This window comes from Anthonomus grandis, chromosome 9, assembly GCF_022605725.1.
Source record: "Anthonomus grandis grandis chromosome 9, icAntGran1.3, whole genome shotgun sequence".
Lineage (NCBI taxonomy): Eukaryota > Metazoa > Arthropoda > Insecta > Coleoptera > Curculionidae > Anthonomus > Anthonomus grandis.
The window spans coordinates 22,577,226-22,721,404 of NC_065554.1; the positions used below are offsets into that span (position 1 = coordinate 22,577,226).

General features: G+C 31.6%; 1 long non-coding RNA gene across 1 annotated transcript; it reads left to right on the top strand.

Annotated features, from left to right (window-relative positions):
• The first annotated feature begins 11,295 nt into the window (after window positions 1-11,295).
• Window positions 11,296-71,123, top strand: LOC126740507 (uncharacterized). The gene is made up of 2 exons (XR_007661928.1): window positions 11,296-11,369; window positions 70,705-71,123. It is a non-coding gene; the product is annotated as an uncharacterized LOC126740507 (long non-coding RNA).
• The last annotated feature ends 73,056 nt before the right edge of the window (window positions 71,124-144,179 follow it).

Below are 144,179 nucleotides of genomic sequence, written 5' to 3' on the forward strand. Positions count from 1 at the left end.
TTTATTTTTATTATTTGTTAGGGTATTTATGGCATTCCAGAAAGATTTGGTATGGGACTTACTATTTTCGATTTTTTTATTTATATAATCTTGTTTTGCTTTTTTTATCAGATTATTAAGATAATTTTTATATTGATTGTATTCAGCCCTATACCTATCAGAATTTGATTTAAATTTCTTATACAATGACTCTTTTGTTTGAACCGACCTTATAAGTCCTGGGGTAATCCAGATATTTCTGGGTATATCCTTTTTTTTAACACGTATTTCGTTTGTGCTGTCCACATTGAACTTTTTTAAAACATCAATAAAACAGGAATAACAATCTTGTACATCAGTTATTTTATACATAGAGGTCCAATTCATTAATTTCCAGTGATTTTTTGTTAGGAAGTCTATCGTAATATTAAAAAAGGTATATACGATTTTTGGAAAATTACATCAACCCCATTTATTAAGTTTTGTTTAGTTTTGACTATTTTACAGTTGTCCTTGTTTTACAGTTAGCGAGTAGTACAGTATCGTCTGCAAATCAATTTTAATTAAATATTATTATGAAGTTTAAAAAAAATATATCTGTTTTATATAATTAAATATATCTAAGATGTTAGGCTTTAGAGAAAGGACACAATAACTTTTTTACGAATAAAATTAAACATATTTATTGTTTGTTAATTAAGTCTAGGTTAGTGAATGGACAATTAATTATACTAGATATAATTATAAAAAATATTACTTTTTAATTTTTTAGCCTATTTGATATTACTTCGATAATTATAATCTATTAAAGGAGTTTTACGTAATCAGTAATATCTATTCTCCTATTCGCTAATTATTAAAGAAGTTCCTTAACTTTTAACGTATTAAATTAAGTTGCCTGGAAGTTCTGATAAAGCAACATTTTAGTTTTCTCTTATTAAACAATTGAAGAAAATGGTTGCAAAGATTTAATATTTGGCTAAAATTTAACTAAATTAGGTGCATGCCGTAATCATAACTATATTATATATTTTCATCAGTTGTATCACTTATAATTGCTTAAATCTGGAAGTACAATTAATAACGAATAACTTTATCCATTTGAATTATGCATTAAAATAATGAGTTAATTGTGTACGTAAAACGTACGTAAAAACAAAAAAAATTGAAAAAATCTTTAAAATAATTTAGGCTCATTTTAGTTATGCATAAATGAATATTCACTGAGTTAAAATAACAAATATTAGTTTATTAGTTAAATTAGCTGTGAATTAGTTTTTTCATTAAATTAGAATAACATAAATATTTAATAAAAGCAAAAATCAAATGGGAACATAAATTATCTGTAACATATGTGATTATTTAAAACTTTATTTAAATAGATATCCACTTTTCGAGAAAAAAATATTATTATATTAATATTCATCTTGATAAGAAAATAATAAAATAAATTTAAAAAACTATATTATTTGTGATTTTATTTAAATATTTGATACTATATATAAAGTTTTGTGATCAGTAAAATAGGTTTTCTGAAGGTTATAACACAATTTCCAATTTAATTAAAACGTTTAACTTTTATAATGAAATGAGTTACAAATCAAGAATAATAAATAATATTGGCTTGTCATATCTACTAAGATTATGCATAAAATTAAATTATTAAAATAAAAATGTTCGAGTAAAAATAGGAAATAGAGTAAAATGCTGCAATTATTAAAGTGTTGTATTATATACAAAATAAATTAAAGTTGAATACATATAAGGCATTGTGTTTTTAAGGTTGCCTTAATAATTTAATAGAAATTACAATTTATTTAAAAAAAAAATTAATAGATTACATTAAATTCTTATGGCGATAAATTCTGTTTAGGAACTTATCTTATGAACTTATGAAACGCACTTGTTCGTTAGATTCTATTGTCTTAAGTCTTGATTATTCAGGTTCAACATTTTATTAATTAAAAATTTGCACGTAAAATCTGGAAATATATTAAAATTTGAATTCAAAATTATATTATATTAGCAATGTAGTTTTTGTAATATAAATATAATTAGCCAAAAAAATATCGCATCACTATGATTTTTTAACTCTATAGAAAAAAATGTTATTGAATTTTCGTAAATATTTAATGGTTGTACCCATCAAATGAGTACAAAATACAACATAAAGAGTAGTTTTAATTAATAGCCTTATTAAATTATGTAAATAATATTGTAGGTATAAATTAAATAAAGTAATGTTGGTGGTACGTTCCTACTTCTTGGTACCTAAGAATCGCTCGAGATATCATGGATCTTCAATAAAAGAAATTATTCTGATTAGTTGAACTCCTGTTCAAATTTCGTTTATATTTGCAAGATGACTCATATTCAATATTTTTTACTAAATTTATGACTTAATCAAAAAAATATACTTCTAAATAAACCAATTTACGGACTGGCAAAACACAAAAATAACAAAATCATTTATTTGCTTTTTTCTAATACAAGAATTTAGCCAGTCATCTTACTTTTTTGACCACAATGTAAATACATATTAAAGAACAAAAAAGGTAATGAAATATTTTTTTAAGCCAATTTCAAATTTTTTATGATGATGCGATACTTTCTTGACGCAGCCTATATATTAAACAAAATTTAAAATAAGTGAGTCATCTGTAGCACACTTCTACCAATTAATCGAAAAATGTTAACTTTTCCAGCTTAGCAAATTAATTTGCTTAGCTTATAATTGTAATTCTAGCAGTCAAGATTAGCTAAGTTTACACAGAATGAAATGTCAGTCAACAGACTGTAAAAATCTCTCGGCAAATATTAACTAAATTGCCTTTTTAAATGTTTTTGACTGTTTTAATATCAAGACCGTAAATATTATCGACCTGTCATATCCACTTAAATTATGCACTAAATAGGTTGGTAGAGAATTCCTAGATAGCATAAAGGGTATATTACAGTTTACAATTCAATTTATAATGATTTACGATTTGTCTACTAAGATCCATCAAAAGCCAAATAATTAATATTAAAAACTTTCTTTTTCTCTCAATTGCAGTCTTTATAACCTGAAAAACCCAAACAAGTTAAAAACACACTAATTCGAGTAGAATTTATTAGGTAACTTGTAGCCCTAGACATTGCGGTTCCTAAGTTTGGCCAGGCTCGTTCTTTATTCCCTTTAATTAAACTATTTCTCATTAGGTTTAGTTAACTTAAGTTAAATGAATGTCACCTGTACGAAGCCGAAAAAAATACGGACAGGGTTTGGGGTAAATTTATGTTTTGTAGGAACGCCTCGGGACGCGAAAGGGTCTGAAGTGCGAAATTGGAATGTCTTAGATATTTAATTGTGTTGTCTTCTGGTTTTATTTGCCCCGGATTCCATGACAAGAGAGCATTTATAAAAGCATAATTTAAATTTTTAAATTAATTTAGTTTATTTTTATTCTAAAGCATGCGCGTCCCTCGCTCCCATAATCCCAAAACCCTTCTAACAAATCTACACTAAAAAATTAGCGTCTGGCGTAACTGGATCAAGGTATTTAAGTACTTAACCCCTGAAATTTTTAATTAACTTTGTTTTAAAGTCGACCCAAGTAAAAGAATTACGGGGTAGAGGTGTAGCGTATATAGCGGATTAGCTGAAACAGGAGCTTAGCGCAACTGAAAAACAAACGAAAACAGACGTGTGTGATGGTTTCACCACAGGTGGCGGTGTTGTTTGTCTTTCGTTTCGTGTCGGAAGAATATAAAGTATCACAGGGAGTGAAATCGAGGGTAAAATACTTAGCGAGGGGAAAGTTTAATTAGAAAAAGGAAGATGATTAATTAACTTGTAATGTTATCTTGTGTGGTTTACAATCAAAATCTGAATGGAATTGGCCGTTATTTTTGTTAAATTTAATGTAAATTTAACCAATAGTTTGCAGAATTTTAGCCTTTATTTAAACCAATTATTTAACATGCATTTTTTTCGTTTCTGTGGTTTATTTACTTAAAAATTCAAAATAAGATTTATTATTGGTGATATCTCTGGCTGACTTTCGAGAATCGGTCTCATGTATTTATGCATTAAAGTTTAATTAATTATTTAATCTTTTTTTAAATATATTTAATTAAGAATCCTGTTTTTAATTATATAGTTTAATTATTTTATGAAGATAGATGCAAAAAACTTAATAAAATTTACAAACTAATCAAATATTCTTGGTAGTTCTCATTTAATTAATTTAATTTTTCACTGATCCAATTACTATAAGAAAACAATCCAATTACTATAAATTAAAATAAAATATTTATTAATAAAGTTACATTATTTAATAAAAATTTTTGGAAAAATATGTATGACAAGAATCTCACTTATTTTTATTTAGAAAAATTAAATTTAGAGTTGATGAGCATACTCTTAATCATTATAAAGTCTACTATTATATGAATTTTATTCTAACATTAACTTCGTTTTTCAGTGCTTTAATTTTTTAAATATAATTTTTTTTCCTCCGTTAACAAAAAAAATATTTTTGTCCGATCTAATAATACGTAGTAGTTGCTTCTGTTATTTTGTTTGGATTTTGTTACTATTTATTATAATTTGATATTTTCAGTTAGGCTAGTTATGAGATTGAGTGGAACAACACTTTAGTAAAAATTGATTATTACTAAAGTTAACTATGCCCTATTCTTCTATATTTTGCCTTGCAGGTACTGTAGTCTTTTTGTTGGAAAAATACAGAGTATTATTATTATATAATGCCTGCAACAGGCCATATAAAGAGTATATCATACAAGCTCGAGCAACGAATGTCTTGCGTGTAGAAATCATTACATGTACGAGCCATAACAAATTTAAATTTTAAGTTAAAAAAAGGTTTTTCCGGATCTTATTCTACTAACTGCAGTTTGACCTAAATTGAACGTATACATGGCCAAGATATGCGGTGTATTGAATAATATTTTCCTATGATTTTTAGTGCATTTCAATGCATGGGTACTTCGGCACTCAAGGAAGAAAGTTGCCTACCGTGTATACAGGGCCACTACTTTAAATACAACTACACAATAAAAAAGACGCAACTAACGAATTATTTTAAAAATTATTGCGCAGTCAAAATATAAAAAAATTGCCACATATTAGATTGTATAATACAAAAAATTACTTTAAAATAGACAAAAATCTTTTGAGACACAGACGCATCAAATAGTTTCAAATTTTTTGAAATTTATGATGACGCACATTATATTTAAGTATCATAGAACAAATTGTAATTAAATTATATTTGCCGCTTATAGAGAAAAAAATAACCTAGAAAAATTTAGTTAAATGATTATTTAAGTAGAAGAATCAAAATTATATTCAAATTACAAAATGTAATTTTTTTTATATTTTTAGTCATGACAACTGATCCAAAAGTCATTAAAAACCGTAAAAATAAAATTTGCAACACTGCCCAAAACACCCAAAGAAAACTTCAACAATAAAATTATTCATGCAGTAATATCGAAATTAGTTGCAGTAAAGTGGAAAAAAAAAGTTAAAAATTGTACTATCCTTTCTACTTTCAGACGTTAAAAATTATTTTAGGTCATATTTCATTCTGTCTTACACTCACGATTCTCTCGCTAAACGTGAGCCAAAAAAAGGAAAATGCAAAATTAAATTATTCATCTAGGAAAACTGTAAAAACTTGGCAGCAAACAGTGTTTTGCTAACACTAAAATTAATAAATCTTCCTCTAGATTTTGCATCTTTTCAGTTGTTTTTATACGACTTTATATACTATTATCATTTTTGTTTGTTAAACCTTTATTAGATTACCACAAAAATCATAAATGTGATCTTTTGAAAGTGCATAATAAAGAATTTGTAAACCTGCTTGCTTTTTGGCAGTCAACGTGCCAAGGGGTTATGGACTCAAATCTGTAATGATACCGTTCGATATACTTAATTTAATTCATGTTTAATAATTTTTAAATACAATAATTTACTTAAAGTTTAATGGATTTTTTATATACCTAGAAGCTCAGGTTTAATCTATTAATCTCTGAGCTCGTTTCTTCTTTTCAATATCCTCCCTAATTTTGTTATGAATATTAAAATTAAGAAACGATAAAAACAACAAGAAGACCTACGTTCGGGTTCAAAAATAACTAATTTGAACAAAGTTTCGGTAGTTATAGGTACTACCGTTATCAAGGTAATTAAAGTGAAATTAAATTAAATTAAAAATATAAATAAAATATACTTATCTTGCAAATCGTCCGCTATGTAATACCATCAAAACTTCTTCCTAATTCGAAAATACTTTAAATACTTTTTTTATACGATTTGACGGTTTATTAATACTCTTTGAAAGATAATAAAAAATTCAAAGGTTACTTCTTTAAAATTAAAGGGGTGTGATCTTAATGTAAATTAATGATAGAAAATATAAGAATATCAAATATTTTAAATCATAAATTAATTTTGAGAATACCCTGATCTACTAGTGTTTTAACTCATCAACCGAACAAGTAGCTAAGCATTTATCTTTATTTAACATTAAAAATGCACTTTGCTTTAGTTTACGTAATTTTGAAATTGGTTCCTATGCTAAAATTGAGGAAGCATTCCAGTCTATTCTATATGGTTATTGTCGAATGCATGTTGTGTAATTTCTGATTTTTGAAAATCATTGTTTTTTATGTAAGATTTATGTTCATTAATTCTTTCTGGTAATGGTCTACAGGTTTCACCTATGTAAGATTTACCACAAGTACAAGGAATTTTACAGATTACAGTTTTATTAAATTCATTTCCATTGAAAAGTTTAGTTTTTGTTAAAAAGTATCGTAATGTGTTTTGTGATTTAAAAATAGTTCTTATAGTACATTTTTTAGCAATTCTTTTTATCTTATCTGAAAAACCTGGATTAAATGGTAAAATAAGATTTATCGTAAAAATTGATTGATTCAATTTTATACGTGGTTTATCAAACTGTTTAAAGCAATTTTCCAAAAATTCTTTGGGATAATTATTTTGTATTAACACGTTGGCTACCAAGGAGGTATTTTAAAAGTCTTTTCTTATGTACCATACGTATCACCAGTGATCAACTCTATAAGTTCACTTGTGTACCGTACGTATCACCGGTGATATTCTGCAGGTTGATGCTTCAGGGCGCTCTAAAACGATTGAGATTTAAAAGCAAGAGTTAACCAATTTTTAAGTGGTTATCACCGGTGATCCACATTAGCAAAGTTATGCAAATAAAAAGTAAAATAAACATTTTTTTATATTTTATTACAAGTAACACATTATAAACGACCAAATATGTTGTAAAAACACTTAAAAACTAGGTAATCTCCTAATATTTTTCCTAATAGCAACTTAAGCAAAGGGCAGAGGTCTTTGGACACTCATTACAAAATAAAGACACTAGTTTCGTTTTTTTACACGCTTATTTTGACTGTTTGGAAAGATTATATTCCTTCTCGTAGCATCCTATGTATCTTTTTCTTTTTTTTCTATTATCCTTCGTTTTGTTTGTTACTTCTTTTAAAAAGTAATCCCGTCACTAAAGCCTCTCTAAATTCTGGAATTTCAATTTTCTTTTTATTTGAAATTGATACAAAGGGCATTAACAACCGATGTTCCAAATAAGAATTCAAATGCCACTTAGTGGTACCACCTTATAGACCGGCGAAGTACTGAGAAGTAAGAGGCCATCTGATCAGATAAATCAATGCCTATTTCAAATTTATTATAAAACACAATGACCTCTGGCTTGTTATTATTTTCGCCCTTGTGATTTTTTTAATGTGTGTTTATTATATTGAGTGTATGTCTTGTAGTTATAAATCTAACTGATCTTTTATCCTTCCAATTACCAACAACTTTTCCATTATTTTCTTTTCCTTTAATTTGTCCTTTTTTAATTTTTTTCTCATCTAAAATGTCTTTAGGTACTCCTTTGACTTATTTCCGTAGTGTTCCAATATTGTGAGTTTTTCTGTCCAGTAAAATGTCTGTCAACTCTAGGTTATTATAGCACTTATCAGTTACTAGTGTTCGGCCGATATCAAGGTAATCTCTCATTAAATTTAATACAACTCTATTGCTACTGCGTCCTGCTGCCTATATCAAATTTTTGTCGTCAACAATCTATATATACATGGAGGAACCATGATCTTGGCTAGGCAAACAATTGAAACGATTTTTTGTAATATTGATAAGTATGATAATCTTCTGTTAAAAAATGTTTTTGAATTCTTTCTTTCTTTTTGTAAGCGTTTTAATTTATATATTCGTTGTGTTTATAGGCCACTTACAGGAGATATTGCTATGTTTTTGGACAAACTTGATTCTCTTTTATCCCAGCTGTCCCTACAGTCTAAGGTTATATTGGCTGGTGACTTTAATATCAACTACACTAATAAAACCTTGCTACGTACTTCTCTTTTAAGTATTTTAAATTCTTACGACTTGAAAAAGCACGTTGTTTCTCCCACACGAATAACTTCTTCATCTGCAACTACAATTGACTATTTCTGTACAAATTTTGATGACGTTTTATGCACAGTACTCCCATCTGGTATTTCCGACCATGAAGCTATTCTTGCTAAAATGCCATATAATACTGTATTATCTTCATCTCATTATATGGGAAGAATTTTCAGCAGGAGAAATTTCAATGCTTTTTCTGCTGCTACAGCTTCGGTAAATTGGAATGCACTTCTGAAACACTTACTTTATTTTTTCAAATTCTGTGTGATAAGATCAATCAGTGATTTCCTAAAATGAGGCTTAAAACTAAGAAACGAAAACCATGGGTTACAAAAGGCCTTAGAATTTCAGCTAAAAACATCCGTTTTTTGACTAAATTGTGCAAATATACCACAAATGAAAATATCCTTGTATATCATCAGAAATACCGTAGTCTGTACAGAAAGACAATTAAAGCAGCAAAATCTAATTATTATAGGGATCGCTTAAATATGTCATCAGATAGGCAAAGAGAGTGTTGGTCGATTATTAATGATTTTAGACATTGCCATAGAAAATTATCTGAACCGGAGTTAAGACCTGACATTTTAAACGACTATTATTGTAATATACCTAATATTTTGCTCAAGGGCATTCGTAGTAACATTGATCCCTTACACTATCTTCAACAAGTGTCGGTTGAGCATTCATTTTTCCTTCATCCTGTCGATCTTACCAAAGTAAAAAATGAAATCAAACGCCTAAAAAACCTTAAATCATCTGGAGCTGATGGGATATCGTCGAGGTTGTTACTCTTTCTGCCTGATTCAGCCTTAAATGCTTTAGTTTCTGCCATAAACAATTCTTTACATATTGGCATTTTTCCTTCATGTTTAAAAGAGGCAGTGGTTATCCCCCTTCATAAGGGTGGAAATTTGGATCAGCCTTGTAATTTCCGTCCCATTTCTATTATGTCTACCCTCTCTAAGATAGTTGCAAAAAGCAGAATTTTGTCCTTTTTACATCATAATGGCATTTTGTCTGCAAATCAGTTTGGATTTGAAGCCGGTAAAGGGACTCATGATGCTGTTTTTAGCTTTTTGGCGAGCGTCTATGTGTCCTTGAATTCTGGAGAGTCATCGGCGGCAGTGTTTTGTGATCTATCCAAAGCATTTGACTGTGTGGATCATGGAATACTGTTATTAAGCTCGATAAATATGGTTTTAGGGGCGTAGCGTTGCGATGGCTTAAGTCCTATCTATCAAATCGTACTCAGAAGGTTACACTGTCTGGGCGTTTGTCTGCTTCTAAATCCCTAAAATGCAGCGTTCCTCAGGGTTCAGTTTTGGGACCACTGTTATTTTTACTGTATGTGGATGACTTGAATTCATTGAAACTGCAGGGCAAGGTGGTTCAGTTTGCTGATGATACCACCATACTATGGAGCTAAAAAATGTTATACAACTTTTTTGTTGCAAATGGCTTGCATCATCTCTTAAAGTTTGGCGGTTTTTATAGTAGACACCCATATAAGGACGTCATAGAAAAGAAAATACAAATTCGTAACCTTTCCGAAATGCTAGAAGCTGATCTTCTAAAAATTTCCATGAAAGTGAAACGGTCCATTTTCCAATGAAAATCAACTACGAATAATATACACCACTTATAACTGAACATTAAATACTGGCCCCAATGGAAAAAAAAATACCTAAGAAATATATATGGTCATACTTATAATATCAAAGGGAAAAAGAGCGTAAAGAGGCTAGGCAACATTTTAAAATGGTTTCCACTTATGACGACAAATGCCTAACTAAACCACAACTATGTTTGGACTGTTTTAAGCATTTACATACTTTTACATACTCTCTCCTAATTTGTTTATACTTAGAAGTTTTACTATAGCTAATTGTATGCATAAAAACTTATTTTGGCTTATAAGAATATTAAAATCTTGATTTTTAGAATCAATATTGCTTAGTTTGTTCGTTGTTAGTTTATTATTATAAAAATTTCTTTATTTTCAAAATTCGCGAATGTTGGTCCCTGTTTGAATTTGACCAGGCCACATATACTTTTGAATACCCTACAAGCCGCGGTATAAAACCCTAATGCAAATCTCCGTTAACGTCATTCATAATGCTATAAAAACATATTTGAATGACGTGGCAGTCAACGTGTACCTTACCATAACTTTTGAAATATTTAAATCTGAACCGGAAAACATAAGTTTACTTATATCACCTTTCTTCCTTTTCTTCTTCTTGTTTTGCTTTTTCTACTTCTTTTACTCCCTCTACTTCTTCTCTTTCATCTCCTCTATCGTAAAGACGATTCAAATCGTAATTGTAATCTATGTACTTTCTTACTTTGTTCGCTATTAGAACAGTATAACCATCATTATTTTAATGATTTTTAAGACCCACGAAGAAGACGATGACAATAAAAACTTGACTCGAAAAAGTTTTTAACGACTTTATCTTACTAATTAACTTCACCCAATTTTTTCCTATAGGGCTTATTTAATATTTTTCCCTTAAGAGGGTGCCCCGTTGCACCCCCAACGGGCCGACCATCTGCCTCTAAGAAGTTATCATCAAAAGAAACCGGGGCGAGATTTCGAGAAAATTAAAGAAGTTGATATTAAAAATGTACAGAGATCCAAGAAACAAGGCGCGGAAAAGCGAAATAAAAAGAGGGCAGAACCTCCTACTCCATCTCGGATTCTATTATTACAACGAGGGCCAGGCAAGCGCGATCTTTTAATAAAATATTTTTTAGTTTCTTGAGTTCAAAGCAGAATTGAACATTATAAGGTGAATTTAGTTACCTTTGAAGCATCTGCTCGTGCACGAGTAGATTTCCCTTTGTTTTTCTAGCTTTTTTTTTTCTCAGCGAATAATGCAGTTGTAGCTGTAATAAGGTGCAGGTAAAACGGTCTTTTATTTAATAGCTTCTTTGCTATCTCCATTATTACCCTTTGTAAAAGACTTATTAGTTTAAACTATATTATATTCGTAAATTATTAATAACCAAAATCCAAACTTGCCCATTAGGAACTCATTTGCTGGAGAGGCTTTTCAACAAGTTTCCCAATTTTAATCCGCAATTTGGAGAATGGGACAGCCCGACAGAATCAAGGGGGAGGGGGAGGGATAACGGGGATACTGTAATAAACTAGTATACATTTTGACTGACAGCAAAAGCAGCCAAATCCCCCCCGTTGTAACGGCGATGGGCTTTCCTCTTTTGTTATAATCCTTTAATGGAAAATAACTGGCAACTGAACGTAGAATGACTGCCGGAATATGTATTTACTAGTGTACAGATAGAAATATTGAATTTTCTTTACAATTTATGTTTTATATAAAATAGAGTTATAATTAAACGTAGTTAAATATTATTATTTTTAATTCATTGTGATCGGAAACCAAACTTGGCAACCGGATATAATATTAATATATTTTGATTGTTTTGGAGTTTCCTGGTTTAGTAAGCATAGATATTAACTTCGTTAATTTAAATGGTACGTCCTATATGCGAGTGTCATAAATTTTTTGTGTTTTACAAAACGTTTTTTTAAATTTCTTTCTAAATGTTGAACTATAAAGTCAAATAAATGACACCTTTTATGGCCAATTTTAAGCCCTATACAGGGAGTCCCCATAAAGGTCTTTACCAGATCTTACCACATTTTCCTAAGATTAAAATACACTGATTTAAATCATTTTTCCTTAGTCCGAATTTGGTCCGATTCCGACCCACAGGACTGTAAAGTTAAAAGATAAAAATCGATTTTTTTCAAATTTATTAAAATTTTTTAACGTATTTTATATCGTTGTATTATAACGTAAATTTAAATTTAGGGGTTTTTAAGGATGCAAAACCCGAATATGGACACTTTTTTAACGGTGGCAATCAGAGGACGTCCTAGAGTGCACTGCTAATGGTTTTAAATAGCCATAACTTATTTCTCAATATAGTTTCCTACTTTTTTGTTAAAAACAATAATTTCCTCATCAATTTAAAGCAAAAAAGGACCCTTTGTTAGAACCCGCTTAAGTTAGGCGTAAAATAAAAATAATATAAAATAAAGGCGTAAATAACTTCATATCATAAAGAACTACAATCATAAAGTTCGATAATATACCTAAACATTTAAAAATTCCTAGGTCTACATACACATTTCACCACTCTGGAAAATTTTCAAATTGGCTTTTGTAAAAAATAAAAAACTACGCTAAATTCCCACAGAACACGTCATTTCCAGTGACTGAAAAATATAAGTAATTATTCCAAACGCCTGGAAAAGCTGATATTCCTAAAATTCCAGGATACTTTTAAAAAAATTACTTTGATACTTGTGGTGATATAAAAAATAATTCTTTATTTCACAAATTAATAAAAAAATTACGTTTTATATTTCCCATGTCTGGAAAACATAAAATGTTATTCCAAGCGTTTGCCAATAGCATATAAATATGTTTTTTTTTAATTCTTTTATAACATTTCGAAAAAATAGGTCATATGCCTGCATTGAATATAAAAGCTAATTTTCATTCTATTACTACACAAAAAAATACATTAGAAGCTCAAAAATTATGACAAATTTATAAAAACGTAAAAAAATAGGTAAATTATTGCAAATACCTGGAAGACATAAAATATTAGTTTGGTGAACACCATAATTAAACGTCCCCTTGTATAGCTAGTTTGACGTGTTTTTTTTTTTTTTTTTTTTTTTTTTTTTTTTAGTTAGGTTAAGTTATTAAGTTATTAAGTTATTAAGTTATTAAGTTATTAAGGGTAGATCGTTTTGAAATGAAAGAACTGTATATTTTGATGGATATTTCGATCTCTATAAAATCATTTTCAAGACTCTGAAAGATACAAAGAAACACAAATAAAGTCATACATATTGGCATAATTACAAACTTTACATTTTCAGAATAAACGTTTTTTTTTTACATCTTTGTCGAATGGAAAGTAATTTTTTATTTTATCATAAGTCTTTGTCACATTTTTTATTTAAGGTTGCTTAGCAATTTTAACAATATGACGTTTCCAGACTATTGAAGTAACCTTTACATTTACGTAATATTTTTGTGTTTTATTCTTTATATTTTTCAGATATTTACTTTTTTTTAGTATTTTTAGTTTACCTTCATGCATCTGATTAAATTTTTAATAAAATTCCAGAAGTCTTAGAATAATAAAATCAAGATTTCTTTTTGTTTTTATGGTATTGCAAATAATTTACCTATTTTTGAATTTTGAAATATTTTTAATATAATATCTAATAACATTTTTTATGTTTTTTTTTAATGAAGAATTTTTTAAAATTTTACTCGAAGCATCTCACAATGTTTTTAAAAATTGATTCAGGAATTTCAAAAATAGTAAGAATATTTTTTAGGCATCAAAAATAATTTCCGAATTTTAGGAATATTCTATTTTCCCGATTTTTGGAATAACTTTTTATGTTTTCTAGGTATTATAAATAATGTACATAATTTTTGTGTCTTTTGCAAATTTTTGATGATTGTTAGGTACTTTTTGTATTTTTTTGGAATGAAAAGTAATTTTCATTTCACTCTAGAGATTTGATGTATTTTTTTTAAGAAACTTTGGAAATTTTCACAATTACGTGTTGAACATATTATATTTGCAGATATTGGAAATTGTTTACGTAATTTCTTGTGTTTATACGATTTTTTTTATGATTTTTCAGGTATTAAATGCAAGTTTTTGTATTTTTCTGGAATTAAAGGCAATTTTTCATTTTACACTAAGCATTAGATTTGGCGTATTTTATATTAACTATTTGCTTACACATTTACCGATTTCATTTTTTTTGGTACCGTTGAATAGAGAATTTTACGCTGCTTACTATCATCTATCACACGATGGGGGTTCCCATTTAACATATTAAAGTGAGGTTAGCTGGAGGTGAGGAGGTGATTGACAGAACTTACATAATTGATAGTAAATACATAATTAAACGTCCCCCTGGATATCTAATTTGACGTTTCGTTTGACTATCAAACTGAGATCATAAGAAATAATTTATAAAAAAAGACATTATAATATAATATAATTAATAATTTCCAATACCAGGGAAACATTAAAAAATATTATAAATTAGTCTAAAGGCCGCGTAAAAGTAATATTTCTAAAATTCTAGTCAGTTATTTGATGTAAAATGAAAAATTGCTTTTCGTTCCAAAAAAACGTTAAAAATTATATTTATTACCTAAAAATTTGTACAAAAATACTTAATGGTAAAAATTAATTTTAATTGCCAAATTTTTTCTATAATTTCTAAAAACCCATCTTTTTCTTTCTTATAAATTAAAATAGTAAATACCAAAAATAATTGTCAAGTGTTGAAAAGGACTATTGAAATCTAATATTAAATATGGCTGATGATGGTCACCAAAAAACGAAACCTCGTGTTATCAATGTTAAATCACTATCAGGAGCAGTTACTATGAAAGCATAAGAAAAACGGCTATTAAACATGTCTTTTATTTCAAACTATGGCTCTAAATAATATCAGAAGAAAATTAATAGATTTGTTTAATTTTCGATTACTAATATATAAATTTTTAATTTTTAATAAATGTATTTTACTTGTTTATTAAAATCTAAACAGTTATCTTTTTATTATTAAAATATATAATAATATTCCTGATTTTCGTACGAGAGTTACGTATCTGATACAACACGCACTGCCTTAATGGAGGGATCCCTTAAAACACTTTCGATGTAATCCCTATTTGATAAAAATGCGCCAGTCACGCCATACTCAAAGTGAAGTGTTACGTTCATACTGTTATTTATAGTATTTAATTGCTTATCTTTTAGTAAAGTATGCTCCAGCCCTATTTAATAAATCTCTGTAAAATGTGAGTTCTCCATTAACTCAAAACCCACAAAAAAAATTGTTTACAAAACACACACACACACACACAGACACATTTGGACGATGCCCAAAAACCTTTTTGTCCCCCTCTCACAACAATTTCCTAATTGTTATCAAACACTTTATCTCTGATTGTTTGTTTTCTTGTAAATCCGGGGCTTTGTTATTAAAAATGTTTATTTAATTCCCCGAGTTAATGGACCGAATTCCAGTTAATTGATCAGTAGATAAATCAATGCGCTTTAAAATTTAAAACTACCGCGGCTCCGGCCTATGCCGGGAACCTTTTAAAATGTTTTTAGTTGATTTATCGTAAAAATGTTTTTATCTGTTGACTTTTATGTGAACGTATGACTTTTTCTGAGCAATAAAATTGAATGGATATAAAGAACAAGCCGTTAATCCGTCTTGTAAAGATTGTTTAACAAAAAAAAAAGATTTTTTTCCAAGAATTAATATACGAAAATTATTTCTGCATTAAAATCTCATTTATATGTTATTATTCTTTATTTACTAAAGAAACGGGATTAAATATTGAGGTGTGTGATAAATGCCAAATAGCGTGTTACCAAACTCGTCCAGATTCTTGATTCGATATGTAACTTTTGCATAATAAAACAAGTTTAGAAAAGTCTTTATATAGGCAAGTTAGAGTATAAATTAATGGGAAAAATCAGGCCATAAACATTATAATATTTTACTGTATTCATAAAAAATAGTTTTAAATATTGAGCATAACTAACTAGACTTTTTGATAATTCAGCGTTATTTTCCAGAGGTAGGAATTAGAAGGTAATGCAAGAACTTGTATGTACTATGATTCAGTGATAATCCAGAAGTCTAGGTATAAATGAAATAAATTAATTGGATTAGCTTATTACCCAACTACAAAGCCTATAAGTTAGATTTGGCAAGAAATAGATCTCTCAGAATTAAATACTTTCTAATAAGACAACAATTAGAGGCAGAAGGATATAGACTATGGAAATATGAATAAGGTCCGAGGGGGTATTCGGATCTATTACATCATCTAGTCATTTACATCTTAAATTTTTATATGAACGATAGAGTCTGAAGGTGAAGGCACCTAAGAAGAGAAACTTTTAGGGTTGAGTATTCAAGATACTATGGAAAGCTTTAGAAGGTCTTTAGTAAAATCCAGACCAATACAGCTGAGACCTATTTATAGAATTGGTAATTGATAAATTATTTCGAGTTAAGAGGAACTAGCTGATATGATAAATGCATTCATAAAATTTAAAGTTTAAGTATTTTTTGATAAGTAAAGCATTAAGAGATGAACGTATATAAATCAGTTTGATATGTTAAATTTTTGCTACATAGTTTATTGTAAACCTACTTCTAATCTATATTATGAGTGGGTACAATAAGTGATGATACCAAATGTAATATTATGCTTGAGTTTGAGAAAAGTACTTTAATCGAAAAACAGCGCCCATATCCCATGTTAGCCATTCATCGATTATTTTAACCTTGAAAAAAAATAAATTTTATTCCTATAAATTGATACCAACTCATGAACCAATGAAACATGATTTTGAGAGAAGAACGGATTTTGGTGAACAAATGATGGCAAAGTTAGATGCTAATGCGAACCAATCAGATAATGTTTTATTTTCTGATGAGTGCACCTTTAGACTTCATGGTCTTCAATTAACTTTGACAAACTTATATCCTGATCCAGCAAACTCACAAGTTCCAGCTAATATTATAGGGTTTCAGTAAGACGAAGCACCACTCCACTACCAAATCAACGTTCGGCAGTACCTTGTTGGAATATACAGGATTCAGGCCGCAATGAAAACACCAAGATTAATTTATTTAAGCTATTTATTTAAAGAACGAAATTAATCGATAAAATGTAATGATTATAAAACGGGCTCCGCGAGACAACTACTTTTTAACTTTATTTTTTAAAGGCGATGCTTACAGAAACAGAAACACAAACTGCCTAATAAATATTTTTTTAGAAAGCCACTTGCCAGGAAATCGAATACAAGCTCAGCAGATTTATTAATAGTGATGTAAGCTCTTGAGCCCAACACAAAAAAAAACTAATATATCGAACTTTTTATATTGGAATAACAACATACCTCAGCCTTATATTTCCAAATTGTTGGTCCGACGGAATGGCCCGCACGATCTCCTGATCTGACATCATTAGACTTTTTTTTATCATGGCACATTAACAATTTTAGATAAGAAAAGCCAGCTAATATGATAAATGCATGCATACAATTTAGAATTCAAGTATTTTTTGATCAGTAAAGCATTAAGAGTTAAACTCTTGCTACACAGTTTAGTGTAAACTTACTTCAAGGCTATATCATGAGTGGTTTCCTGAAACTCTCCTTTTCCTTTCCTCAGAAATGGATCTGAATCTTGTATTTAATTCTGGTAATCTAAAATATCTTAATTTACTCTGACTTTGCATCATCCAGTTCTACTCAAAGAAAAACGTGGAAATCATAATGGGTATCGTCTGCATAATGTCGATTTTATAACAGACAACCTGACTGATAATGATAATAGAGATGATAGGAATTAAAAGTGTTTAAAAACTCTTAAGATTATTATTTTTTAGTGTTGGTATAAGCAATATGAGAATTACTAGTTTTTTTGGAAAATTTATCCAAATATAGAAGATATACTTGTACATGTACTTGGGTACCTAAGAGGCAAATAAATGCAAATTCTGAAGATTTTTTGGCACGTTCTTGGTAATCCTTGTTGGAAGTTTATTTATGATGAAAAATTAATTTAATTCACACATAAATTAACGATAGAATTGGTGACAAATGTGGGGTGTGAAATAAACGTCAGTCAACTGGTCATTGATAAAGATCTTTAAAACAAGAAGAAATTTAAAACGAGGACTACTGCAGTGACACCCATAATAGAACCATTAATCGGTATTTTACCAAAGGAGGCTTAAGCCCTTCCAAATACTGAGCCAGCATTCTTCAATTGTTTTTGCTGGCTTATCGATCGGCAATCCATGAAAGCACCGGAAGCACCATCTCCCATGATCTGAAGTTTGATTGTCTACCAGGAACCAATGTTGCCGGGGAGGACTACATTATTAAGCTGCATAGAAAAATGAATGTTATTCATAGTCAAGCTCGCATTTTCATTCAAGATTTCAGCGATTGGAAGGACGCATATGATGTCAATGCCAAAGATCAGAGGTACCACCGTTTTAACCGATTGGCTCCTTATTATGGAAGCCACGAAGACGCTGAGCTGCTGCAAATCCAACCACAGCTGGACCCGACATTTGATGAATTCATGGTGGGAAAAGCGCAAACAGCATGGCCTGTGAAGTGCAGTAAGATCTGTTTACTGTTCCAGCTGAGTATGCTCTGGCACATTGTATGGCTGAGGATTTGCAAATATCTAGAAGGATAGCCCAGGTTTTCCACAGAAAGTTCGGAAAAAGTCAAGAACTACGTCGGTCTAACCCCCGAGTCTGACATGAACTTCAAAAAACTGATGAAGAGACTAGTAGAAAGATTTTCGCCTGGTTACCAAAGAGGCGTCATATCGGAAGCCAATCTATAAGGATATTTGGAGCGCTTTGTGTTCTCTAAAGGAGAAGTTGCTTGTCGAGGACCTAAAAAGCTTGGCAATTCCCAAGCTGGCATGCTCGATAACGTCGACTGGAGGATGATTTACAGCATGTAGACGTTATATTCAAGTGTTCAGTAATTAAAAGTGATGAACGCCATTAAAAACTAAATTCAGATAAATGAATTCAGTTGATAAGAATTTTTCCACGAGTAATGGATCAACAGCTCTATAATGTAAATAAATATTTAATTCCAAGATTCTGCTGTATAGCTTCCTGCAAAGCTACTTCTTATCCATGTTTTGATTGAATTTACTGTCAAAAACATTTGGCCTGGTAAGGCCAAGAGGACCATTCAAAGAAAAAGGCAGTATCGTCAGCATATCGTTAGGTTCATAGGAAGGAAGATCTTATACAAATATTTAGCGAAAACGGAGAGCCTTTAGAAATTCGATAGTTTAAGAGAAATTGGTTTCCTTTCACTTACTGATAGTGCGCTCTTGGTTTTATAGAAAATCTGATTTTTATGAATTTACTGAAAATCAATATAGGTTCTTCTAAATACGAAAATCTTAATGGTCATGGTTTCTAAAAAATCACCATTTTGGTTTGATCTGATGTTGATCACTAATGTCAATGGAACAGAACAGAGCAAATTTAATTCAATTCTTTGCATCAAGGTAATAAAAGTAATCTCTTGGATATTATCAGTTTCTTGAGAAAAAAGGTCACTCATAAAAAGATCAAAGGGGAATAGAAACAGAGAGCATTAAGGAATTCTCATGAGTTCTCTACAGTATATGATGATGATGTTTTCTAGAAAGTTTCAACTTGTATGGGAGGCAAATCTAATCTATTTCCTTTTAATGAAAAATATAGTGGCAACTAGCTTCTCATTAGTTTCCTAGATAAGGAAATCACTTATAAAAATATTACGGAGGAAAGAAGCCAATAAATAAACATTTACCAGTTGGGATATTCTAACATCAAGTTTGTAGCAAATCTAATCTTACTACTGTAAAAGAAGCATATGATGGTAATCTATCGTCTGCATAAAATCAGTTTCATGAATCAGAGGATCATTTATTAAAATATCAAAAAAAAAACGACAGGGCGCCTTAAGAAGCTCTTAAAGTAGCCTAATTGTACTAAGAAATGTTTTTTCTCTTAAATGCCTTAACAGTACTCTCAGTTTTCAAAAAACCACCACTTTGGTTTATTTGGGTGTTTACTACTAACAATATAAAGAAATAGAGTAAATTTAACTTGGTTCTTTGAATAAAAGAACGTGGTCATCTCCTGCATATTATTAGTTTTATAAGAGAGAGTATCACTCATAAAAATATGATAGAAGATAGGGATGGTGCAGTTTACTACAAAATTATCACCTGAATGGGAAGTAGATCCTTATCTATTTTCTTGTGATGCAGAATTATCTGTTTCGTAGACGAGAAGATCACCCATCAACATATTAAGGAGATGAAGAATTATTTAGATCTGGTGGATCCAAAAGATATGGATGTTCTCTCACTTCTCTCTAAGTGAGGCAGTTTTTAGTTTTTAAGGGAACAGACGTAATCTTGATTTGCCGTAAAATTGACCACCACTTGGGATATTCTAACATTATTTGCATAAAGTCAATTTTATCGTGATATCGTTATGAGTAAAAAGATCACTAGTCAAAAGATTGAATAGATGATGAACTATCTAGATAACTGATTCAGAAGATACTATATTCAGTGACTATCAATATATTATTCAATAGTAGATATTCAATAGTAATTAAGCTTCTTCATGCAAAGGATTTATTTATATCAAGGACGAAGGGAGTGATCATAGTATTAACATCTATATGTTAATACAATATAATGAGATATCGCTATGACAATAATAAAGAGAAAGAAAGACATAGGAAGAAAGCAGTTAAAGGGTTATGGTTATGTATAATATGAAATAATGAACTTGAGATGTCTTTAGAAAATTAAAAAGTACAATTTAAGGTGATGAAATTATTGAGATACTGAAAAATGAAGATCTTGAAGATTAGTCTATCAAAAAGAGCATCTCTAGTAATATTAGTAAAATGTAAAATATGTTGAAGATGAATAAATTCAATAAGTTACTAGGGCTATTGTTATTGAACGATACTAAGCAAAAGATCCAATATTTTCACATTTTCAAATTATTCTATGATTTCAGCTTGTATAGATCAAAAGTTCTTGTCCAAAAATTTAGGCTTGATGGTCCTCTCCTGATTATTATCAGTTTACCACTCATAAAAATATGGAAGAAGATAGTGATGACCAAGGGATTTCTTTTCCTCCAATAGATGACAATGATCATGAGTTTTCTAGAAAATTATCACTTAAATAGAAATCGGATCTAGTTCATTTCCTTGTCATTCAAAATGTACATCGGCATCGGCTGTGTATCGTTAGTTTCATAAAATAGAAGATTACTTATTAAGACATTATGGAGGTGAGGAACTGTCTAGGTATTTGGCCTGACTCATTCAAATGATACTGCCATTCCTTATCTTCTCCCTAAGTCAGGTAGTATTCTATTTTTAAGGAAACTGTCGTAATGTTGAAATGGATTTACCGTAAAATTGGCCACTCTTTGGGATAATCAAAAATAAAGTCCAAGGCGGATCTTATCTAGTCATATAGCAGCAGTGTCATCTGCATAAAATTAGTTTCATAAATAAAAGAATCATTTATCAAATTATAAAAAAAGTTTCATAGAACCTTTAGAAACTGTCAAAATAACTGACCTGGTTGGACCAAGAGACCTTGGTAGTACTAGAAAAAAACCGAGTAAATCAAATACAGTTCTTTGCATAGAGAAAAGTTTTCCTCTCGTGCATATTATCTGTTTTATGAGAAAGGAGATTTGTAATGAAGAAGGTGTTGCCTGCAGTATGGGTAAAAAGATCACTAATCAACTTATTAGTAGATGGAGAACTGTCTAGATAATAATTGAACCAAAAGATATTGGGAGTCTTTCTCTTTTTCCTAAATGCGGTAGTGCTCTGTTAGCTTTTAAAAAAATCGTCACTTTGATAGTATTGACCACTACTTAAGATTTTCTTTAGTAAGCTTTGTGGCGGATCTAATCTAGTTTCTTTCAAAAAGGTGAGTGGTGATAATTGTAGTGTCATCTGCCCATCAGTTTTCTGAATAACAGGATCCTTCTTCGAATTTTTTTTTATAGGGAGAAGGGTATATTTCTTTCAAGAACAAAAATGGTGATCATAATAATATCATTTATATATAATCTTTAGGCTAATGTGTGAAAAAATTGGTTATAACAATGATAAAAAGAAAAAAAGATAGAGGGAAGACGACTTTAAAGGACGGTAGCTATAATATGGTATGGGAAAATTAAGGCGTCTTCAGAGAATTAGAAAGTGCAATTGAAGGTGATCAAATATCTGAGAATGGATAGAAAAATACATTGAAGATGAGTAAATTCAATGTCCTTCGACGTCATTTTCATTTTTAGAATTATAGCTTAACTTTTAAAAATTAACGTTTATTCTATGATTTTATCTTATATAAATATTATTTAAAAATTGAAATTAGACTTCACATCTATTCCTGTAAATTATAAAGGGGTAATCTCTAAAAAAAATAATAATATGAAAATCCTAAGATAATTATTTTGTATTCAATTTAAATCATAATGTTTATCATTGTGGTCCAACTACTAAGGAATCTGATTAACATTAACTAAAAGACGTATCTTCAGTAGTTACCTTAAAAGAAAAATTAAATTAATTTTGTATTGAACTCGCTTCCTCAATATTTGAAATAAAATCAATTATCTTATTATTCAAAAGCATCACCACTGATATGGGATGGAATTTTTCTAATAAACCCGATATCCCTCTCTTTAATTTTTCTCTCACAAACCAATTTATTAAAATAATTAAAAGTGTGAAACTTTTCCGGCCAGACTGCCAGCCTGACACTTCTCTTAATTACAGAAATGCAGCTAAAAATCCATCCATTAATTGAAGAGGAAAATATAATATTTTTTCCTGACAAGTAGTGTCCGGTAGTTAAAAATATTCTACCGTAAGAGTATATGATATATTAGTTTTTTCTTTTGAATAAACTGGTCTGGAGACCGGTGATTTATTATTAAAAATGTTTGAAAAGCGTTTTGGTAATTTACTAGGGACGACAGTCGCAGGAATTTTTGATAATTAGAAAAGATATATGGAGATCGCTTCGGTTGTACCTTTATTTTTTTGGATATAAATTCACTCACTATGAGTTACGACATTTAAATTTATTATCGCTTCACAAGTTATTAAGCAGAATGAAATATAGGTTTGCCTCAAGTCGAATTATCTCTTCCAGCACGTCGGAAGAATCGTTAACGCATCTCCTTCGTGCAACTTTTTAAATAGCAAAAAAAAAGCCCAACATTCTTCACATGCTAAATAAATTAATACACAAATTCCAAGCAATTGCGCCTAGTGCAACACACAATGAACCCGACAGCACCTGACGCAAATCGTGAGAACCATAGACGCACGTTTAAGGGGGAGCAAGGGGGACCTTGACCCCCTGATAGCCCCAGGGGCCGTAGAGATGTCCGAGCCTTCCTCGTATACTCATATACGTCCGACGGCGGATTTTTTTTATTAGTGTCCGCTGCATATGATCGCGGAGAGAATGGATTTTGTACCACTGGTTTTAATAGGAAGTAGAAACATCGAAGTTTTTTGGTCTAATATTTTAAACATTTATTGTATTTATTAAAAAAATATAGGCTTAGTGCTATTTCAAAATCCGAATTAAAAAAGTGGATAAAGGATTTAAAAATTTATATACCTTTCAAAATATAATTCACTTTTTGACTGTCAACGTGTGCGTTCTAAAAACGAAAATCCACTGAAATTGCACTCTTTGAAAGCTTGAATCAAATTTAATGTCAGCTTGACATGAAACGGTTTATTGTTGGCATTAATTGTGATCTATCCAAGGCCTTCAATGTTGTCAACAAGGTCATAAACTAGAATATTTTAGCATCCGAGGACCTTTGAATTTGTTTATATCTCATTTATCTGACAGGCGCCAATTTGTCCAAATAACAACCAAATCAAGAACGATTCTTATATTATTATTATCATTCTTATTTTAGTTTTTTCACAATTTAAAATAATGGAGGTCACATCCATTTAAGTTATGCCTTAAAAACCCGTTATGTAAAAATTCAATAAATCAAACTATTATTTTTTAAATTATAAGAATCGATGTCGAATATGTTGGACTAATGTTTATAACTGTAGAATTAGTAACGCCAAGGGTATTTAGCCTGAAAACTGCCATGTAGAGAAACTTTTTATTTTAAAATTAATTAATCAAATGTATCTCTTATCAACAATCAATAATATCCAGAAATAGCAGTTTATATAAAACAGAAGGGTGATTTTCATTGTTGTTATCTGTTGAAAAACAACTTGCAACAGCATCAACTTTATCGAAAATTCTGTCAGTATCTGCTACTTCAATTTTCAATTCTTCACATTTAATAAATAGTGCAATGAGAACTTTTCTATTTCATTTTTACCTTTGTAGAAATTCAGGTTAAAAATCTGAAATATTAAATACAAAGTGTCCCAAGGCGAAATACTCTCACTTTTGTTTTTTTTATTATTTTGCAATAGTTTAAATAATTCTATAATATACTATTATAGAATTTATCAGCTTTTGCAAATATTGACTCATCCATATTTTCAGAATGGTGTATTATGAACCTCCAAAAATAAGCCCTTATCAGTTTTGGAAATCCATCGCAAACCTAAATCATAGACTATTATAAATGTACAATCGATTATTTGACAATCGGTCATTGATTATCAGTCATATCGATTATTTAACCAATAATAAATAGGCCTTCTTGTGTTTTGCGGTATATAAACTTAAAAAAGAGGTAAAATTAAACGCAATTCTTCTTTATGTGCATGCAAATGTGATGAGCGGACTCTCTTACGCTATTATAGTGTGGGATCATCCTTTGAGAATAATAGACTACTTCTATTGCAAAAACTGATGGCTGATGGACTCATACCGCTCCCTTATTTTTTAAGTTCAATGTAATATCAATCTTCTCGCTATATTTCTATAAATTACTGATGTTCTTTAGAAAACATAAAAACTATTTTAAGAATATTGCTAATTTCAATAAGGGAATTCAGACTCCTAAATTAGACCTCAGCATTCCTCCATACACCAGTACCATGTTTGAGACTTCACCAATGTTCGTGTAATTAAAGTATATAAAGTATTTGCCTCTAACGAATTTTTGGCAATCACTATATATACAGTACATGGATTTTACGGTTTTGGGAAAAAAATTAAATGAAATAAAAAAAGGTTTCTTGGTAGTTCATAGCTTTTGACCACAAAAAACAGCTTTTGACCACACTAAATTCAACCTCCTGGGACACTACCTTAACAGCATAACAATTTGATGCTAGTTATTGCTTAGTGGCCTAATATGGCTTTCAAATTTTAATTTATTATCTATGCTTATTCCCAAAAATGTATTTTCACTCAAATTTTTTGTACTTCATCACTTGTACCCAATACTTTACTTAAACTGCATTTAAAATGTATAATACTGGTTTTGGCAATATTTAGAGTTAATTTATTACAGTCACACCATTTTTTTATCACAGCAATGTCCCTATTTATGCTTTCATTTAGATTTGCAGCATTAATATCATGCCACAGCACTGTTGCATCATCTGCAAATTGAGTAAAATTACCTCTGATCTTTAGACTTGCCATGTCATTTATGTACAGTAAAAATAAAATCGGACCTAACACTGATCCCTGGGGGACACCATGTATGACAAATTGACAGTCTGTCACCTATATCTTAAATATGAACCAAACCATTGAAGAGACAGCCCTCTAAGTCCGTACCGCTCAAGCTTCCACAGCAGCACTTTATGATCAACACAATCAAATGCCTTAGTCAGATCACAGAATACCGCTGCAACAAGCTCCCCACTATTGAGTCCCAGATATAAAGAATCTAAAAATAAAAAAATGGCATCCAATGCTCCTGAAACCCAAACTGCTCACTCAGAATTATATTTTTTGCATCAGATATGATACCATGCGGATTTGTACTAATTTTTCAATAATTTTGGACAGGGTTGAGATCAATGCTATGGGTCTATAATTAGAGGGAGTTTCAGGATCAGCACCCTTATGCAAGGGAATTACTCTTGCTATCTTTAGATATTCTGGAAATATGCCTGCTGAAAAAGACTGATTTATGGCACTTACCAAAGTATCTAATGCAGCATCAGAAATATTTAAGAAGTGCTGCCCAGTTATTCCATCATAATCCGAAGATTTTTTTTTTTAATTTCTCTTAAAGTTGATTTCAGTTCTACAAGATCAACAGGTAAGAAAAAAAATTAATTTGACTCACCTTGGTAATCAAAGTATTGATGAAAATCACAAAAATTTGGAATTTTACTAAGTTCCTACCAATAGTGCAGTAAAATTCATTCAATTGATTAGGTTCTATATTCGATCCTAGGGATGAAACATTCCTTTGCTTCCCTCTCAGTTCATTGACCACTTTCCAGGTTTCTCTCTGAGTCTCTCTTTTTTGAGATAATTATTTTTAGCTTTCTTAATAACTGCTCTATACTCTGACAAAACTTGTTAATTATAAAAAATTTGCGAATATAGTGGAGTGATTTGAGATTTCTTGCAGATTCCTTTATTCCCTTAGTAATCCAATTTTTTCCAGATTTTTTCTTTATGCATTATTGAAGATCTCACATAACATTTTGTGAAAGGATTCTAAGGAATCAGGAGTATAGTCATAATGCTCTGCCAGTCGCACAAGCAACTTAGTTGCAAGAATCTACTATAATTTGTCCTGCTATAAATTCTAGTAAAAGAAGTAAAATTACTAGAACTAGATGACTGTTCTTATTAAGTAATACGGATTGTGACAGAAAACTATTTAAATATGATACCTTATAAAGAAATGTTCAGATAATGACATGTTTAATAAAAAATAGATCAATAAAGAAAAGAGATGTGAGATGTTGAGACCCTAGCTACACAGGCAGAAGCAGTGAGTGAAAAAAATCATAAATACGATTTTTTAATGAGGCAATTAATCATTCAATTAAGATTCGATGGTGCAAGATACGTCTATCCAAGAAAAATGACCTTGTACAAGTGTGCCTGACCGATGCCGTAGCGTTGACCATCAAATCATCCTTGCGGTCGGCGTGGGTGCGTGCACGGTCAGGGTGATTTTCGCAGCTGCCCATATTTTTTACCCTTTCCTTCTCATCCTCCTTCGTGCAGCAGTATTACACACACAAACACACTAGCCGCTGGCTGGCAGATTTATTCTGTTATATAAGGCTCGTAATGGTCCCGTGTGGGTGTCAAAGGTACGATTTATATTTAGCCATAAGAGCATGAAGCGAGCGTCTTATCTTGCCTTATAAATTTTCAGTTTCTGCGGAACTGCGAGGGGTCGATACGACCGGGGAAGTTTCACTGACCTGGTCTATATTTTATTTAATGCGGTGAATTGTAAATCATATTTTTATTAGGGGTCTTTGATTTATATTAATTCCTGGCCGACTTTTATAGGCAATGCTGATAGGGATGTATTTTTATCAAACTAGTACCTATGTATATATCTCCGTGTACTAGTCACCTTTAAACAATATTAATACTTAAATTCAATGAAACGAAGAAAAATACTTTCGCCAGCATCTGATGCATAACAAATTCAATTCAGTTTAAATTTAAAAAAAAATTTACAAGAAAAAAAACAAAAGTTACTATACTTTATAATAATATTATATAGATCTTGATTTTAATAATAATAATAATAATAATAATAATAATTCGTTTATTAGGACCAACAATATTAACCAAAAATACAGAAATTTCAATGCAATATGTCCTAAAAGGCTCCTCAGACACCTTACAATAGAAGTGTTGTAAGGCACTGCTTAAGCCCAAACACAAATAAATTAAAACTTTTACATTTTTAAATATTTAGAATCTAAGGTAATCATTACAAAATAAGGTAGAGTAACAAAATTGAAATAAACATAATTAAAAATAAATGCAAAATACAAAAATACATAATGGCCAAAGCAAACACATAATTTAAAATCATAGAACCATAAAATACTTAGAATAAGTTTAAAATGTAAAACAGAAATACAGAGATAAAAATAGAAACACAAAGCAAAAACAGCAAACAACAACACAAGAAATCAAAAAGAAAAAAAAAGAAAAAAAAATACAATAACACGTAATTTAAAAACCGTTTTTCAAGAAATCACAGCTATTTAAGAGATCCAGTTAGACAAGCTTACCCCTATAATTCAGTTAGAGCCTATTTGTTCAACAATCAGAATTTGTTTAAGTCGTTTTTTAAAGTTCAACAGCGAAGTGTTTGAAAATGACGGTGAAAATAGGTTTATAGTTTTAGCCGCACAATATGAAAATGATCTATTAAATATTTCTTTTCGATGTCTAGGTATGGACACTTTATCATTAAAACGCAAAGGTCGATTACAAGCATCAACTCTAAATTCAAGTTTCTCAAAAAGATATCCTGGTTTTTTTGTTTTAAGAATTTTAAAGCAAAATGTATTCATGTGTAGTTTTCTACGATTGTACATGTTAAGCCATTTTGATTTACGTAAAAACGGTGAAATGTTTTCGTGTCTACGGACGCCATAAGTTAAACGTAAACATGAATTTTGTACTTTTTGAATCCTTCTAGATTCAAAACTATCAAGACAAGGCCCATAAATAACATCACAGTGATTGAAATGGCTTAGCACTAACGAATCACATAGCAATAATTTAATATCTTTTTGTAAAAAATGACGACTAGAATAAATAAGATGGAGAGTTGAATAAGCTTTTTTCAATTTTGAAGTTATATGTTCCCGAAACCGCAAATCACTATCTATTTCCAATCCCAAACTCTTGGCATGTTTTACACAAGGTATTCAAGTTTAAAAATTCAATTTTATTCAAGATATTCACATTGTCAATTTTAAGACTTAAAGGCGCTCCTGGGCAACTTTTTTTGACACTTCATTACCAAAAATAATAAAATTTGATTTGGCAGGATTAATTTTTAAATTATGATCAGCGGAGGTTTGACAAACTCTCTGAAGGTCAAGGTTTATATTCTCGTTAACAATGTCGACTTCACGTATATTAAAAGAATAGTAGAGCTGAGTATCATCAGCGTAAAGATGGTAATTGCAAAACTGAAGACTGTCAATAAAATTACAAGTATAAATTGTATAAAGGAGAGGACCCAATATGCTTCCTTGTGGTACCCCAGCAATAACTTGAAGACAGTCAAAAAGCTCGTCCCGATACATAACCTGCTGTGATCTATTTGCAAGGTATGATCTAATAAGCCGTGCAGATGACATACTAAAACCAATGTAATGTAAAATTGCTATGAGAATATGATGATTCATCATATCAAAAGCCTTACTATAGTCCAATAGGATTAAAGCACTTGTTTTCCCGTCATCAACCGACTTAATCAGATCATCTGTAACAGCTGCCATTGCGGAGGAGCAGCCAAATCCTGGGCGAAAACCAGATTGCTTTGAAGGAATGATATCAAACTCACCAATAAATGCTCTCACTTGACCTTCAAGTACCTTTTCGAAGATCTTCGACAGGGCCGGAAGAATGCTTATAGAACGCAAATGATTAAATTCAGTCGGTTCATTAACTTTAGGTAAGGGAATTACATATGCATGCTTCCAACGCTGTGGAAAATAGCCAATTTCAATGCAGACATTAATAATATGCGTGATGTAAGAAATAATACGAGGGCAACAAAGTTGAATTAGGTGGGCATTTATTTGATCAGACCCAAAAGCTTTGCTTTTAATGTCATATATAATTTTAGTGACTTCTGCCTCTACTACCGGTTCAAAAGTTAATATATTTGTTATACCTTCCTTAATGTGAGTACTATAAAAGTGAATTAGATCATTATTTAACGGATGAGTAACCTTTTGACAGAACCCACTTTTAATAAAAGATTAGAAAATATATTTTAATTTAAATATATCTAATATTTATTTTTTTACAACAAAAAAAAACGTTGCGTGAATGCTAAAGGCAAGGGTAGGCAACAAAGGGAAGAAAAAGGCAAAGGAAATAACAAAAAACTAATGTGAGTTACATGAAAAAAAAACTATATAATATTACCTCAGGATATACAATTTAATTCAATAATAATAATAATAATAATGCATTTATTTAGCATAATGCTACAAGAAAACAATATAAATTTTATAATGTAATAGTATGCATGAAAATCTAAAATATTTAATTATGACATAATATGGTATAGGTATGCGAAAATTATAATAACAATAATGTATCCTTGACTATCAAATATACACAATATAATTAAATAGTTCTGCTGCACTTTTTAGGCAAAACAAGAGATAAATTTAACAAAACAATTATTTTCACTCACCCACAAACATCGTAAAAACAGAAATATTAACGATGGACACAATATTAATTGCACTTCTATTGTAATTAATTTTAAGATAAAAGATTCTAATACTAATATTCTTATATGAAGGAACTATAAATGCATGTATTATGTAATAATTTGAAATTCTAAAGAAAACTTTTAATATATTTGTAAAATGAGTAATTTTTTGCACAGGGAAGTAAATGATTCTACATTTGAATGGCCATAAAACCGAGATATCGCTGATACGCGGCTGTACGATATGGGTCTATTCTATAGCAATGAAAATATCTAATATTGTGGAAGTGACCACAAATTTTAAATAGTTCTTTTAGATGCAAAGGTTCTTCTGTTCTTGTATTTGGCAAGGTAAGGAATTAGCACAAAATGCCGTATACAGCTGTGAATCATCAGCATACTACTAAAGTTGCGTACAAGTTAATTTTACATATCAGCAAGGGACAAGGAAATATTTACAAGGAAAATCAATGCCCTAGAATAGAGCCTTGTAGCATTCAAGTAATAAACCGTACAATTTTAAAATTGAATGTCGACGTTTAATTACAACAGAATGGAATCTATCAGGAGGGATATGGAGACCACAAAATTATAAAATCTGATTATAAATATATGTTTTCAAAATGTTGAGAGAAACCGATGAAATACTAATAGGCCTTATGGATTATTATTTTATAATTCTAATGGTTCTTATATATACATGTGCTTATGAATTCGGTAATATCCAGATTGTCATATCCCTTATAGTTTTAAGTGATCTGACATTTTTGCAGGCCAATTTCAGGATGGAAAATAACAAATGTGATTGCAATTAGATTTCACCATAATCTAGTATTTTCCTGATCTCTGAGGATAAAATCTATACCCAGAGTTACCCGAAAAAATAATTGTTTTGTGTATTCCTTCCAAAGTTCGAAAGACGATTGTGGGAAAACCATGGATTCGATAATTATGATTTTAATGGTTTTTGCATTTGATAGGAATCTGTGATGTGACACTCAAAATCATGACACAATTTTACCACTAACCAAAACTCTTTATTTTACTCTCGACAAGTGTTTTGCTAACAATGTTAGCATCTTCGAGAGACAATTAAAACTCAAAGTTTAATTTTTCTCCCGAAGATGATAACACGTGTCGATCATATCTACTAGATTGTTTAAGACGTAGCATTTTGGATGTTTTGGACGTTAATCTTGGAGTCAAAATGGCAAATTTGGAAATTTTTAAGAGCTGCAACTGACTATGGGACTTTTTCGATCATTTTTGTGAATATCGTTTTGAGATATTGCAGCCAGTGTAAAAAATATAATTAAAAAAAAAATTATATCCGACTATACCTGGAAAAAGTTACAAATTTAGGATTTTCCCTATTTTTATGCACGATATCTCATGAAATGGAAAACTCAATAATAAATAAGTATGATTAATCCTATTCTTTATTTTTAAATATAGTCTCTAAGTCTTAGGTATCATAAAAGAATTGCAATAAAATGAGATTTCTCAGTAGTTTTCGTGATCTTAGATAACTATTGCATAACCATTAGTTATTGGATTCGTGCCAAAAACATAAACTTCCTTAAACCCATTTTCTTATATTATATCAACGTTTCGACCTCTATCAAATCATCATCAGGACACAAAATTATACATATATTTCAAATATTTTGCTTAAATAAACTATTAATAGGAGTATTGAGTAGTTTTAACACCTCTTTGATCCCTCCCCCTTGAAGAAAAGGAGTAATTCATATTTCAATATATATATTCAATATATATGTGATACTAAGGATACAAAAACAGTTTTAACATCGTTCTTATTCTTTACGCCTTATAAATATATAATAAATAAATATAATTTTTTTTATATATAACACCTTATAAATATATAGTTATAGATATAAATATATGAAATATTTTAGTGTTCTAAGGATCTCATGAGGGTCGAAACATTGACATAATATAAGGAAGTAACTTGCAATTTTTGGAAAACTCGGATATGAAATGATCTTTTATATTTTTTTTTAATTTCCTTTTTGTATTGCTTCACAAAGACAATCTTTGATAGTTTTTCCACTCTTTTTTTATTAGTATTTGTTTTTTTAGTATATTCTTTTTTAAATATTTCGTTTTTATTCACCTATTATAGTTTTACAATATTCTTTATAAATAACGAGTGAATAGCACCAATTTCTATTCTCTGTCTATTTTTCTCTTAAGACTTTTATATTTTCTCGTATATTTTACTTTTAAAATTCAAATTTCTGATTAAAATTTGTCGATTATTGATAATGTTTTAATGCCTTTTTCACGTTCTGCTTTACATTACAAAATTACGTCTTTGCTGATGTCACGGCGCGGCATTCTGTTATGCTCTAGATTAATATGAGGAGTTATAAATGTGTCCATGGGGTTATGTAGTACATGAGGGAACTGCAGTTTGGCATTGCTCAAACAGACTGCTTCTAAATGCAGACAAAATACATCGCATATTACTCTCTATGAAAGCCTTGTAGAAATTTAGAAAATGTATTAGAGGTGAGTTTTTTGGGATGACTATCTCCGGGGATGTACTTAAGGTAAACGTAGTAATGATCTTGCAGGAAGACTTAACTACTGTGTTTTACATCTTTTATATGTAATTATAGCTTGGGGACGTACAGCAGAAGTATACAGCATTTTTGGCTTTCAACGAAAAGTATACAAATAAACATTCTTCGTACAAATAAATAAATTATTTCATACCAACCTATTGAGATTTTCTCACCTAAGATTTTTATTGAATTAATGATAAGCTGTTTTCTATAAGCTAAGTCTTAATTAGTTAGGAAATATGCTAGTTTAGCTAGTATGTAAATCCTAGTTTACTTCTAAAACGCTGGTATAGTTAGTTCAAATTCGAAAAAAACAAATTTTTCTGAAAAAAATCCAAACGGGGGGGTATACCCAAAAAATGAAAAATCCCAAACTTTGAAGGCCGATATCTCGGCTTCTATGGGAGCTATCGGGAAAATTCTAACGGTTTTGTCTTAGTTTCGTCGTTCTAAATCCAACGAGACTATCCGCAAGGTCGTAGCTTTTACGGTAGCCGAGATATGGCATTTTTGATGCCCATTTTTGGCCTCAAAAACGAGGTCAAAAAGTGACAATTTCCAAATTTTCAAAGTGCTCTCATTCCCTTATTTCTGATCGAATCCTGTTATAACCCGGTATTTTCGTGATCTACTTGAGGAGAACAATCCGCTGGTATAGTTAGTTCGAATTCGAAAAAAAAATATTTCCACGTATACCCGAAACATGAAAAAAAACCTAAACTTTGAAGGCCGATATCTCGGCTTCTATGGGAGCTATCGGGAAAATTTTAAGGGTTTTTGTCTTAGTTTTGTCGTTCTGAATCCAACGAGACTGTCCGCAAGGTCGTAACTTTTACGATAGTCGAGATATGGCATTTTTGATGCCCATTTTTGGCCTCAAAAACGAGGTCAAAAAGTGACAATTTCCGAATTTTCAAAGTGCTCTCATTACTTTATTTCTGATCGAATTCTGATATAATCCGGTATTTTCGTGATCTACTTGATGAGAATAATCCGCTAGTATAGTTAGTTCGAATTCGAAAAAAAAAAAATTTCTGAAAAAAATCTAAACGGGGGGGTATACCCGAAAATGAATAAACCATAATGTTTAACTTTAAATTTAAATTTTTTATTTAATTTAATTGCTCTTAATTTTTTTACTCTTTTTGATGTATGTATATAATTGTATCGATATAAACTGACTGATATTAAGTAAAATAAAGTAAATCACTTTTAAGCCATGAAACTCGAATGGTTTTGATAAAGGTTTATTAAAAAAAAATTTTAGTACGATCGGCTGCTAAGTTGCTAGCCAAGTCAAAGTTCAAATTATAAAAAAAAAAATAGCAGCAAATGTGTGCCGATGAAAGTATTAACAGTACAACTGACTGAAGATGTTGCGCGATAATGCCGTAAAGGGATGCGCGTGTCGCGCGCTCAATTAAGATGTGTTATTATCCTATAATAAATGTGCACATTTCTTAAAGTTGCAGTTATTTAAATGCTTAAGGTTAATTTTTAATAATGACTAATATCTCTTGCAGTACTCTACCTTTAATTAAAATGACAAATGAATGTCTAAATAAAATGAATCTGTTTTGTGTAATATCTGTCCCATCCAATACTCGTTAACTTTGTTTTGGTCAATTGCCAAAAGCCGTATATCAGAAACTACGTCGCTATTAGAGCGCTCAATAAAAATATTGGGTCAGTAAGTCTTTTTCCTCATCGCGATTAAAGTTCGATTTTTCAAGGAAACTGGATCGTAGAAAAATGTAACGAATTTATCCCCGTATTGCAGAAGCGGCATGTTCCAGCCGAACCAAATAATTGGGAGCGCTTGCTTTTTCGAGGATTATTTCTCTAGTTTTCCGATAGTTTGTTTCTAGTACGCGCGGCTAATAGGCACATGTTGAGGTTATTAAGGACCGTATTATTGGATATTGAGCCAAGTTACTGATACTGAAGAACTTATCGGAAGTTTACGGCAAGTTATCCGGAAAATTTTTATTTACTTTAATGCCATAATTACTTGTTAGTTTATTAAAGAAAAAAGAGTTCGATTATACGCAAAAGCCACAAAACAAACTAGCAGTAGTATAATTTGCTTGAACCTCAGTGCAGTTACAATTACGAGCTCTACCTATAAAACGATCTCTTTAACTTTTTTCATAAATTATGTAAATTGAGTTTTTTAATTTATTGATATAATAAATCCATTAAATATAATCACGTTTCAGGTTCACAGGCAGACAAATTAGTGGAGGCAAACTTTCAATAAATAACGTATATAGGGCCATTCATTACGAAACTTTTCCTTTAAATACCCCATAGCATGTTGCCGGAGAAAGTTTCCAGCAAACAGAAACAGATTTCGTACGGTACGGACCCCCGTGTTTTTGCCTTAAAATCGCTATACGACTCTAATATATCAGTTATAAAGCTTAAATGACGTTCATTTATGCAAGTTTTGGAAGTTATGTGCAGAGAGTTGATCGGTATATAGACTCCTAAGTATTTGTTGGAGCAATTAAAAGGCTCCCAATAGATAAATTGCTTATGCGACCATCACGTTAAATAACTGTGTACAGAAATGTTGGACTATCTCAGAAAAATAACATATAATGATTGTGTTGTCAAGTACTAGACAAATCCGCTGGCCGTGATCAATAAGGTGAGAAAAAAGAGAGCTATAGCTCAAAAACCAAATAATTTAGATGTTCTTAATAGATTCCCAGGATAAATACAATCAAAAGCCTCTGGTAGATTGCGGGAATTATCTACTCCCTGGTCATACCAGCTTTCTGAAAACCAAATTAAAATGGACTAAGTATATTATGTTTGATTCTAGAAAATTCGTTACCCTATATTAGGCATCATTTTAATTAACTAGGCACACTTAACAACAGAAAAAAAATGGTCAGCAATTCGTAGGATATGCGGATATCGATCAGGAAAGTGCTGACAGAGTTAAATTTGGTAAGTTTAAAAGTATTTTTATAGACAGACCACATTCTCTATAATTCTCAATAAAGTGTAGAGGTTTTCTCAATTTGGTTGGGAGAAAGAAAAATTAATTACTGATAGAAATATTTTAGCTTATAATGAGTTATATTGTAAAGTGGCTTTACCCAAGTCTTTTTGAAACTCAAATATAATTTTTGCATGACTTGTCGATTAAAAAAAAGCAATACAAAACTAAATTTTAAACTTTAAATCAAATTCAATTTGTAAATGTAAAAACAAGGAAGACCCTTTACAAACTTGACACCCTTGTGATAACATACTGTAAACATACAAGTAATTCGCACTGTTAAGTAATAAGCACAAATTGTATTCGTTTTTATGTCCTTTTTTTTTAAGACAAATTAAACACCTTTTTCTTTTTTGTCTTTACCCTGATGGAGTAGGTGTTAACACAGACTCATTTTTAAAATATCTCCGATAAGACGTCAAAGATATTGTTGTAAGTATTGCGACGGCAGTCTTGCACCTATCTTTGTTTCTCAATGATGATCTGGTCTATTGTGGACCATTCGCTGATCTGTAAGAATGATCCTGTCTAAGTAGAGCGCCTAATAATAATTTCTGGTACTGGCTCTGACGGGTAGTAGCAGTATGGTTCTTCTGCTATAAGTTAAACTTCTCCACTAGCTCGTGATAAAAAATCTTGGAGTCATTCTGCACTGTGGATGCAAATCTCTGACATCCATCCGTGATATGCTGAATATTTTGCTAGATTTGGCACCCATATCTCCAACTTGCCCTGATCCTTGACGATGATAGTTGAATTGACTTAATCTTTAAAAAAATCCGAACATTCCTTGGCCTTTATGAAAAACTTTCTTGATACCAACCAGAACTTTTATTGTCGACATGTTTCTCATTAATTTCTTTAATATGCTGCCCATTTATTGGGTCCATCCATCTTTAAATTTCTGTTGCTGTAAAGAGTAATGGCTCTGATGTTCTTGTTCCCTCACTTTAACCGGTCTGTAGTCATCAGCTTGACATTTTTCAATATATTTTAATAATGAATTCGATGTTCACCTCTCTCGGATACAACTATATAACAGAATGGCAAGTACTTAAGATGACCACTCATTGAAGTTCTATGTACGTATTTCTTTGGAGTCCTATTTTGGTAAGTCTGTTCTCTAGGCTTTTGGGAATTAGGCTAGTCGTAAATCGATTAAAGTCCAAAACCTTGTCATTTTTACTGACTTAACTTTTTTAAATTTAATTTCATGAATTCTACTTTCTTCCGGCCTATAAAACGAAAAACGAAAAACTTTATTTGTTTCATCTGAAATTTTGCTGCAACATTCTACATTGTATCCTACGCTTGCAAAATATTAGGTTTCCATTTTCGGATTTTCTTTTCAGTGTACGTGTTTATTCGGAAGTTTAAATAAACTGAAAACGGGAACGGCGCCCTTTATTTTCCGTACAATTCAAATGTAATTGAAAATATAAAGTAAACATTGTGGAAACTCTTATTCGCGAGCTTAAAATTACGATTACTTTTTAAAATTTATAAATTTATATTTGCCTGCCATAAGTAATAAATCAAAGAATCAAGAAATCAATTTAACAAATGGCGGTCCCTTTTGGTTATGCTAATATCCTTATAATGCCAGTCTCCTCATGAAAATCTTCAGAAAAGGAAACCCCAGAGCCAAAGGAAAACGAAAATGGAATAGTTGTTATTCGGGTTCTTTAAGGGTTAAGGATATACGGTCTCAAAGGATAACAAATCTAGTCTGCCGTAAGCCCTCGGGTTTTTAAAAGAGATTGGGATAGGGTAGAGTGTCGATCTGAATACCTTTCTAAAGGGTCGAATTCTAATGTAATTTTGGTATCTTCTTTTATCAAGATAAATATATAAATAAATAATAATAATTAATACTTCTGATATTTAATTTATGAATGTTGTCCAAATGCATTTGCAAAAGTAATAACTTCTATTCATAAACTAGTAGTGCATGTATGTACAGATTGATGCTTGGTGCAGCTTATTAGTATCATAGTAGTTCAAGAAATTTTCTCTGAGTAACATACAGAAAACGGCTTCTTATTTATTTCTGACTAGAACCAAACTCTAAATTTTAGCAAAACCAATCGCATTCAGTTTGACTAGCCACTTTCATTTCATATTCTTTACGAGGTAGAAAATCTGCTGAGTTTTTATCTCCTGTAGTTGATAATTTATCAATTCCTGATTGTAACTCTATAACTTTTCTCACTTGATTAAGCTAGGAGAGGTATTACAAACCAAACTTTTACAAACTTTAACTAATAAAAATACAGACCTAACTACATTTCCTGACATTAAGCAATGCTTATTTTATAGTTCTACGCTAGTTGAATTATTCTTTATTATCTTTTGAAGCATGTTTAGCTGATCACTGAGTCAAGAAGAAATAAGAAAAGCTTATAAAGATTACTTAGAAGTCAACTTATACTATGGTCCATTGATTATATGATCACGTCGGATGATCTATTGTCAAAATACATTTGTCGTCGAACTAATCTTACATAGTCTCTTTAGAGTCTGTACTATATCTACTTTCTTTTCAATTATGAATAAATAAGTCTAAGTCAGTATTTCGTCAAAAGAAACTGTTCAAGTTATTTTTTGCTTATGGATCAATTAAGTCCGTAGTGTATTTTGTAAATCAATTAAAGGTGGGGTTTTAACTATTGGTGAAATTAAATATGTACTCTTATCTCTTATTTGCCTCTTATTTTTCAGTACTGAAATAATCAAAAAAAGCAGCAATGCAGAAGTAGAAAAATTAATAGATTTACTAGATAAATAGGCTATGGCAATATAACTGGCTTGGTGATTCGTAGATGACAGCATCATCATAGGATCAAGGATTGTTGACTAAATATATGAGGGGCGATAAAATATTTGTTGACCAGATGTATAACAAGAAAATTAATAAATCTAAGAAATGGAGCTTTAATTATACAAGGTGTTCATTTGAAAACTTCCCACCACGGATTTATCGAAAACCACTGTTTTTTATTTTGACGTTTGATTTTTTTAAATCGGTCGATTCGTTTTCGAGAAAATTAGCAAAATCTTTGTTTATCTTAATTTGTTCAGATAGAAAACAAAAATATGAAAATATCAGTTTTTATTTCAATAAGTGTTTCAAAATGTTGCCCGTTTTTGGCCAAACAATGATATAGGCGATATTCAAATTCCTGACGGACATTTTCAAAAACATATTGTGGGATATCATGGCAGCTGTCGATGATGCGTTGACAAAGTTTATCCAAACTTTCAGGTTGAAGAGTAAACACAATAGATTTCAAATGACCCCATAGAAAAAAGTCTAACGGCGTTATATCAGGAGAACTAGAAGGCCATTCTATAGGCCTCCTTCGCCCTATCCGTTTATCTGGAAATTCGTCGTCCGAAATTTATTTCCAGCAAGACGGCGCTCCTCCTCACTATGTTCTTCCCGTTCGGCAATGGCTAGAATGGAAACGAATCGACCGATTTAAAAAAATCAAACGTCAAAATAAAAGACTTCGAAAGACCTTTTAAACAAGATATTACTCGATACCCCTTGCCGTTTAAAATCTTTAAGGGGATGATCATGGGGGGCAATGGGTGAAAGGAGGTGAAGTCATTTTAGGTTAGAAAGTTGTCCCCCTTGACAAACCTTTTGACGTATTTCGGCGTTTTTTTTTAAACAGTGGTTTTCGATAAATCCGTGGTGGGAAGTTTTCAAATGAACACCCTGTATATGAGTTCTTTTAGGTTTTTCGATTGTGGAATTGATACCACATTAGCTGATAATTAAATTCTTTAATAGTATCAAAAAATTATGGGTTCAAATTTATGCAGCATATGTAATGACAAGAGGAGATCGGAACACCTGGAAGTAGTAACGAGGAGCCTTTAGAAGAGCGCAATACTTTTTCCACGTGGAAAGTAAGCATGTCGGTTCCCGCAAATGAGGTGTTGTCGCAATCCAAGGTGAAGAAGAATCTCGAACAGCGCTACGTCATCAAATGCTACGTCAAACTTGGCAAAACCCAGAGAGAGACCCTTGGAATGTTTAAGTACAGGATGCTGCTATCGCCCGTTTAACAATGTTCTTAGAAGCTTCACCCTGACAACATGTCCACATTCCATACTACTCTTCAATTCTTTCTAGATTAAGAACTTTTTCCGTCCTCCACTTCCTTCTATCCAAATCTGGCTTCTTTCTCTTACTTTTGGTCAAATAAAATCTTAAAAGACACCAATACAGGCACATGCGCAGTTGAAGCACAACAATGCTCTTTCGAAGATTACTAAGGAATATGAACTGCAGAGGTGATCACTATCTTCTTTGGAACCTCTTCAACCTCGAAAATTCACTAACGTCACTCTCTTTTTGTCTCTGGAGTGTAGTAGTGGTGCCAAGTCTTGGCCTTAACTATGTATCTTCAAAGAAACTCTACAGGATTATCCTGAAAGGATGCCAAAATAGCCTAAGAGTCCTCTAAACCATTGCACGCATTATCATCCTCTGTCAGCAAACTCAGCAGCCATCTTGAAAAAATTATGTTCACAGACAATTTTGCACAAAAAATTGTAGAGAAGTAGTTTTGTTAACTTCCACTGTTCATCCTTAAAAAATGTTCATTTTTTATGGATGAACGACTACATTTAAACTCATTTATCGAAATGTAAACAGTTGGAAAAACTGTATCCATATTACAAGCTTTGATTTCTTTCGGTGTAAAGCCTTTGAAATGAAATTGTTTATTCACTGCTCGAAACTTATTGTTCTCCATTAAACAAACAATATTCGTTGACATTAATCGATAATAAAAATGGTATTCTTCTTCTTTCTCGTTTTTTAAGAACTCGCGACTTGTCGATGACTACCCAGGCCCGTGACGCATTCAGTGAGATGTGTGCATTATCAGCACATCTAAAACTCATCCATGCCTCTCATAGTGACTTAAAGGGAAACTTTTAAAGATTTTATGGTATAAAATAATAATATGGTGGTATATGCAAAATATAAATAGGATGTTGCAACTACCATAAGCAATAATTGTAGCATGGTTTTATATTCACTTGCCTTGTAATATTGTCTTCCCTCGAATATAGTGTATAATTGTTTATAATGATGTTGTCAATAATTCATTTTGTACTTTTAGAATTAGGTCGTTTAAGATTATTTGTGCGTTTGATGGTCCTCTCATTTCCATTATTACAAGTTAGTATCTTATATTGCAATTTTTATATCCATATGGTTAAGCGTTCCTGGTTGTTCACAAGTACAATTGGGGTTTTCCCTAATTCCTATTTTATTGCGGTGTATTGGCGTCAGACAATGATTGAATCTCATTCTAGTGAGGAGTGTTATGTGTTTCTTACTTGTGTATGTGCTATCATGGAGCCATAGTTTTTTAGGGATTTTGGTTCAATTCTAGCATAGTCAAGTTTTTTTTTATTAGCCAATTTATGTACATATATTCCCATTTCTTCTTTATTGTTGCTTTTCAATCTATAAGGTTAAGTTAACCAATTTGCTTCTAGTCTAATGTCCATTTCTTTATTGTCAAGGATTTATTGCTTTTTTCACAGTGTTATGTAGTCTATATTTTTTTTTAGTCCGCTAAGGGAATCCAAGACATCTGCTCTAATTACTGCAGTATAGTCAGTTGATTCTCTTTTAATTTCCATATAAGGATTTTCGCATTAAATTCCTATTCTGCATGTTTTGCTTATGGGTTCTACAGATGCATCCGGAAATGCTAATGTGATTTCTGTGAATTGCGATACAAGTTGAAAGAATTTTGTTTCGTTACTTCCTCTTTTCTTAAGTTGGATTTATTGATGTTAATAGTTTATCTGGGAATTCATGGCATTGGGGGTCTTGACTTTTGAATTTTTGGGATAAATTGTATCATTATATTTAGACTTTCAATTGTAGATTTCAATATTGTTGACACATGCATGAATATAAGGTAGATTCTTGAATAATGGGTCTTTATAAAAACTACTATGCTTTAGAATAAGTTTTAGGAATTGCCAGATTCTTCTCAGCTCTAGTATTAAAACTCTTAGGATTAATTGCATGGAGAATAAAGCCTATTTAACCTATACTTATGTAAATTAACCTATGCTTATGTGTTCTATTCAATTTGTTCCAGTTAACCTGAAAAATTTTAAACATGCATTACAGTGGCGAAGCGTGAACTTTTTTTTCGGGTAGACAAACAATAAAAATCGTTAATTAGAAAGAAATGTGTATTCGATATTATTCAATTTAATGAAATAGAGAATGAAGGCGCATGAAATATTAACTCAAAGAGAAAAATTATGTTGTGATATAAAAAAATAATTACTACTAGTATAAAAAGATAGATAGATAATACAACACAAATTGATAAAATAATACAACACAACATAGGTATAACCATAACTTATAAATCCATAATATCCATTATTTTAAAATTAATTAAAGACAAATAAAAACACAACTAAACTAGAATTGCCAATATCGAACAGTCGTTGATAAATAACCACTAAAATATCCACTAAGAAAACCTTTTGTATACACCCAAAAATAAAAATACTAATTATTAAATTAATATAGCACGCGCCCGCACCAAATGCCATATGCAGATTCATCAAAACAAAACTGAAGATGTATTACGGCCGACCAGATCAAGCGGGTCCAAAAACAATAACCCTCAACAGCATAATAAAATAGCTGGTCGACTTCGATAGACAAAAGCTCGAATGTCTTTCCCGCGAGTAAATTTTGCAGATGTAATAGGCTGAATTCTGATGCGGCCGGACCTCTGTCCCCTGTTTGATGTCTATTTGGTTCGATTAGATGTTCCAAATTTCGGAAGACAAATATCAATGTGTCTTCTTGGGTCTCGTATACATTAATTGGGTGTCAACCCTGCATTTTTATTTTAATTGGTGCGTCAGGCAGGGCGCGCCTTCGGATTAATCATGTTTAGATACTATTTAATAACAGCAAGGAGAGGCTACGTTCTGTGTTAATTTTTTTAAAATTTTAATTCAACAATTACATGAAATAATTACGTGATAAATTAATAACAAATAACTGGATAATTTTGGGTAGACAGTGTCTACCTTGTCTACTCGTACGCTTCGCCACTGATGCATTAGATTTTAGAGTCACTACCCTTAGACCCTTGTTAAACTTTTGACTATGTTTATTCCCTTTATAGCGTCTTCTTTGGTTTTCTATGTTTTATTTGAGTCAAGTGCTTGTCAAAAATGGGTCCTAGATATTTAAAATGTAACATCCACTCTATAAATTTGCTATTAGATCTTAGGTTTTTTATTAGATTTATTAGAGGTCCATAATTTCGCAGCCACATGTTAACTCTGATTAGGTGGTTTCGAGATATTAATTTACTTTTTTTAATTATAGGATAATGTTATTTTTAGCTATATAAATTTGTTGTTGAATACTTTCTTATAATTTTTTATTGATTTTTTCTCCTGTTTTTTTTTTTGACGATTTGTATATTATGATCCCTATGAGCAGCAACATAAAATATATATATTTTCAAAAGGGCAAATGTCAGATGATATGGTCAAAACAAATAATATTTGCACCTATTTTCTCTAAATATAACCTTTTTCTTATCTCTAATAATTTGGGAGATGTATTAGTCATAAATGTGTAGTACCTAGATGCCTTAAATTTAAATCTCCCGCCTTATACTCAATTCAAATATCCCGCGTTTTTCTTGAAATGACTCAATCGGTATTGTTACTAACTACCTGCTATATTGAATATTCATATTTATTTCTCAAATAGTTCCAATGGCTGCGAAGAATGCGCTGCAGTCGCGTCACGTGATGCCATCATTTATCCAATTGTAAATATAATAATAATAATAGATACATATAACTAATTCCTCTTTTTATTTTGAATAGTACCACCGTTTTATAGTTTTTACTAAATAATACTTTTTTTCGTAAACCGATAAATAAAGATGTTTTCACTCTCTTGGAGTCATTCCGTGGACACACTGTGTCACAAGTCATTTTGTGGACACAATCTATTAAAAAGTATTATAAAATTGACATCCCGTTTTTTTTTTCATTTTAATTCATAAAACTTTTAGGAATAAACAAAAAAAAAGAACTTTCCAAACATTTAATAAACTTTTCTCAAAATTTATACCTGAAATTTTCATTTTCCTTGGGTATTATGCAAAACCTCCCCGAAAATTCGGAACGTATTTTCGTTGGCCCTACACTTTAAAACTGAATAATAAAATGTCTTAACTTACTTTTCGGGATTTAATAAGAAAAGTCATCGAGCCAATAACTTCTTTCGTCGAATATTTTTGAGAGTTCTTTGTTAGACCTTTCGCCTCGATAAATTTTCAGTATTAAGAGTTTTGCGACGTTGTCGCCAAAAAAACACTTTAAGATCTCAAAATTACGCCGTTGTTATACTCGTGTTATTTTAGCTACAAGGCCAATATAGATAGTTACTTCAAGACAGATAAAATAAGAACTTTTAATATTTCTTAGGATAATAAAAGTTTAACTAAAATGCTTAGCAAAAAAATAAAAAAAACTGACAAGGAAGCATCATGTAAAGTTTCTATCTTGTTTCTGTAGAGAAGTAAGAATTTTCCCGTTGGCATGTCAGCCGTTGTAACACACATTCAAGAGCATTTTAAAATTGGGAATACTCTTGAGATGCCGTTCTCCTCTATTTTTCTACGTAGTTTTAGTTAAAAACTGTGTTTCTCGCAGTGCACTGACACAAATTGAGCTGAAAATGCTCCATGACAAAGAGGTTACATTGTCGGAAGTGTTTTGCCCTTTCGTTATGGCGCCTTTTAGTAGTCTTTTTTATTATATTTTTTTGACAGTATACAGGAAAGAAAGAAGAAGGGCTTTTTTCCTTTACTTTCAGGTATTAATTTCAAGTACAGGTTTACACATAGCTGACATTTTATTATGTAATTAGTAATACCTTTAAATATTTTAATGCGCCAAATAAAACGTCATTAATTCGAAATCCTCTAAATAGAAGTTGGGAACAACCTATAAACATCTGCATAGCTAAAGATTTACTGCTGTCATAATTTTCTCTTTCCAATTCAATAATACATACATCAAAATGGTCTAGGAGACAAGGAAAAAACCCGATTCATTTTTAGATAAAAAAAATTGTTTCCAAAATTTATTATGCTCATTATTAGTTATACATTCGTCGTTTCCTCCGTCTCCCTCTAGCCTCAGGCTTATAACTAATTATTATGAAAAAATTATAAATTATAAATAAAAATTTATTAAAATATGAATTACCTATATTTATTCTTAGCACACACTCGTGCAAATCTGTTGTTATTCTTTCTGTAATAATTTATTTAGTTTGGTTATTTTTTTTGTGTTTTTTTTATTAGTTTCCTTATTAATTAACTTTAAGTTGACGGGTTTGTCCCACTCTTGGCTTCTTTTGTCAGTAGCTTAAGAGTATCGGTTGATGAAAATCGTTTTTTACGGGGAGAAGATGTAATTTAAAATATTATCTTTATTTTGTTTCTAGGGATGTATTGACTCTTTATAGCAAATAAATTACTTTTGATTTAATTTGATTTGGAATATATCTTTACATCTTCAATAAATTAAAAAAAAATACAGTGAAGATACAAAAACAACATTTTGATTATGAAACACAGTTGCGAGCTTTTGGTATTATACAGACTATTATTCTACCAATAGCCCTATAAATGAGATCTTACAATTTTGACAATCATGACAAGTATTGCTCTGACTTAATCTTACCTATATGGACGAACTCAGTATGTTGCTTATAATGGTGAGGGTTCTAGCATTGAAGAGGTGCAGCATGGGGTCTCACAGGGTCTTGAGACCACAGCTCTTCCTAGTATACATCAATAAGCAATTTTATATCGAGACTTTAATAATCTTTGCAGATGACAAAACAAACTTGATAATATCATAAGGTGCAATCCCAGTGAATCCACGAACCTCTTGGCTACTGTATTAGAGAGAACGCTAAATGCAATGACAGACTTGGTTCTGGGCTAAACCAATTTAGCCTCAACTGAAAATACGAACTTTAGCCTTAGACATAAAGGACCATGACTAAAACCTGACTTACAGGTCAAATTTCTTGAGTATTTTGGGACCCTGGTCTTGTCCTGTGAAATTCATCTAAATTATCTACCTCATCAGAAATCTTACCAAATTTGTATCGCTGACCATAGTCTTGACAGCCCATCTAACGTTTAATTTTATATTTGACAAAGTTCTGTCAATCACCTCCTCATCTCCAACTAACCTCACTTTGATATGTCAAATGGCAACCCTTATCGTATGACACATTATTGCAAGCAGCATTAAAATGTCTATTTAACCGTGCCAATAAAAATTAAACTGGTTGATGTAACCAGTGAATAGTGAGCTAAAATGTCTGGTAATAATGAATATTTTATCGACGTCATTATATAATGTCATACATCATTTTAAAGGGCATACAATTTGCCAACAAACGGGACTTACAACCTTACAAACAGTAAGGGTGTAAAACGGTTTTTAAAAAATATAAAATTTAGTCACTTCACAGAATTTATTTTATAAAGTGCCAAAAATGTGTTCTGTTATCCGCGAGACAGATAATAAAGTTTGTTTTGAAATTCCTCACGAACACTGACAAGTGTTTGTCTGATATTACCATCTCTACATTCGCAAATATTTATATTTTTCAAATCATTAATAAAATCAGATGAGCTTTTATAAACTTTGCTTCCCCCTCCCCCCCCAAAGAAAAAAATCGCGTGGTATTAAATCTGGCGACCGTGCAGGCCATTCAATTGCACCACGCCTGCTAATCCACATCCCTGGAAACTGTTTATTAACCCAATCTCGAGTTGTCAAAACATTTAGCACTATGTTTAATTAGCCATTCCGTAGAGGGCGCTTTTCCTAGAGAAAGCATTCCCTTGCTTATCCCATAAATATGATTTTATCGACTTTAACATAGGTTTATTCGATGTGTTTATGTTAATATTGAAGTATTTTACTTCAAATGAAATTCCGTAGAAGAGGAAAGGACTTGTTTTCGTTGTAATTAATTTTATTATCTGACGTATTGAATTTTTTTTTGCCTTTATATTTTTTAATTTTATTTTTAAATTTTTCCTTAGGAGAAATAAAACAATGAAAATAAACAAATAAAATCAAAATGACGTAGTTTTTTAGGCGCAATTTCGTCGAGTAATGAAAAAGGAAGTGAATAATTATTGAGGATATGTGTTGATGCTTATTATTTGAAAACAACAATATTAGACATGTATTTTTGCATTTGTCTTGTATAAATCTCTCGGCCGATTAATAGGCTATTTTGTTTTTTACGTCAAAATCGATTTTTCAGTGAACTGTGAGAATTTTTTTTTTCAAACCTTGTTAAGAATTAATGAATTCAAATTTTTCTTCGAATAATAATAGCATGGTATGCAATTAGTGGCAAAATTATAATTTAAATGAGTGTAAAGTTTTTCTCTTAATCTCATCAAAACAAACTTCACACTTACCCAAATTACCATTTTTTATTTGTTTGTACCGTTTTATTTTTTTTGTACTGCTCTATAACTCAATAATACCTTTAGTTTAATAGAAACATTATCATCATGCCGTTTTATAAAACAATACCTGATATAAAACGGTTTGTTGCACTGGCAAACTCAATTTAAAAAAAAAAAACATGTCAAAATTTTATATTGAAGGAGGATAATTCCATAAATTTTATAAATATTATTTTTGCACTTCATTTGTAAAAAGGCGTGACTTGCACTTTGCAGGTATTGTTGACAATAATATATCCTCGAGTATATATCGAGTATATAGTCGACAATATACTCTTAATTTTTCCTCTTAGTTTTCTTTAGAAAGTGGGTTGGTTAGAGGGGATCATTAAAATGTTCGGCAAAATCTCCAAATTACTGCTGGATTTTTTATGGAGGTATTTAAACTCAAAGGTATGCAGGGAAAACCCATTGCACCTAATTAAATGTTTGTTTTTTGAATAAATGATACCAAGTTTCTTCAAAGCTGTTGAAATCAATATCTGATTATTATATGATTTGTTCGTATTTTATGCGCTCACTGCATCTAAAATTAATTTAAGAATAAAATTTTTTTTTGGTACAATTTTGTGCAATACTGGACGTCACTGAAAAGTAAACAAAATATTACTAATAACGTGCTAAGTTTTAAAAACTTGATTTTTTAAAAGGCGTTTTTTTCTTTCAAAAAATACATACTTTAAACTGCGATCGAGATATTATAGTTACTTTTTTTCAGAAAAAATTATTGTTCATGTTAATACTGCAACATTAATCATTTTTATAACTCAGTAAATATTAATATAATATATTTGCAGTAAATATGTTATATTGGAGCTTCATCTTGTTGAAAATAAATATTATTTTCGTTTAGAATCCCAACACCATTTTCTTCCACTTGGTTGTCCTAAGATTGGACGATTGAAGTATATATATTGTTTTTTTGAGGAGGATTTCTTGGAATATTTGGACTTAATGAGTTTATTACCATACATTTTTACTGAAAAATCGCATCAATTTTTTTTGGGAATTAAGATAGAAAATTGTTTGCCGTTTAAAATAATGTGTGAGACTATGGGGCAACCATTTGACTTACAGAAGTTTGATTAATAAACTGTCTTTTATTATCACACATTTTTGCTTACTATTCACATATACATCAATCGATTTCGATTTGGTTAGACAAGAGATTGAATGCATTTTAAAATGTATCATACTTGAATAATTCCAACACCTACAGGAAGGCTTAGATTTTATTTTAAAGTATGAAATATCATGTACTTTTTCATAATATATTGCGTTAAAATGTTAATATTTGTTGGTGGATTGGCTGTAATTAACCACCATGACCTAATTTCCTTGGTCCTCTCTACGTCAAATTTAATGAAATGTTGCCTGTAGTAATTGTAGTACCGATTTCATAAAGGTATTGCTGGTCGGTATTACATTCGCTTGGAGTAATTGCAAGCAAAGTAGTTTTGATTTTTCCATACATATAATAATTTACATGAATTTTTTCATAAATTTCCAAATGTTTTCCGATCTCGCCGCTATATCCTTTAGGCCTAATAAAACTGCCGTCCAAATTTTGCAATAAATAACGCAAAGAAGTTTCGTTTGCATGTAATAAAGAAACGAACCATTGTCGTACGCGAGAAACTTTAATTTATCTCAATATTCCATTTTTTACCCTATTATTGACTACTGTTCCATCACATCCAATAGCCTGAAGTTTAGTAAGATCCATGTTTTTCTTTGGGAATTTTAATATGCTTCTTTTAATATTTGTCGAACGACCAGAACCAGGAATCACATGACCTAAATACATGGATCCTGGCTTCGATACCAGTACAAAATGCTCTTTTTTTGGTATGGAAAAATATGTTTTCGCCTTTTACTTGTTTAATATTTTCTTCTTTATTGTTAGGCGTAATACGACTAAAAACAAATAAGGTCAGTTGGACAGCCAAAGATGACGTCGTAAAAATCTGAAATTTTGCGCACTGATTGGCAGGTAAATTTTCCGCATATGGACATTTTAAATTTAAAAAAAATATCTCTTCACCTTAATAGATACCTTAGAGTCAGATAGCATTTTTTTATATCCCATTTCATGTCATTTCTACTGTCCAGATGAAAACCTTCTAAAAGGACAGTATTCGGTCAGCTTGATTTTGCATTTCTGCAGTATTTTATTCAAAAAAGTTATATACAATATAAATAATTTTCTATAGGAATCCCCTACGCCCATGTTTTCTTTATATTAACAGGGGGCGCGTCATCGTAATTACGCTTCCCGACAATCAATCTCGCCGCAGGGGGCTTCTTCGAGTTCATTGTGGTACATCATGGGACTCCGGTGCCGTTTGCCGAATTGTCTTGTCCTCCTCTGGGTGCCTTGGGTGGACACAAATTAATGTATATGCGTAGGGAGTGACCCCCATAAAATACCAATTGGCAATTATTATTTTAAAAAACAAAATTTTGACGAGAAATTCTCCTTCGGGGATGATTTAAGATAGTTTAATCACCAATTACTTGCGTACACCTACGCAAACATACCCTAATTTAACAGAAAATCCGTCCTAATCGTCAAAATCTAACACCTGTCATCTTATTGGCAATCTACCTCATCACGGATGCGACCCGCAAAGTTTAATTTGGCACCCAAATCCCCTCGGGGAGTCTGTTGTTCCCGAAACAAATTTGGGGATCGCACGGATTGAAATGTAGGCCGACACCTTGGCTTTACTTAATGAATATTTTATCCCCAGGTGAGCTTTTTTCTATTTTGTGTGGGAAAAACTATAGGCACTTTCAAGGTTTCCGATGAGAAACTTGGCTGAAGAAAAAATAAGTAAAAAGAAGTTAAAACTTTGACAGTTGTAGGCATCGCCGCAATATCGCATTACGAGCTTGACTTTTGCTCGCACTTAAGCTTACGAGCTAGCATAGTAGCAACGTTGCCAAAATGATAAATTTGTGCCTCAGTTACAGCCTGAATTAGGCCTCTTTTGTTGTTAATATGAATTATTTCTATTAAATGTTTTTGATGAGAATCTCCGTCTATTTTGTACAAGACAAAGTAATAGCATAATAATTAAACCTGTTGCTACTTTAAAAGTAGTTAAACCTTTAAAAAATTAAGGCTTAATGACAAAGTTGCATAACACTTCGACGTAAACGACTTATACGAGACTTTTGAAATTATAGGGTTGACGCATTACGTGTCTAGGTCCTTTTTAAGATTTTGAGTAATTGCACTTTTTTGTTTGAAAGCTAAGTAAAAATAAATTTGAACGTATGAGAAACTATTAATAAAATAAAAAGTAGTAGAGTCTGTGATACTTATAAGGCCGTTGGCAACGCCGCATTATTTTTACATGCAATCGCGCTTGAACGATCCTATTAGCGATGTTGCCAACTTAAGAAAAACGAGAAACTGTTTGATTATAGCGTTAATTAATTCTCTCTATTGTTTATCTTACTGAATTTTTTTAAAGATTATTTTATATAGTTAAAGATGCTCCTTGGTATGAAAAGTGTATTCATGTCTAAAAATGTAGAGTAGATAACATGCAAAGGTAGTGATTTTATTTATACATTGGGTAGTGATTTAATGCACTGCAATCTACAAAGTCAAAAAAAAACTATTAAAGACGGTTCTTAACATAAAAAGGGGTTAAATACTTTGAAAATTATAGGCTTTGTGACAACGTCGCACTAAGAGCTTTACTCTTCTTTTCATGGATTAATTCAGTCTTAACTTGTGAGCGATTTTAGAAGCAATTTGTCATGTTCGTATGCAAACTTGACAAAACGAGTAATTAGTGCTTTAATATATACTGAATTAATTTTCTCTATTATTAATCTCAAATAGATGAAGATTATAGGCAGCATCTTTCAACGTTTTAGTCATTTATTCAGAACAAGAAAATGCAATCAAGAATTCTTGCTATGATAAGTGATCTATTTGGTACCTATCAAGGTCCACGAGTGGCTTTAGCATTTGCTTGATTGTTTCATAGAGTTTAAGTCGACTCAGTGAGTTTACCATTCTAATACTAGTCTCCTGACAGATGTATAAAGTCACTAGGATAAGTTCGGTTCATATGAAGGCAGATCGCAGCATAATTATCGAAGTTTAGCAAAAAATTTATCGGTATGGATTCTTCTCTGGTAAAACATATGTAACTAATCATTACCCTTTCTCTTATAAGGCCTGCAAAGCTCAAAAAGAAGTAGATTAAGTAGATGCTATATACAGTGACTTTAGTAAAGCCTTTGACCAAATTGATATTCTACTACAACTACTCGCTAATCTGTGTGGATTTTCGCACACATTATAGAAATTGATAAATTCAACTAATACAGCTTTGTCCCAAATTCTGGTGTACGTCAAGGTTCTAAGATTAGAACTAGTTGGACTAGGACTTCTATTTAGACCAATTTTTTTTCAATCTGCCTGTTCACGATCTTGTAACCAATATTTCCTGTTACATTTTGGTTTACGCTGACGACTTAAAATTTGTTCACAGTATTATCACTGTTAAGAACTATATATTTGCAACCTATTTATTGATCTGTCAGCGATTAAATTGTCTTTTATAGTTTTATTAAATCGAGGCTCGAATATGGTTCTTTTATTTGGAATCATCATTACCATAGTGCTTTGGAGAAGATCACAAAAGATTTCCTAAGTATTTAGCTTACTGGGAAGATGGAACTTACCCAGAGCAGGATATTGATCAAGGGGCTCTGGATATGCGAAGAATGCTTCACTCAGTTAGTTTTTTATGAAAATAGGTTAACAAGAAAATAGGTAGCCCATTTCTTCTTGCGCAGCTATTATTCCACATTCTCCACTTGCAGGCAAGGCACAAGACACTCTTTTGTTCTTCATTAGGCTAAATCTAATATTCACAAGCGTTTAGTAATCAATATCTGTGATACTTTTTTTAAAAAGTTTATCGACTATGAGCTTATACTATCTACATTACCATACGCACTACTACATCATTAAAATATTATACTAGATTAATAGCTTACAAAATAAGCATAGCAGAGATCTCTTTGGATTTGATGTAAAAATAATTAAATCATTTATATTTTAACTTTTGTTTCAAGCAAAACAATTTTCTCGCAGTATTTAAAACTGCTATTGTCTCGCCAGTTTTTAAAAAGATAATGGTGAGTCAGTGAATTATAGATCTACATCCCTCTCACCCAAATTCATTCATTTATTGTTATATTGCCATTCTCCATGTACTCTTTTTGATGGCTTTTTGTAGTACAGCTAAGACTGTAAAAGTTACAATTAACTTATATAATGAGTATATTCTATACAGTTTATCAGATGTTAGCTCTTGACTTTATTCTCTATAGTTTTTGTTGCAGATGGCTTAATCTTGTATGGCTTGCAAAAATCCTTCCGTTTCCACCATAAAATTGCCCCTATTTAGATATAGCGTTGATAATTATTTGTCCACTTCTTCTCTCAGAATAGATGTTGCGTAGCGTCCATGCATGTTTATTTGATATCCAGGTTTTTTCAGGTCCTTCATAGATCTATCAGTTTATTACCAGTTTTTAGGATTTTTGCCTTAAGCTAATTAATTGTGATTACTTGTTCTTGACATGCAGTAATGAGTGTCTCTGTCTCCATTTGCAGTTCTTCATATTTAAGCATTTTTCTTATTCTTTGAGAATCTGTCCAGTCGCATTTGCTTTCCTTTCCACTTGCTAATTGTTTCTTGATTCTTTTTTCTTTTATTTTAGCCTTGACTGTTTTCACTTTTTTAACCTGTATTTATAGTTCTTGATGTAGCCATTAGAGCTTGTTCAAGAGTTCTAGATATCGTGCTAGTCCACCAGTTTCGAGCTCCTTCCTGACATCTATATTAGTGAGTCTATTTATCTCCTCTTGAGACATAGAGTCTGTCTGCATTGGATTTTGGGTGTAGATCGATAGCACCATAGATGGTCAGATGCTTTCTTGATTTCCTGTCTTATTGCTTTATCTTCTACCTTCCATTTTCATATTTCAAAGCTGTATTGCAACACAGCAACTGCTAACGTTATAGTGATCATTAGCCTATTTTTTTCCATGAGTTTAGTCTTGAGGTTTCCTCTGATTCTTCCTAGGTACTCCTGGTCAACTATCTGTTTGTGATTAATCTTCTCATTATCCTGCATTCCCAGGTATTAATATATTTCGTACATATGTCGTTTCTAAATTCTCTTACTATATCTAGTTGAGGTTGAAGCTCGCTGTTATCTTTGGCTTTTAGGTCATCGACGTACTACGTATCGATGGCTGATTTTGATATCCACTATCTGTTTTATGTATTAAAGAGTTGAGTTAAGCCAATGTAAGTATAAAGTAGCAGTGGCAATAACGAGCCTCTTTCATAAATTCCAAATCTAATTCGGATGTTCTCGACGGTAATAATTTAGTAATATTTTAAAGACAGTAGCCTAATGGAAATTGATATTCTATTATATCATCACCTTGCTTTAAACAGATTACAATTATCTGTACAATATTATTATATAATATCAGATTACAAATACTGAGAGGTGATCTTAATACAACCTTATTTATTCTGGTAACAGTAGAAGATTTTCACTTCTCTATTATTATTATTTGTAATATTATTTTTAATATTATATATAAAATATAAAGTATAACCATCGGGGACTTCATAAGATCTAAAAAAAAAAACCACAAAAAAAATTGTTTCTTTAATACCACGTTCATCACCACCAGAAGCTCTGTTACTATTACAATCGATAAACAGCTTACAAACAGTATTCGTGACTACGCGTTTACCTTGTCATCGCGTAATTAACTTTACAGTTACCCCCCAAGCCTGGGTAATTGTTTTTGGCCAAATTCGCTTATCCTACATAGATTTATTCACCTGGCTTCACATTTTGTCCTAGATTAGTTGGTATTTTTCCCGTTTAGGATAGTATTTGCTTTCTTTAAATTATATAAATTTTATTGAATTAATTTATGTTTGTAAATATGAATTATAATGCTTTTAATTACATATAAAATATTCAAATATAATAAATATTATGGAATTACGAACAACAAACAGTAAAAATTCATGAATAGATTTTTGTGTAAATAAAATAAAACTGCTGCCCTTTTATTAACATTTCAATGTATTTACGAAGTGCATTTGCATTAACACACATCAGGTGAATTCATTTTAAATATATTGAAAATACACTGGGAACCTTCATATTTGCCTTGCCCCTTTTAATTATTATATTTAGCAATTTTACACTAGACTTAGTTTGTTAGATTTTGAAACTTTAATAATTATTTTATTTTGGCATAAAAAAATTGAAAAATTAACTGGGAGATGTAGGGAGGCGTGATGTCCTGCAGTAAAATATTTAATGGGGGTGCGAATGGACAAAAAGAGATAACAATTGAGTCCTGTTGTTCATTTAAAGATAAAAGCGATATGTGGGTAGTGGCTTTTATCAGCTAACTAGTTTCAAATGAGAGCTTTAAAAATAGTCATGTTTTGTACCATTTTTGGGTAATATTTTTCTGCTATTTCATAATTATTCGGACCACAGTAGACTGATTTTATCAATAAAATGTTTGCATCAAGATTTTTTGGCTGGAAAAATTAGTTTTCGTGTATTCCAGACTGAAAAAGGGAAATTGGAGATCAAATTATGAAAATAATAATTGCTATTCTCTTTGACCTCTTGACGTGATATTCCCACTTTTTGTACAATAATTAAACAAAAATAATGCAAAAAAAATTGCGACTTTAGGTGTAACAAACTAAAAAGGTTAACGTACAAATTCATTATATAAATTAGATGTACTTATAATAAGAGTAAATAATTAATAAGGTTAATTTAAGCTTATTTATTTAAACCCTAGATTATGTTATGATATTTTATTACCAACTGTCCAGAGGACAATGTAAACTATAAATGTAATATCTATGAATTGAAATAAGTGAAATCTCAAAAGCATATAATTGTTGCCTTTTGTCATTCTAATTCTTCTTCATTATCATCATCATTGTTATCTTCTTCTTATTCTTCTTCGTATGCTTTCCCTTAATAAATATTTTGAATTTACTATATAGTTCTTTAGTTGTCGTCACTGGCTTCAATGGCTTGTTCATCTTTTTCATCTAATTTTTTTGTTTCTAAATTGTTATTTATTTTTCTATCGTAAACCAATCGCCAAAAATAAGGACAAGGATGGACATTTCTTCTAATTTTGGTTTTGTATAGGTTTCTAATTCATTAAAGCTTTTGTCTTTTTATTGGCTTTCATATTCTGAATTTGCTTTATTACTAAATCTTCTGGATTTATTTATGCAATTTATGCCTATATGTTTTATTGCTGACAATAAATGTGGAAAATTCATATTTTTCTTTTATGTTTTTTTACCATACCGTCAATTAAAGGATTTTGGTCACAGTTCCTTCCTCCTTCTTACTTCTTTATTTTGATCCTTTGAGCATTTGTTTCTGCTTATTTATCTTATTTTTTATCATTTTCTTTTTATTTGTATTCTTCTTAATAGGTTTTGTTTCTTCATTTCTTGAAATGTTCTTAAGATTTCATGTGTTTTTCTTCTCCTTCTTCATCTTCATCTTTTTTTTTTGTTTTAACTTCTACACTTAATGCACATTTACAAAGGTTTTATATCCTATAGTTTCAATAACTTTAAATGAATATACTAGCTTTACTGGCTTCTTTAATGGCTTCATAAGGGCCCAGTAAAAGAAGCCATTAAAAATTTAATAACTATTAAGATAATTTAATGAACGGCTTTATAAACTTGGAAAATATAATTTTAATATGATCTCGGAAATTAGTTCTTAATATATTTTTTAGGGCTTAAGTACTAGGACATAACTCACCAGCGGAGAGAAGTGATTTATATAGAAATAGATGTAGACATGAAGTATGACCTTGTGCTTCTGCATTATATTTAACATGTAGAAACTAAACAACCTTTGGTCTATTTAATCTACTTTAAAAACTGATACTGATAGAGTTCTATTTCAGTCTATATAAACATGTACCTGGACGCGCAGTAAAGTTCTATAATTCAGAATTTCGCAAACAATACAGTTGGAGCGAACATGATTTACTCGTTCGCCATATTCCGTAGTATCTGGCTGTGAAATATGGCCTAGCTAGGGCTAGACTAACTCTTTCATTTACTTATTGATATAAAACCCTGTCCGTTGAGTTTGAAAGTTCGTTATTTATGTGCCGGGAGTTTTTAGGATTATTTTTGGCCGTAAAAATGGTATGAAATTAACGAAATGTTTCTGGATCGTTCCATTACTTCTAGTCAGTTGTAAAAATCAGTTCGTTTCATGTAGTGGTAAAAAATTAAGAACGTAGTCGATGCAGTACAAAGATTTTATTTGCTAGTAACATTTATCCAGCTACTCTTATGAAAAATTAATGGCTATAGTTGAAATTTGACTTTTGTGACAACGTGATCGTTTCTTAGACAAAGTATTAGGGTTTTCCTATTTGGGTTTTCATGTGCGATAAGAAATTAAAATATCCGTAAAATAACATTCCTATATTGTAACACTTCGACGTCAAAAACTTAACAGGCGAAATGAGGACTAACGAGAAGCGTTGGAGTTCTTTTAAGCTGGTCCAGAGACAAAGTTATGGATCCAGAACTTTCACCCATAGGTGTGACAATAAACTAACTATCTTGTAGAAACTCATAGTAGTAAACCTGGGTGTCACAAGCTGCATCACTAAAATAAAACTTAATGTTTTGTATCACTTTTACCGTTTGTTAGGTGTGAATTATGTACTCGATTGCACAAAAATAGTCAACTAATTTATTTTCAGACTTATACTACTAAACACGATCACTAAGACCTACTAGGAAAAATTATTTTTGCCGTTTTTAATTACTACTATTAATGTCCGATTTAAATCTCGCGCCAATATTTCGAACCAAACTTTGAGTAAACTGTCAACTGACTCCTAGCGGCGACGCGGCTCCTTATATACTTGACTGACCATAATTCCGGAAGATTCGACGGCCTTCCACGCAAACCCAGAGACATCTTGCGGTATGCCACTTATGACATTCTGGAATATTATGGAACAGCTGATTTTTTATGACGTTTTCAATATCGTTACATCAGTATTATATTATAATATTAGATCTGTTAGGAACAAAGTTGAAAATGTAGAGGCCTCATTAGATTTACATAATAGTGTTATATGTATCATAGAACCTCATCTTAATTTTTACGATTGCATTGAAAATAAAAAGGTGTATCATCTTCACTTATCAATATTTGATTCGTTTATGCAAGGGACTCTAGACATGAAGGTTCGATAATTTTATGTCACCCGAGCATTGTTTTGAAAAATGTAATGATGCACCCAATTCTATTGTGAATTGGCAGCAATAGAGATAATAGATCACAGCTGTATATTAATTATAACAGATAGACCAAGAAGTGGTAGATTTGAACTTTTTCTTGAGTGATTGGCTTCTGTATTTGATTTCGTACTAAAAAGAAGGTATTTTAATGTTCTTTTTAATGTAGGCAAGAAACTGTTTGACAAATTTGCTTAAAGGCTATCCTAGAGTCAAATATTTGCTAAAACAAATGCAGTAAACTGCATAGACAAATTTTTCGTGATTTTTTTATACTGAATTATACTACGCATAAGATATCATTGAGGCCTTCATACCAAGAGTAAGGAGGTCAATCAAATATTTTGTACATTATCCAATCACAAGAACTAATATGACAATGCTCTTTCAGATCTTGGAATATTGTGACTAGACTTTATTATTTTATAGTGAAGGGGAGAGCTGATCTTTGCTGGGTCTGTCAGGGTACTGTAAAGACGCAGGCAGATAGACATTCTGCTTAGGTCATCTGGTTTGATGAAAAGTTTAAAAGTATGAGAGAAAGCCAACGCTTTCTACTTTCTTTTGGACTAACTCTAACAAGAGCCTAACTTAAGGTCTTTGGATAGAATTTAAACAATTTGAAAAACAATATAACTTACTATTGCCAACTTTTTAGCAAGAACATATCTTGACAGGATACTTTCCATCTTGTCTAAAGGTTTGCAAAGTTGTGCCTATTTTCAAAAAGGGTAACAGGTCTAATCCGGGCAAGCCCATTTCATTATTTCCCACTCTTGCAAAGATCCATGAGCACATATTAAAAAATCAATTTGTGATATAGCCTGTATATTAAACAACATAAAAACTTATTGTACTCAAATTCCGCGCTCCTCTAGTTTATCTTGAGGTACTTAAAATAGCAGTATAGATTTAGATATGCAATCGGCCATTATTACTATTATTACTATTTCTCTGGAATTTAATAAGTCAATAGTATGAATACTCATAACCAGTTTTTCTGTACAAGTATTTGGAAGAAAGTGGCTTCTTCACCACTTGTCAGTATGACTTTCGAGGCAAAATATGAACAACCTTTACCTTGGAGGATGTGCTGGAGTACCTGTTTGGTGTCTTTAAGAAGGAGCATTACGATGCTGCAGTATTTTGTGATCTCTTGAATGCATTTGAGTATGTTTCCCATCGGAACCGGGTAGATAACCTAGGATTTTATGGTGTAAATGGAGTTACAACAATGAAATATCGAATGTTGTTGCTGTGTTTCATGGAGTTCCTCAGCCATCGGTACTGGGATTTCTTTTATTTTTAATTTACCGTCATGACGTTAATAACCTACGTTTCTTTTACATTTAACCTGTGGCTGTTTGCTGATGACACTACGCTGATAAAACAGGGTCATCACTGGCATCTTCGGATTGTTGTAATGGTGGGGTACTGTGAAGATGCTAGGAGCAGTTTTGCTGAGCTTGGGATGCTCACGGTTCCTTCGGGGTATATTTTTGAGGGCCTTCTCTTTGTCTTCAAAAATTTTGCTCGATATACTTTAAACAAACAGTACCATAATTATACCACTTAAGGTGATGAAGTTAGAATTGACTTTTGAGATTGCAGAGGGTGTCGTCTGTCTGTAAGCTATTACTGTCCACTTTTTTACAAAAAGTTTTCCAATTATGTAAAGGCACTTGGCACTACTAGATTATAGCGATGTTATAAAAAAGGTGCTGCTGAAAAATGGTTTCTACAACATTGAGGAGTTTTTGATGTACGATTTCTCCATTTAAAATTGATCACAATGGGAACCACCCATGTTTAATTCTTCAGTATTGTTAATTGTTCAAATGTTTCTTTTTAGCTAATAGTCCGACATCACTATAATTTCTAGAATTTTAGAGATGCTAATTTTCTATGGATCGTCAAATGTATCTCTTAGTGTTGTAATACATTTAAATTATATAATGGTTTTCTTATTTGTAAATAATGTGTAGGTTTTGAAGTTTAATTTGAAACCTATTTATCGTTGTGATGTGAGGAATGATTGTATATCAAATACTTGAAATATTAGGTTTGTTCTAGCATCAATTTCAAACGGTTGGAAGCTATCAGAAGTATGCTCATTTTACTGATTGCGTTCAAGCACACAAATCGATCGTTTGAAACTGCTAGTTGAGCGTTCTAGCGAATTTAAATTTTGATTTTGAAACTGGCTGAAAACTGTCAAAAGAGTTTGCGGATTTTGCTCGGATTTTCAGTTTGTGACTTGCGCAGTAGATTTGTTTATGTTTTTTTCTTGTTTGAGGTAATCATAAATATGAACTGTGAGTTTGCTATAAAAGGAAAAAGCCCAAAAAAGTCCAGAAAATCAGTGAATATAGAATATAGGTACGTTATGTTCGTTCAGGTGCAATTAATAATAGGGTTGAATAGAGACATTTTTATCATTAATGGTTAATAAGGTAATTTTTTATTATTAAAATCAAATTACTAGTTGTTAGTTATCTAATATCTAATGTATGATGTCAGACTCATCAAGTTCTGATTCAGATACGAACAATTATTATTGATTCCGATTTGGTAGATGATGATGACGATTATGAGTTTTTCTTCCATTATGCAAGGCGGTCCAAAAATTAAGGTTATGTTGGTTTTCCGATTTTATGTCAAGACACCGTGACTTATCAATAAGAGCACCACAAGCAACCAGCTTAGGCAGAGCAACCAGCTTCATTTGTGCAAATGTTTTTGTATTTTTTAATAATCTTGTCAAAGTTTTGGATCGAGACAAATTTGAAGCAAAGGAAATTTACAACGTAGACGAAACTGGTGTGACAACAGTCCAGAAACCAAATCGAATTGTAGCAAAAAGAGGCATGAAACAAGTGGGTGCAATTACCTCACAAGAACGTAGTACACTCTAACAGTTACGGTCGCAATAAGCGCACTAGGCAATGCGATTCCGCCCATGTTTATTTTTCCAGAATCATTTTATTCGTGATGGTCCACCAGGGTGTATTGAGGCTGGAAACGGGTCAGGGTGGATGCAAGAAAAAGAGTTCGTCTTGTTCTCAAAACACTTTCAAAAGCACACAAATTCTTCACAAGCTCATAAGGTTCTACTCACACTGGATAACCACTCATCCCATATTAGTATAGAAGCTATTGTAAAACTCATGGAATAGTAATGCTTTCTTTCCCACCCTACTGCTCGCATAAATGTCAGCCCCTCTATAGAACAGTTTTCGGTCCTCTTAAGAAAGCAATAAACTCTGCTTGTGATGGTTGGATTCGTAGTCACCCTGGTAAACCGCTGTCTATATATGATTTACCCGGAATTGTCGCAACATCATTGCCCTTAGCTCTTACACAAAGCAATATCCAAGCCGGATTTAAGTGTACAGGGATATATCCTTTTAACAGAGATATTTTCACAGAGTCAAATTTTTTCGCCATCATTTGTCACAGATAGGTTGCCTCCAATCGAACCTTCAGTTTCACCTGCTTTAGATCCAGGCAACAATCTGAATCTGACAGATCCTACTTTGGAAGATACATTTGATAATCCTACCTCATCTACGTCTGTTACGAATAGGTTGCCTTCAACCGAACCTCCAAATGATCATCCTAGTTCAAATCCAGGAAACAATCTGACTGTACCAACCTTAGATGAGTTTTAAAACGCCATCAACTTCTCGGGGCCTAAAAAATTGTGAAATTTCCGAAAACAGCCAAAATAACACGTTTTCACCAGAAGTTGTTAGGCCTTTCGAAAAAGCTTCACCAAGAAAAATAAACGCAAGAGGAAACAAAAAGAGGAAGTCAACCGTGTACACCGATACACTGGAAAAGGAGGAAATAGAGAGAGAAGCTAATAAGAAAACACAAAAGGTCAAACGGAATCTGGAAACCGAAAAGAAGGGTCTAAAGAAAATCCCAAAAAAAGCACCCGTGAGAACAAGAAAGAAGTCATCTGAAAATTCTACCGATGACGAAAGTGAAGGTTTTTGTTTGGTGTGTGTTGAACCATTTAATAAAAGTAAGCCAGGTGAATAGTGGATCCGATGTACTAACTGCAAAATGTGATCGCATGAAGCATGCACACCACAAGAGCTCACATATTATGTTTGCCATAATTGCCAAAGTGACTGACCAAAAATTAAAAGTTAAGTGTTACACATCTATATTATAAGAACTACCAGTTGTTGTTTTTAAACTTTTTCCTAAGTTTTATTTTATGTTCCTACGTTTCTGTTTAATGCTGCTCCTCATAAGCAGAATATTAGCTTCTGTTATTTTTTTGTTGTTGTTATGAGGCATTTTTTACAGTTTTTATATGATTTTGAGTTCCCAGCTATATCTAGCCAGAAAAAAAAAATTGTACAAAATGGTTTAATTAACCCCAGTCTCTCCTACTCGAGAATTGAGTCATGTTATTACTCAAATATTTTAACAGAGTATTTTTTAACCTAAAAATTATAAAAACAAACAACAAGGCAAAAAAGCTTATTTGACAATTGTCATTAAATTTGCCGTTGATTTTCCCGACGTAAAAGCGTTCTAGCAAAAAACCATTTGTTACCAGTTTGCAGATTGAACATGCACACTAAAGCAGTACAATAAACTGCTGTTAAACCATCCAAAAATATACGCTAGAACAAATCTGTCATTTCATTTCATTTCCAACACATGCGCAGGTGTCGACAACAGCGGGTAACCAGAGTGGATCTTCAAGATCAAACCTCACTCTGAAGAAGCATAATCGTTATAACCTCATATTCTAAGAGTGCTATAATGAATTCCACAAGAAAACTTCCTAGTACTCTGGAAAATCATTCATTTAAGGACCCATTTACTCTCAGCTTATCTCTATGAAAGGAGCCACCGGACTAGAAATTAAATATGATTTGCCACTTCATGCGAAAGATATCATCTCCTGAATATTATCAAATATAAAAGGCAAAATAAAGCCTCGGCCACGTGTGGCGACTGTGAAATATTATGGACGCCGATCTGTAGGGACGATTCTCACGCACCGCTTATTGATATATAAAAGAATGGAAGGGCGGCCAGTTCATTTGCCCTATTCGAGGTTAATGCGTGGAAGATATTTATATGGAAGGGATTAACCTCTGAGGTGGGATGGCAAACTTTTCGGAGAGTTTGCGTTTATTTTGGATTCAAATGAATTTAATAAAGTGGCGGAAAAATTATCTGGGGTAACCTTACACCTGGTTTTTACCCAAAACAATCATTTAGCAGTTGAGTTAATAGATATAATATAAAATAAGCCCTTAAAAGCTAAGTCGTTAAAAAATAAATAATGCAATACATAAAATTCCTTAGAGCAACTACTAAGCTTTCTTACCAAATAGAAAGAAACTATTAGAAAATTTATTAAAACACTAACAAACCGTATACCTCAAAAATGCAGATAAAGCAGAGTCTTCTAATAGCTTTAAGCTCTAAAGGAAACAGGGCGGATTATGATGGAATAGTTTTACGAAAGCTCTAGTAATTACTCTCTAAAACTCTAATAGTTGCCAAACAAAGTAGAAGTTTTCGTAATTTTCTCTATGAAATTTTACTTTCCGGAGTTTCCGGATGATTAGGAATTTATATTTAGTTATTTAAGCAACACTTGTACATTCATATTATGATTTCTTATTATCTCATTGAAAATAAAAGAGCATAAGTACTTATTGTTTTGCAACGTTAGATGCTACATAACTAAGAAAGTTTAAGCTATTATTCTTGTCACTAGCAACCTGTGATCTTATAACCCTCTCTTGCTTCATATTTTGATCCAACAAAAGCCTTTCACTGCGTTTCATATTGTATAATTTTGGAGAAACGTTACAATATTCGTCTCTGGACGATAGAGTCATAGGTATATATATCCAGTAAGTATCATATAATGGTTGTAGCGTTTTAACTTTTATAGGTTGCATATTATTAGAATAATAAGCTTTAAATTCTCAACATTTATTTAATCTGTCAGCATAAAACAAATAACAACAAAATATTGCCTAATAATACAAATTTACAAATCCTTCATTAGGTTTATGGTATTACTGGCTGCTAGCAACACAACAAAGTTGAAGCAGTTTTCATCCATGATTTATGGGTCTTAGAAATAGGTTGTCACTCTTGTCACAAGATGGCTCTAGACCGAGTTGACCATTGACAGCACTAAGTGATAATCTCAGACAGTTAACGATCATGCTATTTTTTTTCATCTAGTGAACGTACGTATGTTTTTTCTCAATTTGTAAGGACTCAGCTTTGTTGCCGTTGTTTTTCCTAATGTTTCCTTTTCCTTCGATTTGAAAATCCTTTGATAGTGTGTTATTTTGGTTATTTTGGATGAAAATCTAAAGTGGCCACCACCATGTTGGGTATATTTCCACTCGAATTCGGAAACTTATTTATAAATTTCGTTAATTAAGACAATTTATGCAAAAAAAGACCCTTACGACCATTTATCAAGCTCTGGTTGAATCAATTATAAACTATTGCATAACAGCATGGGGCGGAACAAGTAAGACCATCCTGAAACCTCTTATGATTACCCAAAAATATGTTCTGAAGGTAATGTTTAACAAACCAAAAATGTATTGCTCGGATATTTTATTTAGAGAAGCTAAAATGTTGCAAGTAAATTAAATTTACTTGAAAGCAGTGGTTAGACTTCTGTGTAAGAATCCACACTACTTGCATTTCATATCCCACAATCAGAACATTAGACAAGCTTTAAATAAGAATGTAATTATCCCAAAGACCACAAAAACTAAATGCCAAAAAACTTTTACATATACCTCAGCAAAAATCTATAATCAACTTCCCGTAGAATTCAGAAATAAACCCTATAACAAAATTAAAAGTAGAATCCACGACTGGATATTAGATGATAACGTCACTTGGTTAGTACAATACACATAGTACTGTTTATTTTTCTTCCTGTTTTTCCCTTTTTTTCCCCTAATTTCATTTAATTCTATTTTTTAAATCACTTTTGTTTATATATTATTTTCTTAAAAATTGTTTTTATTTTAATTAATTAATTTGGATAAACAGGAAATGCACACACAGTATTTTTAAAATACCATTATGCATTGGGTATTCTTAGCGGTTAAGCAGTTGTTATTTTGTAATGTTATAATGTATGAATGTATTATCTGCTGAATGTATATTATTATTATTATTATTATTATTATTATTATTATTATTATGTTTGGCATCATTGTTAATGATGAGTGGGGATTCTTCCAAAATTGTAACCTAGCAGATTCGATTATTATCGACCATCTTGGTTCTTTTTCTGAAGGACTCTAATAAGTTAAACACCTTCATAAAAAGTTGAAAGTCGACTATATTTTGAGGATCTTAGACTTTCCTAAGATCTTAAGGTAAGTCCTTTTTATTGTCGTTTTTTTGTGGAAACTATAAATAGATTTCTCGTGTTTCTTTTAAGGTTCTTACGGTTCCCTACCGTACCAAATGATTACCTGTCATGTACTCTCAATGTGTTAAGTCTCCTGCTAAAGTCAGTGAATCAAATTAAAGCCCTTAATGGAGAATATTTCCTATTGCTTACTTGTGTGAGCTGGCTTGGGTGTGAAATTCTAAGAGAAATTTTAACAAAAATAAAAATCTGTAAACAACTTCTCTGAAAGAGATTTAATTTTTTTATTTTTTTAAAGTGACTTTAGACTTCTCTACTAGGATATACCCGATCTTGTCAAGACTATGCCCGATGTAAGGTTGCTTCCCTATGACACTACCATTTTCTTTATACACATGTATATAAACGTACTTTGATGATGATAGTGTGATCTCCGACATTTCTCTCTGATCAGAGACAAATAAAGATGTGCAGTTGGTATCGAACTGTAAGTGTAAATATACAAGTCGAGGGTTGATAAATTAAGCGAACAGTGTGAAAGTTATGCAGCTTATTTTCACCAATCTTATACTCTATGAACACGAGGCCTATGTGGCAAATCCCTAATTCTTTATGGTGGCTGCTCAAAAATCAAGATCAGATAAGCCATCAAAGACGCAGAAACAAACACCTTAAAAAAGAGAATCACTATCCTGGAAAATGAAATTAACCAAAACTCATTTGCAGAGGCTTACAAGAGAATAAAAGCAATGGAAAATTTAATCCTTGAGCTAATGTCATTACTCACATTTTAGGTAAACAACAACAAAACATCAGCTGTTGGAAAAGCAACTCTGTCAAACCTGGCGAGTGGAACAACATCAAAGCGTCAGGAACTGATCAAAAAGAAACCTACAAACTGCACCACCGTAGCAGAAACAGCGACGACCATCGAATAGCAAGTGGGTAATGACGAAGCCGAAGTGCAAACCTTCCGATCTAGTAGAAAACAGAATGGAATTGCATTCTTATCCTGGCTCTCAAAGATCGATAAAAGCAAACTCGATCAAAATAAACTCTTCTACAAAAAATATAATGATATACCAGTATTTAAGTCTATCTTTTGTGGATGAAAACATAAAAACCAAAGGGTTCCCAAGTAACAATTTTCAGTCACCTAAGTTGAGATTACTCTTATTTTCACTAGTTGTAACGTTGTTTTCAGTGCAAAATTTAGTTGGTTTTGCAACGACGTTTATTTTCGACGTACTGCACCTGTATCGCAACTGTTGTAAAACTCTGCTGTTTTTACAACGTTTTTTTCACTATAGATGGTAGCAGTAGTAATTTACACTTAACACAACGACGTGCAGACGTGTACAATTTTTCGAATTAAAAACCCAGTAACAACAACGTTTCCTCATCGTTAGCGAATGGGTATTATCGTCTGTATTGAGCATTTTTCGCTGTAGAGGGAGCTTTTTGACATGTTAGTTTTAAGAAGAAGATGAAAAACAAAGGTAGAGGGAATAAGAGGAATAAAAAATATTCAATTCAACATAACCTACTTAATCTACATTTTTATTTTTATAATTTATTTTATGCTTGCAATTATTGGGATTTATTATTAATGTTTTATTTTAAAAAATGAAGAGATATAAAGACTTTAAATATTCTGCAACTTACTACAGACGCAAAAAAAACTTGCAATGGAAGCAAAAGTGCCTATAACTAGCTTACCTAAAGTTGATATGGATTATGTAGAATCAATGGAAGTTAGCAGTGAAAAGGTTTGTATTAAATTTTACATAATTAAAGTTTAAAATACAGGGTTTACTTTTTGTAAATGGTTTCCTTCATGGTTCCTATATCCTAGTTTATAGCCTTTCTTTACACAAGAGACTAACCAGTTTGAAAACAATGGTACAAAACAAATTTTATAAAGTTTTATTTTTTAGAATTTATATAGCAACAGCGAAAACTCAGAATGTAATGTTAACATTACATTACATTCTGAGTTTACATTTTTGAAGAGCTTATGAATTTCTTTGAAAAAGTTAAAGTTTTGGTTTATTAAAGTTTGTATAAAAACGTGCTGCATACGCGCAATAAACTGCAACCAAAAAAATCTCTTTTAAATTGGTGTAAAACAAGGTTGTCTCTACGGTTAAGACAACGTAGCAATACAACGTTGCGTTACAATTTGCAACGTTGTCGCGTCGAAAAATTGCTAATTGGGTTGCCGGACTCTTTTCTGACCGATTAAAAGCGTTTGACGCTATAAATCGTGCACTGCTTTATGTTTACTTTTACTTTATAAGTTAAAGATTACATTTTTTATAAAAAATCAGAGGTGCTTAAAAAAAAAGTAGCGTCTTCATTAAAGAAAGGTTGGGAAGATCCAAGTAGAGCATTTACGGTACTCCATACATCCAGCATCTGTTGATTTATGATTATTAGAAGATATTTACTGGGCTCTATCATCATTACTGTGTAAAACGCAGTGTAAGATTTTATTCGTTTGAAAAATAAAGCTAAAATTCAATAATTGTAAAAGCTCGAGATCTTTGAGAGTGTTGAGTTGGGATACTGAGTTAATATCTTCGCCAGATAATGATTAATATATTTTAGTATAAGGATCTGTATTATTAATGAAAACCTGCCCGTGTTTTTTCGATACAAAAGATGGCATATTAATATACAGAGTTGGAATAATAAGTAGACCAAGCTCAGTAAATTCAGGTTTACAAACGAATCGAGATGTAAGTCTAAGCACGTATCAACAAAGGCTAATATAGCGTTGGCTGAAGATACCAAAAACATCACACAAGTGATGAAAGTATAATATAAGTGATCAAAGATTGGACCGTATTAATGCATTATTATGATGACTGCCTTTTACAGTTTCGTGAAACTATGAGTGAGTAATTGGCAACCCTGCATTAATTTTTAATATTTGTTTTTTTGATGAATGCAACTTTTTCCTTAATGGTAATGTGAACAGATATTAATGCACATATTGGTCGGATTTAAACCACAGATTATTTAGGGAATTACATACCCAATATCCCATAAAATTAAATGCATGAGCTGGAATTTTTGGCAACTGTATTATTGGGCCATATTTCTACCCTGGAAATTTAACAGGGGAAATATACCTTGAGTTACTTATTGAGCCAGCTTTAGTTACTGCTATTTAGAAAGATGAGCGCCATCCACCAGAAAATTTAAATTTTCAGCAATACGGAACACTTTCGCATTATGCTTCTCCTGTAAGGCAATTTTTGGATAAAAATTTTCATGGAAGATGGATTGGACGGAGAGGTCCAACTGAATGGCCTGCCAGAGCTTCTGATTTGTCACACCTTGACTTTTTTTGTGATGTCATTTAAAATCGAAAATTTATGCTTTAGAAGATTTCCGACAACGAATAGTGCAGGAGTGCCAACAAAATATACTTGAAATGTTACCACATAATGTGCGCGAGAAGTTCGAACAGTGTCTCTACTTTTGTACGGTAGTTGGATGAGCGCATTTTCAACATTTAATTATATATCCGATTTTTATTTAGTTATTCACTGAGAGAAAATGAAATACACAATTTTTCTTTCTATTCTATATGTTATTATGTAGTTATGAAACTGATAATGAGATCACTGTTTTTAAACTCATAAAATAAAATCAGGGTTAAAAATATTTAAAACATTTGTCATTTAATAATTTTAAAAAAAGGTCTGTTTTCTCTTCCTTTTGCAGTAGACTGTGCGCTCTTAAAAAATGTGAAATAATAATTTATTTGAAAGAAAATTATGAACTTATTGAATGTTCTGCTTTAAATAAAAACATACTGAAAGTAAATTTTTGTAAGTTTCTATTCAAAAACTTAAATCCACAAAAAATAGGGGAATACATAAATAATTAGTATTCCTTATCAGCTGTTAGCTCAGCTATTATGTTTAAATCATCTTTTTAAACAATAAGAAAGTACCAAATTACCAAGAAAATACATACACATGGAGGAAGTTGTGTTATACATAGATGGACAATACAAAAACAAAATGAAACGTGATGACAAAGCCGTCCTAAAACAGTAGCTCATGCAACGAATTTGAGAAACATAAAGCACTTCCGAAACAACTTTATCAGATTACCACCCCATTGTCCACCCATTTAAAAATTCCACCCACGTACCTACACACATAACGCAGCCCCCTCAACAAAAGGATGTTTATATTAAATAGTCCTTTATTTAGAGACAACTTAATTCCTGCTTTTTTTAAATTCTCGACCATCATTAATCAAGCTCATATCTAACAGGTGCACGGTGGATGGGACAATGGCCAAAAGTGACGAAGACAATGAGAATAATTTTTAATTCACGTCGTGTGTGTCCGCGTGAAATCGGATAAAACAACTGAATAAAAGAAGTGCTATTCGTTTTCCGCCCTAGGGCGAGAGCGAGCGGCCCTTTAATGGCGGACGCTTTGTTAGTGAGATCAGGGAGGTGGCGGTTGATCATTTGTTTAAGGGAGGTTGCGGATGACAAGCAGTCAAGTGATGGAAAAAGACAAAAGAACGAGCCTGAACTGTCATTTATTTTTGAAGTCATTTAAAAAGAACAGAGAGAATCAGTTTCCTCAAAAATCGTCAAAGTTGATTTATTGTTAAAGATAATTCAAACTATTAATTCAGTAATAAGCTAACGATTGTAATGTGTGGTTTCAGCTGCTATTTTCCAATCAACTCTCTTAAGATCAGCTGCAGTCCATTGAATTCATAGATTAATAGCATATTACTATGGAAAACTCAGTTCTTATACAGAGTGTTTTATAATTAGTAGAACCAACTTAGAGGGGTTGTAGATGGCTTTAAAATAAGCAATTTTGCGCAATAAACGAGATAAAGAAGGTTGTGGCAGTATCGAAATCTAAAATTTATGGGCCATTTTTTTTCAAGAAGCAACAGTGAATGGAAACAATTATACCGATATGTTTCAAATTAGTATTTAAAATTTAATAGTCCTTTTCCGGTTTCGCAATTGTTAAGGGTATTTAACTTTAGTGTCTGCAAGTTTATATTGTTTCTATATTTATAAGTGGATACTGTAGTGGGTTTACCTGTTTGTATCCTTAAGAAAATAAATAAATAAATAAATAAAATAAAATGTTGGAAACATTTTTTTTTCTTCCAGCAAGACGGTGCACCACCACACTTCTCCAGGGTCGCAAGAGATTCCTTAGATATTACTTTTGGAAACAGATGGATAGGGCGAGCAGGTCCAATCGAGTGGGCACCTTATTCTCCCGATCTAACCATTCCAGATTTTTGTATATGGGGATATGTAAAAGACCGTTGCTACAATACAACCCCAAGAAATTTGGATGAACTGCGCTACAACATAGTAAACGTTTTCAACCAAATTACACCGCGAATGCTATAAAACGCCTTCGGCAACTTATTTCTCCGTCCACATTTGTGTTCCGAGCAAAATGGGGGTCATATTCAGCAACTAATTTATTAGTTATAAATTAAAATTAATTTCTTCAATTGTTTGTTGTTAAAATTGTTGTAAATAGTTGTTTTTAATACATAGAATAAATACTTTTTATAGACATGGTAATAGCGCAAATTATTTAATTATGATCATGCTAAAGCGATACATAGGCAATTACCAGAAAATGTTCATCAATCACCGAATATGTATTCTAGGAAAATTTTCAAAAAGGTGTCATTTACTAAAATTGGCTCTGTAAAAAAAAATAATGAATGTAAGACAATTTATACATTTTCGGAAAGGGGATTTAACAGGCTTTCATGTGAAATTAAAAAGTACAGGGTGTTACATTTAAAATTTTTGAGAAATCGGCCTTTGAAAATCATCAATTTTTTTCCTCCTGTTTCAGGTAAATTTTGAAACTTGGCAATACTGTCAAAAAAAAACTCTAAAAATATTGATGAACTTCTGTGAAAACCGCACATTCTTGTCATTTTTCGTTCTCGACTTATAAGCAGTTAAAATGTGTCTATTGCTAGATACAATCGGAGAAAAGCAGATAAGAATCTATAGAAATTAAATGAAAATTAGTAGCAGGCAACTTTTTTCGCTATACTGAGGCCTCACAGTCTTATATTTTGCTTTTCGTAGTATTCCCATTATGTGTATCTGTTGAAAGTAAGAATAACAGAATACCTAAAATGTCCCCTAACAAGAAAGTTTTTTAAAATAGAGGTATCAGAAGACGCCTGGTCCAAAAACCCCCTGCACTGGTGCCAAAAATCTTATACCAACTATCACCTCCCAGAACTAAGAGATTTGTAGTCAACCAAGAACATTTAAGAACATTCCAATGTTGACTCGAAGTTCAACAAATAGTTTCTGCTTTATCAATATCTCTCAGTTTCTAAAGTATAACAAATGCCTTAAAAAATGTACATTTTGTGTGCCAACTTTTGTTTTTTAAAACCAGTCTTAATAATATTTTCTGGCTTTTATAAGACATCAAAAGTCTCGTGGCATTTAAGATTCAAGTAAGGATGTGCTTACATTTAGGTAAGAGTCTAATTGGGTTTAAAATTGACATGGAACCCCGCAGTTTCATTGGTGTAATTCAGTTTGAAACTTCCTTGTTATTCCTTCATCCCCCCCAGTTAGTTAGTTTAGCGTTTTCATCAAAATTATCTGTCATTCGGGCCAGACTTCCGAGACAACAACTAATTAAATAAATATCTCGGTTTAGCGAGCGTCTTTGCAAAATAACAGGGATCAAGACTCCACGAATAATCTTTCACAAAGGTCTCGAGGAAAATTCCTACTGTTTTGTGTAATAATTAGAACAGTAAAATACCTCGGGAATGCGAGATATTTGATATAGCGCGACAGAAGTAAAATTTACAGTATAAACTGGAAGCTTAAATGGCTAATAAAACCCTTATTCTTCGGTTCAATGGCTTAAAGGAAATAAACGTCTCCGAGTTTAACTTAAAGCCTCGTTTCTACTAACCGAATGGTTTGTAATGAAAGTCGAACTTGTACGAGTCGTTAATTGCGAGTTTTAGTTTCAAGGCGAGTTCATGTGGGAACCGCTTTTCGTTTGTTTTACGACCTTTCTTGCCTAGGAAACATTATATTTTTGACTGTCAAAATATTCATGCAAGTATATATTTTTTTTTTATTTATTTATCAAAAGGTAATTTAGGCCTAACTAAGTTCTAAAATAAAATTAAGAAAGCATAAGAATTTGTAACAAACCTTTCTTAGTTTTGTTAAAAAGGGGATTTTATAGCATTGAATTCCAGAATTAATGTACTATATTGGTACTGGCATATAAAAAATATAAATTAAAATAAATCAGTTTAAATATCAGTACATACACTTCCAAGTCCGTTAGCAATTTAAACAGCTAATTTCTGAATTATTAGTTTGGTGTAACTAAATGGAAAAAAAATATTTAAATGAATTTACAAAAAAGGAAACTATTTTTCAATAAATATTATATTACTAATTAACAAAATTATCATACTAAAACTGCTTGCTAGAGCGTGAAATTAAAATTGAATTGAAAAAAATGATCAACAATTAAGAAGAATCATATGTAATATAGTATATTTCAGTTTTGATAAGAAAGTGTCGAAATTTCAATATGCTTGTAATTTTTCTAAAATAAGAAAGTATATATAAATTATATCAGATAATAATAAAAGTTTCTTGTAGCAGTCAATGTGTCGCATATCTTTACACTGAAGTTATATTACCGTGAAATGGGGTGAATTTGATTTCGCGGGACAACTTTGATCACCATATCAAAATATTTTACATTTAAATTTCCCGCGCATATTAAGTGCCGATTTTTCCTGTTCGGTAAAAAATCGTATTCAGTAATGGTGTAGCTAGTGATCCATGTGCATGTTTTTTGTCAGTTAAACGTTTTTTTTGGAGTTTGCGGCTCTCAAACATGTAAGTAATATTTAGACAAAAATATAACCTTCCAAAATTTGACTGCTATTTAAAGATACATGCAAATTGTGGATATGTGCGTGATATATTTAGTATCCTGAATATCTTGTATTGCCGGATTTTGTCAAATTTTAAGATTTATTGGATGGGGTAAAATTGATCAGCAGATTGTAAAGCTTATATAATTATAAGGGTATAGTACTACTAGTAATAATAATATTTTTGGTTTTAGAATATTGACATAATGCTAAGAGTTTATAAGAGAAAAGTTGGGGCCCGAAGGTACAAAGACTAAGGTCAAGAGTCCATAGAAAAAGCGTTAGAAAAAGTCATAAATGAAGGGTGGAGTTTACGCAAAGCTGCAAAATGGTTCAAGATTTCTTACGGGACCTTAAATAATAGATACCATGGGCGTCATGTTAAAAGTAACGGCGGGCAAACCGTTTTTAGCTCCAATGAAGAGCAATCAATTTTTAAATATGTTGCTATTTGTGGCGAATGGGGGTTTCCTCTTAATTTAACAGGTTTAAGGCATATGGCAAAAAATTTTCTAGATACCCAAGGTCGTTCAGTGGCAAAATTTAAGGACAATTTACCCGATACCGATTGGGTATTTTCGCTGTTAAAAAGACATAACAATGTAATAACTCAAACGCTTGCAGCTAATATTAAAAGGGCTCGTGCTGATGTTTCCAGGCAAACATTAACTGAATATTTTGAAAACCTTAAAACAACTTTAAATGGTATTCCGTCGTGCAACGTATATAATTATGATGAAACTAATTTGCTTGACGACCCTGGGCGCAAAAAAACTAATATATTCCCGTGGAGTAAAATACCCTGAACAAGTGCGCAATTTTACTAAATCTGCAACCTCAGTGAAGATGTGTGGTTCTGCAGCAGGAGTTCTTTTGCCACCATATTTTATGTAATTTATCGAGCAGAAAAAATGTGGGCGCGGTGGACTAAACAAGGACCAAAATTAGAACCCTGGTGCATAGATAGATGCTGTGCAGCTGGATCACGATACAACCGAACGTCACATGGGTGGATGGACGCCGAAACTTTTAATGACTAGTTTAATAACCCTTTCAGGCACTTAAAAGAAAAAGTCTTTAATCAAAAAATTTATATTAATAAATAAAAACTTTATACTCTAACTTATCACTTAACTTTAATTTTTTTTCTTTAATTTATTTATAAGTATCCTGCAGGACATGGTTTTATCTGGTAACCACTGTGAGACACAACATAAACTCGTTCCGAAAACAAAGTCTTAAATTTATGTGTTATGGTACGTAATAAAAGTTTTTAGCCGAATTGAGAATAAGCCAACATTACAAGTATTGCAGGCCCATTTAGTTCGATGTGGCATTACTGCAGTGCTACATAGAGCACAACGTCTATATCCTCTATGGACGGGCATATGAAGAGCATTACTTTTTCTTAACTCAGGCGGTACGTACGGCTTGTACCTATTTTCTTTTATGACGCTTTTTTTGCCAGGAGTGCCTTTTTTAGTCGCGCCAATAAGCCCAGAAATTATTCTAAGGCGAAATAACTTCATAGTTAGTTTTTCCGCATTCGGTGAGCTTTGATATAAAATATACGAGTTTACCACAGAAACATCACTGAAGTGCCAAAACAGTCTATGCCACCATTTTCTTGATTTTCTGTCAATACTGTAGCAAGATTTTATCTCATTATTTAGGTAGAATTTATATAAAAATTAAAACTGTAAATCAAATCAAAACTAAATAACACTAATTACAAAATATATTATCAAATTCTATGTTCATACTAGATAACTCATACTGGTTTCACCGCGAAACCATAACAAGAAACGTTTTTACTAATCTTACTTTTGCAGACATTTGACATATATCGCTCTAAACATAACCGTAATGCTACACACCTACTAATCATATTGTACTTACCGCTTAATTTTATGCCAAATTACAATAATAAAAAAACACCCGCGAAATTGGATACTTCTGCAAAAAACCACCTGATGGAAATATTTGAAGAACGGTAACCTCAAATTGAATCGATAGAATGCCTTGAAAACATTTAATTCAACGAGCCTATAACAGATATCGCTAATACTGTTGTTGGTTTCACTTAAAAACCACTGTGAGACAAAATAAAGACTTTTGATATGGTGGTTTCATAGTGAAACCACTATGCCTGAAAGGGTTAAGTCTACGTTTCTTCCACATGTCAAAAGACAGCAAGGGCGAAAAATTCTAATAGGCGATAACTTAGCCTCACATTTCACAAAAAAAGTTATTAGACTGTGTGAAGAACATAACATTGGATTTGTATGCCTGCCAAAGAACGCGACATATTTTTGTGAGCCGTTGGACGTGGGTGTTTTTTTTTAGGGAGAAAAGTCTTGCTAGAATGGAAAAATACGTATCTGACACATTCATCAATTGACAAAAAGGATTTCCCACATTTGTTGCAAAAAACCTTGGTGACAATGGATAGTAAACTATCCAAAGATAAAATACCTCATGCGGTTAAACGAAATCTTATTTCTTCTTTTGAAGCAAGTGGCATAGTCCCTTTAAATCCAAACCGAGTATTAGACAAGCTGCCTAGAGAAGATTTTAATCAAGACCAAGCGCGAACCTTTAATTACTTACAACAACAGAGATTTTCAAATGCTCCAACAAGACGAAATAAGAAGAGAACAAAACTTGATGTTCAGCCAGGGAAAAGTCTGACAGCCCAAAATGATTTCAACAGTTCAGATAGCGACGTTGAAGAGCCTATAACAAATGATAATTCCGACGATGACATGACCGCCGACGATCTATTTATCCAGTTGCAGGAAAACGAAGAAATTGAATATTTGGAAGTGAGTCAAAGTGAGATCAAAATTGGGATATTTTTATTGGTTAAAGTGTTAGGGACCATGCAAAAAAGTGTTAGCTATCGTTACATGGCTACAGTTCAAAATTTCAATGAAAACGAATTCGAAGTTCTGGGACTAAAATCTGTCGATGGATGAAAAACTGTTTTTAAACAAAGTTATGTTTTCTGTCACGTTAATAACGTTTTAAAAAATCTTTATTTTGACAAGCTGCGATACAGTGTACTCTAAGCAAGAACGAAGATTACCTTAACTTAATATTACAAGTGATTATATAGACTAAATAATGCAAATAAAGCATGAAATACAATATAACTGAGTAAGCATATACATAAGCAAATATTATATATAGGGTGGCATAATTGTGTACATAACTACCACAAGAAGGCGACGAGTTTTCCATTGGTATTTTGCCAGAACCTGCCGCTGAATGCGTCAAAGGTCAAATCGCTTATCAATTCAAAAAAGCAGTAGATATTAAGGAGATGTAAATCCTTACTATACGCATTACTACTTCTATCTATTAATTAAAGATTTGTTTCTTTACTTTTTGAATGTCTTTTATAAGTTTTTGTATTTTTAAACAAGTGTTTTTAATAAAGTATTGAAAAACTGCAATGTTTTTTTTTTATTTTACCTAAAAAAATAACCAATTAGTGGAATTTTATGACTGATCAATTTCCCCCTAAGTGATCAATTTCACCCCAAAACCTAGAATTATCTGTAACATTTAAACGGATTGATGAACTTAAGCGGGGGTTAAATTGTTCATAATGCATTTTAAGGCATTGCAAGAAGAATACAATTATATGGCACTGATCAAAGTCACCCCCCTTTTGGTATGAAATTGATCACACCTTATTTTGGCATTTTTCTAAACAACTTAAATTTAGAGCAGATACGATTGCAAAATCCTTTTACGGCATCCATACACAATCATTTATGATTAATTTTAATATCGATACGCAGTTATCAAAAGAGTTACAAGCAAATTTGCAAACGAAATGATCAATTTAACCCCGTTTCACGGTACTAATTTATTTTTAATACAAAATGCAAAACCAAATAAAAATTAATAATAGGTTTAATTTACAAAGTTAATATAGATAATAATAAATGCTTAGAGCAGAATAAGACATATAACAAACCAAACCATTGTAAAACAATATTGTAGCGTGACTTTTTTTGTCTGGTGAATTAAAATAAACAAAAATAGTCAACTAATTTATTTACATACTTTCCTACAAAAAGATGATCGCTCATGACTACTAAAGATTTATTGTATTTATTTACAACTATATAAATTTCTCACCAACTTTACTTCAATAAACTGAAAACTGACTATCATCGGCGATGCGGCTCCTTATATACTCGGTAGAACGCTGTTCCGGAAGATTCTCGCTAACCTTCAAGACGTCGCGCGGTATGTCACTTCTGTCATTCCGGAACGACGGAAAATCAGCTGGTTTTTTTGGTGTTTACACTATTGTTATAATTATATTATTATTTCTCAGTATTAAATATTTCTATATTGTAACTTTGTAAAGTTAAAAACAATCTTCAACCATAGGTGTCTACAACTGTGAATTTTCAATTTAAAAAAAATATTTATGTTTATTAAAAATTTATTCTGCATATCGTTCTGATCGACAATGGTACTTCCAGGTCTTTAGAAAAAATTTTAACTAGCAACACCCAATAAATTGCTCTAAATCAGCCACATAACATTTCACCTACAGTGCATAAGAATGACCCTGCGATACTAATATCAGGAAACAAAGTAGGATAAATGCGTTAAATTAAAAGAAAAGTGGCAGTTAAACAATGTTATAAGAAGATTAAATTGGATAAAAGTCTAAAATAAAGAAAAATAATCGTCTATTAATTTACTTGTTCATCCAAGCAAGTTTAGATATCGGTTCACTAGAAGGCATCACGAGAATACTAAGCTTAGAAAATAAAATAGAAGACAAAAAAATGAGACTACTATTATATGGCAGTATGTTGACAGTTTCCAAGTCCTCAGAGAAAAAAGTCAAGAGGTGTTAGATCGGGCAATCTCGCCAGCCATTGTACTCAACATCTTTGTCCAATCCGCTAATTTGGCATTAATATCTAACTGATTTCACAGTTCTTTGACACAGTTCTAAATAATTGTTGATGTTATTGTTAAATAACATTGGCCCGATAGTAATATTACCCGATATTCGTGCCCATACATTTATTTTTTTAGATACGATGTGTATCCTTGCCTAAATTAATTCGTCACTTCAGTACCTGCACTTACGTTTGTTAACGAAACCATTTAAAAAAAGTGCATTCAATCAAAAGAGTTTTCCCTAACATTTCATTGTCTGGCAAAATTGGATTCTAATATAGCGGGAAAAAACGGACTGGCTTATAAGTTTTTTATCTAAATATTTTTTTCATTGACAAGTAATTAATTTTTAAATGAGGGATCATATAGTCCTCATTCCAACTTGAAAGAAATTGGGGGATGACACTCCCTCTTGGAGGGTTAAAGGCTTAAAGCTACATTTTCTGCGTCAAAACTTGTCTCCCTCAGAAAGAGACAGTACGTGCTTTTGTAAATAAATACCCCAATGCATATAACATATTTAATTAAGTTTAAATGTATTGATTGCGATATCGTAAACTTTTATGTACAATTGTAATACTAGATTGCCGAAGTAGCTATAACTTGGTAATTTTAATTACTTGCTAACATTTTGTAGCTACGGTTTTTAATGATTGGAACTGTTTAAATTCTACCCTTATTCCCTTGTAATTTAAATAAAGCGTAGATTTATTTGCGCTAAAATGGCCCAACGAATTTGTTGTAACATTTTAAATACCTTTCGTTGTTTTTTGTCCATTTTGCTAATAAACGGTGTTCATTTATTAATGAAGTTTGAACAGCAAGGATAAATATTTAAACGAATTCAGATCCATGGAGCGTCAAACGCTGTAATATAAATAATAGGTTTTGTTGTAGTGCGATTGACTCATTTGTATTTAACTTTGGTTGTATAGGACTCTTTTGAAATTAGGCTGAAGTATACAGGTTTAATTTAATGATGGTTTGTTAAGCCGGCATATTTTATAATTATATTTTACTTTTTAAATTTGTTAATTAAGGTAAAAGCAACAGAATCTTTATTATCTTAACGACTCAAGCCTGCGAACCATTCAGCTAATTAACCCGAGATATCTGCGTTGAAAAAGCAAAATACCTACATTCTTGTCGAAAAACGAGCAATTCTAAATTTTCTCATTAACTTAAGGATCGTTTTGTATTCCTAAGGCATCCCTTGTCTTACATTATCACCCCTTTTTCGGAAATTCGTCAACATTCGCCGGGGTAAAAGAGAGATCCCAGATTTTGCTTTCGATTGTCTATTTACCCTCCCCCAGCTTCTGTTATCTTTATCTTATAAAGGGCGGTTTTCGGTTACGGATCCAGATGGGATGAAAAGCCTTTAAATTAAGGAATAAGACAAATTGGAAGAGGCTGGTTTTGTTTGGAGAATAAATAACCATAGGCTGGATATAGGACTTATTTGAATAATACATTTACCACAAATTTATGTACGTTTGGCAATGGCAAAATGTCAGATAGGAATTTTGTTATGTAATAGAAAAAGGGATAGTCATATTGTATCCAGCGTATCTATGTTAGAGTCTATTTTATAAAGGGTTTTAATATATGCTTTTTTATTGAATCTGTGTCGAAACTGGTGTTAGTCATTTATTAAAAAGTCTTAATACGGTATTTTTAAAATTGAAATATGAAAGCGATTTTCTTAAGTTTGAATTTTAAGACCTATAACAAAAACACATTGGTCTGAAGCAGAAAAAAAGTTGGTCAAAAATCATATCATCACGTATATATTTTCCTTTAATAGTCGTTAGTGCATACTTTTGTGGTTAATAATAATTTGTCATCTTCTATTGATTGAAAAGTTATATTGTGAGGAGGTTATGTAGCTAGAACCTGCTGCAACTTTCCCTAATATTGATTAATTATTTTGATTTTGCAGTGGTATATCCTTCAAAATCTTTGCGGATGGTCGATATATTCAGGTACAGCCATAAATATCTACATTAAATATCTTTAATAGCTTTCAAATAATTTTTAAATGATACTGCGTAATCTACCTGACTTCAACTAAATAGCAGACAATATTTTGTCTGTTATTTGCCATCCAATAAAACAGTGTGAAAACTGATATATTTTTATGAATCTTTAAAATCAGACATATTTTTATGAATCTTTTAAAGATTCAAAAATTTTAAGATAAGGTAATAATGATTAGCAATCAGATTTAAAAGGGGGTGTAACAAAAATGCATTATTTAATTTCATTGTTTTTACTGTAACTGTCTTTTTATTTCCCTTATTTAACCCTCTATTTACAAATGCTATTTGCATGCCGAAATATGACTGCGAATAATATTTTTTGGATATTCTGTACTTTGTAAGTAATATATATATATACTTATAAATGTATCGTTGTTAGGCCCGGCATATTACACGGACGTTGTATAACCTTTGGTTGTATAAAATGTTTAATATATATTGCTAGTTCACTGTGTAGCCCTACCGAGTTGATAATAATTCGTTTGGCGGGAGATGAAATATCTTGTTTTTTTTTTTATTATTTTTGATTTATTATACAGCATGTTTAGAAAAATTCGTTGGGATATTTTGTCGAAAATAGAAGCATAATTGCGTTTTAATACACTTGTTATGTATGTTATACAGCCCGGTCTTAACTAAATTCCTATTATTTGCTATATCAATTTTGTATTGTTAATTGACTAACCCGAAACTACTTTAAGAACTCAGATAAGTATGTTTTATTTAAAATTAAATTAAATTCCCTTAAAAGAAGGTGGGCGGTGGCGCACCTAAAGATGTTTTGGGAATAAAGTCTCTTCCTTCTCAATTTTGCATTGAGATAAAGAATTTGCTCCTAAAAATATTTTTAATATCAGTAAATTTCAATATTGAATAAATAAATGGACTGATGTGCGTTCATTTTAAAATTTTATAAATTTTAGAATGAACGCACTATCCAGCAAATCTAACAATGCTTTTGTTTATTAAAATGTGATTTATATTTATCATTTTGATCTATTTATCTTCTGTTTTTTTTTCTAGGGTGAGCCCATGCATACATACAGTGCTTTTCTTGGAAGGGGGGATGACCTCTTTTTTTTTTTGAAAGGTTCAAAAGAAAATTTAAAACTTGGCATGAGTTAATTGGTCTATAAGTACTATCTTTTCATGTAAAATTAAGAGTTGTAAATGGCGACTGGGCACCATGTTTGAAAAATACATTTTATAGGAAGGAGGTCTTATGATACCTTGTTTGAAAGGATGAGTACTTTATAATTACAAAATATGATGGTCATATCTTAACCCGTTTCAACATGGCCGCCCGTTAATAATGATTTTTTAATTAAAATGTTTTTTTTAATAATTAGAAAAAAAATACTGCTTGATTGTTTAATTTTAAGATAAAAATTACAGTAGTTAATGTCAAGTTAACAGCTAAGCGCCACCTGGAAAAAAAATTGGAAAAGGGGTCTTGTAATACCTCAATTTGAAAGTCTTAATGAGCGAGTATACTTTGAATACAGGAGGTTTCTATTTAAACTCGTGTCAAAGGGGAAGTTTAAAAATACAACTTTATTTTATAGAATAATTTTTCAGATGGAGAATTTATGTGTCAGGATACTTTTTTTTGCTAAAAGATTTTTATTATTATTGCTAAAAGATACAAAGAAATCATTTTTAACATCTTTTAAATTAAATCTTATTATTTTTATTATTTTTTAGGTAAATAATTGTTATTCGTAAAATTATTACTAAAAAAATATAAAGTTGAATTATTTAGCCTACCACTTTGAGACGAATTAAAATAGAAACCTTCTGTATAATTTAATGAAAAATACTCATTAAAACACAAGACCCCTTTTCCATAATTACTCTTTTTTAGGATGGCGCTTATCTAACTTGACATTTACAACTGTCATTTTAACCTTAAACTAAATTAGACAAGTAAACTTCCGCGTCGCCTTTCGCTCAGTCAACTTGCGGTTGTTCGTGGACCTTTGCTTTCTTCCAAAGCCCGTTCCCAAACCTCTTCCCATGCCGGACCGGTAAACACCCGATCCTATTCACGCCGGTAAGCAGGCTGGATGCATTGTGGAAGAAGTAAATTACCATGCCCCGAAACTGAGAACCCTTAACCTCGTGGTGAGGCGTGCGTAAAATTTTTTGAAAAAGAACCCCTCGCTCAGTATACATATACTAGCGACGAGAGCATAGAAGGTGGTTCGAATAGCCCTAGCAGCTTGGAGCATAACTGCTCCTGAGGGCACTCAGAGGAGACGAAGAAAGAGAAGAAATAGTCAAGTAGCGATTTTCGTGCATCTGGTTTAATATTAAAAAATCATTTTAAAATTAAAAATCACATTTACATAATGACTGCCATTTCTAAAAAACGAGTTAAGAAGAGCCTCATATGTTGGTGCTATAAAGTACTCATCAATACATTTAAAATGAGCTCACTCTCATGATCCTCCTTTCCTATAATTTTTTTTTCAAGATGGTGCCCAGCACAACTGTTAATTTTACAGGGGAGGTACAAGATATGTGGTTCTGAGTATGTAAAGTTGATTTGATTTTAAGTCAGTAAATTTGATTTAATTTAAGATTGATTATACATACATAATTTAAGAACATATACAAAACTAAATAAAATTTTTAATAATTTAAAATTATTATAATTTAATAAAATGATAAAGCGGATTTGATCAATTTTCTCTTGGATTTTTTTGATATACATAATAATTTATAATGTTTAAATTTAGAATAAATACGAAAGGGCTAAAAAAACATTGTCATAATTACAAACAAGAATTTGCTTGATTTACCTAAGTACGAAACAACCAAAGAAACACACCATGAAGAAAAACTTGACACACTTACGACGGTTAATAAAGAAAAAGTGGCATCTTTTTTTTTCAAAAATGTTTAGAGAAAGTTAGAGAATCTGGTATTATAACTTATATTTTTAGTTTCTGTAAATAAAAATCAAATTATCCCAAATATTAGCAAGTAAAAAGACATCATTGTTTATTATATCTTATCGTTTTGTGGTTTATGGGATGATAAAATACGCGAAGTATTTATTTAGTAAAATTATCGGGCTTATATGATCGTAGTACAGCTATAGCGATTAAAACCAAATACACTAGATGACTGCGCTACCTATTGCGAATTTAAGAGCACTATTCTGTATATAATTCGTTATGACTCGGTCGTTCAATCGCCTAGCAAAAATTTTGCTAAATGTTCTAAAACATCATAATATGAGTAATGTCAATGAAATACACACGAAGCGTTATGAAGCCCAGGAGCGGGCTAAAGAACGTTCAACTGGGCTAAATAACGTACGTAAGTATATCAAATTTAGGTTACACAATGACCCTTTATAAGTCTATATATATACTCTAGGACGAACTAGATCATTTCTCAAAATTCGAATAACTAACCTAATTTTTTAGGCCCGAAACTAATTTTTGTACATTTAACGTCATTTATATAAATCTATAGATGAATATCGCCATATCCTCATCTGGTCTTATGTTCATCATGTTCTAACGTTGAATTCGAACTTCCTGACCCTCAAAACCCCTCAAAAACATTTTTTTTCATATTTGATTTTTCTGAAATTAAAAACTACCCGAGTGCCAATACAAATTTTAGAAAACAGTTTTGTTTAGATTTTTACTTATCGCCAACTGTTTGGCTGTTTGAGACCACTGTAAAATAGGGTATTTAAATGAACAACTTTAAAATGTAGCATTTTATTTGGAATTAATTTAATTAAAATTTTATTTCAATATTTAATATGTTTTCCTATTAGAGGTAGTAGTATTTATAGGACAAACTATGTCAAAAAATTCATTCATTCCTTGAACATTAAACTAAATAATAAGCTACATAGTCTTGATTTCTTTCTACCTTCGAAGCCTTTTCTCAACTAAGTTAATCTCAACTAACTAGATTGTCAACGAATCGTTTTATTGTTTTAGTTTTAATATTTGTTATTTTAGCTTGTATTTAGTTACTTGCATAATTTTGTTTTAGGTTTGACCTGTTAATAAATAAATAAATAATAATTAAAAATGACCTTGAAAATTTTAAGGCTAAAATATATATGAAGCCGATACTCATGCAAATGATTAAATTGATTAGGACACGTCTTTAAGTTAAATTAATGGGCTCTGTGCACCTTTTCATAATTTGAACTTTATTTGATCTGTCAAGGTCACCACAAACTATTTCGACTTCTTACAACAAAATTTCACCTTTAAATGACCTTCAAAACTGAACTCAGCGTCAAATCTAATTTCTCTCTAAGTAATTTTTTTGCACGTTATGTATTTTGGAAAAAATCAAGGTCTATACATTGGAATAAGTAGCCCGATCTTTTTTATGACAAATAAAAAATAAATAATTCTTTTTGTATAAGTAGCTATTTATGTCCTTTGTTACACACTTAATTTGAATACTCCCCGGCATAGTTTTAATAGCTCCTAATATTAATAATAAGTTGACTTTAATCACTGATTCCGTCTGTGAATTTATGTCATCGCTTAAAATCATAAAATACGCTGAAAATTCAACAGCACTCTATAATCACTGTCACTAAATGATAAATTATTAAAACACAGCGAACAAAGAAACTTTTCAGGCCTTTTGTTCCTGTTTTATTTGCTATTTTATTATTTAAGCCACGGATTAATTTTAGCTCCGGTCAAAAGGGATAATTTCAACTATAAATCAAAAATATTTTATTATTTATAAAAAAAAATCAGAAACTTTCTTCACTCCTGAATAAATCCTCTTAAGACGTGTCATTTACAGCTTCGGCTACTAAGGCTTAATATATTATTAATAAAAAATAATAATTGGCTTCTGTAATACGAAGAACGAAGCAGAGATATAAGCCTGAGATAAGTCGTTGTATATGCGACTTGCATTTTGAGAACTTAATCCCAAGCGTTATGGGCGCATATAAGCATATTTAATAAGTCGGTAGTATAATATTATGCGGTATATTCTACGAACTATATGGCATCAAGGGATCTTCGGATTATCATATTTGATTTTTCATCGGCTTCGGATCGTGTATGGCATATTAACGTAAGTTGATTATTTATTATAAAAAAGTCATTTTAAACCTCATAAGACGGTTTCTCACAAGCAGCTAATTTTTTTTTTATTAATTAGCAAACCGGCTGCCAGTTTTTAACGTTTTAACCATATCTCCCATCCCCCTGGCTGGTAATAGCAGTAATGTTATAAAATTGTTTAAGCTAAATTTTCTTTATGGTACCCTATTCAATTAAAATGCTTACATTATATACATCAGGTACCTTACTAAGTTTTGCTTTGAAATTTTAAATGGAAAACCCTATAGCAAACTAAATTAGAACTAATATCAAAAAGTTGGCTGCACTACTCTTTCAACAGAGATTGATCATCGATCAACGACGTCTGGGTTATCCTTTCTGAAAATTGGGAAAACATTGATTTTTTAAACTTTTAAAAGACTCAATTTTTTTTTTAAGTTTGCTTATATCAAATGGTAGTATATCAGTTCCCTAACTAGGCCGTCATTGCCGGAAAAGCAATTTCTCTAAACCACTGAAAATGCCTTGCATATTCCAGAGTAGGAACGAGCTCGAGAATCCGGACCACCGTCAAAATTATTTATTTATCTCCGACCGCGCTTCTTCCAGGGTCGGTTTTTATTTATTTAAAGGCTCTTATATACCTTTTGCATGAAAAATTTCTAGGAAATATACGTCCAGTTTCCGCTTATCGTTCTCCCACATTGGCTCTTAGTGCGATCCATCATAATATCGATCTCGGAAAGGAAATTGAATTTTCCCTCATATTTTCTACGTTTGGCACCGTTTTAATTCGGTTTTCGGACGGATATAGACTCCTTAAATAGCTATTAAAGTTGTTTATTAAATTATTTTTAATTATAGCAAGACGTATCAAAGTAGTATATACTTGAGTGGTATCAAAAGATTATGTGTAATAAAGTCGGAGGATATGATGCATGAAAAAACCGATGACCTTGAATTTAAAATGATCAACAAATGACCTTTAAAAAAATTATGGTCACTGTTAATGTCTACAAAAAAATGTTCACTCAACGTTTTTTCACCAAAAAAAAAATTAAAATATTGTTTTTAAGCATTTAACCTTAATTTAACTTTGCCAAAATTGAGTGGTATTTGAAACCTAAAATTTGTACTCCTTATTCCTTTTTTTTGCCTTGGAATAGCGTTATTATAAAATAGGCATGAAATATTTCAGTCAGCCTGAAATTATTAATGTTAGCTCTCGATATTCATAACTATTTATAATCCATTTCAACTATTTCACTCTATAATATACTGAATTTATCCCCATTTGAGGGTTTTAAATATTTAATTAAATACACCAAATGATGCATATATTATTACGAACTGTGCTGACACTACATAGAGCAATAAAATAATTAGCAAAATACAAAATTTGCATATAAATGTAACTGCTGAAGGCACTTATGACTATATTGGGATTTCCCCAAAGAGATATCAATATTGATAAAATGGATAATAATAAATAATCTTTTAATTAAAATTCAAGTAGTCAAAGCAGTTGCATTCTGGCTACTAGAATATTATTGTATATTATTATTTATATTATAACTAAGCTAAGCAATTTTAGGTATCAAAAATTAGGAATGAATAGCTAACAAAATATGCATAAGTTAAAGGATATAAGAAATAAAAAGGTCAATACTAAACAGTGACTAAGAAGCAAAATGATCCAAGTCTCTATAAAACCCAAGTTCATGATTGAATATATTCATCTCAAGTCTCCCTAATTTCTTTTATTTAATAAAGTTTGATGATCAACCCGACCAAGTTTGATGCATCATCAGCCTCTGGTAGGCTGGAATAAGATCACATTAATGGCTTATGTCATTGTGATGACAATCACTGTGGTTTCCTAGAGTTTTATAATCCGCCTAACGAACATAAGATTTTTAGAAATATACCCTATATGCCTATCTGCAATCAACTCAGTAAGTCTTTCAAGAACTCTAAATTAATGATCCCAGACGGAAAGTTCACACAAAAAGTGAGAGTGAAACATTAAGTAGTAAGCTGCTCATAAGAAACGTTTAATCATCACTTCAGTTCTATTAATAAATAGATTCTTGTCGACTTTTTAAGATGGTTAATGTATTCACCTCATTATAGCTTATGGTTCAACTGTACTTCAAAAAAGGGAATATAGTATGCAAAAGTTTATTGACATAAAGCCATTGTTTGCTAATTACCAGTTCAGCATGGAACCTTCAAGATAGTTACCAAGTATATCAACTGCAAATAAAACTGTAATGTCATTGGCGAAGAGTGTATTTTTGGCATTTAATTCAATGCATCTAAGGCAAAAATGTTTGTTAAAAATACCAGATCCAAAGACAAACCCTAAAAAATTTGAATATGAAGAACACTCCCCGATACACCCAGCAACCATCAAGGATAACTTGACAATATATATTGGAGTGACCCTATGAGTGAGAGTAAAATATTGGACAAGTCGGCTGCTCTCAAGCATTTGATAATGATTTAAGTTCTATATACAACTAGATTCACTAAAAATTTTCAACCGCAATTGGCCATCTTAGCCAATGCGGTCACTTCATTATAGTTTGAAATTCAAGTATACTTTAAGAAAATCGTACAGCAGTAACACTCTATATTTCATAAGAGTGTCTTCTTCTTTTTCTTCTTCTTCATCTTCTTCTTCTTGGTAGCGTCAACTTTTTTGCCTCTATCGGTCCCGGTCGATCATGGCCTCCTTCCAGTCATATATCTACATAGTCTGCAGATCTTTTAAAATGTTGTCCCTGCATTTCTTCTTGGTTGATGTTAAGGCCCATTTTCTTACATTCCTTTTTAATAATTAGAAAGCCTCTCTTGACTGCAACAGTACTTCTTATGACCGCGTCAATGTCATCCTAGTAAAACTTTCGTAGATGATGTTCGTCTTCTTAACAGCCTAGGACTATGTTAAAAAGTAGTCCATCCTTCTGTCCAAATCCATTCATGACCAAAAATTCCTCTGTTATATGGCGTCCTACTTTGACGCGACACCTGGTATCGTTTATGCATAACTTCATGAGAATGAGGATTTTCTGTGGTATGCCTATATTTGCCACGGCTATTCAGACACGGTCGCATTTAACGCTATCGAAAGCTTGTCTGAAGTCCATGAATATCTGGTGCACGTCTTTGTTCAATTGCCAGGGCTTCTCCAGTAGTTGTCGGATTGTAAATATATGGTCCACTGTTGACCTCTATGGTCGGAGTCTATAATGGATAGGATGATATACGGCTCAATAGCACATTGCTGAGTATCTTGTATGCTATGTTCAGTATCGATATTCCTCTGTAGTTAATACAGGTTAATAACACCTTCGTTTCAGTCGTTAGGCAATGCTTCCCATTTCCATATTTCTAGTATCCATTTATATAGTTTTATAGAGTTGCGTTCTTTTATAATTTAGGCATTCTACTGGTATTGGTATCTAGGAGTTTTGTTATTTTTGCTGATTTCCAATGTTATTACATGGCTACTCTACATCTATTTCCGCCATCTGGTATGTTGTGGTCTCTGCAGTTACATCATTATCTGCATTAAGAAAATTATTGAAATAATCTTTCTATGGTTTAAGTAATTCCGCCGTACCTGTTAGGATAATGCTTGTTTTGTTCTGCATATTGCATCGGAGTGTTCCTAAGAGCAATCTGATATGTCTTTGTTTTGTTTTGCAAAAGTCTGCTTATACGAAGCCATTGTTCCGTAATTAACTGTACTAACGTAAAACCATCAAGAGAATCCTCAAATACCATAGATCCAAACACAGACCTTGAGAAAGTGGAATATTAAGAACACTTCCTAAAACACCTAAAGAATCGAAAGCATCTTGTCAGACTTGCATTGTCTTATTTATTTATTGTAACACGACGTTTCGGTTGGTAGGTATCTCCAACCGTTATCAAGTGTAAACTGACGTACCATAACAACAAGTAATAACGGTTGGAGATACTTACCAACCGAAACGTCGTGTTACAATAAATAAATAAGACAATGCAAGTCCGACAAGATGCTTTCACTGTACCATTGTCTACCACCTTCAAAAACACCTAAAGAATCCTTAGGAAAAACTTGTTAACGGTCATCATCTATCTTCCTACAATCTAAAACAATAATTACCGATCATTCAAACTTTGGCCAATCAATAGTAAAGACTTTTTAAGCTTTGCAGATTCGCCAATTTCACTTTGATAAAGACTTACTAGGCGCTAAGACATAGTCCTTTAATATATCTATCACTTTATGTTGTTATTATTGAGCTTATATGCATTCCATGGTCACACAGTCAAACACCTTAATCAAATCACAAAACTATGGCACGTGGCTCTGTCTTTTCTGACAATAAAGATAATTAAATACGAGGCATGTTCATAAAGTGGGGGCCGTTGAACCGTCATATGAAAAATGAGTTATTGGCATTGGCATTACCATTTTATTGGCACTTTTAGTTAGCTACTTCTCTTCTGTACCTAATTGCCGTTCACTTCTAAGCATTTGTGCAAGCTCGCCGCCTGACAGTTGTACCAATTGACATTGAATTCTTCTTCGAATTCAGAGCGTTGTCCACTATTTCAAGTGCAAAAAGGAATTGCTGGATTCAAGGTCAGAACTGTACGAAGGGTGGTCAAGGAGTTCTCAATGAAAACTTGGTTTGGATGTGAAAGCAGTGTGAGAACGCACCTTAACCTAGAGAAAGATTTTGGCAGATGCAAGTGAAACTGTCCTCGTTTGTTATAGATTGCTCATCTCAGTTTTTTGAGCGTTCTATTGTAAAATTAGGGCGGGCCGAAAAAAAAATTTTTTGAAAATATTTTTGGTATAGTGTTTAAAAGTTGACATGAAAAAATATTTACCTGTTTTTTTTTAATTTAATTTCCTTTAATTTTTTACCGCGCCCCCCGGCCCTTAAAAGGGTCAAAATTTCAAGGTCATATTTTTTTTTTTGGTATAGTAGTTAAAATTTAGGTATTGACGTATAAAGTATCTACAAAAAAAAATTAAGCAAAAAATGCTTTTTCACCACGCCCCATCCCTTAAGTATATAAAAGCAGCTCTTCGCTTGAGAATTTGATGAACCTTTCTAGAAAAGTTTTATTACAGGTGGCTTTATTTGGTAAAGTATACCATATTTCATCAATTACTCAACCCAGAACTCTAGGAGGTGGCTGCTTACTCGAGTTCCACCCCCATCCCCTCCTCCTCTACACCACCGTGCCCTTTGGTTCTTTAGTAATCTAAAAAAGATGCAATTTACTTAGTTAACTTTACTTTTCTTTGATTTGTAATACTCTTCCTTATTTTCATATGATGGAAGTTCACTTCTACCTTCAAATTTTACTCAAATGTAGCCATCTCTTTTGTCATGGCCACAAACTTTCCCTGATGCTTCAGTGATAATTTTAACACATCTCTCCACAGCTTGAGTGTGACATGGAAATTTATTTAACATAATGACCGATTTTTGCTGTATTGCTTCCGTCAAATCATTTGAAATAATTATTAATAAAGGAGGTTCGGTCACAACGCATCTGTTCCAGTCTATAAAATCGGTGTATTCTCTAGCATTCCAGTTGAGAGCAGGTATTTTAGAAACTCTTAGATTTTCTTGACCTTTAGCATTTCTTGACTTGACTTAAAATTCGACGAAGCCCCAGTTCTCGTATACAGTATCGTATCGTATACAGTCAGTGTTCTCCGGATGGGCAAAGTAAGCATTAGTGCTTATGACATTATCAATTATTTTCTTTATGTTTTCGGGAAATTCTCGAGACAAAATTATAGATTGCCATAAATGTTGCGCTCCATACTGGCACAATGGTTTCGTTTTGATATGAAACCACATTGGTGCATAAACCTTCATAATAAACCTTGATAAAACGACCAAGGTGTCAGAAGGTTTACTGGTTGATATATATAAACGTAATACCCTATTAACCATCGAGCATGACTTAATTTTCCTGGATTTTTTTTGCTTAGAGTATCCGAGCAAATTCCAGTTTTAATGGCACAATATATCTGATATAAGTACTGCTGATCAGTACTTAGATCTTCTTTATTTATTTCAGGTAAATCAGTTTCAATTGAATGAAATTTTTGAACAGGTCGTGACTCGCAAGTTGTCAAAAGTGAACCAATAGGTCCTGAAAGTTAATGTGGCCCTGTAGTTTTTCCATCCAAAGCTTGCAACAAATGTCGAAGAGGTAACTCGTTGGCGTGAAGCAAACATATCAGCCATTGGACGGGTTTTCCAATCTGCTTTTCCATTAATCTAATCACGCCACCTTTCCAGCCCGTGTTAACATTTGTACCATCACAACCGATTACCCTAATGGAGTTTAAACTTATTGATTTGGCCTTTAAACAAGAAATCATACTTTTTACAATATTGGCAGATGTTCCAGATTCTTTAATTGTTAAATGGTTGTTCTATAAGAGCAATGTTTTCTTCTTGTCTGATAACACGGTGTCCTTCACTTAAAACCATAGTCTGATCTTTTCTTCCATCAAAATAAATTCCTTGTATCTTAATTTTGATATCACAATATGGTTTAGTTAGCTTTCTTTTCTTCTGTAGTTCCCTTCTAATTTTATTTTTGTCAATTACATTGACTGGGTTATCTGAAGAAACTAATCCAGAATCTTCAAGGGTAGCAGTAGCAATTTTTGCCACAGTCCTATTTGAGGCACCAGTCATATCCGCCATTTTTGCAACATTAAATAAAGAGACTCGCATTTGGGTTTTATTTTTATTTAAGGCACTTAATACTAAATCATTTTCTAGAGAATAGGACCACCTAAAGTTTTCGTCTGGTGAATTATTATCATATTCTTCACTAGAGGAACTGTCTTCTAATGGTTTTTCTGAAGTGGTATCTTTTTGGTAACCTGAGGGTGATTAGGCTATGCGTAAATATTAGTGGATAGGGCCGGCGTAAGTTTGGTTTATAGATGAAAAATGATTTTCAGTTGTGGCGCGGTTAAATTTATAGATATTTTTGCGATAATTTATTGGTGTTTTAAATATATTATTTATGAACTATTTACAGTTATACCAAATCCAAAATATTTTTTTTATTTTAAGATCATTGGGGCGCGGTCAAATTTTATTTTAAAATTTTGAAAAAAATAGAACCATTCCACAACTTTTTTTGACTATACCAAATAAAATTTCGAAAAAAATTTTTTTCAGCCTTTTTCGGCCCGCCCTCTATTGTACATTAAAAGAACACCATTTATGTTCTAAAAAGTGTGGCCACTAATGTTCGACCTGTGATTTTGCTTACACTTTGTCGGTTTTGGTGAATATAAGCTCTCCAGGTAAATATTAGAGAGGATACCCCCAGGGAAGACGAAAGTGAGGAAGACTAAAAATAATCTAGAGAGAGGGAATATGGATTATTTCCTACCTATCCCCTCAAGTTTAGGAAGCGGGGAGACGACCTCTGGCAGGACCGAGATTAATGAAAATTGGGAGTTGCGAAACGTAGTAGAATGTTGTAAACAGATATTTTTATATTAACACGTTTTTAAAGCATCATTAAAAAAAATGTTGATTAAAAGACGAAACGTCGTATCATCCAATTTTGAATAATCTTTATGTATGGATGAAGAAGTGTTATTCATTTTTAAGTTTCTATAATGAGAAAAATAATATATTGAATTTTTATTGTCTTAAAAGTCTTTATAGAAAGCTTTTCGTAATTATTATCAATAGCTTCCCCACTTTCCTAAAAAAATATCTAATTACATATAAAGTGACTTGCTAAAAGCAAACTCTGAACGCATTAATTCAAAATGTGTATTATCAATAAATTAAGTGCTTAACATCAGTAGCTCTCTTCGTTACTGCCATATCAAAATCAACGAACAAAACATCCGACTGTATTCCAAACTAATTAACCAAAGCCCTGATTATCTCGAATAGCCCTCAATATCCGGCCCCCAATGGTCAAAAAATGACGGGTCCGTCAGTGAAACCATCGAAAACGCGTAGATAAATTCAGGCTGTATCATCGAAATTCGACTGATGATGGAATGAAAAGGGTGGAGGAGGAGGAGGAGGAGGGAGTTTTAGTCGTAATTTTGTGGCGAATTGCGGTACTGCGGCCATCGCTATGTATATCCGTGTCAGTTTATTTTGGGCTATATATGGTCAGCACTTATGTTTCATAGCTCGTTTTTGCGGCTTCTGTCTATATTTGTTAGTCAATACACGTTTGCTGCTCAAATTTAAGCCAATAAATGACTTAAAATACGTTTTATTTTTTTGAGAGATAATAAGATTTTGTTATTTGTAATAGTGTACATATCAGTTGTATTATTTTAACTTCATAAGTTTTTATATTGTAGCCGTTCGTTAGGTGTGAATTATGACAATCAAAAAAAATAGTCAACTAATTTATTTACCTAATTACAATATGAAACAAGATCACTTACGCCTACGCGAAATATTTATTTTCACTGTCCTAAGTCCGATTTAAATCTCGCGCCAATAGTTCCAAGTGACAACTGACTTTCATGGGCGATGCGACTCCTTATATACTCGGCAGAACAATATTTTAGAAAATTCTCGATAATCTTCGAGATGTCGTGTGGTGTACCACTTTTGTCATTCTGTAATTACGAAAAATCAGCTGGTGTCTCAGTGTTTACAATATCGCTACAATATTAATAATATTTTGACTTCTGCCATATTTCTGAGAGAGAAAGAAAGATCATAGTTTTAACAGCTATGACAAAAATAACGTTACCTTACGATTGGGTCCTTCATAATAGAATTTCGATTTTACTTAAATAATCCTTTCTAGAATTAAATAATGCAGAGCCTATCCTATTTACCCGTCAATCCCCTTTTAAGGCCTATTAATATTTAATTCTAAAAGTTATGTATGTCCGCAAAAAGTTTTATAACTTGCGAGCATATATGCAGACCGGGCACGTTAATATTTTATTCAAAGGACGTGCATTTACAGAGCCCTTAAAAGGGTTATTTTCCGGGTATTTTCATAAATAATAATAATATAATTTCTCGCCGTCTAATTTTTCCTTTATATTGCTCGATTAATTTCATCAAGGGAAAAAATTCGCACAGGGGTCTAATTATGTTCTAAGAAAAAAAAAGTAATTTGAATAATCTGACTAACCTTTAAGGGAAAATGCCTGTTTAATATGATTATAACGCAAGCGAGGGTAGTCTTTAAGTTAAATGATCCACTTACTCAACAAAAAATTAACTTTTACGTCGGCGACGTTGATACAAACCTTTTGTTTTCAGTGGGTAATTTTCTATAATTTTAGCGTTTTCGTGGGCAGATCGAGACTCGCCATTGAAATGTCTGATTAAAACAGTTGGACACCTATAATTTAGGTAAATTCGTGCGTCGGTTTGGTCTAGTTTTGTTTTAGAACTATAGGTTGGTCGTCAGTTTTTTTTTATATTGAATATACGAACTTAATTATAAATTTGCACACTACATTCTCGTGGACGCAGATGTTCTATTAAAGTAGATTGACTTTTTAATATATGAGAGTTCTCTTTAAACACAGGACGCAATTTAACGTTGATCGGGAGATATCTCTGGTTATTTTACTGCATCTAGCAAATCTACTATATAAAACAGATTCAATTAAAAAACTGCCTTACAAAGAAAGAATTATTCAAAGAAAGAAAAAATATTTCACTTATTAACCTGCTCTTAAATAAATTGTCATCATATCATCAACACAGTTAATTGATAATGGCAGATGTTTTTCCCAATTCATAATATTAATAGTAAGAAAAGCTAAATTTTGAAATAGCGTATCTCTGGAAATTTTTTATTTAAAAACAGTTTCAGTAACAAATCCATATTTTCATCTAATAGGTGGATGCAGTACTTCTATTAAAGCAAAATTGATTTTTAATTAAGTAATTGGTTAAGGCAAGAGATGTAAGAGCAGGCAAAAAATGTCACAGTACTTCACCGTATTTTGTGATCCAGCTTTGAGATGGGATTTGCACATTGTACACTTGACAAGACAGTTTCAAACATTCTCACTAGTTTACCAGGTTTTCTGGTTTCTATGACCTTAAGAGGATAGAAAAGATACTGCTTACTAAAGGTCAATCTTCATCCTACCATCTATATCAAATGCCTTTTAGAAGTTTGCAGCCGTTCAGAGCTAAAAGTGATACCACTCAGTCAGTTCTAAGTCTGCTAATTGTTAATATGTATGCTTATAAGCACTTGAAGTTATACACTGCCTTATTTTGTGGCCTATTTAAGGCTTTTGACTCTGGCTCCCATGATATTGTTCTTCAAAAGCTGAGATTTTACACATTTTTTTAACATAGAGAAAATCCAATATCTTAAAGTTGGAATTAATCATCTTCATGTCAAGAGGGATTTAGAGGAATCGAATCTAGGGCCAATATTGTCTTTGATTTTTATGAATGATTTATCTCTAATGGAAAAAATTGCCAATTGTATTCTCTTTGCTGAAGATACACTAATTTCCTTATCAGGGGATCAAGCAGAATCCAGATTCTTCTGTAGCTTTAAGAATTTCATAACCAATTTTTGTAAAAAAGGATCCGGAGTTTTCAAATTTCCGATTTATTTAATTTTTTAATACATTAAAGATATAGTTAATTATTCTAGTGATTTTCTCAAGAATTTCAGAAATTTCGACGTCATAATTTTTGAAAAAGAAGTCAAGGTTTCCATATTTTAAAAATATATCAAGTTGATTCGTCCAATAGTTTTCAGTCCAATGTCGCCAATCGATTTTTGAAAAAAAAATTAAGGTCGTTAAGATTTTATCTATCGTTAGGGATTTTATCTATGATTTTCATGACTTCGACAATAGAATTTAAAAAAAAAATCAAGGTCTTCAGATTTGCAATTGCTTTTACTTTTTAACAAAGAAAAATGATCGCAGTGATTTTGTCAAGAATTTCAGAACTTTCGACGTTTGATTTTTTAAAAAGAAACCAAGGTCTTTATATTTTGAATTAGTTATTTAACTATATTCTTCATAACTTTTGTAATTTCGACATTATAATCTCGAAATAGAAAGGTCCTTAAACAATTTATTTTATTTTTTAGTAAAGAAAAAATATGGACATTTGATTTTTTTCATGATTTTAACGATAGAATTTCAAAGGATAAATCAGGACCTTCAGATTTGCTACTTATTTTATTATTAGTTAAAGAAAGATATGGATAATGATTGTAGTGATTTTCTTAAGGATTTCAAAAACTCTCATTTTTTAAGTGTCCATATTTCAAAAATGTGGTAATTTAATTCCGTTGATTTTTCTACTAGTTTCCAAGATTTTGCCAGTAGATTTTTAAAAAAGAAAGCAAAACCTTTAGATTTTAGATTGGCCTTATAACTCATAGAAAAATATTGAAAATTGATGTTCTTTAGTATTTCCAAGATATTAATAATGAAATTTCAAAAAAGGATCCAGGATCTTTAGACTTCTGTTTTAGTGTACTTAGTAAGAATCTGATGATATCGTTATAAATTTTGTGAACGCATTTGCCGCTGCGTCGTAAATTTTCTTGGTGAATTTTAATATTTTTTAAAAGTGTTTGGATTTCTAATTTATTTTAATTTTAAGTGTTTGATTTTTGTAAAAGCATCCAGAAGTTATTCAAGAACATTCCATTTTATCAATTCTCCCAAACGAAAAAAGATCAAAATATAGAACTTGTATCATATCAAAGATCATTTAAGAACTATAATTCTATAAAATTACAAGAAGAACTTCTTGCATTCGAGTGGAATAACAGTATCTCTGATGTAAATAGATTGGCTAATTCTTTTGTGAATAACATAAAGAGTATTTTAGATAAAATGTGTCCGAGGACTAAATGTTTACAAAAATTAAAATATAGGGATAAAAAATGGATAACCAAGGAGATAAGAGAACTTATGCGTGAAAGAGATAATTTATATAAGAGGGCGATAATTGATAAAAGTAAAAATATTTGGAATCAATATAAAGGCTAAAAGAAATTTTACAGTTAACAAAATCAGAATAGAGAAGGAAAATTATTTTTTTGAATGTATAGATTCTAATAAAAATAACCCGAAGGAACTATGGAAGAATTTGAAAACACTGTTGCCGAGTAAAAGTAGCACACTACTGGAGCAAATTAATTTTAATTTAGAAATAATATTTTGTAGAGAGTGTGGAGGATATTATAAATAATATAACACAAAGCAGAAACAGATTAAATAATGTTGTATGTTCCCCCGTGTTTAACATTTTAACATTTTTTCAAAATTCCAACCTGTCTCTATGTTAAAAATGAAAAATACTCTAAAAACCTTAAAAAATGTTGGTGGTGGTGAATCTGGTATATCAAAACATGTCCTCTGTGATGTCTCTCTTGTGGTTGGTAATAGATTGTTAGATATTATTAATACTTTTTTGTCTAATGGTGTTTTTCTAGGTGATTGGAAACTGTCTACTGTTATTCCTGTTCCCAAAGTACAAAACACAAATTTGCATAATGAATTTAGACCCATTAACACGGTACCTGTCTATGAAAAGCTCCTTGAGAATTGTGTTAAGAAACAACTTGTTGAGTTTTATGATAAAGGCAAAATAATTGTTCCTGGACAGTCGGGATTTCGTGAGCATCATTCTGGTGAATCCGTTATCGTTAATATTTGTGATGATTTTCTCAAAGCTATCGACTGTGATAATCTTGTTTTAGCGGTATTTTTAGATTTTAAGAGAGCCTTCGAAACGATAGATAGACAAATTTTAATTACCAAACTACAGCAATTAGGAATTAGGGATAATGCTTTGAGTTGGTTTAAGTCGTATATGTCTAACAAAGTCCAACGTGTAATGTTTAAAAATAGTATATCTCAGTGTGTTTCTGTTAATTATGGTGTGCCTCAAGGAACTGTCTTAGGACCATTGTTGTTTCTACTGTACATTAATGATATGGTAAAAGTTTTTGAAAAGTGTAGGGTGGTATTATTTGCAGATGATACAATGGTGTATATTATAGGCAAAAACCTACAGCAAATGCAAATCGACCTAAATAATGAATTGAATAGTTTATTTGTCTGGCTTTGCACTAACAATTGTGTTTAAATACAGCTAAATCGAAGTTTTGCATATTTGGCAAAAAAACACGACTTAATCAAATAGACATGGATAGTGTGAGCATTACTGTAAATGGGGATAGCATTCTTTATGAGAGTGAAATTAAGTATTTGGGTACTATTCTAGATGCCAATTTATACTTTTGTGCACATGCAAACTACGTCATGCGAAAATTCTCCAAAAAAGTTGGATTTATCACCAGAGTGGGAAGAAACCTCTCCATGAGCACAAAGTTGCTTTTGTTTAATAGCATTGCACTTCCGCATTTGCAGTATTGCTCCACGTTGTTGTTTAATCTGCCACAATATAAGATACACCATTTGGAAGTAATACAGAATAGAGCTATGAGACTACGATTTTAAAATGTGATCGATATACACCAATTAAATGTATGTTAAGTGTCCTAAATATGATGTCTGTGAATGAACGTATAAAGTTTAATGTCTATTTGTTTATATTTAAATTGAAACATCGTTTGTTACCCAGCTATATCTGTGACAAGTTAAAATCGTTTGAGGATGTACACACATACAATACTAGACATCGTCAAGATTTCGCCATAGTGGATAGGTGTAACACTGTTCAGTTACTTAATTCGATTTTATTTAGAGGCTCAATAGAATTTAATAAATTGCCTGTGATAATGTAAACCAGTTTAGGAGGCTATTGAAAAAAAATCTTTTAAATAGGGATAGCTAAAAGTATTTCTATTTTTTTGTGTTGTACATTATATTCTTTTTATGATTTTAGTTATAAGTTTTATTATACCATTTATGTTGTCCTAGGTTAGGTTTTATTTATACCAATAATTGTTGTGTACGTTTTCTTTTATTACGCTGATCACCACTCAATTATACCTAATGTAGCCCTGTATGTAATGAACTTTTATTGATTTATTATTATTATTGTAGTTTATTTTCTTTGTAGACTTTAGTACTGTTTTATATTATAATTATAATTATTGTAATGTATGTGGCTATTATCCTAAATAAACTCCTTTATTTATTTATTTATTTAACAAGTATGTCAATTTGATTGAATGCTGATTTTTCTTAATTACCAAATTTTTCCATTTTTTTTATTTTGAAAATTTTGCATTAAATTTTTGAAAAACAAGCCAAGGCCTTTAGATTTCGGACTTATTTAATACAATTAAACAATTGATTTTTTCTTATAATTTTCAAGAATTTGACAATAGAAGTTCAAAAATGAATACGGGCTCTTCACATTGTCAATTATTGTGCTATTTATTAAAACAAATTTATGAAAAATTGTTTTTTTTTAATATTGTAAATTTATAAAACAATTTTTAAATTAAATCACATAAATTTGTTACAAAACACATTTTTTAAAAAGCTTTCAGAATAGTGACATTTGCGTTTTATTTTATTTATTAGTGAAAAGAACGCGTGGAAAACTGACCCTGGTGAATTTTTAAGAAATTCAAAATTCTTCTCAAAAAAGTATTTGAGGTCTTCAGATTTGCGATTTATTTTCTTTTTTTTAATAAACAAAAGATGGGAAAATCACTGGAGTGATTTTCTCAAGACATCTCTATTTATTTGAAAAAATTGATTCTATTAATTTTCTAGTGAAACGATCTAGGTTCTTCAGATTTTATATTTATTTCACTGAATAAAAAAATATGGGAATTTCATTTTGTTGATTTTTTTAATAATTTTTAGAGTTTCAGATTTTTGGGGTATTGTAATATGTGTTTTTACTAATCAACTAAATCAACCGAAAATCTAAAGCCGACTCATTTGTTTTTCAAAAATATTTGTTGAAAATTTTATAAAACCATACTATTTCCTTTACATAGCTTTCCTTAATTTTTTGTTAAATGTCCAAAATTTAAACAATAGATTTTTCAAATATTAACCTGGAATTTGTTGATTTTTTGTAACGTCTAGCAGTTTTACTGACGTAATAAAATAATCTAAGAAATAAAATAATTTTTCAAAATTTATTAAAATATTTTTTTTTCAAAAAAATAATAAAATAAATCGGAAATCTCAGAAGTGGGATTTTTTTCGCAAAAATCTGGGTTAATATCATTTTGGAACTTTTATTGAACTTCAGCACGATCAATAATAAAACACGCTGGATATATAAAATGCATGATTTTTTTTGAAAAATGATTATTAGAAAAAATCCAAAATTTCAATGACGGATTTTTTTGAATATTCTTTAAATTTCCGTTTGATATGTAAGAATTTAAAAAAAAAACAATTTTGGGTCATGTCCAGTCTGTTAGTGTACTGGAGTTACGTTTTGAGATTTCGCTTTTTTTTCAGGTTGTTAGTCAAGTTTTATTTTCCTCAGGACAACTACTCAATATCCATCAACTTTCTATTAAAACAGGTTTATACCTTTAACCTTGACTTAATTGAATTATTAATGCTTAAACCTTCATACAAAATTAATAATAAATGAGCCATTTACCTTTATTTTAAAAATAACCGTGAAGCAGCCCCAAAAATAAATTAAAACCTAAAGCTGAAACTGGAAAGTGTTTTAGCAGAAGTGCTTTTTATTTACATAACAAACAAAACTTTCACTCAGGTCGCTTAGTTTTAAGTTTGCAGGGGCACATTTACATTTAAAGTAGCGCCTTAAAAAGGAGATGAAACAAGCATTACGCTAGCCGTAAAAAAAAAACTATGAGAAAAAAGAGCATCATCGTAAAAAATAAAACGGAAAGGCTAAGTTTCATTCGCTTTGTTCGTGTTTCATTAAAAGATGAATCAATGTTATCTTGTTTTGCGACGCGACATCCATATATAAGATACGGTATTAAAATAACAAAGGGATGGAAATTGGAGAGACAAAGCATGTTATATAAGGCGATTAAAATAAGACGGCTGCAGGTGTTGTGATATTTTAGCGATAAATTTATACAGGAACAAAAGGAGTACTTTAATTGCCTAAAGAAGGTTTTTGTTGTATTAAAATAATTAACTTAGAAGATTTTTTAGGCAAGAATTTCCATTTTACAGGTTCGTATTTTGATTTTAAGGGTCCAGTTACTGTAGTTATAAAGAACGCGAAAATTTGAGTTAAAATTGCTCAACGGGCCCCTGTATATAATATTTAAGTCGTCATCATCAATCAGCGGACTGTAGAGTATCATCAGGATTTAAATCTAATTCAGAATCTTTCAAAATTTAAAGAAATTACAACATTTTTCCTTGTACTTTAATGCATTTTTCTGAGTCAAATATGTATATAGGACCTGCAGTTTTACATAATGTATTCGTGGTTCCTGGAATTTCACAAGAATCTCTTAAATATTTTAAATAAATAAATAATGAACACCAAGTTCTTTGAAGAGTTCTATGCTCAACTACCTAGACCATGCTGAGTTACTTATTATATTGGGTATTACGTCACAATCTCATTCACATTTTATTTTCTTCTTCTTTTCAATTTTTGAGCGTGTGAGATAAAAAAATTCTAAATTGATTTTTGCTATAGGTGACGTAATACCCAATATAATAAGTAACTCATTATGAATTCGTCACAATAATACAGATTTTACCTAGACCATGCTGATACAATGCTTAAATGCCTAAAATGCAGTTTCTTTTGCCTGAAATAAGAAAATTGTTGCGTCATTAACTGCTTGAATACTCGGGTATTCATAATGATCAATTTGATTTTTGTTGTATTGAACTAATTAATTTAGAAAATTTGCAAAAAGAATTTCCATTTAGTAGGTTTGTGTTTGGATTTCAAGGTTCGAGTTATAGTGAGTATAGAAAACGAGGAAATTGAAGTTAAAATCGTTTAACAGTCGCCCTGTATATAATTTTTAACTCCTCATCGTCAATCACCGAACTATAGAGGATCGTCAAGATCTCAATTCAGCATCCAAATCCAAAAAATCTTTAAATTTGAAGAGATGACAAAATTCTTTTTTAAACTTCAAAAATATTAAGTTAGTAAAATTTAAGGAAACTTAAGAAAATGTGATAGCAGCTTATTACCCTGTATTTTCTTAAGTGTCTTTGATATACCTTTTCGGGGTTTTTTCGATTTATTTCAATTTTTCTGATATAAATATGACTATAGAACCTGTAGTTTCACATAATGTATTCTTGGTGCCTAGCATTTACCAGAAATCTCTTAAGCCGCGTACTCATTGACGAACTGTAACTGTAACTGCAACTGTTACAGCAACCAAATTCAGTAATGTGGACGTGTACCGAACAGAGTTCGCGAGCACGCGAAGAGCCGCTTGCCACGAGCCAAATTTTGTCGGTTTTTAGGACGAACACAAAGGAATTCTCAGTTGGTTCGTGGACGTTGTTTTGCGAGGTTCGCGTGTGCCGTGCAACGCTGCAATCAAAAAAATATGATTACGTGGGATGAAGAAAACGTTTTGGCCTTAATTGAAAATTATAAAAAGATGCCTGTGATATGGGATCAAATACATAAGGATTATTATAAAAGGCATTTGAAAGAATCGCCGGTCGCCAAATACCTTAATGTCACTGCTAGAGCATGAGACCACCATCGCCGAGGACGTTTTTCTGTTTCAATTAATGCATCTATTAAAATAAAAGCAGCACTGGCTATCATTTCTGGTTGCGACATGGCGGCTTGAGCTCACGGCGAACAATGCGGATCGAGAGGGTCGCGAGAGCAAAGAACGTGGCTACAGTAGTTCCTTTGATACAGTAATTGTTGCAGTTACAGTTACAAGTTCATTAATGAGTACGCGGCTTTAGATGCGGTCAAATATTTAGAACAAACAAATAATAAATACCAAGCTCTTTGAATAAGATCCTCAGCTCAACTATGCTAAAACAATTTTGTCTCTATTATCTGAAATAAGAAGATCAGTACCAAACTCCTTGAAAGCACTCTTTAATTTACATTTACATGCCTGGAATAAATAAAAATTACTCAACTGAATAAAATCTGGAATAAAGAAATGTTGAACACTAACGATAATTAGACATCATGCTCAGCTGGATGCAATAAGCAAATAATAAAATAAGTACTGCGATCAGAACATTATGATCTTATGGACAACCTAAAACCATTAAGATGCTTCTGCTAATAAATATTCTAATTCTTGACTTCATGGAACGGGTGCATTTCTGGCAACTGAGCTGAGGTTCCACGCATCATGACAATAACATATAAATTGTTTGGCTTCCTTTAGATTTCTTACTGTAACTCACTGTTTTAACGTAAAGTATATCACCTAAAATACCTTGTATACAGGAATTAATGATGTCTCTTTCAGAATGCTCACTTGGACAAATTATTTTTCCAAGCGTTACTTTACTTTTCTTAATAGAACCACCAGGGGCCACCCTAAAAAGTATTGGGCTATAATTAATTATTGTAAAGTTTATAATGATGACCAAGCTCTTCGACTAAGGCTTTTATACTCAGCTACCTAAGGCATGCTGATACAATATTTAAAATCCAGTCTCTATTACCTGATATAAAAAAATATGACGGCATTATCTGCTTGAGATACTCGAGCATCCGGAATGAGAAGATCAGTACTTAACTGCTTGAAATCAGTCCTTTATGTATAAATACCTGGAATAAAATTCATTAATCTGTCACTCTTCTCAACTGCCTAAAATCTGGAGTAAAGAAATGGTGAATTTTAATAATAATAAGACGTCATGTTCTATGCTTAACCCGAAATAGTGCGGAGTAAATGTCTAAATGCAACACTAAAGATCAAGATTATGCTTAAAAGCATGCAATAAGCAAATTATAAAAATTAGTGCTAAAATGAAGATATTAGGATATCATGGACTATCTGAAAACCTTGAAATATTTCAATTGTCACGTCTATGAGACTATTGCTTTATCCATATTCGACTGTATGAGATAGAAAAATGATGAGCATTCTTGATGAATGATCATTAGTTCTCTTAACTACCTAAAACTAAGCTGACCTTCCAAGGATCATGGCAAATTATGAGCATTTTCTTTAAATTTCTTTCTATAAAATAATATTTTAACGAAAATATTAACTCCTTAAAGTTCAAAAATCTCATCCATTATTCTCTAAGAGACCAACATACAAAATTGACGAAAACAAAGAAAAACACAAAGTCACGGTCCCACAATTAACATCTAATAAACACGTGTTTCGCTCTAGTTAGAGCATCATCAAGCCTAAAATAAAAATATTACTAAAACAAAACTAAAAACTTACATAAAACAATAAAAAAACCTTTAGAAGCCATCCACACACTTCACAGTATATAAATAAACAATAATTTTTAGGTTATAATTGTACAAAGCAAAAGATAAAAGATTAAAAAGTGGAACGTAACAACATAGATTCATCGATAATCGAACCCGGTACCACAAGGTTAGAAGTATAAGTGTAAAACCTATCGACTATACGGACCTAATGCTAAAACAACTTAACACGTTAGCCATGTAAGTTGAAGAAAATGACTAAAAGGAAAATGTTGTAAAAAGATACTTAGCTAAATTAAATTGTTAAAAATTAAATTAGGTTCAAAAGTAAACATGTCATTCACACACACGAGAACAGGACTCTTTTTAGCTTTTGTAATTTCTATTTTCTCCAGAAGGTCAACCTTCTATGAGAAAAATTATGAGTTGAGGCCAGCAAATGATTAGCAAACGCTGATTTGCTATCACTGACATTGGTATTTTTAAATTTTTCAAAAAGCGCTATGTGTTCTTTAACGCGTGTAGAGATCTTTCTTCCAGATTGGCCAATGTATACTGCGTTGCAATCGTCACATTTTAAAGAGTAAACTCCCGATTTAGAAATGCTGTTTGCTTTGTTCACTGTACTGACCAATTGGTTCTTTAAATTATTGACTGTCTTAAACGCGATCTTTACATTTAGAGATTTAAAGAATCTTGCCAAATTTACGGAGATTGAACCAAACAAGGACAAGGATCTAAAGGAACTTTTTGAGTCGTTATTATGAACAATATTGTAGGTCAATTTATAATTATTTAAAAATTTGTAATAAATTTTGTCTACCCTTAAAGTTTCGAACACTTTTTAAAAAAAATTCCTGTATATGAGATTTAATGATGTTTCTTTCAGAATCCTATTTTGGACCAACTCCACTTTTCTCACTAGAACCTCCAGTAGCACCTTTCTGTACATGAGATTTTTCAGAAGATAAATACATTATATATGTGCTATCAATATCTTTTTCAATAGAAGTGCTTGGACTAAGATTCAAATAGATCATTTATCTGTGTTTAATGAATTTTCTCCGCACTATTTTGACAATATGTTTATCTATTATGATCTTAATCGATTTCCTTCTCTACTGTCACTACTCTGATGAACAGGATCTTCTTCTCATACGTCTTGAGATAAGTGAAAGCAGTGAAATGAATAGCTTAGCAATTTGAAGTGAGATTTGTATACGGGTATATTGATCGTTGACTTAAAATGTAGTTGTGAGCATTATAATCAATAATTGCTTGGGATTTTTAAGAGAAGCATTATTATGGTTAATAGTTAAAAAAATTCGATAAACCATTTAAAAAAAAACGAGTCGTCAGCAAATAAACTTCAGTCTTAGTAGTAAGTTTATTAGTCATTTAAAACCTCTCCTTCTGTGTTATTCTATTACAATTTTGAACTTTGACTGAAGTTTCCATCGGTTCTAGTCTTTGAATACATGATAACAACTTGGTGAACAAGTGGTCTACTCTCTTTTAAATTTCCTATGAAGGTTAATTCATTATTCTCCTTTTTACCTTTATTTAATGAAAGTACTCATTACATCTTCTAAATAATAAATTCAACCATGTATCCAGGCTTTTAGTAACAATATTTTCAAGTAGTTTGTTTTACACACCAGATCTACCGATTCACTAAAAGTTTTCTCTACTCTGTGCCGTAAAGTACAGTTTTTTAATTATTTCTTACTATTAATTTTCATGTATTTCACTTTCGTGTTTTATAATCGTTTAATTTTTATTTTCATATATGAATGCCTACATTGTTGAATCAAAATAAGAAATTTTAAATAATAATTCAAACAACAAGTGAATTCTATGAAATATTTAATTCTAAAGTAACCCATAATAAAAGTGTTGGTTTTATGATGAACATTCTGATCAAAATATCCAGAAAACCTTACACCTCATATAAATAAAGTATGTTTATCGTAACTATAAGATAGTCATTAATTATGATTAACATATCAGAGTATATATTTAGATTTCCCGTTAAGCTAATGACTAATCCTCCGTTAAGCTTTAGTTCTTCAATAAATAGACTATTTTAGAAAAAAATCATATCTTTTTTAGCTCGATTCTAAGTATGACAATTTAGAAACTTCCTATACTCTTTAAACTGATATGTTTCCTTCGAAAACTAAGGATTATTATACTTTTAGAATTTCTATGAAATTATAATAGTGATGCTACTGGAAAGGATCTTTTTTCTTAGGAAAGTTATTTAAAGTTACTTTAAAACTCTTGAATCTGTTCTCTCAACTCTTGAGCTCATTCACACTTATAAAATTGCATCTTTTGTAAATTTTGTGTCGTTGGCAACAAAAAATAGTATCTATCTTCTTCTATAGATAAAACGCTATTTAATAAAGTTTAAATAATAAATAAATTATACTTTTAAATTAAAAAGATTTTAAATGATCTACTCTATTAACACTAACTTTACTAAAAAATCTACTCTTTAATCACAATCTTCCTTTAAAAGCTTTTTTCTTTCAGTAAATAACGTTTTTCCTTTCAATAATTTTAGTAATAATACAGAGGATATCGGACTGCCATTTTTTAGGCTCACTTTGGACTATCTAATCTGTGTATTAATTTCCATTCATGTTTATCCGAGAAAGACCTTAAATTATTTTTTAAACAAGCTCTTGTTTCCTCTCTGCTCTTTTCTTTTCCCCGGTGGTCTCAATTCTGTAATCTTAGGTTTTAAAGTATTTGTTTTGGGCCATTAAAAGCACCATAAAACCTTGTGATGCGAGTTTATGACATTTCTGGTTTTAGGGCCTACAAATGTCATTCTTAGCACTCTCCAATCCATTCAGACTACGCTTAAATCTAGTATCCCAGCTGATATGATGTGCCTCCTTATTTACCTAGCGATATATTTTCAGATACTCTGTATCTCTCATGCTATAAAAACTTTTAAGTCAGAGGCATATTAGCCTCCTTCATCTCCATAACTCCATTTGCTATATTGGAAGCCACGTACACTCAAACAACGTAAAACATCTATCGATATATGCTCAAACAACCAGTTTAAAAATTCATTGCAGCATTTGTTGGCACACTCATTTTCTTTAATACTACAACAAAACCATTTCATTCACCTGAACCTGAATAATGTTGTAATGATTTTGGGGTAACGGACTCCGTCACAACTGCCACTTACATCAATAAAGCTGTAACGACCCCTCACGTCAGCTGAAAACCTAACATCTAAATTACTCCGCTGCCTATTTGAGCTCATCCGCCTTGAAATTAATTTCCTAGCTAGAAAATTACGGCAAAAATATCCGACTCAGAACACATGTGTATCTCCCAGGCAGCGTATAGAGGCAGTTATTCCCCAATTAGTGGCTGGCCGCGGGTCCCTAGGGACTAGCCGGGATACGGACTACTTATTTACGGATTACATATTAGTCGGAGCCGGGAAACGTGTGATTTATAACAGACGGTCTTTGGCAATCGCCTCTGGAGATAAACATTTTTGGGGATGGAGAATTTAGGCGCAGTCCAGTTGGATACATTAAAGAGAGAAATTTAATCAAATTAGCCAATAATAAGAAATGATTTATTTGTCAAATTTAATACAAAACGTTTGTGTTTATTCTCTGATTTTATGATTGTTTAAAGAGATTTAATTTTAAAAGTTCTTTAGTTTGATGGCTCCTTTGCTCTGAAGAAGGGGTCGCAACTTTTTCTACTTCATGCCTTACAGAATATCCTGAAAACTTTTAGTGAAACTGAACTATTTGAGTTATATCTTTTTTCTCTTGCTGCCAAAATACATAGGCATTTACGCCTACTTACACTCGCGTATATGAAAATATAAAATATATTATTCTTTCCAAAAAGGTGGTATTTTCTGCAAATGAAATCTTCACGTCAATGTCGGTAAGAACACAACAAACGTCTCTATATTCGAGGCATTACCTCCGACAGTAACATAATTGAATCCCGATATCTCAGCGTCATCCGTTGAAAGAGATGGGCACGTCAGCCGTTTTACATATAGACGATCCGTACGTCCCGAAATATGCACAACAAGACCAAAAAATCCCGTCCGGGATTTAGTGTCCAGGGCCTTTATATCGCCGCAGAGTGTCGGATAAATTGAATTTCATGTATTGCATCTCCGGCAATTCCGTATTTTCTGAAAAATTGAGCTGCCTCCGGGGCGTAGTCTTCTTTCAGCGAGGTGACTTTGTCTCGGATATAGTCAGTTTCATATAACGACAGTCGTAATATTATTTGAATTAAATTATTTCATACTTTTTTATGATTTTAGAGGAAACATTTAAAAATCATAATTAAGCACATTAAATAATCTTGTCCTAAAAATTAAAAGTGATAAAGAATAATAAAATATAAAAGAATTGAATTAAAGTTATTTATCCAGTATCTCTTGAAAAAAGTCTGATTTTTAAATATTCATCTACCTTGGATGCAATAGGCAGACTTGATATTTAATATAAATAAATGACTAAATATATCTATATTAGTATATTTAAAATCCGAAGCATACTACTGGTTAGAAACATAGAAAAGTTATCTCAAAAATGTTCATGTCAAAAATAAAAAAGGTGATGAAAGCACTTATTTCTGAGGAAAATCTGTAATGGCTCTTGTATTTGTTAGTAATTTTGATAGTACTGTACAAATCTCTTGCAGCAGAACTCTATAATTAGCATAACCAAATACTCTTTACAAATCAAATAAAACTGCTGCGCCGTTCTCCAGTGGCCTTTTTAAGTATTTGTTTGCTGGAAAACCAAACTGGTTTTTGCAAAATGTTTGAATCCAGTTTTTGCAAAAACCAGACTTAGAGCAATGCTCTTTTTAAAAATGACTAAAAAAAAAGAGAACAAATTTACAAGAATTCTTAAAGTGACCACTATTATTTATTAGTAAGAGCCACATAATTGTTACGGTAACCTTTAAGATGGAAACAAATGATGTTTTAATCTTCAACTATTTGATAAACTATTTTTTTACGGTATTAGTATAGAGTTTTTTTAACACCAATTTTATAAGAATATTTGAGAATAGATACTCATCTGGTTTTCTAAAAACTACCTCAGATCTTTTTTAGTAGAAATTTAAAACTGGAAGAACAAGCTGTGAATTAAATCTTTGTTATTTTTTTAATAGTTAGAAGCAGAATGAAGTATGACTTTTAAATCTATAAAAGAGAATACAATTATTGTTACGGTAGTAAATTCACTCATTTATAGAAACTTTGAGAATTGAAATACTGTATGACTCAATATAAAATATTCAAATCTAGGATTTCAATCTAGTGTACCTAAAAACTTCATCTTAAAATGTGAGATAAGAATTCTATGATAATCACATCGAAATACATTATAACACATAAGTGAAAGATATTTTGAGAACGATTTTCTAAGAAAAACTGAATTTATTCGAATCTAGCTCGTGAAGAATCGCGTTTTGCAATCTTTTACTGATAAATTCAGAAAGTATTAGATTCCTCAGGAAGACAATATTGATTTACAATGATTTTGATGAAATCTATTTTTTTCACACCGATTCTCTGAAAGGAAGATTCAAATAAAACCCACCCAGTTCTTCATGATGGTCAGATGCATCTGGTAAATCAAAGAAAACTACTTGTTACTAAGATACGAGGGCGGGTCAATAAGTCCGTGACTTTTTGGATAAAAGACAGGTTTTTATATAGAAAGTTATTTTATTTTTCAACATAGTCTCCTTTGAGTTCTATACACATAGTCCAACGTTTTTCCAATTTTTTTATCCCTTCGGAAAAATATGATTTGTCGAGGTCATCAAAATAGGCATTTGTTTGAGAGATGATTTCGTCGTTGGAGTCAAATGTCTTTTCGCCGAGCCATTTCTTTAAGTTTGGGAATAGGAAATAGTCACTGGGGGCTAAATCTGGAGAATAAGGCGGATGAGGAAGTCATTCGTAACCTAATTCATGGATTTTTGCCATGGAAACTGCACATGTGTGGACCCTTGCATTGTCCTGGTGGAAAAGAACTTTTTTTTGGACAAATGTAGTCTTTTTTCTTTCAGTTCCTCATTGAATCTATCCAATAAGTTGGTATAATATTCTCCATCGATTGTTTTCCCCTTTTGAAGATATTCAATGTGGATTATACCGCGTGCATCCCAAAAAAGGTCGCCATGACTTTATTGGCTGACAAACCCACCTTTGCCTTCTTGGGCGCCGATTCACCCCGAGAAATCCACTGCTTTGACTGCTGTTTGGTCTCCGGCGTGTTGTGGTGGATCCACGTTTCGTCCACGCTGACGAAACGACGCAAAAATTCGTCCATATTGCGGTTGAATAACGCCAAACACTCCTGGCAAATTGTCACACGGTTGCGTTTGTGGTCGATTGTGAGCAAACGCGGCACCCATATTGCGGAAAGCTTTCTCATACCCAAATGATCATTCAAAATTGAAACTACTGAACCATGTGAGATGCCTATGGCTTCCACAATCTCTCTCACTTTCAATCTCCGATCGACTAAAACCATATCGTGAATTTTTTCGATTGTTTTCGATGTAGAGACCTCGACTGGGCGTCCCAAATGTTCGGCATCTTCGTGCTTGTACGGCCGCATTGAAATTCAGTAAACCACTTCTTTACCATGGAAATGGATGGTGCAGAGTTCCCATAATATTTATCAGGTTTAGCCTTGGTTTGAGTGATAGTTTTTTCCCGTAAAAAATAATGCTTAATGAGCACACGAAATTCACTTTTGTCCATTTTCTTCTCAAAACGAGTGGTAGTCTGCTATCAACAGCTGTCAAACACAAACTAAATGACGCAGCTTGTTCAAATTTTGACAGGCGTCAACTGACAGTTCTCTGTTGACAGGAGCAGAGTTGCCATTTCCATTAAAGGACGGGAAATTCAAAAAGTCACCGAATTATTGACCCGCCCTTGTAACTATTGTTCTATATATAAAGATTCATATTGAATTATATAATTTGTGCTTTTTATTGACTAAAAATTAAAAACGATGATTTATAAAATTAAGAAAAATTGAATTAAAGTTATTCATACAGGCTTCAAGACTTTTTACTGACTTTTAAATATTCGTCTACCTCTCATGGGCCAGACAAGTGATTATTAAATTTTCTGCTCTCATATGTTACTGAACAATGAGTTCTTACTCAAAGGGAAACTTATTCTTATATCTTTATAAAGAAATTCAACATCTGCGACATACCTACTGTGGAATAGTTATGTCATCTGCAAATATGAAACTAATTTTCAAACCAGTTATTTTAGTCAGGAATAAGAGAGGTTATTAAAGCACTGATTTCTGAAGAATATCTCTAATTCCCTTTTTAAGATATGTAAGTCCGGTGAAAATTTCTTGTGGCAGAAGTCTATGATTAACATAATTCAATGCTTTTTTATTAGTCAAAGAAAATTGATGTACTGTTCTCCAATCATGTGTTTTTAATACGTTTGCTTGAACAGAAAACTTATGCAGATAATATACTTAGTTTATACAGAGAAGCTATGTTATCTGTAAACATAAAAAAGCCTCTCATTAAATCATTCGTTTAGGTCAGGAATAAGAGAAGTTATGAAAGCACTGATTTTAGAGAAACATCTTCTTTCTTAATTTAATCCAGTGCCTTTTACAACTTAAATAAAACTGCTGCACTGTTCTCCAGTGACTTTTTTTTAAATATGTTGTGCTATCGTTTGCTTGAAAACCGAACTGGGTTTTACAAGAACTTCTATTGAAAAATAAAAAGCATTTTTTTCTTCATGAGTTTTTAGTTTAATTTATAATGGCTAGAAGAAGAGAAAAGGACCAATATTAAAAGAATTTTTAAGGCCACCAATATTATTAATTTGTAAGAGCACGGCAACCTTTAAAATGGAAGAATTTAACGTTTTAACTCACCACTGTTTAATAAACTGAGTTTTCTACATCATTAATATATCGTTATTATTATGTTAAGTAATTTATTAATATTCCAAAATTATTAAAAAGTCCGGGTCGACGACTAGTTGAAAAATCTTAGACAGTGGACTGGAATATCATCCACCGCATTATTTAGATCAACCGTTAACAACTACGAGACAGCTAACAAGAGGATAAGCATTAGCACAAAAACAGGCAGAAGAAGAAGAAAAAGAAGAAGTAGAAAAGAAGCTGCAAACTGAAGAAGTAAACTGTGACTCATACTCTATACCTACTTAAATAGTTAAAGAATAAACAAGACTTTTAAATTTGTAAAAGAGAAGATAAGTATTCGTTACTTATGACCAATTCAATGATTGCAAAAATTGAAATACTAATTTAAATCTAAGTTAAACACATATATAGAATGAAAATTCTACAATATTCTCATCGAAATACTATTCACTATGACACAAAGGTGCGAGACATTTTGAGAGCGATTTTCTAAGGGAAACTGAATCCATTACAACCGAGTTCTTCAAATGCAGATTGCAAAATGTGGTTTAGCAATCTCTTTCAGAAATTCAGGAATATTCAGAAATAAACTGATTCTTCAAAGATACAATATTAAATTTGCAGTTCTGATAAAATATATCATGTTGGGATCTTTTGACAGTGATCATCTAGGAAAGATTCAAACCACTTCTTGCAGTAGAACTCTGTCACATTCAGATGCTTCTGGCAAATTAAAGAAAACCAAGTACCTATTACTAAGATCGCTATTAAATTAAGGGTACAAATTCATATTAAATGTTACCAGTTGTGCCTTTTGTAAATCTGTTTATAACTGATAACATCTTTTAATTAATAATTCTTCAATTCTTCAAAGAAGTAGTAACTTACCCCCTGACGGATCACTTAAATTTATAGAAATAGAATAGTTTGCCAAACATTGTTTTGATGAAAACTCTCTAAATAAAAGTCTCGTACCTTTCCTAGGTCTAGTTTCCCTATAAAACTACATTTTGCAATTATCTTGAAACAGAATCTTGCAGTAAACACAGTCAAATGATTTTTAACCAAAGAACACTATTGTTATTGCTGCCTTATTATAAATATTATGTGTATTAGTTTTAATTTAATTTTACTAAAAACTAAACTAGCCTTCGTAAAAAATGTTGGTTTTATTTAAAAATACGAAACACTCCAAAAAAGTTTTTTCTTTGGTTCTACAAAAAATACTCCTCTGAGACCAGAAGGTCATCTTCTGTCTATCCTTGGACTTCTGGCTGATTTCCAGGGATACTCCAATGAATCTGTTACAGTTCTAATAAGATTCGTTTATGGGATTTTTGAGAAGTAACGTGTATCAACCCACGACTCTTTTATAAACTGATTTTACTACAGAATTATCTTTTGAGAACAATCCTGCAAGGATATCTGAAAATTATACTCCTATAATCCGAAATACTATTTATTGGAACACAAAAGTAAGGGGTATTCTCATAGCGATTTTCTAAACAAAACTAAGACATTTCTAACCTAATTCGTCAACATCCACATATTTGCAATTTCTTACAGGAACATTCAGAATTAAACTAATTAATAAAATAATATTTTAATGAAACCTATCTTATAACACTGATCCTCTAAGAAAGATTCAAATATTACTTATCTATTTCTCTACCACGATCAGATGTTTCTAGCAAATGAAAGAAAACTAAATCAGTCAATTAATGGTTTCGCCAAGTCATACCTTGATCAATCGGAACAACTATAACAACCTTATATCTGAACTCATGACTGATAAATTACTTAAATTAACTACAGATATAGCAGTTAGCCAAAAATTGGTCTGATAATTACTCATATTCATAAGTTATTGTTGCAGAATTTGTTTTTAAACTATACTTCGTAAAGAATGGTAGTTCTATCTAAGAATAAAAAAAGTCTTTGTTGAAATGGCATAGCAGAAAGTCACCTTCTGATTAAATCTCAAGTATTCTTTGAGTTCCCGCGAATCCCCAGGTATACACCAATGAATCAGTTATGGTTCTTATGAGTATTTTTGCGTGAGGGATCTTTAAAAAGCAATTGACACTATTGTAAGCTAAACTGGTTTTTATAAAGAATTTTGAATCTTGAAATAAAAATAATTTTTCCAACACTTTGAAGCTTCAATAATGAAAAGATCTTTAAGTGTATCCATCTCTTACGAAAAGTGTGCAAAATAAAATGTTAGCAATAGAACTACCTTTTTCGTGATCACAAACCGACTATATCATAAGAAATTCCTTTTATTCCATTTGTGGCACGGACCTCAAAGGGCTATGGAAAATGGCCCCGGAGTACAAATATTTATAGTGAAAGAAAATGGGCAACGTCCGCTGCTTTCCGACCAGGTATGTGTGTGTTTTCACTTTGTAGTTAGGTCAAGTGAAAGACGCCGTGTGGTACTTCCTTGGACGTTTTCGTTTGCGATATCGCTTGTTTTTAATTTAAAACTATCGAGAGGAATATGTGAACATTTTATCATGCGGAACTAACATTAGTTTATATAGAGGCACTTACGTTGAATGTTTGAGGGACTTTAGATTAGATTCCTTCTATTGAAAAATATAGAACTTTGAATTCAAACTATTATGAGAAAGTAGTTGGAACTTTGAAAATAATAATGGTTCTGGCAACGTCGCATTAAGCTTTAAGGCATCCCACTGATTCCATTCCATTCCAATGATTCCATTCCACAAATTTCTTATAAAACTTATCAACGTTGACAACTAAGAAGCAACATTCGCTAAAATTATTTTTTTAGGTAACTTAATGGATAAAATACAAAAGAAAAAATACAAGTCAAAGTCACAAAAAGTACATCATAACTGCCGTCCATAAATTGTATATTGTATATGTCCTTATATTTTTTTAATCACTTAGTTCAGTTTTTAAACAGCTTCATCCTTAAAACAATGTATTTTTATTAGAAGATCTGATAATGAGTCTAATGCAGATGAAAACACGTGTAATCCATACAATTACTTGATTACCTATATTTCAATTTTCATTTTTGGACTCTGTATTTAATTTTCTTAATAATTCCTTAATAAAATTTACAATTTAACCCCTTGATTTATTTGATTAGTTTCTTGTATAATTCGTTCTTCTTTATTTTCTCTCTTTGTTACTATAGATTGAGTTATCAATTTCTCAAAAATTTCCAACACACCCTGATCATGAATTTTCTCTCTTTCTAAAATATAAACTGTCATTGAATTCTTCTTATATAATTTTTTTAGTTCTTCTTTTGCGTTCTTCTATTTTTGAAATTTTTCATCTCGGTATTTTAAAGACTTTGTTATGTTTTATTTTTTTTTTGGTTTTCTCTGGTACATTATATCATCGTTATTCCATTTTATATCATTTTCTCTGAAATTTCAAAACACTTCTGGGACTAAAATTTCTCTTAATCTCTTTTATTTTAAGATCTAAACTATCTTCGTCTTCTTGTAATATACTTTGCTGCTCTTTTTGCATTTATTCTCCTGCGTCCTTCTTCCAATTCTCTTTCAAGATATTCCCTCTTTGTCGCTTTTCTTCTGCGTCCTTCTTTCTTTAAATATTTTTAATTCTGCCTTCCTATTCTTTTTCAAGATATTCTCTCTTTGTAGCTTTTCTTCTTCACATTTCTGTAGCCCCCTTCTTCTTCATTCATTATGATTTTGCATATCCTTTAAATATTTTTTTTATCAATTTTCTTTTTCTGCACTTTCCATGTTGATTTCTATCGTCATGAATGTTCTCTTCAGTTCTTCAATTTTAAAATATCAACTTTCTTTTCCTTTTTGTAACATCGCTTGTTACATTTATTCCCTTCTTTCTCTGCATCCTTCTTTATTGCTTAAAAATTTGGCTGAGTTAGTTTCTATTCTTTCTTATTTTTTTTCTGCCTTCTCGCTTATTTTCTTCATATTTCTGTGGAACCCATTTTACTACTTTGCCTTCTTTTTCGTTCATTTTTTCATCTTTAGGATATCTTACATGTTAGGTGTTTTATGTGTGTTGTGGTCTGATGATGCTCTAGTCGGGCAAAACATGTAACCTTTGTCGTTTTATTAAATGTTTCTGTGATGCTGTCGATTTTGTTTTTGGCTTTTATAAAAACGTAAACGCATGACCAGTATCTTTGGGAAAATAAATGAGTTTTTCAAATTTAGAATTATAGATTCGCTATTCTGCAAAAGTAAGAAAAGTTAGTATTATTTCTCGATAATTAAGTTAAACGAAAAGATTGATATGTTGATAGCGGCAAAACTGCATCCCAACGGTTGAAGCTACCTGTCTCGAGTAGAATAAGTCAATTGCACAGATTTTACTAAATGAGAACTTAAGGTTTTGAAAAAATGCCAGTATTTAGATAAAAATAAGTACATCACAATGTGATCAAAATATTAAAGGCAAATACAGGTTAATTAAATAAAAATGAACATGCCTTAGCTGATGAAGGAACTACGTCAAAAATTGTGGTTCAAAACTCATAAAGAGAGAGTCTACTATGGTTCTGAAGGTTGATTCGAGTAACTAGTGATCGTAGTTTATTGAGACGAAGAAAATTAATATTAGCTGCAAACGATGTATAGTATATAATGATTATAATATAACATTACGTTTTAAAAGTTGTGGACCAAAGAGTGGTCAAAGAGTGTCAGCAAAATAATATGTGTATAGCAGAAATCATGATGTCAAGGAATGCTATGTTGATGTAACTTAATGTGTCTCTTTTATTAATGCCAGGATGTTAAAGAAATTGGAGATTTAAAAGAGAATTGAGGAAATTCAAAGTAAGACGTACATAAAGTATTAATTAGATTTAAATATTATTTTATGCTGTGATATTAGTCTATTTAAGCTGCTAAGTAATAAGATTAGTATTATCATATTTCTTGATAATTGGAAACCTAAGATATTATTATTATTAATTGAGACACACGTGTTAGAGTAAATCGATTTGTAGGAATATGAAACTGATTATTAGGAGTGAACGGAGTATGGATAACTATGTATGGTTATTAACTTTCAAAATGACCTCGACCAGTACAAACTTTTTTTTCTGTCATTTATCAAGCACGACAAATTAACTGTACTAAATTTATTGAATTTTTTATCGATTATATGGACTAAGTCAATCACTTTATTGGTACAAATAATATCATGGTTGACATTAACTTTGATTCGCTTAACGATCTATTTTATGCTGGTAAAATCAAGAGCATTATAAGCTATTACGGTTTAAGGCATATTGTTGAAACTCTCACTACTCCTAGTAACTCTAGCAACTCCTAGAAGTCAGACACTAATTTACTACATGTTCCCAATAACTTACTTACATACATAATGATTTTATTTGAGACCAAAAATTAGTGATCATTCATATTGGTTTGTTACTCTTGTCTAGCAAAATTAAGAACAGGCTAATAATTACATGAGTGATAAAATACAACATTTGCTGAGAACACGTTAGAACAATAATATATCTGATGTTAAATCTATTGGTTCACTAAAAGTTTTTTCCACTCCGTACTCTAAAGTACAGCCGTTTATAATTTTTTTATTTAATTTTTATTTTTATACATTCATACATACAATAAATTTTAGATAAAACCTCAAGCAACAAATTGATTCTACGAGAGATTTTATTCTTAAATAAAAAAAAATATCCAGAAAATATTACTCTTTACATAAATAAAATATGTTTATAGTATATAAGTACTAAGATATTCCCTTATTGTGATTACCATATCAGAGTAGGTATTTATATTTCTTATAAGAAAGTTCCTGGTATACAGCTCTATCTATAAAGCCAATGACTACTCCTTCATTAAGCTTTATCTAAGTATTCTTCGGCAAGTAAACTATTTTAGGAAAGACCATTTCATTCCTTATTTTGATCCTAGAGTATGGCAATTTGGATACGTCTTGGACTCGAACATACAGCCGTGTTCAGTGCAATGGCAGGTTTCTTCATTTTGATTGCTAGAATGAGGTTCCACTACTGATTGAGGACTTGGCTTACTCTACTTTGATGGTCACTGTGCAAGCTGCTCTACCTCATATTTTAAATACTCCAAACAAAATTCATCCAACTCAACCCAACCATCACAATCAAACATTTAGTACAATCAAACGTTCAATACATCATGGATGCATTGAATGTTTGATTGTGATCGTTGTGTAAAATTAAGTTAGGTGAATGTTTAATTGAATGCATTGGACATTTGATTGGTTTGGGTTGAGTTGAGTTGAATAAATATTTGATTTTATTAAACGTATTATTAATATAAATGTTTAATGGAAATACATGTTCGATTGTGTTAAACTTTTTATTGTGGTGCATGTTTGTTGGCATTGAATATTTGATTATAATGGTTGGGTTGGAATGGGTTGTGCCAAGTTGCTAGGTGAACGTCTAATTATATTGCACATTTGATTTAGAGCCAGAAATTGTGAATTTTATTTTGGTTAATAGATGTGATACCAAATGCTTAATTATATTTTTTATAGAGGTTTGATTATATTAAAATTTTCATTATGATGGTTGAGTTTAAATCGGTTGGGCTGAGTTAAGTTAATGTTTAATTGTATTGAGCATTTGATTCAGAACCCGAAATTGGAAATTTTATTTCGGTTAATACATGTAATATCAGTCAAATGCTTAATTAGATTTATTGTAGAGGTTTTAGTAAGTCATAAATTATGAAAAGAGATAAAAACGTGTACTAATGTTAATGAGTTTAAGAGGCTAATTAGATCGTATAGTATTGTAACGGTATCGTAAACACTAGCTGATTCTCCGTCATTCCGGAATGACACAAGTGGCAGCCCGCACGATGTCTTGAAGGTTAGTGAGATTTTTCCGGAAGCGTTCTGCCGAGTATATAAGGAGCCGCATCGCCGATAGTTGTCAGTTGTCAGTTTAGTGAAGTAAAGTTCAGGAAATTGGCGCGAGATTTAAATAGTTGTAAATAAATACAGTAAAAATAAATATATTTAGTAATCGTGCGTGATCGTGTTTTCGAAGTGAAGTGTGTAAATAAATCAGTTGACTTTTTTCGATTGTTTTAATTCACATCCAACGAACGGGAAAAATGCTAGAGTATATTAAGTATTCTTATATTCGGTGTTATATTATCTAATATTTTATAATACTTTTGCTATACCAAGGTCTCGAATTATATTAAATTCATTCTCAGAGTTTGAACTCTCATGAACACATATCTGGCAGGTACAAAAACGTAGAAACATATCATAATAAAGCTAAGGGCGGTTACGTAGAGAAGGTATTTAAACTAAAATATAATAAAAGTATTAAATGCTTTAGTCTAACGGTTTGTTCCAATTTAGATTTTTTATTATATTTTTCTTTTAATACCTCTTCTACGTAACCGCTCTTTAAATTTACTGTGATATCTACGTTTTTTCCCTGTGAGATTTGCTTTTTTCTTAATCTTAACGAGAGAGAACTACAACTTTGAGCCTTGAATATGAATTAAATATAATTCAAAATGTTGGCTGGAAGTAAATAGTTTTATTTAACCGTTGACCAATAAACCCACAGAATACCACTTCTAATATTCAATCTTTGATCACAAATTCTTAAGTATTATTATTGTTATTTAAATAAAAAATGCCTTTTAATTAATAACCCTAACCTGTATTCTTCATTCACAACAACAACAACAACATACACTGTCAATGCTTCAATACACACTGAGTACTATAACTTTTTTTTATAGAAAATTTTATGATTTCAGTACACCGACTTTCACTGAGAAAAAAACTCTATAAAAAGAGATATAAGAGGTTTATTTTCGAAAACAAAAACCAACGACTATAATCGTCACTTTTAGTAACATCATATAAAACTAAACTACATCCGGACGTCCCATCAGAACCGACCCTCTCATAACTTAACAATTCCCATCCGAGCGATCGTCCAGGCTGATGCCAGCACGTATACCTCTGTCCAGTCCAGTGTGTCCACTGTCCCTGGCACAAAGAGCCCAAAAGCGGGCTAATTGAATCTGCCATCAGATCGCAACAAAACGTCGGTCGGTCGGTCGGTCGCGTTCCAGCCTGCCGTGTACAGCGGAGGTCGAGTAGTCCCGTCTCTCCCACGGGACCCACACAGGGAACAAGTAAAGTCTTGTCTTGTTCCCGGCCGACGCTCCGCTGTTTCCCGGTCTGATATGGCTCATCGTCACGAGGTCGAGATGGCTCCCGCGGGATTTCTGCCGTTCTATTCAAAAGAGTCACCGCGAGCGCGTCCCGTGTTCTGCTCCCCAGAACCCGGAACGACTTGTGTCACTTGATATTTCGATTGGCATTTTCGAAGGAGATTTTTCAATTTGAGTAAATAAGATTGAATTATTTTTATGGAAAGTAACAATTACGCATATACGGGATTTCTTTAAAATATACGAAAAAGAACAAGAATCTAATTGTAGGTTATAACGAGCTTTTTTTGGTCATCGACCTACAATTTAACATGGGCTCTGAACCAAGTGGACTGAGTTGTTTTCATCGATTATAAGTACCATATCCATGCCAGGATTTGAACCTGAGATCACAGGACCATATCGTGAACAATTGTTAAAAAGAGAGAATCAGTAGTTTTTTTTTAAATAATGTTTATTAAATATATGATAATACTTCAGCCATTTACTATATAAGGAGAGTGGGTTTTACTGTATATTCATTAAATATTTTGCTTTGAGATGATAACAAGACAACACAAGAATAGAACCGAACTAACAAGGGCAATATAGGCAAATCTCTATATCCTACAGCATTTATTAAACATGATCAGACACCCATTGAGATTAGATACTTGAACGACCTAAGAAGTGAACTCGATCGGCGCGTAAAAGATGGGGAGAAGAATTTAACAATTACGTATATAAATAATAAACCCTCCATAGTAACCACTACCCAACCACAAAATGGATCTTCTAATAGAAGCCTATCTGACACTTCCATTTCACCCCAGCATAATTACTTCAAAAGGAATAATTTTGAAGCATAGCAACCATTTTCTGTTTTTACATGGAACATGGCGGGCTTTGATAATATTGATAGTTTGGATATCACACATCAAAATGACCCAGATATAATATTTCTATCGGAAACCTGGCTTGTTGAACCTCCGCAAGCGACTTCCAATGCCTTTATTAATAATTATTATTGCTCTGTTTATTTAAATGCCATTAAAGAGAAATCAGTTGGAAGAGCTAGTTTTTGAAAAAAAGTCTTAATAATTAGGTTATTGATTAATTTACATAGGTTATAACTATAGCCAATTTTGTACGTTACTGTTTTCAGTTTTTTATATTAAATAATTCTGCCTCGCTACCTATTTTTTAACGGTAATTTTTGTAAACGGTGCTTTATGATTCAGCAGATTTCTTTATTTTGTTTTTGTTTAAAGATATTTTTCCTTGTAATGCCTGTACTCTATTGCTATAAGTATATATTGTATTACTTTAGAAGCAATAAAATTCTATTGTCTATTGTCTACAAAACATTGCATGCGATCACCATATGAAACATAAAAAGAACAAGACACTCAAAATTGATATTTTATAAAATTGGACAAAGATCTGTAGAGTTATTAGGGCCCTACATATACTGCTTTGTACCAAAGAACTTACGGAATATTTTGTATACTGCATCATTTAAAACAAATTTTAAAAAATGGCTATTAGACAAAGGAAGAAAAGTTCGCAAAAAATACATAATAATATTATTATTTCAGATTTACTTAATAAAACAAAGACATTTTGATGACAATTTAAGGATAAAAAAGGAAAATGAATATTATAGTTTTGTTCATTTCACAAAAAAAAATATATTTGGTTTATAAAATATATATAAATATAATAAAATTTAGTGGCTACATAGATGAGATAGGGATGCACTGGATAAAAAGGGTTAGAGAGAAGTTAATCGAAATTGTACCATGGAACGTACATTTAAATTATCTAATTATGAATACGCATTTAACCCAAGTACAAATGATTTCAGTGGGTTTTACTGTTTTATTTATTTCTGCACATTTATTATTAGAAAATATTATGTATGATTAAAATAACTTTGATTCTGAAAATAAATCAATTTTAAATTTTCATTAGGAGATGATATGGGGAAGCCTTAACCATCATGCCCTGGACGTCACTCTTTAATCCCATAATTAAGGTCTTACCTATATTAAACATAAGCATGTTTGAAGCACACCACCTCGATAAAATCTTAAAATCCTCGAAAACCTGAGCTCTAATGTAACCAGGATCTTTACGACTCCACAATATGGTACTGTATTATCAGTATACTGAACCACTTTACCCTGCAGTCTCGTTTAGATACAGCAAAAATAATTGTGGTGCTAATACTGAACCTTAACGTACTCCAGCCTTAAGAGATCTGGAGTCAGGCAAACACCCAGATACTGTAACTCTCTGGGAAGGATTTGATCGATATGATTCCAGCCATTGCAGTGCCATACTCCTTAAACCATATTTATTGAACTTAGACAACAGTAATCCATGATCTACACAATCAAATGCCTTGAATGAATCACAAGACACTGCCGCCGTTTACTCTCCAGAATTCCAGGTCACATAGACACGCTACAAACAGCATCATGTTCACCAGTTTGAAAATCAATATGATTTTTGAATAAAGATCTATTATGTTGTAAAAAAGATATAATACTGCTTGTTGCAAGTTCTTTAACTATCTTGGAGAGGGTAGATAGAATAGAAATTCGACAAAAATTACAACGCTCATTTAAATCCTCACCCTTATGAAGAGAGTTAATCGCTGCCTCTTTTAAGCATGAAGGAAAAATACTATTATGTCAGGAATTGCTTATAGTAGAAGCCAAAGCATTCAATGCTGAGTCAGGCAAACAGAGTAGGAGCTTTGATGATATACCATCAGCTCCAGATAATGGTTTCTATTTATCTTTTTTTTATGAAAACAATGATTTATCTTCTCATATAGCCCATGAAAAAATAGGGTGAATGGGTCAGGAGCCATCTCAATTGCATGCCAATTTATCAAGGATGTAGCAATAAGGCAAAGACAATTCAATGCTGCATCAAATATATTTTTTATATACATCCTATGTATCGGAATCATGTATTTATACCATAATTAAGCGTCACTGGACCCAGTATGCACCTCTGTTCAAAGAGGAGAGAAGGCACTCTCGATTTCCTCACACCGAAAAGAGATCCCCTGATCTCTTCAAAGGATGGATGGGATACACTGAGCATTATATCGCGTATTGACGAGGGAATAGAAGAATTGCAAAGTATGTGCTTCATTTTTCGCCTTCGTGGTTGCACATTCTGCATAGTGAGCCCGTGCTTAGTTTTAATTTAAACAAATGGTAATTATTAAATACCTGTTATCAAGCGTAGTTTTCTTTTAGTCAGAGACAATTTGATTTGCAGCCAAGGTGTCTGATGTTCACAATGCTCAGACCGATTAAAAGCTCTTCATTCACTACCCTTACTGTAGTTGTGTCCTCGATCCAGTTAACTTCTACGCTGTTTCTAAAGAAACCTTCCATAAGTGGCATTGCTAAACTAGATCTGACATGTCGCGCAGTCTAAACAACGCAAGAACTGCCTCTCTGCAATTTGTGTACAACATACGCCCTTTTGTCAGTGGTGTTGATTAGTACTTCCAGACTTATGCCATATATTTCTGAACACTTGGCATAGTGCTTCTATTATGTTTATTAGAGTGTATTCGCGAGTATGCCAAATATATCCTAGTTTTGGAACCATCTGATCTGAACCATTAAATCCAAACATTGGCGAAGCAGAGTTCACTTTAGCTTCAAGTAGAGAAAGCGAGTTTGTTGCTTTAGAGTCATTGTGGCCTGCTTGACAGGAATATGTAGAGGCGTTAACATAAATTCCAAAGCTGATGGCTAATTGGTATGGTTCTCATGGCAGTTACATTAATAGAAGTAATAGAATTCTGAATTATTTTCAGACCCCAGACAATAGGCCGGTACTTTGGCATAAGTCTTGTGATAGCTATGTAAATCCACATTATACAATAACCCAGGGAGAAAAGCCTCGGGTCCTACCAACTGCACATATGACATGTATGCTTTCTGTATTCGTCTCAGATGAACAGTGTAAAATAAATATAGGGTGTGTCAGAATAAGATGCTGATTCTTAAGGGTGTAAATACTTATGTGAGTTTAAGAAGGAAAGTTTATATACAGATATGCCCTAAACTCCTTCACTTTTGAGCTACAGAGTGTTAAAGTGTTGTGGTGGCCACTTTCAACAGCTAATCTAAGCTATTCTAATTTTTTTCATGTGTTGTTCTTTTAGTTTAATGACAAAATAATGTATGTACAGGGTATGCCATTTTGGGTACTTTTGCGGGATATCTCTGTTATTTTTAGAGATAGAGAGCTGCGATTTTCGCGACACTGTGCTACTTTTTGGTAAAACTAAAGATGCTGTTAACAAAATTTTCATAGCCCTTTTATTTTTTAAGATACATACAGGGCATTTTTGAAATTTTTGCATTTTGGGACTCCTGTCATATCTCCGTTATCTTTAAAGTTTTTGAAAAAACACCCTTTTTTGAAAATAAGTCCATACTGTTATATATTTTTGAAAAGGTAAAAAAAAGACCAATTTTATGAACTATAAATATATAGAGTGTTCCATTTAAAAAAACATAAGTTTGGGTTTTAAGTCAAAAACTATTAATCAAAAAAAATACATATCTATACCAATAGATTATATGGAAAAAAATCTATAAGCATGAGTTTTTACTTTTAAAAAAACTGTAAAAATAACGGAGATACGACGGGGGTCCCAAAATGCAAAAATTTCAAAAATGCCCTGTATCTTAAAATATAAAAGGGCTATGAAAATTTTGTTAACATGTAGCACAGTGTCGCGAAAATCGCAACTCTCTATCTTCAAAAATAATGAAGATATCCCGCAAGTACCAAAGATGTACCAAAAATGGGACACCCTGTACATATGTTTATAAAATAAATAAATATTATTTTTTGTTCCTAATAAATTGATCATACATAAAAATGTTTTTATTTCTCGGTAAACCAATGGCATCCATAATATTTGTCAAAAATACTTAGTCTGGATTTATGTACGCACGCCACTGGTTAAACTAAAAAAAAACAATTCTACATCAATCTCTGATAATACTCAGAGGATGTGTGCGAAATTTCATAAACATATCTAGAAAGTTATTAAAGTTATGATGAAGAAACCATTTTTTCCCAAGATTTTAACAACGTGTAACTCAAATGTTAATAGGCTTAATTTAAACTTTTCTTTTTTAAAATTACATGAGAATTGGGATCCTTAAGGATCACCGTCTTATTCTGTAACACCCTGTATACATTTAATTTAAAAAATGTAATTTTCTTATTATTGAGTAGACAATCTTTAATAATGTCATTTTAACGGAATTGACCAGAAAATCTCATGAATAAAAAAATACTTTTGTGTATTTGATTTCAAAATTGACTTGCTCGTGTATACCAGAGAAGCACAATAGAATATTTATTACTTCCTTCTCAATCGTAAGTCTCATTCGTATAACAAAGGAAACATCAGCATTTTTTCAGAAAATTGAATTTGTCTTTTTTCCCGGTTTTCACGTCGCATCCCGAAAAAGGCCCGGATTAAATTGAAATAAAAGCAGGATCGAAAGCAGTTTATCCGGCTAATAGAAATAAATATGGCATCACCATGTTCTTTTAGATCTTGTTTATATGGATTTCAGACAGTCAATTTCTTTAAGAGCTTTTTGGCAAAGTGTTTTTTTTTCTGTCCGACGATACTCCGATGATAAATTATGCAACATGTCCATGTCCAATCAACATTCAACAAGACAGGGATGCCCCCCCGCGGCATTCTTTACGACCATCTCGCATGTAAATATTTTTTAATAAATATAAATATGCATGTGAGTCGTCGGTTTTTTATTTATTAAAACAAGTCTATAAGGTACGACGGGCCGCCGGGTCCCCCTTGCGTTTATTACCGCACTGGGACATGGTACAACCAGTTAATAATTTTAACAACAACTTAAAAATGCCCGCTTTTGCTTGTTACATGTCATATGCAAGTTGGTTGAAACATTGCGGTTTAATGTTTATGGTAGAAGAAGCAGCGGTGGTACTTGGCTTTTTAGGAAGAATTTATGAGCTCCGTGGCTTTTAATGAACAAAATATCGCTTTTTTTAACTTTTACCTCATGCCTGTTGCATTTTATTTCTCTGGACTGCCTACATTAGCACAGATTTATAGTTTTCTTAAGTAATTGGGTAGACGATGGATAAAAGAATATTTTTTTATGATTCTTTAAGATGTTTAAGATCTTAATGCTTAAAAATACTATATAGTTACATTTATGATAAAATTATCACTGATCCGGTGGAAATATGTAATGTAACCTGCAGACAGTTTTTTGTATCCACACAATAATAAAACTATATTTTTCTCACCTTTAAATAGATTTGATCCTTGAAAGGTAATAAATTCCCTGAAAAAATCACATTGTTTTAATTTGAATGGTATTTCCCCCAGTATTATTAAATTTACATTAAAAATAATAACCAAACCACTGATTTGTTTCTGGAACTTTTGAGATAACACGAGCGGCAACCAATATTTAGCAGAAACTAACTCGAATGTTTTATCTATGCCGAAATGCCCTATGTCGTCATGTATCATTCGTAAAATATGAAATTTAGCGGCTTTAGGTACCCACCACCGTAAACCACTTGAAGTTAAACGAAACACTTTGCCGCCTTTAAGTGCGTAGTTATTAAAAATATCTTTATTTTCATGTTGTTATTAATGGAAATGTTACTTACTGCACCTCTTCGGCTTACCAACAACCTGTCAATTCCAGCCATTACGGTCTCACCCATTTTCGAGATGCTTTCACACTCAAAGCACTCGAAAATGTTCCAGATTAGGAGTACCTTCTAGGGCTGCTCCTAGAGCGGTGATGTTTATCATGCTGCTGAGGCTGACCGTCTCTTCGAGAACGCCTTCCGCGAGCCACCCTATCGTCTTCCACCCTCGACCCAACGCCTTCTCTACTGGAAGAGCGGCTTGAGCTTCGACGACGATGACGTACCAGAGCTCTTTCGTCACGCCGAGATTCGCGTTCTCGTTATTCGCGGCGCTCATAGTCTTCCTCGTAACGCGGCATTTTTACACACAAAGTTTTTTTTTTTTGGTTTTTAAATAAACTAACACGGCGCGCAAGCATATAATCCCACTTCTGATGTCAGAAATATAGAAAAATAAAACCCAACTTTAAAAAAAATAACTTTTTAATTACAATTTAAGATTTAAATATAAAATGAACAAAAGCAAACAAAATATAAAAGTCACCGGGATCGACTTAAACTTTCAATAGTCAAAGCGAATCTCCTTTTCCTTCAATGCCCGCGTGTATTTCCTTTTCCCAAATTATGCTGCGATCGATATTCCCTTTCATAATATACCCTTGACCTGGACCACGATGACGACGGTACCAAGCCAGGCTATATGCACGTGATCCGAGACGTGATCCTTCAAATTCTTCCTTTCAAAAACCTGAAAACCCATAAAAAAATATTTCCAATCCCTGAAAACTAAAAGTTTCGGAAAATGTTTTGAAAACATGCCTGGAAAACGTAAAACTCTTTAACTCTTAGAAAACATATTAATCAAATGCCTGGAATAAAATATTAAAAAATGCCTGAAATGCATAAAGTACAAAAAACTAAATATTTAAAATATAACAAAATTTAAAATGCCTGGCAAAAAAAGTATTGCATGTATTAGACAAAAAAAACAATGTTGAAATGCCGAAGTTACATATAACAAAAACGTAAAATAAATTAAAATATTTTTTCCAGTTTCTAGAAAATTTAAATCTAACGTCGAATATCTGGTAGACATGCCTTTATGAAACTTTTGCCATAAACTTGTATCAAATGCCTGAAATTAAATCAAAAACTGCTTTAAATGCCTAAGGTGTATAAAAAATTAATATATAATAACTGAAACATAAACTGTATAAATTACCTCAAATACCTAGAATTAAAAAAAAAGTAATTTCAACTTCTGGTATACAAAAAGCATCAAGTTTGATTATGATATCCTTTTTATCTAATTCTTTTATTTCTAATGATAATGATAATAAGATTATCGTGAAATAAAAACTCATTGGGGTTATTGTAGACCTTAACCTCAAATAGTCTATATCAATAATATTAATAATAATAATAATGGATGTTTCTAAATGTGATTTCAATTAAAACCTACTTGTCTCTGTATGTGGATCCGATATAGATTAATGACTCTGCTGGGAACACTAAATAATATATATTAGCAAAGGTTGATCTTTAAGTGTTACTTGTTTAAGCATTTTGATTCTTTTTTAAATATGAATTCTTGTATTTATTAAGAAGAAGGTATTTATTGCTTTATTTTGAGTTCTTTAGTTTTTCGAATAGATACACAGTTGTGTTACCCCAACATAAAATTAGATATCGTTTATATGGTTCAATAGTGTATAGTATATATTTAGCTTTTGAATTTAATTGATGTGAGCAATTGAGCATGTTATCTATAAAAGGTGCTATTTGCATTCGTTCACTCTTTTGAGAGGGATACTATTTAGTTTATTTTCTGGCTCTATGTTCCGTTCTCTTTTTTGAATATATATTTATATATACTCAGTTTGTTGAAGCACAACTGCTTAGTATAAGTATTTGACCAGATCATCATTAATGTGAAGGAAAAAGTCCATTCTGAAGTGGAGTCAATATAATATTCAAAAGTTAGTAGGGGAAGTCTTTTCAAATAATCAACATTATTTGTCATTGTTTAGAATTTGCGTGTATGTTAGGAAGAACACTTGCCGAAATGCATCATTCCTTAAATTAGAGGATTAGCATTTTATTTATGGAGAAAAGACTTCTCCTACTAACTCTGCAATCATCATTAATAGCTCTATCTAGTTTATTCTAATTAGAATGCAGAATATACCAAAACAATATTGTCAGCAAGCAGTAGGTATTTTAATTTTATTAGCAGATATTTAAATCTTTATACATATAGTAGAAACTCAAGAGGATCCAATACAGACGCTTGACGTAATCTAGATCTCGTTCTTCACTACTTTTTTTATTTAAAACAGTAAAATTCTTTCTGCGTTTTGTACATGATTGTAATGGTCTATGGCGAGTTCCACAAAAGCTTATTTTGTTCAGTTTTTTAGAAGTAGGTTAAAGTTTACGGTACTGAAGGCTTCTTCCAAATGCAAATCAATATATACGTCTCTAACAACCTTATTTTTATCCAATTCATCAGTATTTCATTCGAATAACCCAAAGTTGCTCTAAAGTTATTTACATTCCTAATTTGTATGAATTTTGCCGAAAATAATCAGCAAAGGCGAATGTTTAAGTCATCCGGAGTTGATAAATAAAAACTAATTGATTTGGTTCAATATTGATATAAGGATGAAGAATGCAATGATGAATCAAACATTAGCCAATTTACATTAAATAAAAACCTAACTTCTATTTGAATTAACATGAATTAGTCTAAATTAACATTTAACTATATAAATTATTTACATTTTTTCTCAATATATTTTCGTTCTAATCCATCAAAAATATACCACGAACTGACTATAACGTCTCACTCATCACAATTTCCTAAACGTCTCTGCCGACAGCCGAACATAATTTATGACAAAAACAAATACATTTAAAAATCCATCTTATTAATCACCACAGTTTGTGGTTCGAGACCCCGCTGAGCTCTTATGTCAAGTCCATGGTTGTTCGGGATTTGTTTTTCTTGCGCCGGTAACTATTAAAAAAAAACATAATTCAGATGTTTGGGAGGCCAGTTATCATTTGTTAAATGACTAGGCAAAGTATGGGATGACCTTTTTAAAAAGGGTCATCCATACGATATTCGTATTATTTAAATGCGTGGTTTATGATGTCGAAAGCCCTGGCGAAATCACAAAAGATTCCATATAGTAGACTTTGAATCATAATTAAATGATTCAAAGTCTATTATATGGAATCTTTTGTGATTTAGACATAGACTTTAATTATGATTCAAAGTCTGGTATAGATTTTGCTTTAAATAAGCATTTTTAACGAGAGAGATGTCACTTTTTTGCCAATTGATATGAGAAGGGATGTCTATGGAGAATATGCAAGAATAAATTCTGGATTCTTAGGGAATACTAGAATATACATACAGCTATTTAAACATATAGCACCCCACATCATAAGTAAACTTTAAAAACCTAACTTTCTTCAGCGGTGCAACTGCAGCTGGCCTTAATTTTTAAGTTTTAACTGGTTTTGTAGCGTTTAACAAGAGTATTTTAACGTTCCTAATAGCCCAAAATGATAGAAGCTTATCTTCTATCAATTTAATAGATTTTATGTCTGATTCATATTTTCTATTAAGTCCAAGCATTAAGTTCAATTTTAACAGTCTCTGAAGTAAACCTTAAATACAATTCGGTATACCCTAGACCAAGGAGACTGATTTCTGCTCTTCCCAAATGAGGTTTAAAGTACAGAAAATTGAACGATAACTGGGTTTGCAGAGTAGCCACCTCAGCGCTGTTGGTCACAAGTGTACTTCGCTCTCATTGATTACTGTGCACCTTGCTTTTACTTTCACTCGCGTCAATTTGACGTTTTAAAAAAGGGAATTTTTAATAAACAATCGTTTTGAATTTATTTTTAATGAGGATAAGGCGTTGTTACGTTTGCGGTTGCACGATCGGTTCCCATTCTTATCGGGAAGAGGGACAAAAGGAGAAAAGAAGGGTTTTAATTTTTTTTAAGATTCCACAGGTGCCTATTTATAGTAATATATAACTATGACATAGGTGGGCCCTCTGCCTGTCTCACCAAAAATCTACTACGCCTAAAAAGACGCGAAATTCGTTTAGTGACAGGTCTTTTAACCGGTCACTAGCACTTAAGAAGCCATCTCCATACTATCAGTATTGCGGACAACCCGGAATGCCGATGGTGCTGTGAGGAGGATGAAACCGTTGACCATGTAATCGAGGAGTGCCCAGCACTCACGCGCACCAGGTTCAAATACTTGGGTAACACTTTCAGTGTACCGATTGACTTTAAGTCCTTCAAACCAGAGAGCCTTATCGGTTTCTCTAAGGGTGTTGGGCTCCGGTAACCTTGGCAGCCCACTGTTTCGACAATTTATTCATTCATTCATATAATTATGAATTAACAATTGGTAATGTAATAATTGGTAATATGAATTATGGAGAGTAATCGATACTGATTGTACAAAAAAATACGTACCAAGTACGAAAGCTACTTTACGAAGAATGGCATGTCTATTACTTTAAAAAAACGGAAAATCGTCATTCAGTGAATCAGGAAATCGAACTTGACGTTTATTTTTACATTTAATTTATAATTTGTCAAAAATTTTTTTACACAAGCAGGTTTCCCATTCATAAAAAAATGGGTCATTTTACGCAATAACTATTTTACAATTATTTCCAGCTGCCTAATTATCATTAAATGTATATAACAATAATAATGTCAAAAGGTGGGTCCAGCCAATCAGAGTGAGGCACATTCCTGACCAACAGCGCCAATCTGGCAACTTTCTAAAACTAGTTTTCGTTCATTTTTGGGTACACACGTTTAACATACAGATCAGTCTCCTTACTTCTAGTCCCCTTGCCTCAGACCAATAAAATTCGTCATTAGATATTAGAATTTAATGTTGACAATAGTCTTAGGTCCAGACATGGTCACAAAGATTTATACTTATTGTACAGAGGCTTTTACCACAGAGAGTAACATATTCTAAAACAAATCGATGGATTACAAGTTTTTTGAGCAAGTTTTTAATGTATCTCAAAAAGTGAGGATAGTAAGAGCTTAGTCAGCAAAATTATTTATTAGTTCTGAAATCACCCACAGAAGCAAACTTGCATCTATTGATTACTTTTACCAGCCATTCAGCAATAAGAAAATGCCTTTTAGTTTTTCAATTATTTAAACCCATAACAAGTAAGAAGGGCAAAGACTGCAAAGACTTTTAACAAAGTCTGCAAAGCTCTGAGTAGATTTCAAGTGAAAGTGGTATAAATAAATGGCATTCCTCTTGGTGGTAATAGTATGTAATATAATAACTATATCCAGTAAGAAAGAATAGCTACTTTTGTAGCAGCAAATAATACAACTTGGAAGGGATAAAACATGAAATATACAATACTAGGAAGAATGGATACAGGCGACATTTAGAGCAAAGAGTTCAAAGAGTGCAAAATTGCTGTCTGAGACTCATATTTGGCATAAGGCGTAGACAAAAAATATTTCACAAATTGTCCGAAATAGGATGGCTTAATATGAGTGGACGGCGCAATTTACATTCAGCAGTATTTTTTTATAAAATTATTAAATTTTAATGTCCTCCATATCTCCACTGCAAAATTAAATATCGCACCGATGTTCATAACATCAATATCCGAAAATTAAACCCTTGTAACTATACCACCTAATAAAACTGAAAAATTTAAGAAGAAAGTCTTCAAAAGAAAGTTTAAAGCCAAATTGGTTGAAGAGCATTAATTTGCACATCATCTGACTATGATATCTCATTTCTATCTATTTTACTTATCTTCTGTTTTATTTTAATTAATTTCTCTCCTTCTCTCTCTCTCTCTCTCTCTCTCTCCCTTTCTCTTCTTTTTAATTTCTCTTGTAATTTGTAAACTGAAAAGTATATTGTTTTTTTTCATTGCTCACTGCTTTGCGACCATATATTTTTTTATATATTTTTTTTTATTTGCTCTAGCAGCTGCCTCTTTTTGGAGGTAAGCTGATGTAGCTTTTTATTCCGAATAGTTCATAGTTTTATTATGTATTATTATTACATTTATAAGCATGTATATTTGGGAATAAATAAACCATTATTATTATTATTATTTTTATTATTATTATTATTATTATTATTATCCCTACAAAACCACATTGGGGTAAATCAATCAATGTTAATGGGATTTAGAAGGTGAGGTTTCAAGATAGAGAAAAATATCGGTAAATTAATTGAGGATGATCCGTCCGGACCTTCTTTAGGTTCTTGATATCTAACTTATTGACATCCTAAATTAATTTCGTTATTGAATTTTAACGTAGGTACTGAAAGACTGGATATAAGGCGTAGAATTTGTTCTTATACTGTTGTTTTTTATTATGTATTCTGTCATAGTACAATTAGGTACCAAAGTATTCAATAATTTAACTCATAAGCTCATGATGAGTATGAGAATTATCCTTATTCCTTATTCTTATTTCTTTTAATACAGGAGCTACATGAATGTAAGATATGTTTACTAAATTTAAATCAAAACGATATTTAACATCCATGCGTTTTGTCTGCAGCCTATTTTTCTAGTGCAGAACTCTCGTTAACCATGTGGTTTATCTGGGACTATATTCTCGAGGTTACAGAATTCGATTCTATTTTACAGTAAAAATACTTCTGGAATTTATAAAATATTAAATAAATAAATTAATACCTCAAATTTCCGCTTCATACACTAAACAAATATTATTACATTCTTTGCTCTTGTCAGTCTATTAAACCTACAGAACATTAATATGTCAACGACAAAATATTGTGATATATTCTATTGTCACTTTTAATAGTTTTTTTTTAATTCCACACACCGAAAAAACCTAATGCATATCATATTTTTCATTGATGCTACAATTTATTTTGTTGCGATATACCACCGGTTAAAAATTCCGTTACATAAATTCGTTGGATTTTATATGAATTTTTCATGCTTCCATTATAGATAAAATTGTCAATGGATTTTTATTTGGAAAACGTGATGTTTTTTTTGTTGGTGTAAAATAATAGCTATTGAAAACTTACGTGAGTATTGCATACAATGCATTTCGACTAGCAAATTCGATCCTTTATAGAGCAAAAGCTTGTTAAATATAACTTTGATATTAATTTAAAAAATTATATAATAAATAAATTATAACATTTGTAGTCTGTTGCTGCTCAAGACTGTATTACAAATATTAACAGCAAAAGATGTAAGATTAACAAAATTTTTGTATATTCTTCTCTACCTTCTTTATAGCTTTAGTACTCGTAACTCTTTCACTTCATTTTGCTTTTCGCTTTTATAATGACAGTTGAGTCTATACGCTAAAGATATTCTCTGTAATTATTGACAAGCGTATGCTATAAAACTTTTAATCTTTGACTTAATATAGTTCCTTTAATACTCGGCTTAAGTGCCAGAAATCATCCATATAATTTTTGAGATTATTAATGGTCAATGTAACTAAATAAAAAAACTTTATTAAAAAAGCTGTATATAGAATAATACAGTAAAAAGGTCTAGGAGTAAAGTACGAGGTCTGAGGCTAAAAGGAGTACATACAACATTGGCTTAGATCTCAATGATAGAATCTAGAAAGTGATTTTAGCAACTGTCCCTCTGATAAAGGGAGTCTCAGCAGACGGTTCTGTCCTTGATCCAGTTTTATTTGTTTTATTGTTTTCTATAAAGAAAATTTTATGATGACACCACCTTATTTTGGCCATATGTATAAGTTCCTTATGATAGGAATAATGAAGACTTGAATAATAAGAGAGGCCGAGGTTTGTAGTTGATTTTTTTTATTCTTAATTGTGTTGGTCAATCATTTTTGTACAATTCTTTTATATAATGTAAGCGAAGGATACAGGCTTCTAAACCTACCTTACCTAATTTATATGAACTACTCCCATATTAAGTTATTAACTTATAAAACTCTAATCGATTTTTTTCAAATAAACTGCAAAAATTTAAGAACTGTTTATTAAATTAATTAATTGGAACTAAGCCTAATAAAATAAAATACGTCATAAGTCAGAATCGCACATGTAAATAATAAAGACTTATCCCCGCAGAACATCTTAACCCACCATTTATACTGAATGCAATGAACCTATCTTTCTTTCATTTTGAATAAGTAAAGGCTCTACAACAGATAAGATAAAGAGACTCTTCATGTTCGTCAGACATCTGCCTTTATATCCTTCTTTTTCTTTCTCTTTCTTCAATGTTTCTGTGAAGAATCACCATGTCTTTTCTTCACTTTTTTAAGTTTAACTTTTTGTACTTGTCTAATTTGTTTCAAACTAACAAACCTTTCTCTAGTCATGGATTGATTACAGATATTGCTTATAGTAATTGGTTGATGATTGTCAAGTCTCGTTTTGATTTAAATTAAATAAACATAAACTACATTCGTATAATAAGAAAAACCTTAAACGCATACTAAATACGCAAGTGAAAAAACAAAAAACCGATCTATGCAAACTTTAATCGAATAGTGACAACTCTCGTACTTAACATGATCTCGCGTGCTGAAATATGTGATACTGTGGTATCTAATGTAGTGTGACGCAATACACAAAAAAACAACAATATAAGAACAAATTCTAAATCTTGTTATAGAACAAAATATAAATCTTGTTGTAAAAAAGACTGAACCTTTTAGCAGCTATATTAAACTCATTAACAATGATTGATTTACTCCAGTATACTGTGTCTTTTAATGGTTCTAAGACATAATTCTAAAAATAGGTTTGATAATATACAGATCCTATTTTAACAGCAAATTTCAATAGATTCTTGATATTTAAAAACTGTGACATATTGCTCATTAAATAGTTTAAGATCCCAGTATCGTTCTGAAAATATGCCTATAAATATATTAATAAATATTTTCTAACTCTTTTTTTTTCTTTGTTTTTATGTCTCTTTTTTCGAGGATTTATTATTATCATCTCCATCCACTTTAAAACTAGGCTAATAAAATTACCCAACGAATCCGTTCCACATCTCTCGCTTGACTAAAGCCACTAAACCCTCGGATCCAGACTACATTAACACAAATTCGTTGTAAACAACTAAACAAGGTCTGCACGATTTGTTTTCCTAACTAGTTTGTAAAGCCATTATAGTTGGTGCTGTAGTTAATATGTAGCTACACATATTTAGCTCTGAAACAGGTGAGACTACAATGTTTTGTTATATTGTTATATTAGACGAAGTTTTGCAGATATATGAGCGTGGAGGTTGAAAGTTCGTGCGTTTTAGGGATCATAATTTATGTTTTTAAGTATGTGCTCAATTTTACATGTAAAATCTATTGAGGTTCGTTAGTATTTAATACATGTTAATTGGTTTTCGAATATGCCAGATGGAAAGTAGTTTAGAACTTCAATAATAGAATGGAAAAAAATACAAATGAAAAAACAAATCCCTTATTTTCATCCAATCAATAGTTGTATATAGAGCACTGATTCTATACAGGATGTTAAAAAATTCGCGACAAAAATCCTCAAGCGTAGTTTACACGAGATAGTAAATTGCGAGAGTACTTGTGAGAGTAACTTAAAAGTGTTTACACTGAAGCAAATTTTTGCAGCAATTTCTATCGGCAAATGCCCGAGTATCGGCAAGACAATACTTGCGGCAAGTGATTTTGGGTGTATACATGGGATAGAGTGATTGGTTTTGCGTATAGACAGTATAGTGTTTGCTAGACGGAAAAATGTCTAGCCGCAGAAAGAGAGCTGCAGCTGCCGTTGTTGTCCTTTTTACAATTTTCCAAAAACAACGAAAAAAGAATTTCTGTGACAGAACGGATAGCAAGAAGGACTACTCTTGGCGCTTATGCGATGTTGTTAGACGAGTTAAGAATTGAAGATCCAAACAAATTTAAAAATTTCGTGCGTATGTCAGAAAACGATTTTAACTTTTTACTGCATTTAATTGCCGACAAAATATCAAAATTGGATACAAATATGCGTGACAAATATACAAAACCAGAACAAAACTTAAACATTTTTTGATTTCAGGTGATTCATACCATTCCCTTATGTATCTGTTTCGTATCCCTGTATGTACGATCTCAGCGATAATTCCGAAATGCTGTCAGGCTCTAAACGAGGTACTAAAAAATGAATACTTTAAGGTAAAAATAATAAATGTGAATGTGACTGAGTCAATTGGGTTAAATGTGGTTGTGATGAAACAATAAAAATGATCTTCAAAATTATTCGAACTGACTGATGTATGTGAGTGTGTTGAGGTAGCTGATAAACTTCTTTCATTATCGTCCATTTCGGACATGTCTAAAATAGCTTTCTGAATTATTCGTTTTAATTTCCTTTTAATCTGGTCAAATCTTAAATTTCTTATTTCAGAAGCAACGAATTCTCCAAATATATCATATTCATCGGATGGCTTATTAAGTTCGGTGATGGCTTTTTCCATAGCATCATTGTCAATAGCACTACGTTTCTTTTTTATGCATTTGTTAGTAATGGCAGTCTTGGGTGTTACCTCAGTTGCCTGACTTGACTCTTGCAAATACGTTTCAGCTGCCTTTTCTCATACATCCTACAAAATGTAACAAAAGCTCAACTTTTAGGTACCTACTACAGAAAAAGAATGGAAAAAGATTGCAAAATAGTTTGAAGAAAAATGGAACTTCCCTCATTGTTTGGGAGCATTAGACGGAAAGCATTTTGGTATACAAGCACCTCCTGGCAGTGGAAGTTCTTACTATAATTATAAAGGGACAAATAGTATTGTTCTCATGGCACTTGCCGATGCTTATTATAGAATTACATATGCCGATATTGGAGCGAATGGGAGAGTATTTGATGGAGGAGTTTTTAATAATAGCGGATTAGCAACAGCCTTGCAAGAAAATACAATAAATTTGCCTTCCCCAGAGCCATTACCTGGGCGTACAAAGCAAGTACCAAATTTAGTCGTTGCCGATGATGCCTTTGTGCTTAAACCATATTTAATGAAACCATATCTATTTAGAAATGAACCTGGTATTAATCGTATTTACAATTATCGTCTTTCAAGAGCCCGACGAATCGTGGAGAAAGTATTTGGCATAATAGCAACTAGATTTCGAATTTTAAGAAAACCCATTCCGCTAGCACCGGAAAAAGTAATAAAAATTACAAAAAGAATGTATGTCCTCCATAATTTTCTTATGTCACATAACACCTCTATAAATGAATATGCGCCGACTGGTACTTTTGATGGTGACAATGATGAAATGGGAAATTGGCGCAATGAAGGACTACCTAGAGACAATATGTTACCACTTCAAAACGACAATGTTCACAATTACTTAGTAATAGCTAAAGAAATCCGTGAAGAATTTCGTGATTACTTTGTTTCGGCGGGAGGTGAAGTTTCTTGGCAATATAGACATATTTAAAATAATGGTAAAACTTCAATAAACATACATAATTTAAAACTGTAGTCCTTTTTTACGTAACAATATATTATCCTTGGTCCCTGATCTTATGTTTTGATCAAATATAAACTTAATTAAATCGAAGTATTCGCAGGAACTCTTATAATTCTCATCAGTACCCTGACCATTTTTCCTTTTTTCCAATTTGTTCCACTCCTGGTTTGCTTGAGTGCGGAGATTATGGAGTTTTCGTTGTTGAAATTTCAGCATCAGTTGTATTAAATTTTTCTGCTATAAACTTTACTGCCTGCTGTTTTTTATTTCTATCTCTATATATTTTTGATTTTATTTGCCACAGCTTCGGAAACCGTTCCAAAATACTTATTAATTCGCACGTATCTTCTTTGGACCATACACGTTTGCCCTCCATTTTGCTTTTTTTACACTATTTAACTTGCACCCAACTTTCAACAAAACGGAAAAGAAATTATAACTTGCTAAAGAACTGTTCTGATTTGTTTAGACCTGCAATAATTTATGATGCAACTACTTGACCGCAAGCTTTGCTACTTGCTGGGAGAGAACTCTCGGACACTGTTTACATTATGCAAATTATTTGGAAGTGCTCTCAGATATAAACTTGCGATAGTTTTACTTGCTCATGTAAATTAGGCATAAGGGCGTATTATTGAAGTCAAAATAAGACTTTCTTTTCATATTGGCATGTATCCTAAAATGCACTCAAATGGAAACGACAAAATCTTCATGAATTCTGTAAGAAAAAGCATTGTGTTGTCTTTACATTAATGTATATGTAATAAAGTCGTACCCTTAGTACAAATAATTACATGTTTGTAAATAATTGTAAATTGTTTTGCTATAGGTTGTACAATAAATACATGTGAGATTAAGGCAATCAGTGTTATTTTGATGTTATATGAACTTTTCTTATGGTCCACAGTCCAAATGAATAAATTTCTGCATTTTGTATATTGTATAGATCTATTATGGAATAAATATATAAATAATTTTGTAATAAGTCGCGTATCATCTTTCTCAACGCAACACTGTTACGTTGTTCCGTCATTTGTCATTTGGTTGATAAAGGTCACGTGTTCAAAGTTTGACACCATGGCCCTTTCGCCAAGTCGTCAGTATATCAAAAAATACGTCAGTGACCCTGGTAGTATTCCGGTCCTGTTGTTATTTACTATATAAGGAAAAGGAATTAGAAATATTAAAGACACAATAAATTATGTGAATAATTTTACAGTCTTCTAAGTATGCATACCTTATCCTAGTACAGCATCTTACCAGAGGCACAAAATAATAAAATGTGATCTTTGAGAGAACCTGGGGCGGACAAGGATTAATTTTTAAATAGATTTACTACGACTTTTGCAGGAGCTTCAAAACACAATCCAGTCAGTTAACAATAACGTAGCTCTAAATTAATTCATACTACACCACTACTAATACAACACCAGGATTAACTTTAGCAGTAGTCTCTAGTACTACTCGAAAAACTAATGTCCTACATTGAGCATCAGCTAGATGACTACCGATGTAGGTTCAAAAAAAGCGTAGATCAGATCTTCACAATCCGTAAATTAATGGAAAAGTGCTAGAAATACGATAAAGTCCTACATCAACTATTTATTTTAAACAAGGGTATGACGACGTCCTGAGTGTGGAACTGTGGAATGCTATATTAGAGCTAGAAATCTCGAATCAACTTGTCAGGTTAACAAAGATCAGCATGGAAGGCTCTATAAGTTTAGTACGGATCGGAGGGAAGCTTTAAACCTTTTTTACTATAAATAATGTTCTAAAACAGGGACACGCTATCTTCCAACTCCATTTTAATATAGCTTTAGAGAAGGTAGTAATATAGGCAAAAACGGAGACACTTTTATTCAGAAATCGAAGCCTCCGTCTTATATTGCCTTTGCGGATGATATATACATCATTGGAAACTCAACCGTGAACGTTAAATAAGAAGTTCTAGAAATTAAATGTGTAAATCCAAATAAAATGTAGATATGTACATAATGTGTCTAGTTGACAATATATCACAAAATATGCGATACTAAGCTGATTGCTTTAAAGGTCAGTTGACTTTGACCTATTTGCGTTTAAGGTTGAGATTAAGCTTAGAATTTTGTGAGGCTTTTGACTGCATCAAGATTTTTTTTCAATCAATTGAAATACTATTGAACAACTGCAAAACAGCTTGTAATAATATCCAAAAATTATTTCAAAGGCACTCTTTATAGGACCTCCAAGAGAAAGATGGATATCTGATTGTTATATAAGATAATTTGTATTCAAGAATTCTTTATCAGTACGCAAACGCAATTTAATGCTTTTAGTGTTTTTTTTGCAAATGCGGGAAATAACTGACCAAGTAAAATAGTTAATGCTAATAAATTTAGGTCAACGGCAATATCTAAGTCCATATTTTTGACATCGGTCTGAAGTGGTGTAGTAGAATAATGAATTAAAAAATTAAAGAACAATAAATCTCCCGGACACGATAATATAAAAAGTGAATTTATTAAAGAAATTGTTCATACTTAACCCATTTACATTTGATATTAATAAGATTGTAGAGCATAGAGAAGTCCCTTCTAAATTAAAGGTGTATATTTTAAAGCCAATATATAATTCTGGATATAAGAATAAACTGACAAGTAGGCCTATTAGTTTAATATTGAATTTTGCAAAAATTTTCAAAAAAATATTTAAAATTCAAATACTATCCTTTCTGGAAAAATATAGTGTTTTATCTAATAAGCAGTCCAAGCTATACAAAAATTTTGATAATCAGCTATAAACAATAGCCGTATTTATAGACCAGGCTACAGCATTTGATACAGTTGACCACAACATTTTAGCAAACTACAAAACGTTGGGATAAGATGAAATGCAGTTAAACTATTTAAGAGCTACTAGTCAAAAAGCAAAACAATACGTTAAGAAATTATTCTATTATTAAAGTGCAAGAAATAAGTCACGGTGAATTACAAGGTGCTAGGATCCTTACTTCTCTGAATTTTTTATTAATGATTTACTAGAAACTCAATATAGCTCTTGCTGATGACGCAGTTATGGTATATGAATCCGATTTCTGAGAAAATGTCAATACGTCATACGATACGTCGTACTTACTATTTTCTTTATACAATGTACATCTTTCTAACTAGAATCTCAAAAATATATCATTATATTATTGCTTAGATATAGATACGTTTGCTGTAGGTACTTGGGAATGAATCTAGATTCTAATTTAAAATAAAATGTTCACACAAAATATCTAGTTCAAATGAGAGGTCTAATATTTAAATGTAATAAACTGAAAAAAGTATTAAAGGTTTCACAACTTAAGGTTGCCTATTATGGTCTTGGATAATATTGGTTGGGGTAGTTGCTTCAAAACAAATTTACAGAAATTGGAAACAATTCAGAAGAGAATCCTTATTATTACATTTAATAAACCTTTTAATTGTTCGTGTCTTTGCTCTACGGCAGATATATGCAAAAAAAAACTCACTTTTATTTTTAAAAATATAAATAGCTATGATCATAGAGACAACACACCAAATAAATGAAATAATTATTTCATTAAAACAAATCGGTCATCTAAAGCTATAGGTCAGAAATATTTCAATCATAACAGACCTAGACTTTTTACTACCATTCCGGCAGAACTAAGAAAATGTAATTTATTGAGAGTACTTAAAAAAGAAGTTCATAAATGTGTCTTGAAGAAGTAAAGAAATTATACACTTGCAATTGTATTAAGACTATGGATGCTGGATGTTGCAAGCAAAACAGAATTAACAAGAGACATAGTAAATGGTAAAAAGCAATATCTATATATTTCAACTATTCTAATTTGAATATTGAAATATATAGACTTTGGTAAAAGCAACAACGGTGACCGTTAGTAATTGGCAACTCACCATTGTTGCTTCGTAGTATCATCGACATTTGTCGTAGAGGCAGTAATTAGTAGAGCAATATAGTAAATTTAATTGTTTCTTAACGAACTTTAACTCTAATTAATATAAGACAAATGTGTTAATCGTTTGAAGGAAACTACTCCAAAGTTAGTATTAGTATGACATCCCGAAAGTTGTTAGTGTTAAAGCTGTGTGAAAATGTACGGAATTTTAATAGTATTTTCGACATCTTCTGATTAAAAAGATTCTCCGTTATATAGTTGCTCAAGGTGACTGCCTATGAGTGCCACCTTGATTGTAATTAACCAGAAAGTATGGATCAGAAGAGATGGTACGACGTATTACTAGGCATAGAGCTATTAGTTTCAAGCTCATAATCTGTAATAAGTACCTTAATATTTCGTAATATATCTACCTATACCTAAAAAAATCATCATTAACATCATAATTAAATTTAGTATAATTTAATATAACAACGATAAGAAAAAAAGTCAAGACGAAACGTCGTATTATTAATTTAAAAACCATCATATGGGATGTAAATTTTAAATAAACTTGATTTTTTTTAAATTTATTTTAACTAATTAAACAGTCTAAATATACAACCGAATAAAACGAAATGATCCAGCTCAGAGAAAATCCGAACCAGGATTAAAAATATTTAAATTTCGGTCGAATAGTAGGTAAGTACAAAAAAATTCACACAAATAGACAACCTTTGGGGCGCTGCCTCTAACCCAAAATAGAATTGCATGCATGTCCCGTAAAACAAAAACTACAGCGAAAAGTTTTTCCGAAAATGAAACTAAGCCCGTTGTATGCGTTTTCCGGGTTTTTGCGGGTTCGCTATACTTGTTTCGGGGCCGGATCCGGGGGATTATTTTAATTTTTCCCCATTAAAATACGTTTTGTTTCCTCGTTTTTATGGCCGGACTCTACTTGTTTCGGTATTTTGTTGTGCAAAAACATTAACAT